This window comes from Nymphaea colorata, chromosome 12 (genome assembly GCF_008831285.2).
Source record: "Nymphaea colorata isolate Beijing-Zhang1983 chromosome 12, ASM883128v2, whole genome shotgun sequence".
NCBI classification, from domain to species: Eukaryota; Viridiplantae; Streptophyta; class Magnoliopsida; order Nymphaeales; family Nymphaeaceae; genus Nymphaea; species Nymphaea colorata.
In genome coordinates, this window is record NC_045149.1 from 5,894,565 (window position 1) to 6,004,676 (window position 110,112).

The following is a 110,112-nucleotide window of genomic DNA, read 5'->3' on the forward strand; positions in this document are numbered from 1 at the left end:
GGTGTGTGGCATCTGATGTATGTGGAGGAAGAGGATGTGCAGCCAGTGGAGGCCGTGGTACAGTTGTATGCAGCTGGTGTGGCATACCATACATAGACTATTCATACATAGGATGCATCAGATCAAATATTTGCATGGTGTATGGTGGAAGAAGCAAATGGAGGTACACAGGTGTGTCATGTGGAACTATCACTGTGTGGCCAGAGACGGTCTACTGTGATGGTTTGGTCTCGACTCGAGGACGTTGCAAGGTCGTCAGCTGCTACCCTACGGGGTCAATTGAGAATGGCCGAGAAGGCAGCCGCTTCATAGTTGGCTGGAATGGGCATGCCTCAACTGAAACTGGCCAGGCAGCAGGCTGCTATAGTGAAGATAACACTGGTGCAAATGGAGGCTGTTGTGGCAACCCAAAGAGGAGTATATGGGCAACCTGAAGAGCTAGGGTCGGCCACAACAGGTGTCTGCCTTGCCACAGAATGTAGAGAATGAGCAGGAGATGGAGCTTCTTGGCTAGACCGAGAAGGCACTATGATCGGGCTCTTGAACAACCAGGCTTGGCAGCAGAATACTCTAGGGTAGCAGGTGGCTCCCGAGGCCTAAACCTCAAACTGATCCACTTTGGGTGCTTCTACCACCCTAGAGGTGCACGGCCATAGGCCAAAGGAGGCTAGACCAAGATGGGCTAGGTCTAGCAGGTGGCATGGGTTCGACCAACAATTAGGATGTGGCTGGAATCTAGGCTGATCTTAGCTACAGCCAAGTGAGCAGCAGGCCAGAGTGTGGGAAGAGGCTTCCCGCAGCTAACTCCGGAAATGACGCTAAAGTCTGATCTGGGCTAAGGTAGACCGAGAGGAGAATTGGTTTGTAGGCTGTGCTCTGACCTAGACTGAGCCCATAGGCAGGTCTTGGGCTGGGTTCAACTCATAGTTAGGCCAAGGCAAGCCTGGTTTAGCCAAGAGCTAGAGCAAGCTGGTTCAGCCAAGGCTGGACCAGACTCAACCTAGTTCTTGGGTTGAGCCTCAAGGCATCCAAGAGGAACCAAACTGGCTTCGGCCAAGGGCCAAACCTGGCTAGTGTTTCTCGGGTGGAGGCTGGTCTAGCCAGAAAACCATGAGGGTTCCAATTAGGCCAATGGACAGATCTAGCTTTGGTGTGTGATCTAAGGCTAGATCTGGCCTCCAGTTAGGTCAAGGTGCTGAGATTCAAGGAACATAAAGCAAAGGGCAAAACCAAACCAGAAATGAGCAATATCAATTCAGGATAGATTCAAACAAAAATCAATAAAAAAATCGGATGAAACTCACCTTGCACCAGTATGATCCGTAACTACCTTGACTCCACATGTTTGCTCGGTGGCCAGTTGGGGACTTGTCATCTAGATTACTAAGCTAATATAGGTTTTGGATGGACATAGATCTATTGATTGAAGCACCAAACGTGTAGATATAGTGTATCCATGGGAGAGCTACACTTTCAGCGTGTAGTTGCCGAAGATATTGCATTACGTCCCCTCCTATGCGGGAGAGCTACGCATCTAGGCATAGTTGCTGCGCAATGACCAACTATCGTGGTCAAGGACAGCCGAATCATGCTGATCAGAATTGGACAATAGAGTTGTCAAAATGAGTACCCAAAAGAGAAGAAGATTGCAGGCGGTGGCTCCTTCAATACTATGTTTGATTGAGGGCAAGAAGGAGGGCAGATCAACAAGAAAAACTCCTAGATCGGGTGGTCATACCGCTGCTACGAGGTGGTCTCACATGATCCAAGATGGAGAAGATAAGAAGAATGGAAGAACACAAGCAAATGCAAGAACGAAATCAAAAGTACCTCTATTATATTCCACAATCTAAGAGAATGAAGCTCCAAGTCTTGAATGAACACAAAAATAAAAGAAACAATGTTTTAAACAATTGGAGGTTGTGCCTCCTACATTTTTGGAAAGAAAGACTGGGCAACACAAAAACTGGCACCTCCTCTCGAGCGAGTTAGGGTTGGGTGCTTATACCTGACGTGGCTCCACCTTGTCATCCAAATGGCTGCCATGTGGCATGTGAGGCTTGGGTGATGTGCTAGCTAAAGGACATGTGGAACCCACTCCTTGTGGTGTTGAGGTGTGCCGCAGCTAGGGTTGGCGCCAGTGGGACGTGAGCTGATGTGGCATGTGTGCAGGCTGGGTCCATATGGTTTGCCACTGTGACAAGCTTTGAGTCGGCTCTGGTCAGTACAAGGCTGATGGTGCGCTTCGCTCGAGGTACCTCGAGTTGGGTGCACCTACTCGGGTTTGATCCAAGCTCCATAGCTATGATCTGCTAGTCCAGTTTCTCCTATGGTGTTCAGTGTGGTGTGAAGCTAGTCTCCTGCAAAAGATCCGGGTTGTCTGACTTTAGGATGCGGGCACAGGTACAAGAAGAGCATGGGTCCTTACTGAGGTCTGCATGACTCAGCAAGTGGGCTTCGTCTTAATGCTAACCTGCTCCATGACAGCAGTATGCCCTCCAGCTGGCCTCTTGCTTATTTAGCAGCCTCTTAATTGTAGCTGCCTGAGATTAGGAAACCTCTTTAGGTGGGAAATTTGAATTTTGAATTATTTCCTAGTGGTCAAGTATTCTTGTGCCTATTTAAAATTGCTTTTGTTTGCTTCTTAGAATTGATGGAAAATGAAATGAAGATTTGAGTTTGCATCTCTATCTTTATCTCTCTCCCTCTAGCCTTTCTCGTGGAGTCCGGCACAACTCTAGTTGCCTCCCCTTCTTCCTCTCTGTTCCTAGCGGCTCTCGGCCAGTCTGCCCACCAACTGTCCTGCTTCCGTCAGGCAACGTAGCCTTGGCTGGTAGGCTCTTCTCGAATGGAAGGAGGACGTATACAAGTTATGCATCCTCACATGGAACACTTGTCCAGTCGCACTCCATCATCACAACCTCTCACACATTGCTTTCTTCTATGAGTATTTGATCCTAACTCACCAACGGCTGTCAACACGCAATTCATCTGGTAGATGTTTTCCCTTTGCCGTTCGATGAAAATTTGAAACTCAAGCTTCATTTTTCTTATACGCCTCGATCGGAGTTCGGATGAGAGAACTATCATCGAATTGCTCTGGCTAATTGTGCATCAGCAACAACCTGTCCTTGCGCACACCACCTATTCGACACCTAGTTAGAGTTCTGAGGGTCACAACTCCCTCTCTCATACTCGGATCATGCTGAAATTTCGGCGTAAGATCTTCCAACCCTCAAAAGCATGGCCCAGCAAAGTTGTCATTTTTCTGGCTGTGACCCACCATGGCCTAGAGTAGCCTTGACTCCCCTAGCCAAAGCTTCATCTGGGGTCCTAGAAGCGGGCTTAGACCGAGCTCACATCACTCGGTCGTGCTTTTAAGAGTTAGAAGATCACAAAATATTAGTCCTGAGATCAAATAACCAGTTGACAAACCCGCATGCTGAATGTAGACCGGACCATTTTTTTTATTATTATTATGCCCAGTTACACGAGACCCTGATGGTACTATAAGTCTTACGATGTGTTTGAATAACTGGACAAACCCAATCCCAAAAAATCTGAAAAGGTGAAACACATTAAATAAAATGATATCAACAAAATTAAGCTACATATGACACTTTGGGATGTCAATAGATCTAATTTTTGACCGAACCACATTAAAAAAACCAAATACTGAAAAAAGTTTGATATCCAGGTAAGAATTCAAATGGCATTCGAATATAAGAAACAACATCTGGCTAGATTCAGATTTAACTATAAGTACATATTGACTGGATTTAGATTTGGATCACATTGAATGTAGTTTGTAATAGATATCCTATACTCAATGTCTATAATGTATATTGGATTTGGTCTAAAAATCAGATTCGAATTCGGATGTTAGTATAATTCAGATTCGGATTATGACTTTGGATTTTGGATTCAGATATAGTGTATAATTTTATTTATCTGAATTTGAATATGAATTCGAATCCGAATATATAGACATCTGAAAAAGTGGATATGGTAAAATATACGTCTGATTCAAATTTGATCTGTTGACATTCCTAGAGACAGCCCCTAACAAATAAGATCATGCTAGCCTACAAGTCAAAGCAGGCAATGAACTTGGGTCTTGATTCCAGCCACATAAGCTGCCCCTACTATACCCAGTGTCCTCTAATGAGTAGTTAAAAGTATCTAGCTCCATCTCTAGCCACCTCACACCTATTTAATGTCGCCAACCGTCTTTCTCTTCATGAGTTTGATCTTTTCCCTAGTTAATGCAGTTTCAAGTATAAATTTATGTAAATTCATAGAAACTATTAAAAAAATTGACCTAGGATTTCAATATCTAATTACATTCGTATGATATCACAAACCATTCTACTGAATTCACAACCTCAATCTCAAACCCTCACATCGAAAGAACGTGTAACCCGAGAATGAACCAAAATTGGCTTATTATATCAATTAACAGTTGATTAGACATGCCCTAACAGGGTTTTTTTTTTTCGGTTAAATATATAGTTGACATTCAACTTGTGATAAAGATGAGTTGTGTTAGCATTGCTCATGAAATAAATTAATGAGTTAATCTGAAATCTTACTTTTTTTTATTTGATGGATAAGCTTCGATTGGCATCCCAAAGAACATATGAGAAAATCTTCACCGTGATCCCTTACCTTCTTACCTTTTTCTCTCACTAGTTTAGATTATTATCATTTGGACTTAGAGGTAAACGTTTACTGACCTTGAAGATCCCTTCCGGTAGACAACCTCAAAATAATTATGGTTTGTAAGATGTCACAATAAGGTTTAAACCCATGACCTGCCATCCACTGAACCTGCTCATTCGTTCGACCTATGCATGTTTGGTAGTTGAAATGACAAAAAGATGACAAAGGATCTCCCTATGAAGACAAATGGGCAAACCAAAAGTTGTGTTCCCATTTTATCCTAGTCAGAGGCAATGCACTACATATATTGCCATTAAAGGGACTCAACAAATGTGGTGCATTCCTTCAAGCATGTCACCCACTGACTTCTACTGCCGGTAGGTTTTATGTCGCGATGCTATATTCTCTAGGCTTTTAACAACCTCAAGTAGTCAAAGCCATACCCTGCAACCAGGGGCAGAGACAAGGGGGACGCCGGCCAGAGGTCACTTATATATATATATATATTAGTACAAAGAAGCTATAAGTTGAACTTTCTCTTTCTTTGATCTCTAAAACAACCTACTTTCCTTGTTCGCCGCTTTCATGCCTTTAAAGCCTAAAGGGGTTTCCGTTAGCATCAGATTTGAGATCCTCGTGCTTTAAGAAGCATGAATTTAAGATCTATAGCAACAAGAATAGACAGCTTTAGATTTCGCTTACATACTACAACAGCCTACTTGAGCTAAAATTGAATCAAGGGTGAATCCAATACAGTGCAATTGAGAACTCCAGAGCCAATTCATGATACAAAAAGTGGACCTGCCATATGGGTTACAAGCTCCCCGCACAATCATCACACGATAATAGCAGCAGCAGCAAGTGCAAGCAGAAAAATCTAACCCTAAAAGTATACATTTTCCTGCTGTTAACCTAGGATTTACATTTTCTCCAACTTTACATCTAAGAACTCCTAAAGTAGAAAAAGTGAAAAAATCAAAGAGAAAGCTGAAGCTGATGCTCTGGGAGCTGATCCTCATCAACTGTAATATGAAGGAAAAAATAAAAAAAAGAACATATCAGTAACTAGATTAAGAGCCCAAAACAAATCTAAGCAAAGGAACGTAGCTGAAAAATGACTACTCACCTGTGGGGGGAGGATTAGGCTGTCAGAGAAACTTACGCACTGTAAAAATTTCACTATTCAAATCAACAAGGTCGTTAAAACAGGTTCCATCTCAGAGGTAACTGTTTACCATGTAAAGGATGCCTCTTACAAGGCACAGAAGCATCTGCCGACCTAATCAGTAGCTGATTCAAACTTATTTTCATGGCTCACATGTAGGATCCTTATTGTACAAACGGTTCATGTTAGTCACAACAAAATAGCTGGCCATCAACACCTTCATCAGTTCATACTTCCCCATGTCAGATCTACTCTTCATGGTCCAACTTAACGTGTGCGACTGAGCATAAGGGAGCTTGGTCTAAGATCTGGCAACACACCTGTGTTTGCTGAATTTCTCAAAAGTTGTGACACGTGTTCAGAAAGTGCTACTTGTCCACTGTACTGCATTTGACTTTGAGGTGGCTTAGCAAATGTGCTTCCAAGGACATTACTTTCTGTAGCCATTCTATCCAGAAAGACGGAAGAAAAGTCTTGTTGCTTACTTAGGAACACCTCCGGCTTCAAGTCTGGAAAAGTTCCAGGACTGGAAGAATTTAGGTAGAAACCACCTGGTGGCCTATGCATACCACCATAATTTCCATTTGCATAACCTGATGCATGCCTCAAGAGAAATGGGATTGCTCCATTACCACCAGTAAGAGGTGTCGACGAACCAGATGTAGCAATTGGGCTTGAGATAGATGTGGGAGATATCCTTCCGCTGGCATTGTGCGGGGATCTAGAATGGAGGAGAGGACTTCCAGTGGGAGAAACAGGTAATGACATATGCAGTGGCAGATGATTATCACTGAAGACAGAAAAAGAAAAAAAAAAAGTGTCAAGAATCAAGATAATTTCCATCAGAGATATTGTAGAAATTAAACACTATCTCTTAAACAGCCAAACCTGCCAGGGAGTTACTATTATAATATTATTTGTTATGATTATTACTATTACTGTTAGTAGTTAGTACTACTACTGTTATTATTATTATTATGGAAAAAATGATAACCACATTCATAACCTTTACTATCGCAAATCAGGATGCCAGGATAGAAAAATCAATGCCATGTTCATGGTTCAACTATGAATAGAACGAGAGGAACCAACCTAGATGCCTGAAAAGATTTTGGTCCTCGGTGCTGCTGAGCAATTGAGGATTCAGCATCCAGTGAAGAAAGAAGTCTTCCATGACCAACACCCTGACATAGGCAAAGGCACAAATATAGAAAACAAACACATTGTCACTTGCTTGTAAATGGACAAAGGGAGTAAGTAACATGTGTATATGACGCCAAAAAACAGGTTCATATTGGATGACACAAATCATTAGACGGCATTACTTCTCATAATGTATCCGAAACTGTAAAAATGATGAAAAGAGAGCATATCATTGTCATGGGTCAATGTACAAGAAGATGAGTCAATACATCACAAATATGATGGGCAGCATATCAAAGAGATTCAAAATCTTTTCATGGTCAAGGAGATGCTTCAATGAAATCCAAAACCACATTAACTCGCTAAACGATCCTTTCATTTCATAACCACAAATTATTCAGAGGACCTCAGTTGTACCTCATAGGGAAGATTTAGCTCAACAAACAAAGTTGGCTGCCTTTGAATATGTTCATCCAAAGGCAAATAGCCCCAGCATTGTTCTTTTTAACATAATCTATATATGAGAGGTTAAATGCGTGTCAACCTCAAAGCTTTACTCCCCTGGCATACACCTGACAGCCTGGTGACTCTGTTCAGGGTTCTAAACTCAATGGTGGCAACTAAAAAACAAGCATAGAGAAGTCCTATAATGTTCAGCCACCTTGATCACTTCTTTGAGTTGTAACTAGGCATATCAGCCTATGCTTCTCGGCTAATATCTAATGCCTAGGTCGTGGTTTTAACTATAAAGCGCTAGAAATCCTCGCCTAAGTACATGGGTTTATATAATCTATGCATACATATATTTATGTATGTGTGTGTGTGTGTGTGCTTTCATATAAGTGTCTATATATGTATTCATGGAGATATTGTTAATGCATGCAAAACTTATGAAGTGAGATTTTTTACCATATGTCTCATCACATTGGTGACAACACTATCCAATTCGGGTCGATCGCTGTTGAGATCAGGTCTAGCCAGCGGTGCAGCATTTTTAACAAAAGCATGCTCCAGTAGTTGAGCTGCTGTAGGACGAGCTGATGGATTCCTCTGCAAACATTGTCTTACGAAGTCCTTCCCTTCATCTGACAGGCTTTCAGGAATTGGTGGAAGCTCCTTACTATTTCCAATCTTAAATAGTGCAGCAACCTATTTTTACAAAGAACAAAGCAAAGGACAAGTATCAACAGTTAGCCAAAACTGCAGCCTGTGAAATAGTGATTGTTCAAAACATATGTCTACACTTTTAGAACAATAAGCATGAGCTGTTGCAGCTACATTGCCACTCCCGAGCACAGGTTGTATAGGGCACCAGGACACATGCCTCTATAAAGAAGTTTGATTGGCACTTCCATATATCAAGCATTTATGCATGGATAGACAAATATAAATGAAGGATTTTTCCTCTTTTAGGTTGGTCAAAAAATACAATTAACTGTTCTCAGAAAAATGACAAAGATTAGAACTGAACTGACCCCTTCGTACTGACTCCATGGTGGCTTTGTTGTCACCATCTCCAACACAGTACAACCCAAGCTCCATATGTCCACAGCAAGATTACAACCATTTGAATTTCTAATAACCTGCTCAATTACAAAAATCAGACCAAAATTCATATGCACAAGGAAAAGAGAATCTATGGACAAACTAACCTCAGGAGCCATCCAGTATGGGCTCCCCTTAAATGAGAATGCTAGTGAATTGCCAGTTATCTGTTAAAGAAGAAAAAACAACTGCATCAGCAAACATGTCAATACTAGCTCAGGACCTCATAATTTACTCTAGAGAGTACTAACCAATATTTTCAATCTTATTAAAAATAAATCATGGATATCCTTGGCAACTTGGCATAGAGACAATGTGTTAAAACCAAAGTTCGGCTAGGAACCATCAGCACAAGTTTCTATAATATGAGATACGAATGTATCCACAAAAAAACAAAAAAGTAAGAATTCAAGATGAAACCCCACGCATTGCAGTCTTCCAAATCATGAGCTTAATATTACTACTTAATGGGCATCAACAACACAGCCTAACACATTGTGCTTTAGGTTTAGAGCCAATGGTTCCAAGTAGAGGAAGCTTGATGTTCACATTTATGTCCCTTCATGTTTTCCTCCTTGCTCCCATCTTCTAACACCATTATTTTCTACACCAATCTGCCTCCATGTTCCCCAGTGCCATGTCTTCACCAAGCTATTTATCAGGAGAAATCCTTGAGTGCCATCTTCGTCCGTTTGGTAGCCTCTTCTGCTCTTGATATGGTTCCAGCAGCTTGTTACCACTCTTTACCTCCCTGAACCAAGATCATTCCACAAAAAATACCTGCATAGATTTATTATATCTCCAAAATTCCAACAACATCCAACCCCTTCTTTACAGAACTCTTTCAAAGAGATGTATGATTATCAAATCTAAGCTGATGCTACGCATATCATTGCCACAAAACAGCAAGCCTTAAACCATTCCAAACAACAAGAAAGAGATGAGCTGAGAGCAGAAACAGTAAGCCAAGCAAAGGTGGTGCCACAAGCTTCTCATTAGCATAAGATTGCGGTAATAAAATTGAACACATAGCAAGATAAATAAGAAAAAGGAACATGCCACAACTAAAGTGGTATCAAACAAGAAAAATATAAGAAATTAATTCCATCAACGCCAACAACATTTATGAGTAGAACAAGTAAACTCCCCTTGCATGCCATCTATTTCCACAACACCGCCCTAATTTGTATATGCCATTAATCATGTGAACTTGTCCTCCAATAAGTTGTGCCTTCCTTGTTACAGACTTGTACTTTTTATCTAAGCCACTTGATGCTGAGAATAAATAAATTGTCTGACCCCTTTGGTTCCTACTTGCCAAGTGACCCTAGCAACTACCGTTTTAGGTTAGTCACATGCATACAGGTATAGATCCAGACACCAGTGCAGGTGCGGACACCTGTTCATGGTTTATATTCATAAAATAAGTACTAAACAAAAATACCAAAATATATCCAAAAAATTACAAAAATGAGTCTGCCATGTCCCCTACCTGCCCCTTGTCCAGGGTAAGGTGCCCTTCCAAGAGTGTCCACATGACATAGGTTTTCGGTCATTCTCCACAGATTTTCAAGATTGTTTTTTTCCCTTCCAATATACATCTATAACATCACATTAAATGAACACAAGGTAGCAACAAGTAACACCACATACCAGACAGCATGAAACTGTGTCCTAGCTTGCAGTCCCTGATTGAGACTACCATTCTAAACCGTCAGATGAGTTTTTTGAAGAATTATTTGGCTAGACAAGGTTGGACATATGGATGATGAGATTATTTGCCTACACAGTGATGGACATATGGGTGTTGAGATAGAAATGAATTTTGAGGTGACTTCAGTAATTCAGTGTGCCACGTGGAAGTTCCCAAGTATGTGTAACATTCCAGCACCACTATGCTAGCAAATGTGGAGGTATGCATGATTAATGTTCCACATGTATAATCCTGGTATTTGATACATATTCGGTATTTAATACATATTTACATACTTTTACTGCAATTTGAGATTTTATTGCCGCATCAGGTTCAGGTTTGACAAGCTTCAAACACAGCAGATGAATCTCACAGTGAACTACATGTTCATATCCAGTAAATTTTTCCAGGTGCTGCATCTTTTTATATGATTTTTCAAGATCACGCTGCTTTCCTTAGAACTATCACAGGAACAGAGCTCAACGAATGATACTCATTTCAATCAAAAATTCACATCGTACTGTTTTTAGGTTCACTATTAACATATCTCTTTTCCTCTGTGATGAGCATGCAGATATAAGAAATTGTATAATCTATTTCCAGAAATCCAGAACATTCCCATAGGAATCTGCAATAAATCCATGTTCTAACTTCAAAATTATATGTATTATTCTCAAACAATGCACAATGACAAACCAACATCCCTTTGCCACAACAGCAGAACATTCATACAAGAAGCATGCATCAAATGGATGTTCTAACTTCAAATTCATAGGTATATTGTCTAGCATTGCCACAATAATCCACCCGACATCTTTTTGGCACTCGCAACATATTTGATAAATAATAGAAGTGAATGCCTTCCAATGTGCCTTAACATGTCACAACTTAACTAACATCAATAGGCTTCTGGATGAACTTCTAAAAGGCCGACCAACTCTGCAACTGAAATTTTAAAAGTTAAGTAGGCATTAATTATTATCCTATGTTTAGTGGACTATTTTTGTAAATTGGTAACACACCCTAGTCTCATATTAATATGAGATTAGGGTTACGTGCAGCAATAAGAAAAAGTTTCCTCTCTCTCTCTCTTTCGTCCTCTCACTTTCTCCCTCTATCTCTCTCGCCCCTTCTTCTTCCAATAAGCAACATGGTATCAGAGCCGTGAACCTAGGGCTGTACAATCTAGGGTTTCACGTCTAGGGTTCCTTCCTCTTCTCACCTCTCCTCTTCCTCCCAATTAGGGTTTCACGCCTAGGGTTTCTGCAGATTACAAAGCAAGCAAGTTAATTTGTTGGTGGAAAGGGGCTAATCACGTTTAACATGTAGAAACGTGATTAGCTTCCTTGTGTTGTCATTGGAGTCGTTAAAAAAAAAATGATGGTAAAACAGATCTGAAGCTGTCGTTCAGATCCAAATAATGATGGTGTTTGGCCAGATGATGTGGCTGCATGGTGAATCAGATCAGAATGGTTCTGATCTGGCCTATTGCCTGCGTGGAAGAAGATCAGACCAGTAGTGGATCAGACCAGAACGTTTCAGATTTGATCTAGTGGCTGTCGTGGAAGAAGATGAGATGTTTCAGATCTGACCTATCTGATGCCGTGAGAAAAAAAAAAAGGTCAGACCAGTGATCGTCTGATCGGTTAGGATAATCAGATCTGCTTGGTACCTGGTGGATCATAACTGGCAAAAGTGCCTGTACGTTGTCTTGGCAGATCTGTGTGTGGTTGATGCCACAAGCTGAAATCGTGTGAAGTTAATGAATAGTCGAAGTTGCGTGGAGCTGACTGGTTGTGGTGAGATGTACTGTCAGATTTGTGTGTGCTTGAATTGATGCCTGCTACCTTTATCTGAAAATAGATTGCTGAATATTTGCTGCCTGCTATTGAAAATCTGTTCTTGCTGCCATCTGAAAATTTGATACTTGCTGTCTGGTTTGTGTTCAACCTACTGCACGTTCCTTGATTGTAGTCTTTGTGCTTTATCACATTGGTTTTCTACTATGGCTGACAATAGTAGATTAGAAGGGTCTAATGAATACAAGATGGCTGGGAATTCTTTTCCATATGGAACCACAATCAAATTTGATGGGTCGAATTATGAGATATGGTCTAGAGTTTTTATGATGTCTGTGGCTGGCCATAAAAAAAAATATGTTATTGAAAAAGATGAACCCCTTGAGAAAAAAGGGAAATATGCCACGTGGGATGAAGATAATAACATTGTAATGGCATGGATTATGAACAGTGTAGAGTCCCGTATAGCTCCAACAATTGCATACTACACCAAGGCCAAAGATATGTGGTCTTTTCTGAAGAAGACGTACTCTCATTCTACGAATGTCATTAAAATTTTACAATTGGAAGAGGAGTTGTGTAACATAAGGCAAGGAGATCAAGATTTGACACAACATTTTGCTACGTTGACTGCTGCGTATGAACGATTAAAAGCTCTTCGCCCACCGTGCAAGCACTGTTGTGCATCACATTTTGAAACTAGTATGGTAGCAAAGTTTGTCTGGATTATCTTTTGAGTATTCTGTGGCGAAGTCTCAAATTCTCCCAGGTAGTGATCTTCCGGACCTAGCAGATACTTATAATATACTAGTCACCTTGCAGACACTCTTACTCAGCCTACACATGACACCACAGTCTCTGCTCTTGTGATATCAGGTGGACGTAGCCATAATTCCTTTATTGGATCTAGGGGACGTGGTACAGGTCGTGGTGCAGGTCGTGGTGCAGGACGTAGCAGATTTCAGTGCTCCTATTGTGGTAAATTAGGGCACTTAGAGGATCGATGTTGGGATAAACATCCCCACCTACGTTCTGCTGGTCCTCAAGGGCGTGGTGGAGGAAGGACGAATGCAGGAAAAGGATATTCTTCTTCTATTGTGACTTCTCCACAGGTTACGGCTTCTTTGGTTGAGTCTCCAACTCCTATATCTCCATTATATTCTCTCAACTTAAGCAAGAAAGAATATGATCACGAGATTGCCTCCTCCGATAGGTGCTGGTAGACTCTGTGCTGGTCAGAGTCTCTTCAGGTGGAGTAAAGTACCTCTGCGGGTACCATGTTGGCTCTGTCCCTTAGGGACCTCTGCAACTGCTGTTCGGGTTGCAGGTGTTGCTCGAGAACCTCAGCGTAAGGTCTTCTTCCGAGAAGCCTGTTGGTCATTCGCTGAAGGTTGTGTCTCCTTCTCTGTCCACGACGGTAGCCGCGGATCTGGTCTTCATACTCAGCTGTTGCAGTCTGAGTTGAAGTTGATGCTTCGGTGGAGACGGATGATCGTCGGCTCGTCATTCTGAAGAGGGAGGCTTCTTCTTGGCTTTGTCAAGAATTGCGTATGGGTCTTTGAAGACTTTGATTTTTCCCTTCTTCTGCACCGGTTTGCCGATCGAAAGATCTTTGAACTTCTTTGTAAGTTCGTCTACTAACGAATCTTGAAGTTCTTCTTCTTTGGTCTCTGTCTTCTGACAGAGAGCTTTGATCGCTTGAAGTTCTGCCTTAAAGGATGCAACTTCTGTAACTAGACTGGCTAGGCTAGACTGGATAGAGGCTAAGGATTTTGCTACTTCTGGGTTGGTCGACTCTGGACTACTGGTAAGGTTGGACACTAGGAAGGCTAAAGAATTGTTTTGCTTTACTACTGCAAAAAGGATTCTAGCTAGGTCGGATAATCGGTCACTAGTCTGAGTGAAACTGGTAGGGGGGACCTCCTTGTCAAAGTAGTGGGGGCCGCAAAGATTACAAGCCACCACTGCACATAGAGGACAGTGTATACGTGCCCTCTTCATAGAAGTCCTTCTGCAACATGTGCATACTGGATCTGGGACTTCTTCATTATGGATCCATTCATGCTTGCAGATCATTTGAAGTTTGGGAAGCATGATGGACGGCCTCCAGCCTGGCTTATCATGGCCAAGCCTCTTGATGCCCTCGAATTCCTCCTCCGTAATAGCAAAGAGAGACATAGCTTTTAACTGTTGCTCTGTCTCGTTGTCATCTTCTCCTTCAGAGACTGAGTAGGTTCTTGCTCAGAGATCTACCCCTGCTTCAACCAGCACAACTACCATAGACTCAACGTTCTCTGTTTGTGCCCCCACACAGGACCCAGGTATGATATGGATGATTGACTCAGGAGCATCCAGGCATTGTTGTAATCAGCCACAAATGTTTTTATCGTTCACCAGGTTCACTACACCACAACACGTCAGGTTGGCTGATGGCAAGTTGTCCCCTATTCTGGGCAGTGGTGATATCTATCTCGCGCCTTTTGGCACTATTACACATGTGTTATATGCTCCACGATTTCCTGTTAATCTATTATTTGTTAAGCAATTGGCTAGAGATTTACAGTGTAGAGTCATTTTTTATCCTGGTTCATGTTCTTTTCAGGACTTACAAATTGAGAAGATGATTGGTGGCGGCCATAAACAGGAGGGGCTCTATTTCCTCTCTGTCCCTGTCGATGTTGCTGCATCCTCCTTCACATCGAAGCCTTCTCCTTTGCAGTGGCATCTCAGGCTGGGTCATCCTTCTGTGTCCAAGCTTCGTCGTATTTTTCTAGATATTCCTGCATCAGAGTCATTCTTATGTGATGCTTGCCAGTTAGGCAAGCATACACGTAGTAGTTTCCCTTCAAGTCAGAGTCCATCGAGTCAAAGTCCCTTTGATCTTCTGCATGTTGATGTTTGGGGTCCAAGTCGTGTTCCCTTTCGTTCACGTTTCTGGTATTACCTTGTTTTGGTTGATGATTTTACTAGAGTCAGTTGGGTATTTTTGTTACGGGACAGGTCAGAAGTAATCTGTATTATTCAGAAATTTGTCAATGAAATAAAAACTCAGTTTGGTGTTATTGTCAAAAATATTCGCACTGATAATGCTCTTGAATTTAAATCCTCAGCTCTACTTCAATTCTATGCCAATCATGGGATTCGCCCACAATATACATGTCCCCACACATCACAACAAAATGGTGTTGCTGAACGCAAACATCGACAACTTCTAAACGTGGCCCGCACTCTCATGCTGCATACTCATATGCCTGCATATTTTTGGGGTGATGCTATTCTTACTGCATGCTACCTCATCAACAGATTACCCTCGTCTGCCATCCAAGAACGCATTCTCATTCAAATAGTATATCCAGATCGACCATTATTTCATATTCCTCCCAAAGTGTTTGGATGCACTTGTTTTGTACACATCTTGGGCCCAAACAAAAACAAACTTGCTGCCCAAGCCGTTAAATGTGTGTTCATTAGATATCCTGCCAATCAAAAAGGCTACCGATGTTTTGATCCCCAGAATAAGAAAGAGATTATCAGTGTGGATGTTACATTCTTTGAATTGCGTCCTTACTTCACATCAAATACCATTGTGACTGAACTCCCAGTATCACTTGAGTCTATTCCCTCCTCTCAACCACGGTCATGTGATCGTTTTCGTAAACCTCCAATAGTCTATACTCGGCGTCAAGATCCCTCTCCCAGCTGTCCACCAGAATCTGCTCATGAGGTAAGTTCTAATGATAAGACTGACTCAGGAAGAAATGATGACTATTCTGTAGACGATCTACCCATTGCTATTCGCAAGGGCCAACGACAGTGCACAAGACATCATATCTCTAACTCGGTTTCTATGGACCATTTGAGCACGAGTTTAGTACAGTTTGACTGAGCTATGGATAGTCATACTATTCCAACCTCTCACCACCAAGCCTTGTTAGATTCACGATGGAAGCAAGCTATGCAGGAGGAAATGGATGCTCTTCTTTGTAGGGAAACTTGGGACTTAGTGGAGCCACCGATGAATTGTGACATTGTCGGCTCCAAATGGGTTTCCACAATCAAATATCATTTTGATGGGTCTGTAGAGCGCTTCAAAGCTCGTCTTGTTGCTAAAGGCTATAAACAAACTTATGGTGTGGACTTCTTCGAGACGTTTTCGCCTGTGGCATGGTTAGGTACTATTCACTTTATTATATCTCTCGCAGTTCAGCATGATTGACCTCTTTTTCAGCTTGATGTGAAAAATGCATTTCTATATGGTGATCTCTCTGAAACAATCTATATGCAACAACCACCTGGTTTTGAACGACAGGGGGAGTGTTCCAAGGTATGCAAACTTAAAAAGGCTATCTATAGGCTTAAACAAAGCCCTCGTGCATGGTTTCATAAGCTCAGTGAGGCTGTCTCTAAGTGTGGATTTCATAGGGACCCAGTTTGATCACTCGTTTATCAAGAGAGGGACTTCTGGTATAGTGATATTGATTGTATATGTTGATGATATTGTCCTCACTGGAAGTATTCACGAGTTAGCTCAGACAAAGGAGTTTCTACAGAAACACTTTGTCACAAAAGATCTTGGTCCACTTCGTTATTTTCTTGGCATTGAAGTGGCTCGCAGTAATAAAGGACTTGTGATGTCTCAAAGGAAATATGTTCTTGATCTTTTGCAAGATACAGGGCTATTGGGAGCCAAACCGGCTACACTTCCTATGAATCCTCGAATTCATATTTATGATGATGACTCAGAAGCTTTTGACTCTCGTTCTTACAGATCGTTGATAGGGAAACTTTTATACTTGACTATCACTCGACCAGATATCAGCTTTGCTGTGAACAAGTTAAGTCAATTCATGGAAAAACCTAGAAAAATTCATTGGGAGGCTGCTCTAATGGTGGTAAAATACTAGAAATCAGCCCCAGGAAAGGGGTTATGGTTCAAAAAGGGAGCATGTGTGGACATAGATGCATATAGTGATGCTGATTATGCTGGGTTAGTAGATGACAGGAAATCTACTACAGGTTTCTGTGTCTTTGTCGGTGGGAATCTTATTTCTTGGAGAAGCAAGAAACAGAATGTGGTTGTTAGATCTAGTGCTTAGTCTGAATATAGGGCTATGGCCCAAACTGCGGCTGAAATGTCTTGGGTCAAATCCGTGCTTCTAGAATTGGGGATTTCAGTGACACTCCCAATGAAGATGTACTGTGACAATAGAGCAGCAACCTACATTGCAAATAATCCTGTTTTCCATGAAAGGACTAAACACATTGAAGTAGATTGTCATTATGTTCGAGACTTGGTACAAGGAGTCATTGACACCATTCATGTCTCTTCTGAAGATCAAGTTGTTGATATGTTCACTAAGGCTCTTCCCATTGGCGATTTCTTGAGAGGATGTAACAAGCTGAGCATGATTGATATCTATGCTCCAGCTTGAGGGGGAGTGTTAAATACTTATAGTAGTCGGGTGGAGGCTTTCTAAAATATTAGAAAGTTGAAATAGGTCCACTTAATTATTATCCTATGTTTAGTGGACTATTTTTGTAAATTGGTAACACACCCTAGTCTCATATTAATATGAGATTAGGGTTACGTGCAGCAATAAGAAAAAGTTTCCTCTCTCTCTCTCTCGTCCTCTCACTTTCTCCCTCTATCTCTCTCGCCCCTTCTTCTTCCAATAAGCAACAGAAGTGAATGCCTTCCAATGTGCCTTAACATGTCACAACTTAACTAACATCAATAGGCTTCTGGATGAACTTCTAAAAGGCTGACCAACTCTGCAACTGAAATTTTAAAAGTTAAGTAGGCATTAAATTGTTCCAGCACAAACAAGATAAAGATGTTCTAATGTGCTCGTCCAAATGACAATTGAGTCATCATGCCCATGCGAGCAAAAGAAATCATCCACAAGACAAAGATTGTAGCTGCAAGCTCAAGTCACTATAGACATCATTATGTTAGCACCCTGTATGTATACATAATGTTTGCCGTAAAAGCACCATATTGTTGAAACATGCCTAAACCTGTGCCTACCCTCCCTTAGACCACTAGGCTTTTCCAGTCACCTAGGGTGGCTGTTTTTAGGCAACCTGCCATTTGAAACACTTACCCCACAAACACAGTAAAAGCATAAGAGGTTCCAAATCAAATGTAACAAAAAATACGACGACCAAGACAAACCAGCAATATTTAATAACGGGGGTTATGGGACAATCAACAGAAAGAAGGTGATAAGTGCATACATGCTTTGCCATTCCAAAATCTGCCAGCTTAACACGCCCATTTGGGTCCACAAGTATATTTGCACCTTTGATATCCCTGGACAAAACCTTTAGTAAGCATTTGGAAGGATGAACATAACCCAATCAGATATACAACCCTAGTTCCACACTTAAGAAAAACTAATATAAACCTGTGCACAGTAGCTTTTCCATGCAGATATGCAAGGCCAGAAAGAATTTGTTGAGTATAGCTGCGAATGACAGGTTCACTGAATTCTCCATACTCTTGGAGCAGTTTGTGTATGGAACCACCAGAGACATACTCCAGGTATATATACAGTTTGTCATCCACCTGCTCAGAGAAAAAATGCATAAAAGCAAGATAAAAAAAACAATCAGAGAACACTCAGGTCAAACTGCAGTAGATTTTCGACATCATGACATATCCACTTCAAAGATTACACTAAGATCATTTTAGTTCTTAGATAAGATTGTTATTTCAATTATGCATATAATTGCAGACATACAACTCCATAGTTGCATATGTTCAAGTATTAACATGAAGAACCCACCAGTTGATACGTGGAAAGTCATCAACTTGTCCTGCTACAAGTAGCATATTTGTCTTTACAAGTGAAACTAAGTTGATCTTAATTGTAGATGCACTATCAACACATACAAAAAGTCTGCTCCACTGGAATTTATTTGATGGTATCTAGATGAACAAGCTCATTGTAGTAACCTGGTGAGAGAATTTTGTTCCCATTGTTTAGGCTGCTACTTTCTCATCTGGAGATGGAAGTTAATGCTGTCCTAGTCTGCCTATTTGTTAATATTCTGCCATATGCATCTGCAATTTGTCTGGTGCTCCTAGGTCATGTTGGGTTTGGCCCAAAAAAAGGAAAAAGGAGAGAAAACGAAAAACAACCAATATCCCAGAAGAGGGGCCCAGTCTTCACCAAAACACACTTCTATTAATACCTTATTTCATCTTTTCTCCATTTTAAGTCGGCCTTAACATCTTCCCTCTTCCACTTCTAGCACATACATAGGCTTCTTGCACGAGTGTCTCCATCTAATATTCACAATCTCTACTCCTGCTAGCATATGTATTGTACTTACAAATATGTGTGTGCACATATATAGTTTGTACCAATGTTATCCGTATCGAAAACTATGATACGGACGTGTATCGTACGATACGTATCGTCCGTATCATAGTTTTCGATACGGTACACTTAGTAAATACGATACGCGTACGTATCGTACGCGTATCGCACGTATCGTGCGATACGGTGGGCGTATCGCACGATACGTGCGATACACCCCCGTATCGCACGATACGGGAGTAAAATTAAAAAAGGGGCCGTCGGGCCCCTTTTTGCTTCTTATTCTCAAACCGACGCTCCTCTCTCTCTCTCTTCTTGTTTCTCAACGCTGCGAGAGACGTGGGAGGGAGAGATTTTCTCCATTGCATCAAGATTTGCCGGTGAAGAAGCTTCATTTCTCGTTGTGGGGAGTCTTGGGACGGTGGGAAGCTTGGAGAAAGAGGGTTTTTTGGTTTTTAACACCAAGAAGGTAAGAAATAACTCATTTTTGCCGTTGAATCGTTCATTTCTCTTATTTCCTACATTTATTTGTATGTTTTTACTTGTTTTGTGAAGATATAATGTCGGATCCTACATGGCAGTGGTGTACAAGGGTGAATCCCAAAGATAGATTAAGAGTTAAGTGCAATTATTGTAAGCAAATCATATCAGGAGGGATTTCTCGCTTTAAACACCATATAGCTGGTACACACAGCGATGTGGCTGCTTGCAATGGCTCCCAAGAGATCCCATTGCCAGCGTATGTAAAGCACCAGTGTCAGCAGCTTCTTGATGCAGTGAAAGCAAGTAGGATTGAAAAGGACATGGAAGATGCGGAGGAAGGTTATGGGGACCCACATGAAGGAGAAGAAAGTGAAGGTGAAGATGTTCAACTTGAACAAGAAGATGTTGGTGTCAGTTTGGGAACAACTAAAGGGAAAGGCATCATGCATGGAGGTGGTTCTTCTGCAACTGCAACCAGAAAAAGAAGAGGTGCAAGTATAAGTTCAGTTTCACGAGGACGTGGCAGAAGTCAGGGTCGTACTGGTGGTGGTAGAGTACCTACTATGAAGTCGAGCAATATGTCTGGTTCGATCAAGAATTTTTTTCCCAATTATACTGCTGCTGGTGCTCAGCCTGAGATTCGTATAGCCATGCAATCAAAGGATATTATTGAAGCAGCCGATGAAACCATAGGAATGTGGTTCTATGATGCATCCATTCCCTTCAATGCAGCAAACTCTTATCATTATCAGCCTATAGCAGATGCGATTGCTAGTGTAGGGCGAGGGTATAAAATGCCCTCTTTTCATAAATTGCGAGGTAAAATTCTCAACAATATAGTTAGAGATGTGAAGACATATTGTGATGAACTAAAATTGAGTTGGAAAGCTACAGGATGCAGTGTAATGGCAGATGGGTGGACAGACATCAAGAACAGAACATTGGTAATCTTCCTTGTATATTGCCCTCTTGGTACTATGTTCTTAAAATCTGTTGATTTGTCTGATACTCCGAAGACTGCTGATGTGTTGTTTGGGATTTTTGATAAAGTTATAGAAGAAGTTGGGCCTGAAAATGTCGTACAATTTATCACTGATAATGCAGCAAATTATAAAGCTGCAGGTGAAATGTTAGCAGCACGATATGGGACATTTTATTGGAGTCCATGTGCTGCTCACTGTGTAAATCTTATGCTTCAGGATCTTGGTGAAAGGGATGATATGAAGTTGACAGTTCACAGATGCCAAGAAATCACGAAGTTTATTTACAATCATGCTTATGGCTTGAATTTGATGAGGAAATTCACAAATGGGGCTGAATTGATTCGACCTGCACAAACACGGTTTGCTACAAATGTTTTGACTGTGCAGGGTATAGTCAAGCAAAGATCTTCTCTCAGGCAGATGTTTTCAAGTGATGATTGGGCTGCATATCCACATGCCTATAAAAGAAAGGCTACGACAGTTGTGGATACCATCTTCGATGTTGACTTTTGGGAATCATGTGTGCACTTATTGAAGATTTGTGTACCTCTAGTGAAAGTCCTCAGATTAGTTGATAGTGAAGATAGACCTTCTATTGGATATTTATACGAGTCTATGGATAGAGCCAAGGAGGCCATTAGAGATAATATGAAGGGAAAAAAGAAGTTGTACATGCCTATATGGAAGATTATAGATGAAAGGTGGTCTGGACAACTTCATCGCCCACTTCATGCAGCAGCCTACTACCTAAATCCTGCCATTAGATATCTTCCCACTTTTAAGAAGGACAGAGAGGTCGAGTATGACATGTTGGATTGCATTGATGTATTAGTAAGTGATAGTAAAGAACAAGACGCTATCCATATGTCGATCAACAAATATGATACGGCTTCTGGTACCATGGCGAGAGACACAGCAGTTCGATGCAGGACAACTATGCGTCCAGGTATTAGAAAAAGAAACTTTATACTTTTTGACTTTTTGTTGTTTAGCTTTTATTCTACCTTCTCATATATTTATTTCTGACAACATTTTTACTTTCCATCTGTTATTAGATTTGTGGTGGGAAAGGTTTGGGCCTGATTGCCCAGAATTAAGGAAGCTTGCAATTAGAATCCTCAGTCAAACATGTAGTGCAACTGGATGTGAAAGAAATTGGAGTGTATTTCAGCACATCCATAGTAAGAAGAGGAATAGGCTGGAACATAAAAGGTTGAATGACCTTGTTTATGTTCGTTATAATATGAAGTTGAGACAAAGGTAAACATTTGTTTTGTTATACAAGAATATCAAATTCTAATATATATTTTAATCTCTAACAATTTGTTAATTTTTTCTCTTGTTAGGCAACTAGAAACAACATCTACGAGGAAGCATCACAATCAATATGATCCTATCTTCATTGACCATTTTGATATATTAGATTCTTGGGTTGAAGAAGAACCAGCTGCAATACTTGATGAGGACGATCTTGATTTTTTGAATGTTGAAGGAGCAGCAGAGATTGTTGAAGAAGGAGAGGCTGGGGGGAGCAATGGAATGTTGGTGACATTCCATTTGCAACAGAGGGGATAGAAGAAGAAGTTAATGAAGGAAGTGAAGATGATGATGAAGAATGAAGATGATGATGCAAATGACGATTGACGATGCTTTTTGTTTTGAGTTTTGAAAACTATGTCAATATGTTCTGAGTTTTGACTTCTGAACTTATGAATTGTGATGTAATTGAATACTCTTAGGTTGTGTAGTATGTTATTTTGTTTTTTGAATGTTTGATTTCTTATTTTGGAATGTCTTGTTCATATGCATAGCTCACAGGTCATGCTTCATATACATGAATGATGAATGTTCCTTTAAATACATTTTTCTTGAATTTTTCTGATTTTTACAAGTTTTTTCGGATTTTTTTAGAATTTTTCTGATTTTTTTCTATTTTTTATAAATTTTTAATATTTTTTACAAATTAAAAAATTAATTTTACGATACGTTACGATACATTTACGATACGTTACGATACAGTGTATAGGTCGGCCCGACCGATACACGATACGATACGGCAGTGATAACATTGGTTTGTACACTATGTCACACGGGTATGGGTATGATAAGGGTACGGGTACGGGTACGCGGACACGGTAATTTTCAAAATTTTAGCATACGCGGACACGGCGAATTTTATATTCTAAAAAATTAAAAAGGATAATAAAATTTAAAAAAAAAATTAAATTAATAATTCACTCTTACAATCTCATAAGTCATAAGAAAGAAAGTCTCAGACTCTCAAACAAATCATTGTTTATCACCAATCTCATAAGTCATAAGAAAGAAAGTCTCAAACAAAACAAAGAATGTCGGGTTAGTAAAGTAGTTTGGATCGGGTCTGACCCAGACCCGATCCAAAACGTATCCTGCCGTATCCAAGTGTCGGAATGTCGATACCGGTACGTGGCCCATTTTGCCGTGTCCGTGTGACATAGTTTGTACATGATATAAACAGGTATTCATGCATGGGCATTAGTGTATCTTGTCATTCAGTTTGTCTTGTCTTTCTGTCTACCTTATTATTTTTTCCTTTTTCTTTTTTTTCCTAATTTTCCTGTTTGGTCAAGATTAAACTTTGACCATCGGGCTGGCACTGGCCAACAGCTATCAACAAGGAAGGACAATTCAGACAATTCCCTTGTTCACTATGATTTAGTCAAGCATAGTGATAACCAATAAGATTTGACTTTTATATATTTGCGAAGTAGAGCACCTGTGCCTTGTAAGGTTGTGTGCCGTTCAAGCTGTACATCTACTTGCAGCCTATGAAAGTGCCATCTGCCAGATCGTCCAGTTAGCTTTAACTCGATTTTTGTGAAGATTCAGTGTGTTCTTACAACTCTTAACCACTTTCTTTGTCTATCTTGGTTTTACGTCAAGTGAATGCACCTTTTCACATGCAAAAGACAACTTTTCTGCCATTGCCTCCTATGGTGTTTAAGGTATTTTCACCTTCTGCAGGTTTACATATCGACGTACCGTTCATCAAACAGCCAATTCAGATGTATGTAGGCTCAAAATTCAGCAATTTGAGTTGACTATTTGTGTTGACTAGGTTTTAATTTGATTTTGATTACTATGGGGGCCATTCACATGAACTCTCATGCATGGTGATGAGAATTTGAAATGGCTGTAAATAGCAAATTCACAATTACCATCTTAGGGTATTTATCAGTTAGATTTTTTTGGAAGTTTTTCCAGAACTTTGTTTTCTTGGACAAATATCATAACCTCAAAAAAGTTAAACATGGAAAAAATATGAAGTCCTGAGTTTTGAACTATTTTTATCTGTGATGAGAACTTTGATGCATGGTGATAAAAAAATTAAAATGGCAGTAAACAGCAAATTTCACAATCATCATTCCAAGGTCTTCGGAATTTTTTCAGAATTTCCTTTTCTCAGAAGAATATCAGAACTTCAAAAAATTCAAAAATATACATCTAATAATAGAAACAAAAACGAAATTATGAGCACCCAGCTATTTTCTCACAAGAATATTGATAAAGATTCAGACTAAAAATTTTTAAAGAAACAAAAAAAATAGAAAACACATATAGAAAAATTGAGAAGGGAAATATTGCAATTTTATTTTTTGGAAATAGTTTGAAAATGTTGCTATATTTTGCCTGATGAAAATTTTTGCATCTTTTCTGGTAAGAATAGCATGATATTTGTGAGAATGGTAAAAGTTCTCGCGGTACCTACAAAATTTTCTCCAAATCACTGGTAAAATAGCATCAAACATAAAGTAAAATAAGTGAACATCAAAAATTTCAATAACAACTTACAAGACCCATTTTTCATGAAGTTTTTATGAAAGGTAAGTATCAAAGAAACAGTATCGCTTCACTAAGCAGTATGCAAATTTTCATTTATCATTCTGTTTTGCTACCTTATCTGTCTGGCATTGAATAGGGACTATTTTTGAGTTCAGAGATGATTGTTACATTGAACTGATCTAATTCTGCCAATAGACCTCATGGTTATTATTAAAGAACAAAAGAAATGAAAAAAAAAAGGCATCTTAACATAATCATCTTAATGAATTCCATGTCTGTTATTGAAGAATCCAATAAGAAAATAAATTGCAAGAAAAGAGGAAATGAAAATTGATGATTACACTCAAAGTGGCAGATAAATATAGGCTACAGTATTCAAATCAAAGTGGTGAAGATTTTTTGCTGCAATTTTTTGGCAAAATTTCAGAAGCTTTTAGAAACTTTATTTTTCCTAAGAAAACAAAAGTTCAAAATATGAAAAGGTATCAACAAAACCAGAAAAATTAAACAATAGGTCCTCCAGTATTTGTCACGACCCGCCCACTCTCACACTGGGTTTGAGCTCTTGGTATGGCAAATCCCAACCCACGCCCTAGCAGCCTATATCACATGGGTGCTCCTAAACGACTACCGCACCCATGTCGATGCTGGCGCTGGTCCTGGTGTTGGTACTTCTCCGACACTGCACGTGTGGTACGATTAGCTAAATCGGGCCAAACTTACTATTTTAAATGTGTACCTGACTAAACTAGCTCTAATACAAAAAGTTTATATGTAAATATAGATAATTAGACTACTAAACAGTTAAATGACTATATAACAAATGACACATATACATATACACACACATATATATACATCCTCGCAACACCTGTACCTAAATTTTTTTTAAATTTGAAAAATCGACATCGGTACCAACATCCCTGCACTCCACATCCATGTGACATAGCTATCAACTTCAGTTCTATCCCTAAAAAGGCTAGAAACTAGAAAATTTTATCATTTAGCTGACCTCCTTATCTGTCCCTGAAAATTTCTCTCAATCTTCGATATGGGACTAAATTTTCACACTCAGCCCTCCACCTTAAAGCACATGCACCCGCACATGTGGGACCACAGCCGAGTATTGAGCCAGCTTTAATAGCAATTATCATGACCTCACCCACTCCAACATCGGCCACGGATTGATCCAACAAATCTTAACCTGCCCCTAAGCAACTTCGGTTCCTCCCCCAAAAGAGCTAGGAACCAATACAATTTATCGCTTAGTCGGCCCCTTTACAAGTCCCAAAAAATTCATCTCAATCTTCGATGTATGCCTAAATCGTTACACATCACTCTAATGCCAATTATCATGACCCAGCCCACTCCACACCGTGCATGGGTCCCTGGTCCGGCAGATCCCAACGCACCCCTTAGTAGCTTCCGTTCTATAAGTCTCTGAAAATTCCTCTCAATCATTAATACAGGAGGGGATCTTCATAGCTTTTTTCATACAAAAACATAAAAACGGTTAGAACAGTTCTCAAGTCAAAAGGCAATCAAGTTCATATGGAGTATATGACATAAGAAACCTTTCTCTTTCCAAAAAGAAAAACTTGCAAAATGCAAAATTGTCTGAATACATCAAGCATACATATCCTTTGTGATATTTTGAAAATCATTTTATGCATATATGTCAGCTGGTTCTAAAATGACACATAATATGGAGATATTTTCAAATGCTAGAAAATTTGATTATTGTGCTTGAGATATAGCTATTAAATCTCACAGAATCAAGCAGCATTCAGATAGCTAGTCTAATGCAATCATAAGAATGGTTGCAGAAGAATGTTTTTAGGGGAATAACAGGAATGAGATAGCAAATAATGAACAGTTGATGGAACATAAAAAGGTATTGTGATTCTGCCAAGTAAACAAAATATCCAAGACAAAGAGTCAATAAATAGCATATGAAGAAAATATTTACAAAATAAGCTAATTATAAACATTCTAAAATTCAAATATATTTTCAGCTGCACAACCTTTTTTGGCTGTAAGTTCTGTGTAAAATGATTCATTCCAACAAAATTGGATGTCGCATTATTTTGAGAAGTATGAACAGTTCTAAAAGGAACGTACTTTTAAAAACCTTGGTAAGCTAAAGGTAAAATCTGTGAAGAATTATAAGTATACTTGATGCGATCCCAAATTACACTAAGAAGTAAGAAGTGGTTAACACATAGACAAATTATGACATTAAAGATACACGAAAGAGGGAGAGAGAGAGAAGGTGGGTCTTATGCACATAATCAGATTTTGAGGGGTCCATAAGAAAGGTTAGACTTGCTTCACATGACGCAAGAGTCCCACATCATATACTCTGCGATACATTGTTAAAGAATGTTTTTATTTTCTAAATAAGAGCCGAAACTCGAAAGAAATTATCACAGAAGTTTTAAATTGATTTTTAGATTTCTACATTAACCATGACAAAAACTTTGCAAACTTTTTTATATATAATGTTCACACAGGCTTTATGACAACTCTTGTACTTTGCACAGTTGGAAATTGCAAAGTTTGTAGAATGCCACATAATATCAGAAAATAAAGGAATTTTATAACATAAATACCTGAAAAGATATTCAAGACAAAAGATAACGAAGTTGTAATGCCATGAAAAAAACGGAACTTGTAAGAAAGAGTGACAATATGATATAAAAATGAAAGGGCTTACTGTTTAAGAAAGAGTGACAATATGATATAAAAATGAAAGGGCTTACTGTTTCAGATCCATAGTACTGCACTATGTTTGGATGCCTCAAGCGACTAAGAAGAGCAATTTCCTGCACAAAATATTGCATTACCAATTCATTATCTCTCTATCTCTCACACCCACACATGAAAGATGATTAAGATTGTTAAACGCATTGTCATAGATACCAAAATATTTCAGCAAATATTGTCACATTAACGAGAAAAAATTAAAAAAAGGAGGAAAACCTTTTTTTTTTTAAATGTTGAAAGAAATTTATCACTTTTTATCACATTTTTATCGGGTTTTGCCTTTTTTTTGTTCTTGTATTTTTTTTGCATCAATATCATCATGAATTCAAGTTTGAGCTTAAATGAATTATTATTATCATTTTTGTAATCATCAAAATATTATCTTTTTCATTTATTTAGTGTTTTTAATGTCTTCTAATTAGTTTCTCGTTTAATTCCTTTTTTTTCCTAATTGTCAATTTTTTTCATTTTTCTCGATCTTTTCCCAAGAAAAACAACTTTGCCAAAAAATACCCAAGAAAAACCTCGCTGCTAACAGCTCGATATTGATATTTGTGAGAATGGTTAAAGACATCATCACAAACATTGTTATTGAATAAATGTCGGTAAGTTTTTCTCAGATATTTTTTGGCAAAATTGTTTTTTTTTATTGGAAAAAAATTCAGAAAAAAAATCTCAACAAATTAAAATTAGAAAAAAATAAAATAAATGAGAAACTAGTGAAAAAAGTGAAAAAAATCATCAAAAAAATTGCGAGAAAATTGCGAGATATCCATTTTTGTCAAGGCTTTCAAAATATCTCAAGATTTTCTCGTTATTTTCATTTTACTTGTTTTTCTCATAAGTATCATGAGATTTTCAAAAATCTCGCTGTATTTGTGACACTGGTTGAAGGCTATGTTGCATGAACACTGATTTGAGTACATGTGTCAGATAAGACTAACCTTAAAAAAATACACTTGGATCAACGTTTAAAAATTCATCGAGTCAACCCAGTGACTCGGCTCGGCTCGCCCCCCTAATGTAGGTTGACTCGTTTTACTTCATTTTTCAATATTTTATTGCCATTTATACTTGATACATGTTAAGATCTTTCTTTGTTACTTTATTAAATATACAAGTTCAGTCTGTTAAAGTCAAGCAATTAACAAAATTGATTTGAGTTTTCTTAATGTTTTTGGATTCAACATGCTAAATTGCAACAATTCATGGAGGATGAACTTAGTTGTGGCTTCACTTTATGTTAGCTTGACTTTTCTTTTGAATGATATAAGTGAAATTAAGCCATTTTACAAACCGTTTATGTTCAGAAGACAAGTTTTATATATATATATAACATAACCCAATCCGAGCCATCGAGTTGACCCGCTAAGTAGAGTCTGAGTCACTAGGTTTTAAAACATTGACTTGGATACATATATATATATATATATATATATATATATATATATACACACACACACACACACACACATGTGTGTGTGTGTGCATAGGGAAGAAGAAAATTTTAGTTCATTGTTTAATAACTTTATTCATCTACATTTCTAAACATGTTTTTTATATTGAGGTTAGTGTAGTTAATTTGAATTTTAGTTAAATAAAATAAAGTTTTTTTTAAGTAGGCTTTAACGTTTGAAGGACTCCTTTTTAAAGGAAAAACGAACTCTTCTTTTTCAAAGGAAAAAGGAAAAGGGGAGACACACACACACACACACACACACAGAGAGAGAGAGAGAGAGAGAGACATGCCGGTGTCATTGAAAGACGGGAAGTTGACTGAAAAGAAAGAAAGAGGTGGCAAAATGAAAGGGAAAAAAGAGAGAGAAATGAAAGAAAAAAAAGAAAAAATAAATAAAAAGAAGGAAAAGGAGAGACGTGTTTCCATTTTTTGGACACTTCATATTCAAAAATTGACATGTCCCATGCGTACCAATGCATGTCGGTGATGGACACAGCATGTGTTTTGAAGTGTCCATGCAACATAGGTTAAAGATTTATGTCCACAGACAATATACCATAAGGACATCCATAGTTGAATGGTTTTTAGCGAAAAAACCAGGACAATACTCAATTAAGCAAATTAAAAGAAAATCTAGAAAGCTTTGACAAGTTTGATAAAGAATAGGATTGGACTCAGAAAACTAAGAAAAATTACTCAGTTCAACATTGGACAGAAAGGGGCACAAGCTGCATTAGCCACATTCCAAGCTTTGACCATCTCGTGGCCATTATTGACACGACACTGTCGTGCACAGCTGGTGTCCTGAACTGCATGTATGGCCTCCCATTCCTGGGGCCCAAGGAGCAGGAAGAACAAATGCGTCCCGACAGGGGCCACATTAGAATCTTCAGCAGAATAGACATGCCATGCTATGCGTTCCACGGGCATGTTTGTGCATCCAGTGTTTATATCGATTGACCATCGATTGAATCAAACATCCATGATGTGTGAACACATGCACCAAACATCCTTGAAGTGTAGCACAGTTGCCTTTTAGGTATGTCCATGTGACATCCATTATGATGTACCAGAGAAGGGGTACTAAAGACCAATTGACCAAGTGCAAGAACTACATGGAAATCATTGTTGATACTTTTTATGCATAGCATTAGACAGTGAACAAACTTGCCTGCTGCAATTGCTTTGCACATTCTCTTGATTTTGCATCATCAGAAAATAATGTGACCTCTTTCATTGCACACATCTCACCACTCTCACTGCAGATAACAGAAAAGGAGAAACAAGAAGACATTCAGAATTTAGAATGCAATAGAAAACTAAACAGCACAAACAATGAAAATGACTCAATAAAAATAAACGCTTAAACAAAACTGTATATTCATTATGCATGTGAAAAGATCTATCAAGAATTTTACATAAAAACCAGATCCACAACAAAACTAAAACCGAAATATGCTTATCCAGCTAGAAATTCCTGTACCAAGAAGGCATGAAAATACAACAACAAGCTTGAAGATTATACTTACTTGCTAAACCCCAGGTAAACATGGCCAAATGTCCCTCGGCCCAGAAGTTTCCCTTTCTTCCAGCGTGAACCTGGACTTGGAGGATTTTCTGCTCTACCTGGGCTTCTTGGGACGGAGGAGTTGGTTGCTGTTGTGTTTGATGAACAGAGGAGACTAGGATTAGGTATTACCAATGGAGGAGGCAATGGTAACTTGTGACATTGTTGTTTTCCTTCTTCTTGCCAACCAGGTGGAGATTCTGGCCCTGCACCTCCAGCCCGTGGATGCAATGGTGTCACAGCACCACTATGTATTCTTGAGCTCGGTCCAGGACTAGTCATTCTTGGGCTAGGTATTGGAGAATATTCTGGGCTGCCTCTACTGGGTTGCCAGAATAGTTGCCCCGACATATCTCCGCCCATGGAGTTATGCCCAGAGTTATAACCTGAACCTGGACTGGAGCAATGGCCTGATCCAAATAGTGCAGCATCAGGATATGCTTTGCCTGTCCAGAGATAGCCATTTTGTTGCTCTGCACCAATGGCTCGTAAGGGACTTCTGGAGGGACTTGACATAGAACTATCAGGTGCACTGCCAAAAGCAGGATACTGAGGAATCTGCAAGCTAGGAGGGTGCTCAATTGTACTCAACGGTCCCCGCCTCTGTGAAGAATAAGGAATGTTACCATGTGGCAAATTTGCTGGTTTTGGTGCCTCTCTTGACTTCTTTCTGCTCACAACAGGAGAATAACCTGGGCGGATGACACTTGAGCCAAAAAAAGGGAAAACAATTTCAGTCTAATTTCCACATAAAAAGAGAGAGAGAGAATCAGATGGCAACAAATACGAAGAAACTTGACTTAACACTTGTTCAAGACACAAAAATAAAGCCGATTGTGAACTAACCTGGAAGGGCTGCTAGCAATACTTTTAGCAGAATACTCGGTTCCCCTTGGACTAACATGACCACACCCAATGGGGTGACGTGCTTCACCTGGATCATCACTATCAACAGAACAGTCACTAGAAACAGAGGCAGTCCCCAAACCTCCATCAACATCAGTGGCATCAGGCCTGCTCAATGCCCTGTCAGGAACAGGAAGAGGAAGTAAGGATGATTGCTTTCTATTCTTCGTCGACTTTGTTTGACATTCACTAACTCCTGACTTTCTGATGCTACATGGGTTCTGTGCAACCGGAAGTGGCAGAGGCTGGCAATCTGGCCTCTCAGCAAAACTTTGACAACGGGAAACTTGATTAGATGGTGATGGTGATGGTGATCTAGACACTGCTTGCGAACCAGAACCCCTTTCTGAAACTGTATCAATAGTACATCTTTTAGAATCTCCTTTAGAACGGACTCTGCCTTTTTCATCAGATAAGATATTCAGTTTCCGGAAATGGAAATTTTCAAGTATGCTGTCCTTCCCAGTTTTCTTCTTTGACTCCTTGGAGGAAGATTTGCCCCACCATGGTGGCATACTGAGAATTGTATAGCTCACAGAAAACCTGGAACACGTGACTTTCAAATTGACTACCAGAACCCAGTTTCCTTAAAAATAAGAGCATCACCACTGGCATTAAAGCCCCATATATTGATAAGTTAGGAATACTAAAATGCTTATTTGCATAGCATCATATGGGAGACAGAGTAACAGTTTTTCATATATAAGGATGCTCTAGCTTTGTCATCTAAAGACAGCATGGCCCTTGAGGTCCAAATTCCTGCAGATCCAAAGAGTAGAACTCCTGAGAAGATAACCTGCAGAAAGAATCTCAAATCAGTTTGACAGACAAATCAGGCCTGTTTAAATAAGCACAAACAATTGTACGGCTTGATCACAATCATTTTCATGTCTTTTTTTTCATTTTACCTTAATTTTCATTTGTAGCATGACATTTTGAAGAGAAGAATGGAGACATTCATGACAACTATATAATTCTTCTAATTTCATTTAGCCTGTATGAACCGCTATTAGTTTGATACCAATAATGGGAGTCATTTCAGTATGTCAAGGATCCATATGTATCAGCAATTTGGAATTCGCAGATGTTACAGTCAATTTTCTTTTTCTTGAGGGGCTGGTGTGGGGTGTGTGGAAGGGGGGGAGGCTTCAACAATCGCATCTTGGGACTAAATTTTCTGACTCCACTTCTCTCTCACCTACCTTTTCTCTCTTCCCTCCATTCTCTTCTTTTTCCTCTCCACAAGCATCCTCCCCACCCAAAAAGTGGCGGAGCTTAGGAAGGCGAGGACACCAGGAAAACCATTCCCAAAATGGGACTGGTTTTATTCATTTCCTATATATATATATATATATATATATATATATATATATAGAGAGAGAGAGAGAGAGAGAGAGAGAGAGAAACACGAAAAATGGGAAAAAGAATACGATGAACACGATGTAACGTGGAAAAACCCTCAATAAGAGGGAAAAAACCACGGATGAGGAAGAACTGATGCCCACTAGCAACCAAACTCTCTCTCTCTCTTAAGATTTCATTCACACCCAAAAATTAAGGTTACCAAGATACAAGTAGAGTCTCAACAGGCCTAAACAGGAGCACACACTGGACCGGGTCCAAACCCAGACCCGTACATTAAAACGCGTCAACATTCCCCCTCAAGTTGGGCATACAGATCAAACATGCCCAACTTGGATACATTTCTCTCAAATGAAGTTGAAGACAAGGCTTTGGTTAGGACATCAGCAGTTTGGTCTTCAGATCTCATATAAGGAAGTACAAGTTCTTTAGCATCAATTCTTTCTCGAATGAAATGTCGGTCAATCTCAACATGCTTTGTTCTGTCATGAAGCACAGGGTTGTGGGCCAAGTTGATTGTTGACTTGTTATCACAATACATCTTCATTGGTTCTTCAACTTTTATACCAATATCAGTCAACAATACTTTCAGCCACAAAAGCTCAGAAACTCTCATAGCAACAGCTCTGTATTCTGCTTCAGCACTGGAACGAGAACAAACATCTTGCCTCTTACTTCTCCACACTATGAGATTCCCTCCCAAATAGATACAATAGCCAGAGGTGGACTTCCTAGTGTCAATACAGCCTGCCCAGTCTGCATCTGAATAACCTTCAATCCCAAGAGCGTCTTGCTTAACATACAGGAGACCTTTGCCAGGATTCCTCTTCAAGTAGCATAAGATCCTGTCGACAGCCTTCAAGTGAGCATCCGTGAGAGCATGCATGAACTGACTCATCACATTCACAGCAAAGGTAATATCAAGTCTAGTGAGAGTAAGATAAATCAACTTCCCTACAAGACATTGATATCTTCTTTTGGCCTCTTCAAAGAGACGCTCCCCATCTCTAAGACTTAGCTTATGGCCAGCATCTAGAGGAATAGAAGCTGGTCTACACCCCAGTTTCCCGGTCTCCTTTAACAAATCTAGAGTGTACTTCCGTTGATTTAGCACGAGGCTAGTCCCAGACCTAGCAATTTCAATGCCAAGGAAATATTTGAACTTACCAAGGTACTTGAGATCAAACTCGATCGCCAACAGTTTCTTTAACTTAATTATTTCATCTTCATCATCACATGGTAACAATCATATCATCAACATATACCAACAAAATAGTAACATTTTGGTAATTTCTCTTCACAAAGAGTGTATGATCTCCATTCCCTTGATGGTATCCACATTGTCTCATGACAAGTCTAAGTCGTTCAAACCATGCTCGAGGAGATTGCTTGAGCTCATATAAAGCTTTTCTTAGCTTGCAACATTTTCCAAGTTCCTCATATCCTGAAGGCATACACATATATACTTCCTCTTCAAGGTCTCCATTGAGAAAAGCGTTCTTGACATCAAGTTGGTACATCTTCCACTCCTTCATCACAGCTAGGGAGATAATGACTTTGACAGTCTTCATCTTCGCAACATAAGCAAATGTCTCCAAGTAATCAATCTCATATTTCTGACTAAACCCCTTGGCCACAAGACGAGCTTTGTATCTTTCAACACTTCTATCTGGTTTGTACTTGATGGTGTAGACACACTTAGATCCAACCAAGTGAGCCGGCTCAGGAATCTTTACAACTTCCCATGTCATGTTTCTTCTCAAGGCTTCCATCTCTTCTTGCATTGCATAAGTCCACTTGGGATCACTCTGAGCCTCAGCAACATTCCTGAGAATCATAGCCAAAGAAAGAGAAGATACAAAACATTTGTAGTCCTTGCTCAGTCTAAAATATGAAACAAAGTTACCAATAGGATGTTGAGTACATGACCTGACACCCTTTCGCAGGGCGATGGGAAGCTCGTCACTTGCAGCAACAGTCTGACTCTCTTCTTCAACAGGTTGCTTCTGAGCACGACTTGGGTCATCCAAAGAAGGACTAACTGGATTGAGAGTAGAATTCTCACCACCTATCATCTCATTTGTACAGACTCTTCGCCTAGAGTAAACTTGCCCAAACAGACGATTGCATTCCTCTTCTGCCCCAGTAGAACACTCTCCATTTTTCTCTTGTTCAAGCACCTCAAAAGGACTAACAGATTCATGCCTGCAGTCCAAAAAATCTGTAAACTGAATTTCTTGACTCAAAGAATACTGAGAATACTCTTCCTTTGACATAGAATTCTCCCCCTGAAGAGGATTCTCACCAAAATAGGAAGCATGTTCAAGGAAAGTGACATCTTTGGTAACATAGGCGCGACCAGTGGAAGGGTCCTGACACTTGTAGTTGTACCCTTTTTGAGTGGGACAATAACCTAGAAATATGCCCTTAATAGACCTTGGATCAAGTTTTTTAATGTGAGGGCTATGATTGTGAATAAAGCAAACACAACCAAAAACTCTGGGTGAAAGAGAGAAAGGTTAACGACTCCCCGGTAACATAGAGTGAGGCGTCTGCCCATTCAACACACGACTAGGCAAACGATTTATAAGATACGCACTGGTCAACACAGCATCCCCCCAATACCTTTTTGGAACATGACGTTGAAAAAGAAAAGCCCGAGTCATATTCAATAACTGACGATTCTTTCGTTCAGCAACTCCATTTTGAGGAGGAGTATAACTACAGGAAGTCTCATGAACAATTCCCCTTTTTCGAAAGAAGCTATCAACAGACTGACACATATACTCACGAGCATTGTCAGATCGAAAGGTCTTAACAGATGCTCCATATTGAGTTTCCACATAAGCAATGAAAGTCTCTATGACAATAGGAACTTCACTATAGTCTTTCAACAAGTAGACAATTGTGTTACGAGAACAATCATCTATAAAGGTGATAAAATACTGAAAATCATGACAAGAAGGAATCCCTGAAGGCCCCCACACATCAGAATGAATCATGGCAAATACTTCATTAGACCGATGGCTAGACAAAGGGCATGAAACTCTAACATGTTTGGCCAGGCGACAAACATCACAGGACACCATGGTCATGTCTAACCTGGAACATAAATCAGGAAACAGCTGCCTAAGAAGTCCAAAAGGCAGGTGTCCAAGGCGCTCATGCCACCGAAGAATCAACTGAAGGGAGTCCTCTCTGTTCTTCGTTGCTTGGCTAACTGCCGTCATAAGAGCCTGAGCAGCACGCATAGGTAAACGATATAGCCCGTCAGAAGCTAGACCAATCCTAATCCTCTTCTCTGTCACCAAGTCCTGCATAACACAGCGATCAGCAGAAAAGATAAGTTCGCAATTCAACTCTTTCGTGATCTTGCTAACCGTCAAGAGGTTCAAGGGAAGATGGAGAACATGTAGAGCATTGTGGACTAAGAACTTGTTCAAAAGTGAGAGACTCCCTTTCTCAGCCACAGAGATAGATGAACCATCGGCAAGAGAAACACATTCCTTTCGTGACGAAAGCTTATACCCATGAATGACCATAGGATCGCCGGTCATGTGGTGAGTAGCGCCACTGTCGATGATCCACTCGCCCATACAGAAATCTGCCATCACGTCGATAGAACACCCAAATTTCTTCTTGAATGACGCTGGCAGAATGAGAGAGGCTACAGACGTTGGGGACAACAGCCAGACAACGTAGCGGATGATCCAAGGCGTGAGAGCACTGGGACCGTCGGGAGAAGTCCTCAGGCGCAACTCAGCTTCAGGCCTATCGGAGAGGGCTTCACTTGAAAAATCGTATAAAATCGTAAATCGTATAAAATCGTAGACACCTCCAAAAATTCTGAAATTTGGACCACAGCAAGAGCACGAGCCAAGGAGTGGACGCTCCAAATTTGGGCTGAATCCGAGCAGTCTACACTCAGGACGTTGAGCCTTGAAGTCGCGGGTTGCCTGTCGCCTGCTTCAGGAAGACGTCATCGATTTCCGCCATATTCCGTCCGTTGCCTCCAGAAATGCCATCTGTAGTCCGATCGACGTCAAACTTGGTAGAGAGGATCACATGGATGTTGGGAATCGAATGGCACCGGAATCATCAAAATCCAACGGTTCGATCGCCGGAAAAGTCACCGGAAACAGGGACTGGTCGGCGGTAAAGCAGAACAGTGTCTGATCAAATTTCTTGAGCTCGAATCTCACTCAATACTGCACCGATTGACACGATTCCACTTCTCTTCGACAGATTGGTTTGTTGGGAAGTGATCAGAATCAAAACCCCCAAAAGTTACAACCGATTGAGCCCTCGATTGAAGCTCGGACAGAAACAGGCTTAGTGAGACCTGTTAAAACTGAGTATACAGGTAACAGAACATGGCACGATCGTCTTCAAACGGCCCTCAAATCGGTTCTCCTTCGATCAAATCCGCTGGTAGGTCATCCACAAGTCGATGGTGAAGGAGCTCGCACAGCAAACCGGCAAGAGTCGACGGTGTGCACCGGAACTTCACGGCGACAGACGATCACCACTCAAACGGTGATCCAATACGAGCACAAACAAGAAACTCAAAACCAAGTGGAGGAGCAAAGGGCAGCTTTGGGCAACAGCAATCTCCGACGTCGGTCTGGAGAGGGCAACGATCTCAGGCGATGAAGCCGGGCGGCGGTGGCAGTGGCGGCGGCAACGTCAACGGCGGAACAAGAGCAGCGAGTGATGGGAAGGTCAGGGCCGGAACTTCACAACCGCAAAGAAAATTCTCAAACTCGTTGACTCTGATACCATGTAGAAACACGAAAAATAGGAAAAAGAATACGATGAACACGATGTAACGTGGAAAAACCCTCAACAAGAGGGAAAAAACCACGGATGAGGAGGAACTGGTGCCCACTAGCAACCAGACTCTCTCTCTCTTAAGATTTCATTCACACCCAAAAATTAGGGTTACCAAGATACAAGTAGAGTCTCAACAGGCCTAAACAGAAGCACACACTGGACCGGGTCCAGACCCAGACCCGTACATTAAAACACGTCAACAATATATATATATAGATATAGCATACCCCACCATAAGATTGGTCGATCTTAGGGTGGAGGACACATAAAAGATGGACTCGTTTATTCATTTCCCACATATTATATATATATATAAAGTGTTCTACGCACATGATATGCCTTTGGTATAGTTTATTTGCCTCTAGTTTTAACAACACACAAACACATTATGTATTGCTACTTACCTCAGCTCGTTTTTAGATGAGCAGAGTTTGAGCTCGCAAAGGTAAGTCAAGTCGAGCCGATTATACTCAAGCCAAGTTTGAGTACCCAGCACAGCTCATATCTACCCTACAAGAAAGCATCTATCTTGTTCTGCCCCTATGTCAATACAGGATAAACGTAGCATTTCTGTTATTAAAGGTCCAATATTTAAATAGCGAACAGGTTGTGTCCTATCAACTTCCCAATAAATCACCCAATCAAGTCTCTGTCTCTCATTGATAACCATACTAAATCTCTCTCTCTCTCTCATTTTTCATTGCAAATGTTTTTCTCATTTGTTTTCACTCCCTAAGCTGATGCAAGGAGAACTGTGTCAATACTGTCAACTTTATGTTATGATTTGGAAGATCTGACCCAGACCCAATCCAAGTCGTACCCAGATGGCATGGTATACCTGTATCGGCATACACATGTACTGACGTGGGTGCCCAGACCAATCAGTGATACCCATGTGTCATAGTGAAGCATGAACCACTAACAGATCAACTGCAGATAGATCACATGTAAGTGAAGAAAATGAAACACTAGGCTAGACTTGCTAGCTACTCCAATTATAAGTTGATTACTCAAGAAATGTTTGAATGGCTGTAATTAGCTGATGCAACAGTAGTCATACTCATCATGGCTCAGGTTCTACCTTGACTGGCCTATAGTGAACATGGGGGTGTGTTTTCTCAATGTCAATCCCTACTCGTGTTAATAGTAGAGGAGATCCCCTTTTTAGGTCTAAGGTCTGCAACAAGGTGGTCCAATGCCACCTCACCTATTCCTGATGATTGTTGAAATCTTTGATGAAACAATGAACAAAGTGTGGAAAGAAAAAGGCAGTCCTCCCAATGAACCATGAAAATGGAGAATCCCCTGCATGGTGGCCTTTGCCACTGGACTTCTCTTCTAGTACAAGGCATCCCAGGCATTACTTTGTGAGATTAACTAGGTAGCTATAAGACAAGGTGGACCCAATACTTGGTGTTCATAAATCTAAAATCATTCCTTTAATGTGAATACAGATCATATTCAAATTGCCAGACATCCTCTGTTGGGTGACGTGGGGTAGCCACTTTTCTAGGAACCACTGAATGAGAGCCTCTATCACCTGTTGCTCAAGAAAGTGTCAAAGGCTTGCTGCAATGAAGGGTGACATCCATTCTTATCTTGGCTGGCCATACCTTATCAAACATGTTTATCTCAAAGTGGGGTGGGTTTATTCAAGTTTTCTCATAATTCCGTGTCAAATTTGGAACCAGAGATGAATGATTTCCTCTGGCATGACTCAATGGAGCAAATAAAAGTTCCACCTTGTCCCATGGCACCATCCATGCAAGCCAACCAAGGAGGGTGTTATGGTCCTTAGGGACACAAAGGAGAAAAGTTAAGAAGCTCTTGTGTAGCTGATGGTGGAAATCGGAGAAAGTGATCACAAGTGTGCAGCCCTTGTGTAGCTGATTGTGGAAATTGGAGAAAGTGATCACAAGTGTGCAACGACTTGCTACAGCCTGCAGCAAGTACCTCAAACTCAAAGTTAATGGGTTGTAGAACCTGAGAAAGGAAGGTAGTTAGTGCTGGTTATGGAAGGCCTTAATATGAGGCTTATGGGGTGGGAGAGGGTGGAGGGAAGGGATGCACGAGTGTTGGGAATCTCAATGATTTTTCAAAACATAAATAAAAACAAAAGAATACTATGAGATAAAAGGTTCCCTGTGTTAAAAATACGAAAAAATAACTTTTTAACATTTTTGAGAAAATATCAGGTACATCTCATGATAATATCGTGATATTCTCATTTTTGGCAATATTCTAAAACATTTCTATATTTTTCCAATGTTATTGATTGGCTTAAGATGGTGATAATATCAAGATATTTTCAAAATACTGATAGATGGTTGTTAAAATGGCTGGTAAAAATGTGGGTATTTGTTTTTAGGAATTTTTTAATTAGTCTAAATTAGTTTCTTGTTTGTCTTAAAAAAAATAGAAAATATGTCACTTCACCCTGATCCAATGCAGACCGACTCCTTGGGTCATTTTGATTCTCTCTAACACTGATAGTGACAATATTGTTAAACAAAGAAATTGCAGAAGTTCGCTTTAGTAATAAAGAATAAAGCAATAATTGCCCAATTTTCCAAATTTGCTTTCCCTCTTAGACTTGTCCAACATGGGAAGCAATACGAATCTCAAAAGTATCTCAAACGGGACCATTTGCATGAATCTTAAAGTTTGATGTTTTATTTCATAGACTACATTAGAGAACTTAAAAATTTTAAAAATTAAATTTCCTACCAATATGTGGGATAATAACACCATGGTATCGAATACCGATAACAATCGTATGAGAGGTAACAGTTAACCAAACGCAAGTTTCAAAAAACTTACTTCTTCAATGCAGAGGTATCTAGATCTAAAATCCTATTCCACTATACGTTTAAGCACCTGGGCCAGACAAGTGACCTCGATTCTTAACCTATAGATACGGCATTTCCCTCCAGTACAAACAAAAGAATAAAATGAAAAGACCAAGCAGAGGATGGTGCAATAAGAAAACCATGCTAACTAAGTAAGCAAACAGTTGTTAAACATTCTTCTAAACCACGCTGACTGAATCGCTCAATTGAAGAACCCATAAATATCGCGTCGTACGAGTAGCGCACGCAAGTAAAAAAAACATACACAAAGACAAAATATCCGAAACAAGAAGACCACGGGCTGCCCAATTCTGTAAATCAGCGAACCACCAGTTCTAATATGGTTGACCCAACACGAGCACCACTTGATTTGGTGACAGCACCAACAGCAGATAGCTACTATTAGACTCAATTTAGCGAGTTTTAAAACTATATAAGACAATTCGGCCTTTGGTATAGGAATCGACCAGACCAACAACTCAAAGAATTTTGCAATCGGAACCATGAAAATCTATATTCGACCTCAAACGGAACCATCTCTCACAGTAGCAAGAATCACCCTCCAACTGTACAAGAACAAACCCTAATTCCTTACATACAGACAAACCCACCAGCTGCATCTAGCTGATCCACCAATTATACCATGACACTCCAAAAACAAGAGCCAACCCTAAGAAAAAAAAACTCCCCAGAAGAAAGCAAAAACACCAACGAGAAAACGAACCACCGGGAAATCCATACCTCTCAAGAAACCCCGCGCCGAACTCCTTACGCTCGTTGACCGGTCTCAGCGCCGGAAAGACCGAGCGGAGACGAGGACCATGGCGTGAGATCAAACAGCCCCGGGATCCAATCGGATCCTTGTGTGACGGCACAATCCGAGGTCAACTAAGAATTTCACACAAAGACTGCGGTAAGTGCCAGAAAAGAGCCAATTTCTTGCAGGAAAAGGGAAATCAGGAGCAAGGACAAGCAGTATAGAAGTTCCTGGTGCGGGATGAACTAGAGGAGAGAGAAGGGAGGAAGGAAGCGAAGAATCTCTCTTTTTCTCTCTCTTCTCTCCTTCTCTCTCTCTCTCTCCCCCTCCTGCGGTCTTTTTCTCTCTCTCTCTCTCTCTCGCAATCAGTGAGACGAGGAAGAGAGACTGAAGACTGATACGATGCGAAAGCAGCCGACACGGTTCAAGAAGCGTGGACCAAGGGAAGGCGCATGGAACAAGGACGGGCCCCACAAAAGAAAGACTTTTAAACTAACGGCAGACGAGAAGTTGGAATATTATCGCGATCTTTTTACTTCGGCGAACGTCAATGACGAGCGCTTAATTCATATAACAATCGCTCACGGTCACGGTGTCACGTACTTCGTTGAATCATATTTATCAAAACGAAACGGCTGCGTTCAATTTATTTATCGTTTAAGATCGGTGCATGTTATCGGGAGATTTTCAACGGCAATGTCAGCGACGCAATGTATTGTCTTGTCCCCGTGAGGTGTGGGGTGAAGGGCCTGGTGGGACCCACTAAGTGTGAAGGGAACTCGAAGAAGGCGAGACCAGGATGTCGACGGGTCGGATCTACCTTCCGACCCGAATACGATCTGAGTCGCCTGGACATGATTTCGATTTCGGATCCCGCACGCGGTTTTGCATCCGAAAGATCCGAAAAAACGGAGAGCGCGTTAAGTGTGAGATCCAAACAAGTCAAACTCCAAATTCTTTGCCAGAAAAAAACGTCGACATTAGGTTAGGCCATATTTGATCAAGTCAAATCCAAATTTCAAACGAGTCAAATCGGGTCGCAAGTTGATGCTATTGTGCCTTGTAATTACGATGGGTTTAATATCTATAGGTTAGTGTCTAGTGTCTGCTACTTACCATTGTTCAAATCTCAATTCAATTCAGAGAAAATAAAGCCTTGGGAAGTTCTTGAACTGTTATCACTAGCCTTTTTTTTTTTTTCCCTACCTCAACGGACGTTACAACCAGTTAGTCGGTCGCTTTCAAACAGGTAGAATTTTAGTTCCATCTACAAACTAACATAGAACTAAAATGCATAGAACAAAAGCTCCATATGAACAAGCAACAATATCTAGATGGTGAAATTTTTGTTCCACCTGAAGGGTACCTAGTACTAAATACCCATCATTATGATGTCTAAACATTTAATACCATGTATTGGAACGTTACCTAAGTAAGTCCAATTTGTTACACAATCAAATTCGGATTCAGTTTGATATTAAAATTGGATCCAAACAAGATTATGAAAAGAAAAGCTTCATTTTTTTTTTTTAATATTTACTTAGGAGAAACGGCCTTCACCAACATAAATCCCTTAATGTCATACTCTTATGCCTTATGTCTTGCTTGGACAGACAGACTTACATGAACCTACAACACATCCTTCAATCCCGTTTACTATCATTTACAGCCTAAAAGAAATAACACACAATTTGACGTGATATTTTCAATTGTTTTCTTTCTTAAGGCCATGCTTTTATTGCTATACCGATAATTTTTCCTTAACGATATGAAAACATACATATTTGCTTCTAAAGTGGCATTTCAAGGTGCATCTTGATGATTGAAATTGGACTTGGGAAAAACCCGGATTTGACAAACGGATTTTTTTTTTTTTTTTTTTGAAGGGCGGCACTAAAAGAAAACTTAAAAAGAAAACATTGTTTTTATCTTGTGACCTAAATACACAAACCACCGGTTAGAGAACCAAGTCGCCGCAAAACCTAATTTTCATAAAACGCCAGTGTTTTCTCTTATAAGAAGATATCCTTTGGTAGTAAATGTCATTATAACTCAATTTCGACAGCAATTGCCCCGGCCATCATGGATCAGGCTCAGACCCGGTCTAATTTTAGTTAAAACATTATTTATATCAATAATAATATATTTTTATCCACAGCTCAATGTCGGCTTGAAATAGAGCTTAAACCGATTCATTGTCCAAACCGGTCAGTGTAAATCAATTTTTACTAGGCAAGGAGCTTTAAGCAGGGGCCAATTAAGAAATTTTTTATGAAGGAGGTCAAATTAAAGTTTTTAAATTTTGATAGGGAAACGAATTTTTTTTTTTTTGAATTTTTATATAAAGAGGGGCTAGGGCCCTTGCAGACCCTCCTTGGCTCCGCCCCTCGCTCTAGGCCTGGCCCAACCTAGACAGAAGCCCGAACCAACTAGCTACCAGCCCGGTGCTCAGCTTTATTCTCAACTAGTAATTTAAACAAAAAAAGATTAAGAAATGGACACTGAAATATTTAAATAAAAACTGAGTTGCTATGTACTTCTTGGCACCTTACGGCTAATTTCAACACATTTGTTAAAATTAAGCACCAACGTATCAGCAAGATTTGCCTATATACGACATTGCCGACTTCAGTTTTTATATATCATTTTTGTGTGGACGCGCACTTAACTCAATCTAAAGCTTGGCTGATATATTTAGACGTTCACATCGTTTTGATCACACTGATATCATCAACTATTATGAAAATTAATGCTTAAATGATATATATTCCTTTCTGTGCTTTTCAATATGACACCATTACATGGATTAATATAATAGTTGACTAGATGTCATTTTTTGAAGTGTACTTTCATAGGCTTTAATTCATACACCTGCAGTTTTTTTTTTTTTGTTATTAGTTGTTTGATGAGTTCATTGCCTCATGGCCATCATCCTATCGTAATCAAAACTTACAAAAATGAAAAAAATACATACTATTTTATCAATAATAAAAAAATATAATTAAGCATTTGATTTTATTGAAAGCACACTTTTTGCATTTTTTAAAAAACGCTGCCTCTTTCTGAGCCGATGAGCCAAACCAAAAAGGCCTCAAAATTTGCAAATGTTTATTCGTTTGCATCAACCTGCTTAATTGTGCGATCGTAATATTAATGTTAATGCAATATGTTCTATATAAAAATCAGCATTGTTTTTTAACCTTGAGTAAAATTAGTTATATTTTAAACAACATAGAAATTAAGTGTGATTATAAGTTATTATACAAAAACTGAGTATATGTTTGGTGCTTTTTAGAAACTTACATTACAAAAAACCTAAACATTATCAAGGCAAAAAAAATGTCGATGAAACAAAGACACGTGTTGGTAATGCTTTTACCGATGTTTCGTAATATCGTTGGTGAAGAGTATGCCGGTAAAAATCATCACTGACACACCCGACCGGTGCTTCGGTGTAGAATATCACTTGCACAGTCTATATGCAAGTAATAGTCAAATATATTGACTATTATTGACATTCGACCGCATCGGTAATAATCAATTATTTTTGACATTGTAGAGGCTGTCAGTAAAAACTATACCGACAATAGACATTAGCATTGGTAAAAATTTGTATCGATGTATAACTGGACGTCGGTAAAATTTTTTATCGACAAACCTCTGCATGTCGGTAAACTTTAATCGACGTCCGCCTAACATCGGTACTACTATTTATCAATGTAAATTGATGTGTTGATGAAAGCCTTTTAAGCTTTTTTTTTTTTCTTATTCAAGTGTGATATAATTTCTTTGAAAATCAAAAATACATATACAATATACCTGCTTGCATTTTTCATCTATCAAACGAAATAAATGAAACATGTTCATGAACAAAACCTATATGTATGACAAATGTTTGCACTTATATTACAATACAATTTATTCACTATAGTTCAAAATTACAAAAACGTTTTTAACAAATATTAACATAAACAAAAAGTTATCCCATGGTAATCTCATCAATGAGGTGGAAGTCATACAAAGTTTAGCGATGTCGGCGTGTCTACAATGAACATTTAGAAATATGTTTGTTCTATCAGAAATGAAGTTTAACAAATGTAACTCATTACAACAAATGAAATATTATGTGACCTAAGTTTGTATCAACATGCTGTTGTGCCATAGACTGAGTGACTTGAGCTTGAAATTGAAGAAACTGAGACTCAAGTGAAGAACTTTATCATTCAATAATGTATTTTCTTCTCCCAGAGTATGTATTTCGGTCAAGTTAGAGGACGATGACTAAGACCAAGTCTCGTCATCCATACTCTACCATGTCTCTCATGTCCCATCACCTTAGAGTAAACATCATTACTTCTCAATATATCTTGCATCTCTAGAAATATTGTTTTGAGTTGCTCTTTTAGTTGATCTTACGACATATATCATGAAGAATAATTCTTCTACTAATTTTATTTTTTAAAGAATATTTTTCCAAAAAAGTTAATTAACCGTTTTTAAATTTGTTTTTTATTTTAAAGATCCTTGTTTATTTTACCATTGGATGGATATACGATTAGGCTTGAAATGAACTTGATCATATGCTAGAGACTTTAATATATGACAGACTAGAAATTGCCATGCAAGACACAGCTCATTTGCATGCTAGTTGGGCATTGTGATTGAATCAGTAGCGATTTTGGGGAAATGAGAAGATTACTATTCATCACCTCGAAAAAATATCACAAATATTTTATCCTAACTCCTGGCTCTTGAGCTACATCAGCATAGTGGCAAAATGTGTACCTATCAATTTAGATACCTGCGGGTTTTATTACTTACCAAGGCAGGGATGACCTGTCATAAACAAGCTTGTGGCTTGTGCATGTTAAGAAAAAGGGAGAAAAACCTGTCATCTGTCATGTTATGGAAAATATTAATGGCTTCTAATGTGATTTCTAATGGTAATTCCATGTTAACTAGTTCATTTTGGTACACTCTACGATTGCCTAGCCACATATATGTCGTTAACATACTAAATATTTTTAAAAATTGATGATCAGTCGATTATTGAATTAAACGTACGTGTCATTGGATGGAGTACAACGAAAATCGAATTTTGAATTATTTTTGCTGATTTTATATACCAATATGAATATATGCAATTAGGCGTTGATATATAAATGATTGCTACATATATAACTGTGTTTTTTATGCTTTATAGCCAAAATTATCATTTGCCATTCCGTTTAACGTGTAGGGAGTGCCTGCTACTACTCAAGGAAAAAAGTTGTATTTGTATATAGTATTATAGATCTCTATAACTCTTCCATGCATAATAACACCCTATTTATTTTATTTCTGTCCATTTATATCATGCATTAATTATGCATTCATGTAGAAAACTCTTGCAGGCAGTGTCTGTGGCAGGGGCAACAATTTTTTGACTAAGGGGCACTAATTGAGAAAATCTTACACAAAATAAAATGGCAGAGTGATGCTAAAGAAATATAACTAAGGAGCACCCATGCATATGATATAGTAATTGTTGCAGACAACTAATGCAAAAATAACTGAAATCTGATTGAGGAAGATCTGATTGGTGTAGCTCGACATTAGTTAATGCGGTTTTAAACAGCTTCTTTGTACCAAAAAAAAAAAAACTGAAATCTGTGGGACTGTGTGGTCAATCACCCACACAAGCCCACATGTGCCTCCCCCTTCTTTTGGAGGCAATTGGGCTTACATCTGTTGAAAAGAAATAAATGCTTTGTTTATGTCTAACGAGGAACCCTTGGCATGGAAAACTCTGGAGGTAAATCCGGACTATTATGAGCGGACAACAATGAAAAACTGAGCCCCAAAATAACAAAAAAAAAAAAATACACGTTTTGTGCCTTGATTAACTTAATGCTTCCGCTGCAACCCTGCTGGGGTCTCCCCAAGTTTTATTGACAAAATGAATCTGTACACAAAAAGACAAAGCACATCTCTCCCTGCTTCGCCCTAGATTCCTTGAAACAAGGATCAAGTAAAAGATTAACAATCTCTGCAGGCGGATTACAATGAGAATATACAAAAGATTCCTATTGAGAAAGAACAAAGAAGACGCTTCCATGAAATGACGGGCGCGTTCTTTGCTGGCGATCTGCTTCTTTCTCCAAGGATATGGACAACACCTTCCCGTAAATTGGGAATAAGCAAAAGAAGATGGTCAATAATCTCCCTGGAGGAAGCTCCCCCTTTTTTGGTGGAGATCGTACTTCCATGGAAAATGAAGGCACCACGACAAGTCTTGATACCGAAGACACCTTTGGTGAGGCTATGCTGCTTCCCAAAACACAAGAAAAAGATCAAAACGCCTCCCCATGGGAGGAGGCCAAGGATCGGGAACTAAATCAGAAATAAGCCAAAGTTTCATAACCTCTGAGTTCGAAGAGTGAGACGGCTTATCCAGTATTGTCATTTTCGAGTCTGCCCAAAGTGAATGGCACGCAGCTAAGATGGATTTCTTTTGCCGCCATGAAGAACACTGTTTCTATACTTCCATAGAGAACTCGTGATGAGAGCTGGCCCCATCAGCCACAAGTCGATCATCCACCACGCTTGGGGCCAATGTTTTTCCATTACTTAACCAAGTCTTTCAGGTCCGCAGCAAGAGGCATCATTTTGTGAAACTTGCTACACCAAAACTTCCAAAGTTTCTTCGCTCTAGTGCACTCAAGGACCAAATGATTTAACGATTCTGAATCCACATTGCAAGCCAGGCATCTACTTACTGGCCAAGGAGATACCAACTTGTTGGAGCCTAGAGTTGGTAGACATACGATCTTCAACAGCCAAGTAGAGAAACCACGAAGAGGACGGCGGGGCATGCTCAGATGGTTAACTTCCAATCATTGTTCAAGTTATACACATTGCTGAAATTCAAAACTTGGACCTCCCGATCACCCCATAACAACTTGTGAGTATCACCTTGTGGGTTGAACGACCTAAGCACCCATTTAATCCAAGGGCTGGACACAACCTCACATGGGGCACCTTTATGTTTGAGACAGTCCTTAACCGACAGGTGGAAGGAGAACAAGACACTCCCATAATCCTCACCACAAAAGAGGAGAGAAAGGATATCCTCCCTAAGATGGTCGGAAGTGGTTTTAGGCAGAACGTTGAGGCTGAAGCCAAACAAGTTGTCTTCGCTCCATATTTGAGTGCCGCTGCCCAATCAAGCCTGCAGAAAACTTCAGCCCCGTCCTTGCGGTTGCTTCTCCAAGTGAAGTTTCTCTCCCTGTCTTCGATAATGTTTAGGTTGGCCCTAACAAGAAAATCAATAAAAGCTTCACTAGAGGCTCTATTGGGAGGGCTACCAGTTTTGCCATGAGAAGTCCACCTTGAAGTTGCGAGAAGGGCTGCAGGCCTGGCTATCTCCTTTGACAAGCGGGTTCCTCGGCCGTCTAGCTAGAAGGGTCTACTGAGGACTGAACGGAATCCATCTTGGTGAAGCCGGGCTGAGGAGACTGGTGCTCTGTGTTAAAATGAAGAGGACAAAGAGACAAAAAAAAAAAAAAACAGTTTAAAGTGGTTCGACTAAAATCAGCCTACGTCCATGACAAAGAGGAAACTCTGGCTCTGTCTCTCTCAATTTGAGAGAACTTATTATTGGTATATATAGTTGAGTTACAGCAAAGATCCTAGAATCATGGATCTTGATTTAGATAGACAAGGTAACTCTTGAATTTAAAATTCTTTCTCTTTATGCTCAGCCTGTTGCTTGATTTTAGGAATTGACCCTCCATTGTGATCTTGAGCCAACTGCTTGATTTTAAGAGAAAATCTTCTATCGTGATCTCCAGCCATCTTTATTTTATTATGCCCCCTCAAGCCAATACTTGTGTCAACAAGATTGAGTTTGACTTTAAGAAAATGAAACCTCGGTCCTGGTAATGGTTTAGTGAAAATATCGGCTATCTGATATTTATATTTGACAAATTTAACTTGAATTTCTCCTTTAGTGACTTTCTCTCTGACAAAGTGAAAATCTATTTCAATATGCTTTGTTCGAGCGTGAAAGATAGGATTGGTTGCAAGATAGGTGGTTCCCAGAGTATCACACTTTAATATAAGAACTTCATGTAGGGGACCTGTAAGTCGTTGAGAAGGTGCCTTAGCCATATTAGTTCTACAGTAGCTCCAGCCATAACTTTATATTGTGCCTTATACTTGAACAAGCTATTGTATGTTGTTTGTTTGATCCCCAAGAAATTATGTTTCATCTCAACATAGTGACGAACCCATTTGTGGATCTTCTATCATCTGGGCAATTGGTGCAATCAGCGTCTCGTTAACAGCAAATACAATATCTGGACGTGTGAAAGTCATATATTGTATTGCACCCACAATAATTCTATATAGAGTTTCGTCCTGAAGTTTTTCTCCTTCAAATTTTGAGAGAGATATGTTAGGGGCAGTAGGTGTGACGACGGCTTTGGCTTCTCCCATTTTAGCTTGAACAAAGATGTCACTTGTGTAATTTTTCTGTGAGAGATAGAGTTTAGACCAGGAGAAAGACTTGCTATTAAAAGTGTAGGTAATCTGTCGCTGCCATCTAAAAATACTTCATTTACCTTAAAGAATGTTCTATATGTGCCGACATTACAAAAAAACTTACTTTCTATACCAAAGTTTACAAAGGACAACTCTTGCAAAATGGAATTCACACCTCATGATTTTACTGTTAAGAATATGCAGACGAGGAAGATAATGCACAAAGGACTTCTTAAAAAAGGCTTATATTCGTGGTCGAGTGCTCTTGGAGACGTTGCAGTCTCAAGAGCAAGGAATAAAGTGCAACATGAAGGTATTGTTTCACAGGGAGATGTTGACACTTCTAGATTTTCTATAGGAGACTCTAATAAGTTATTTGATTTATGACACACATGTTTGAGACATGCAAATGTTCGTTTGATGAATAAGATGATTGCATCATAGTTAATTTATGCTGATTCTATGCATAAATATAAAGTGTGTTCTGTTTGTGCCTTATCTAAGATGTATCAATTACCTTTCCCTAGAGCAGATTTCAAGACATCATCTCCTTTAGAAATGCTTCATGAAATCTATGGGGACCATCTCCTTGCACATCCAAGAAAGACTATAACTATTATTTGGCGATAGTAGATGATTACTCACGTTTTACATATATTTTCTCTTTAGTTAAAAAATCAAAATTCTTTGCATGTTTTCAGAATTTTCACAAAATTGTTGAGCAACAACTGGAACACAAAGTAAAAATCTTTCATAGTGATTCTTGTGGAAAACTCTTGAGTCATGCATTTTCTGATTATCTTAATGTTCAAGGTATTCGATGATGGCTTTCATGTCTCCATACACCACAACAAAACGGTATTATGGAGCGACAACATCAACATATTGTGGAAATGAGATTGAGTATGCTCATTCAGGCAAGTATGCCCACACATTTTTGGATTGATGCTTTTGAAATGACGGTTTACATTATCAATAGGTTACCTATAATCGACATGCAGAAAGTTACACCATATGAAAAGCTACTTGGTGAAAAACATCAACTAGAACATCTAAAGGTTTTTGGATGTATTGTTTACCCTCTTTTTGGGCCTCCACACAAATCCAAACTTGCGCCAAAATCCTATGCTTGCATTTTTCTTGGGTATGCTAAATATTATAAAGGCTACATTTGCTATAATCCCTTAGACAAACGTGCAATCATATCTAAATATGTCTTATTTCATGAAAGTACATTTCTTTAATTAGGCATCTCACCACCAACCACAACCAAAGAAATCATTCAATGGCTTGTGTCCAACAAAGCCGACCCACAAATAGTGAATCCCCTAACTTCTCTGCCAAATCCTTGCTCCAAAATTGATGAACCATGTCCCCAAAGTCCTAGCCATGAAAATACCGAGTCTACTCCTACTAGCATTGAAGCCAACATCGAACACACCACACCTTCTCACCAACCTGAACCCCAACCATCCTCGTCCCATCTTAGGAGTCACCCTATGATCACTAGATCTCAAGATGGGACCCTGAAGACCCAAAGTTTTCTCCTACTTCAGTGAAACCAAGAGACCTATCAAAGATGAACCCAAAAATCTTCAAGCAACTCAAAGAGACTCTAGGTGGGTTGATGCTATGACTAGTGAGATTTATGCTATTCATAAAAACAAAACTTGGGAATTGGTACCTTGTCAGCCGCATTATAATGTTGTGGGTTGTTGATGGATATACAAAGTTAAAAGACATGCAGATGGCTCAGTGGCACGATTTAAGGCTCGTCTTATAGCCAAAGGGTACAGCCAATGAGAAGGAATTGATTATTCAGAAACTTTCAGTCTGGTCATTAAACCCACTACTGTTCATTTGGTCTTATCTATTGCTACCAGTCAGAGATGGATCATTCATTAACTGGATGTTAACAATGCTTTTTTGCATGGCACACTAAAGAAAGAAGTAAATATGAATCAACCACAAGGATTTGAAGACACTGATCATCCTGACTATGTGTGCAAATTGAAGAAGTCTTTATATGGACTTAAGTAAGCCCCTCGAGCATGGTTGAAAGTTTGAGCATGTATCTCATATCCAAAGGATTTGCAAGATCCAGATCAGGTCCCTCTCTGTTCGTATATATGTCATCGTCATGCGTTGTGTATATTCTCATATATGTTGATGATATTATTGTGACATGAAACTCCCCACTTGAGATACAAAACATCATTCATAAGATGAGTAACAAATTCTCCATCAAGGATTTGGGAAAGATTTATTACTTCATCAGGATAGAAGTTGAATATAATGGGTCTGAACTTTGTCTCTCACAGAACAGTAACTTTTGCAACCTTCATGTTGCACTTTATTCCTTGCTCCCGCGGCTGCAATGTCTCCAAGAGCACTCAACCACAAATATAACCATTTTTTAAGAAGTCCTCTATGCATTATCTCCACCGTCTGCATATTCTTAACATTAAAATCATGATATGTGAATTTCATTTTGCAAGAGTTGTCCTTTGTAAACTTTGCTACATAAAGTAAGTTTTTTTGTAATGTCGGCACATGTAGAACATTCTTTAAGATAAAGGAAGTATTTTTAGATGACAGCGACACGTTACCAACAGTTTTGATAGCAAGTCTTTCTCCATTGCCTACAACAACATAATCAGATCTAGAGTAAGAAATGGTAACTTGCATAGATTGATTAGTACTGGTCATGTGGTGGGTGGCGCCTGTATCAGGGTACCATTCTTGACTATCATCAGCTGTATTATAAGGGGATGCAGCTGTGTTGCCTTCACTTGTGTTTGCTCCAACATTAAGTGTCATGGCCATAAACGCTTTTGGTATATCGTAACATTGGCGGGCTGTATGATTTCTGTGGCCACAGTATTGACATATGATTCCTTGAGCAGATTTGAAGTTGGTGTTGGAATTGTTGGAATTATTGTTTCCACGCCCACTATTGTTGTAGTTACGACTACGACCACCATTGCAACCACCACCTCTACCTCTTGCATAGTTGAAGTTACCTTGGCCTTGCCCACATTGGGCTACAAAGGTGACTACATAAGAGTTGCTGTTATTGTATGACGGTGGCGCAAGAATGCGAAGACGGTTTTCTTGAGTGACCAACATATCAAATATTTTAGAAAAACTGGGTAGTTGTTTGAAGGTGGTAATAGTGGTGATAAATGATTCATATTCACTAGATAGGCCATTAAGAGTATAAAGAACCGATCTGAATAAAAAACCACATGATTTACAACATCTAAAGAATCGTGCAAAAACTTAACATGATTCAAGTAGTCAGCCATGATCATGTCCCCCTTTTTCATATTTTGTAAATCACATTTCATCTTAATGATCCTCAAGTTAGACTGTGAGGCATATTGTTGTTCAAGGGCACACCACGCTTGACGGGCTGAGGTGTAGGAAATAAGCTGAGGTAAAATAGGTTCAATACAGTTGCCATAATCCAACTTAAGGCTAATTGGTCGACACGTTCTCATGTATCATATTCTGGATTTGGCTTAGTTTGATCAACATCAAGAAATTCTGGTGGAGCATCAATAGAGACATTTCCGTACCTCAACAGTCCTTGACTTTTCATCACACTGGTAATTTGTGAGTGCCATAACAAGTAATTGTTTTTGTCCAACCTGACAAAAACTAAGCTAGAGAATGCATTCCATTGAATTCTTGGCTTAGGAGTAGGAGCTACTGTTGAGGCAAACAGTGTTGAAATTGCAGCAGCCATGACACCCGTGCCTTATCCCTCCTCTGTTGCATATGCTTAGGCAATGAATTGCCTTACAATAGATAATAATCTCAATCAAGGCACGACAAGAAACAAAATTGAAGTTTAGAATGTGTCACCGGCCGAGAAAGAAGTAAAGGAGAAACCCAACGACGCTGAAAGTCGTGTTCTCAGTCAATAGCGTTGCCTAAAAACCCACGACACTTGTAAAATCAATATCTGAGCAACAAATATTCCCAAAATTTTGAAAATTGGTAGCAGTGATCCTTAGATATAGATGATTCCAACGACCCCTTGCTTGGCCCCTGACATTGCCGGAGCTGACAACACCGGCAAATTACGCGACAGGTTCCAGGCTCGTTCAGCTCTATTTTGCGACTCCCAGTCTGCTTTACAAGACATGCGACACTTCAAAAATTTATATCTCCTCAATGCCTGCTCCAAAAATTTGGAAATTTTACAGGGAGATTCCTCAGATGTAGATGATTTCAATGAGCTCTTACTCGACCTTTGCTGTCGCCAGAACTGATAGCGTCGGCCAAAATCGCGACAGGCTTTTTTGGTAGAAAGGTGCTCGACAAGCCGGGTGATAGATGCCTCTGTTCATCCTCTGTTCCTCACGCCCTCACGATAGCCTTTGTAGCTTTGATAAAAAGACAAAAAAGACAAAAAATAGTTTAACATGGTTTGACTAAAATCAGCCTACGTCCACGACAAAGGAGAAACTCTCGGTCTCTCTCTCAATATTTTGGAGAGAGCTTATTATTGCTATATATAGTTGAGTTACAATAGAGATCCTATAATCGTGGATCTTGATTTAGATAAACAAGGTGACTCTTGAATTTCGAATTCTTTCTCTTTATGGTAAGCCTATTGCTTGATTTTAGGAATTGATCCTCCATCGTGATCTTCAGCCAACTGCTTGATTTTAGGAGAAAATCTTCTATCCTGATCTTCAACCAACTGCTTGATTTTAGAAGAAAATCTTCTATCATGATCTCCAACCATCTTTATTTTATCACTATGTGCCCTTCACAACACAAACAGGAGCACTACGCAGACCGCAACATCCACAATGGGAAGAGGGGAAGGTGGGCGAACCAAATCTAGAGCGCCAGGGCCACCACCTACTAGAGAGGGAGGAGGTCGAGTGTCCTCTCTCACATATCCTCAATGCTCAGCTGACCACCCATGCTTGCCCTCACACTACGTCTATCTCTTGTCAATCTGTTCTCATTTTTATTGGGTGCGGTTTTGAGATTGGCACTTTGGGGGGAAATCGATTCTTCCCTCTTCCAGAAGCTGTTGGTTTGGGAGCTGGAACACTAATGTTGGGGACATAGGATGGATACAATTCTTGGCATTTGTTGATGGTAGGAGCTCCATGAGTGGCTGTTGCGGATGCTACATTAAACTAAACATCATCAAAGAACAAGGTTGTTTTTACTGGATTTTTGTTAAGAATGTTGATAATTATCTTTTTAATATGATAAATTTACATTTAAAGCCTCTAAGGAGCATGTAGAGATTTTTTATAATACTAGAGAGGTTTATGACTGTTTTAGCAGGTTGTTGATCCATGCAATTTTTTGTTGGATATTGTGATGAATGTGGGGAATGAGTACTTATGTTGGCTTGTATGTTAAATTTACGGTCTAAGGAAAAGACAAAGCATATAATTTATTAGAGTATGTACATGCACTAGTGTACAAAGAAATACTTTTTTCTTGCTGATTCGATTAATTTTATAATCTTGCTAGTGTACTAATGGCATCATTGTCAGATTGTTGAAGGAGAAGGGTAATTGCAAAGATGATGCCTCAACTAGGTGTTAGTTGTCTAGAATTGGGTGTCTGATCAACTGACGTTGAGTGTAGTAATGTATTTGGAAAGGTTCATGCTTAGTGACCCCAATTGTGCAGCCCCATAGTCACTTGGGTTCAGCAAGTTGGTGGTGTCAACTGCGATTAAGAACGTCGTGGAGTACTTACACTTAACTTTATTAGGGTAGATCATGCTTGATTTTAAGTTTGGATGGCCACTCTAGTGAGAATGTGGCAGTTAAGCAATGGGACCATATAAAGTAAAGAACATGAATATATAAATGCTTATGTTGCTACACGGTAACTCGTAATTGCAAGTAACAAATGTCAACTGTTAAATCAGAAATGACACTTGTTAATTCGTTTTGGGCCTCGACTAGAAGGTGAATTGAGAAGCGTATGACTGATGTGCTAAATGAGAGACTTGGAGTTTACATCAGTCTATCAAGACCTTGTAAGTATAAAAAAAACTTGAAGACAAGTCCTATAAACAAATTGAAGCTCTCAGCAATTTCTGTAATCAACAACCTTTGACTTGATGGTCTTGTTTCCTACCTAAATAGATTTTTAGATTGAAGCGAGTGGAGAACTTATTGTTTTGAGTTTTGCAGGTAGACTAGGAGCATTGAGCAGACCCTGAGTGACAAGACCAATGCTTGAGGTGATTTGTGTGATTGAAGAGACATGCAATAGGTATGAGAGTATTCCATGTAAACCTCTACCTGGTGTCAAATATGGACTACCTTTTGCATTCTTAAGTGTGGACTATTAGGTTCATTTGATCCTATGAATGTGTTATTTTTGAATAATGTGTGAAATGACATGTTTCTTGACAAATGAATAAAATGTGAGACATAATGACTGTTTTTAATTATTATGTGATGACATATGCATGTTAAAATTATAACTACTTAAGAAAGCTTAGGCAAGATATCAACTCAAGTACATCCTCGACCTCGATTATGCATTAGTGAGCATCCTAGCATGATATCTGCTTAGGATATTTGTGAGCCAAATACATATTGAAACTACTCTCAGAAGTTTGGCTAGATTTTCTAATGGATTGATTATTATGGAATTTTTGTTTGCATTGCAATTGTGAGATGATGTGATTGGATGGACTAAAGGGGAAGATATACACTTAGAGCATGGTTTGGCTAGCCAAGAGTATTGATTGGACATGTAATCTTCTAATTAAGGGAGTTTGAGGTCTGGTTATACTCTTGAATAAACCAACCTTGTATGCTAGCCAATCCTAAAGTGAATGTGTCTCCATATTGATAATTTTAAAAAAATTAATTGAGTTGAAGCTAATGGGTTATGGCAATACGTATGGAATTTACCCTACTCTCAACACTAGTTTTGCCTTCTCGGAGTGTAGGTGGCGTATGACTCCAAAATATCGTTGTTTGTTGTACTTGGAGTGTTGAACTCTTAACTTCCCAACCTAAGCATCCTAGGGAAGGTTGAACAACTCCCATTAGAATACACTCTTCCTTAACAGATTGTTCTACCACTACAACATGTATGGATCTTGTTTCAAGCCACCACGAGGGTTGTCTATCGACTTGAGGTTGCTCTTGGTGTGCATGCGCCTGTGTTTTGCACCCACAATAGTTGTAAATTAGATGAATTGAATATGACTAACAAAGTATATTGTTTGTGATGATTGGGTAGATCCATACATATTATGGAATATGAAAGGGAATATAATGATAGTTTAAGAGAATGCATATATGCATCATAATATAAAAGTGATTATATTTCTTTTGAATGTTTGTTTTAGATTTGAGCTCTTACCCTAGAAGGTTAGGGATTTATCTACTTTGTCATCATATTGTGAAGTTTCAGCCTTTTGTTTTTTTCCTTTTTCAGGTTTTGGTGGGCCCAAACAACATGTTAATCAGATAGCTCAGCTCACATCATATTGAAGAGTTTTTGTGTATAGTCAGTTTCTGTGTATAGTCATGCCAGCAGGTCAATTTTTTGATATATTGATGCCTTATTTTTGTTAGACATCAATGTTTTGTCTTCAGGAGCATTTTTGTCATAAGGGTATTCTTAGGTCATGTGAAGTCATTTTTGTATAAACAGTCTTTTGTGCATAAATAAATTATTCGCCCCATTGTCGTTTTGATATGTGTAGCTCTATTTTGGTGTGTTGCATCATCACACTTCAATGTGTTGTGTTAAAGGAAAAAAATAAGGGTAAAATGTTGGGGTGTGACAGAGAGTGGTGAAGGTGACACAAAAAAAATAAGACTAGTTGTAAATCAAGTGACTGCTTTCCTTTCATAGGAATACATAAGAACTTCTCTAGTTTTGTCTCTAGCTTTCCTTTCAACTATATTTCTTCTGGAAGCAACAAAATTTTCTTTATTTTGTCAAATATGAATCCAATCATATATAACAGACTCTATCACACAATATTTTGAAGAAATAAGTGGTACTTGTGGCAATGCTTTGAAAGGAATAATTAACATCTTTCCTCTTGGTCAATGAACTTAATATTCACTATCATAGAGTGCTAAGGATGACTTTTGTTAAATTTTCATTTAAATTGTCTAAACCTGACTACTCAATCTACTAAATTGGTTATGACATCAATACTAGGACCCCTCCATTTTCCTCATGTTTGTTAGAATCGTTGGTTGAGTATGTTCATTCTGGCCATAACACTTGAGAGGGTTGGAAAAACCAAGATTTGAATCATTTTCATATGGGTCATACAAATATAGCAGGTTCATGGTCATACAAACAATGAGAAAACATATACGAAATAAGCAACAACATATCAGTTAAGTAGCTAGATATTCTTGTTGTTATGGATCTAAATGGAAGTTAGACAAGCTAAATACATAAGGAATATGATCCATTATAGTCCCAACAAGGTGAAACCTCCATATCAAACATGATCAGTTGACAACCGTGCTTGCTATCTTGCACGACTCTGAATGATCTTTTATGTTCAATGATAGACATTAGTTTCATTAGAACAATGTTTTTTTTTTGAGAAAGTATCATCTTCTAAGTGACAAAAAGTACAATGTTACTAATATACTTGTGCATCTATGATCAAACTCAAGAAGGGCAACTTTTGTGTAACCATGAACAACTTCAATAAAAACTTCCCCTCCTTTTGCTAATTGATCAAACATATCCTTGAAAGTGGATGCTAAATAAATTTATATCAAATAAATGCCCAAAAAAAATTTTGTAGGTGGAAATGAAAGCAAGATTTATTCAGGAGAGCCAAAGGTCATACAGTTAGTCATAACATAAAAATGCATTCATGATTTGACCATTTATATCCATTGGCTAGCAGTTGTTGAACCTATCAGTAAAATAAGTTTGTAGGACGGTTATGAGGATTGAATAGCCACAACAATGCAAGCAAAAGTTTAACAGGATAATAGTGAAGATCACAATGGATGAAGCTTACCACAAGTATTTTGGGACTAACATTTAGCCTTTGTTTTTGTATTCTAATATCATGTGACTCTTGAAAATGGGATCATTAGGGCAATGGTTAGACTAAGGCCACTAACATTGTGGAACACATAGCCGAGACTGAATGAGATTGACAAGAGAAAATGCATTATGCTTTATGGGTGTATGGCAAGAACTCTCACTAATGCCATATTACCATAATTGGTATGTAGCATTGACATAGTCCTACCGTTACATGTTCAAAAGCTGACACTAATTGCATCTTTGGCCAAGTTGCCAATAGAACTCATAAATGAGGCTATAAATCTAAGTTTAATGTATTTCTACTAACTGCATGCCATTCTATTTCTTGTTTGTTACATGAGTTTAAGGTTGTTTTGCTTCATTTTCCATGTGATTAGCCATGTCTTTCATCGTAGTGATTGAAGGTATCACAAATGCACATACCCATCATGTAGTAACTTTTGAAAATTTGAGTTACCCCAGATAGATATTTTTATTGCAGTGCAGATTTTTGTTTGACTCATCATGACTAGAAATCTTGTTCTAGGAGTTTTTCAATGTTTAGGTACGCATTGATTGCAACATGTCAGTTTCTTTTGACACCATGTTCACATGTTTTGGAGTCTTTTTGCCATCTCTATTATGCAAATTATAGAAACTTGTTTTCTGTAATTTTGTAAAAAATTAGGTCATAAAATTTCATTATATTTTGTGGCTTCATAGCTCACAAATGAGGTGGAATCTATTTATTCCACAAAATGAAAATTTTTGTGTTTTCATGTTGGCATTCTAATGAACATGTTTTTGTACATTTTTTACATCATTTGACTGTTCTATTAAGTGGATTATAGAAACTGGTTTTTGTAATCCAATTTGTTGTACAAAACAAATAATGAGAAATAACATGTATTCTTTACATCATAGGCTGAGATTGGGACATGACCTTACAAACTCGTCAATGGGGTTATCTTTGTTAGGGTGTTTAGAGTCGTGGCTCTAAGTCTCATTGGATTTGGATTTTATTTATCCATTTGATTATCTTGCTACTCATAGTATATTTTCATCATGTTCTATCTTGTAATTGTCACGATTTAAAATAAATCCCTAACTTTCAAATTCTATGAATCTGAGGTTGGGGAGGCGTATAGCAAAGTTGCCAGATGGTTTTAATTTCTCATACACCAAGAGTCCTCATGTTGATTTTTATCATTTTTCACATCCATTAGGGTCATTAGTTGGTTGCCCTAAGTTAACTGTTTAATCTTATTTCCTAATGTTCTATGCACATAGCCATCTCAGTTTTATCAAACCCATAATATTCAGATCTGATATGTCTCCGCTAGGGAATGATATTGAGAAGTTGTACCTTATTTCCTAATGTTCTATGCACATAGCCATCTCAGTTTTATCAAACCCATAATATTCAGTCTGGGCTAGGGGAATGATATTGAGAAGTTGTAATGTGCCTTTTTTCTCAATCATATCAGTAGTTAACCCATTAATCAAACCAAGTTTCTTTGGATACCTTTTTCACTCACCCAAAGTTGGGCATCAAAACCCTAGATTTAGACATGATTGAGATTTAAACCCTATATTTAACCTATCTAAAACCACACTAGGTTCACTGAAGCCCACTACAATGAACCCAAACCTATCTCACATTGGAACTTAGCTAAAACCCTAATTATAGTTAGGTTTATCTAAGTCTACCCTTTTGAACCAATGTCAGTTTAGCCATGTGAAATTAGAATGGATCTAGATCCCATGAATTGAATTTTAGATCTTTGAATTTGAATCTAACTAAATCTTGATTTTGAAAATTGGATCTTAGTTTGGGTATTACATTTGGAGCATCAGATCAAGTTTTCAAGTAACATAAACATGAATTTAGATCTTACACAAAATTGGATTCCAACTTGAAATTTGGAGGTTATATCTAAAACTTTGGATAAATCTTAGAATTTGGAACACAATTTCTGACCTGATAGGATTGTATCCTAATTTGAATGTTGGATCTCGATGTTATTTGGATCAAGATCTCAGATATTACATGTTTGGATTTTAGATTGCACTCAGGTCTCAACCCTAGTTGATCCTAGGTCCAAACCTTAATTTCAAATCTTCATATTTAAACAATTGAATTGGATCATAAAACATGTATTTGAATAATTCCTGAATCAAATCTTGAATTTAGATTTGGATCAAGGTACTTTGGGTTTTAGATCATATATCTCTTCAAGTCCATCTCCCAAAGCCTTAGAAGCCAGATCTCAACTATGTTTGGATCTAGTTTGCATGCATTCATATTAGAAGTATGAATCATTGCATGGATCGATGATGATAAGGATCATGAACTGCGTCCACATGTTCCAATCATATATTCCTTCAATTCATGTGCTCTAATTTCTGATAATTTGTTTCGATAATCCAAAATCTCATATTTTTCAAACTCAAGGCACATTAGGATATGAATGACATTCACAACTTAAAATTTGGAATATTTAGTCTAATTCTTGATATAATTACTGCTTGTTAAGGTGCCAAAAATTGTTAGATCTCATACCGACAGGTCGGGTCCTATCTTTCATAATTTTCCACAAGAGATAAGGTGGTAAGTTTTTTTTTTTGGAACTTTTTCTATATGAAAAGTTGTATGCACGATGGCATAATTTTTCATGTAGACATCCCTCTTTTGAGGGAAAGGAGATCTTACTAGGGATGGTGAGTCTTACTGGAGTCATTTGAGTTTTGAAGATCATTTATAATGTTTTTTGAGATAATTGTCATATCCCCACCTTTTTTCGTTTATAGTCATAGTTATCTATCATTTATTATGTTTTTTGTGAGCCAATTGTCACATACAAACTTTTTTGGTTTATAGTGACAATTATATGATAATACATAACTATATTTTTGTTGGTCAAATGACATTTTTCTTTTAGTTAATCATACATATTATATTATGTAAAAATGCAAATTTAGAATTTTCTAGTATGGATATAAAGAACATATTTAATTTGGATTTCAATATTGGCCAACTGGTAATGATATTCAAATTATTACAATTAATAACGATTTTTTTGGGAGAAAGAGATGAACAATCAACTTTTGCTATCGAGTGGTTAACCTATTATTCAATATTAATCAGCTTTTTGTAGAGTGGAAGGGAAGAAAGAAAAAACAAATCAGGGAGAGAGAAATATTACAATCATATGGAAGGGGTATTAGGGGCATTTTGTCAATTAAGTTAATTTATTTCTTTTCCTTTCCTTTACACAATTTTTTCTCCGTTTCTTTTCCTTTCTTTTTCATCTATTAAAATTCTTTCATTTCCATCCATCCATATATAACATGAAATTGCCAATTGGGAACGAAGAAAGTTTTCAAATTTAGGATAATGGCCGAAGGACAATACTCCCCTATTGCTGGAATTTATTTATCACGTCTACCCTCTTGGCGGCAACCCATCGCCCACATCCAGCGAGGATTGACCTAAAACGAGGGATGATGCCATCGCTGATTTTTTTTTTAGCAAAAGGAAAAAAACAATTTCAAATGATAATTTCTTAGATCAACCCTTCCATTTTAACAATTTCTGTTTGAGAGAAGTATTTTGAAAATTTGTTGAATGCATGAGTGTCACTTATGAACGTTCAAAAGTTGAGCAGTGACACGTAATTCACTCATTCCTTAGGCAGTAATAAGTAATTTTTTCTTGTATATGTCAACGTTGTCATATATCAGAGTCAGCTAGTAATGGTTTTCTCACCGATACGGTGGTACGCTAATAGACTGCGGCCTATTAGCGTAACACAATATTAGTATTTACTTAGAGAAATGCCAGATTCGGTTCGAGTATAGCTGGTGAGACATCCGGCTGTTTGGGCATTGCCCAATCACATTCATATTTTGGACAACAGCCCCTCAATATAAACCACCGGCCTTTGGCCCAATACTTGTAAAAGCTGGTCTCACCAGGTCATCTGTGGCATTTTGTTTAGATTTCATTATCAGCTCTCTTCGATTGCTGAATTTTGTTCGTGAGTATCTTCTCTTAATAAAAAGGTTAAGGGGCCTTGCCCCCCCCAGGGTTGTTGCAACAATCAGGTTCCAGTTTAGTCAGACTCCAAACAGTTTCTAATCCATTGTCATATGTATCTGCTTCCACAGGATACTGCGAGCATAAAGGTTCCATTTTCTCACATTAAAAGGAAAGGGAGATAAAAAGATGCAATGGCAGCCTGTGGCCCTGGAGACTTTATTGCTGCTAGTGATTATTTTTGGACAGATCAATCGATTGTACAATGTCGATGGCAACATGACACATGAAGCGACAAAAATGATCTTTTTGCCAATAGCATTTTATTTATAAATACATACAAAGATAACGGAGCTGGATATCTGAATTGGGTGGCACGACAGAGATTAACTGGTAAGGAAAAATCCTTCCTCAGAAATGCATGACTGAATGTACCCTGCTCCAACATAATCCAAGTTCAGGTGACATCCTTGTACAAGAAGGGTTATAACAGTATGTGTGTGTGTGTGTGTGAGGGAGAGAGAGAGAGAGAAGGAAAAGAAAGGGGTGGGGGGGTTGGGTTATGGGAAGGGGGAGGGGAGAGAGAGAGGGAAAGAGAAACTTACCAATGTTATTTTGCTGCTTAGAGAACTTAAGTGCAAGGCAATCTACAGAATTTCTGGAGACATAACAAACCTTGTGTTGTAAGTACCAAATTTCTGGAGACATAACATAGTACCAAAAGGTATGATACATGTGCTTGTGTGAGTGCGTGGATCCACCAAAACCTATGAGCATTAGCATACAGTAGCTTGATATTGTTTGATCAGGCGGTTATGAAACTTGAAAGGAAAAGTTAGATAACTGCAACCACGAAAAGAAAGCTGCCACATTTTCTTAAATTACTCTTCACGTGTCACTTTGTTAGCCAATGGAGAGTGCGGATTGTGTTGATTAGTTGACTCACGGAGTCACGGTTGTGTACGCTTATACTCTAGAAACTGTATAGTATACAAATCTAAGACTCACATGATTCTTTTTGGTCACAGGTTGAGAAATCACCATGAAGAATTACAGCTATGGTTGGTAGTCAGAGGGTCAGTTTTGATTAACATTCCCAAGTCTTAAAGGTGTTTAGTTTCAGAAAGGGTATTGAAGAATCACAAAGTTCACCTTTCCTCTTTTCACCTCTCTTAGTGTCTCTGCATGAATGAGGGGAGAGGGCATAATGTCATATACCCTGTTGTTCTCTATATTAGTGAAAGGAATCATTCGAACCTGTAAAAGGTAGAGAGATGATCTGGCCACACCCTGATACTAATTGATACCAGGCACAAATTTACACGAGTAAAAATTCTGTATATTAACCTTAATACAATAAAAAGAAGACGTGTGAAAGACTCAACAACATAGCTGGGGCACTCACCATTTTATTCTCTGACAAAATATGTATCCTTCCTTATCAAAAGAAAAAGGATTGAACTGTAGTCCTGCTAATGCCGCTTCATTTCACGGAATATATTTGCCACATTAGGAGAGAACCTTGGAAGGAATTTGAATAGCTGTATTAACAGGTGAAGAGTTAGTTGATGAATTGTAGTGACATTTTCTTTAGTTTTGTAGCACAAAAAAAACACAAGTTCCATGTGCATGCATTACATTTGAAAGAAAAGGCATGAAAGTAACTACTCACCCATAATTTCACACAAGCATCTATTACGACAGGAACAAACGAAACAAAAATAGTTATAGCAGCCTGATCAACTTCAAGTCCATAATGTTCAAAAATAATCTCTATGAGTGTCTGCCAACCTGATTCTGAATGATACCTGTTAGAAAAAGACAGATGAACACATCTCACAAATTTTCTTTGAAATGCACTAGCATATTCATATACTGGCAAGTCAGCGACAAAGATTTCTACTCAACCAACAGAGAGTAAGAACAAAACATACTGAACCTACCACAAATCAAAACAACCATAAGCCAATTCACAAGGTAACAGCAGTTAGCCAAAGTGACAATTGCAACCACATCAGGAGCTTGATCACAAAACGTCCTCTTTTTTTTTCTCAAGCCAAAAAGGAGTTTACAAGTTGTTGTTGCATCATCTGTATCAGCAAACTGCCATGTGTTTCCATTTTCCTCTCTCAACATGATCCGATTCCTCTTGCAATTACTAGTTTTCCTCTTAGGGAGCTTTTGAGAGAGATTATGATAAATTGAGAGCAGCACACACCAATGCAAAAACAAATAACACAAGGTCGATTGAGTAATTTAAACAAAAAGAAGGGCCTACCCTAAGAAAATGTCGGTAATCAGAATAATAAGGAAAGCCTTGCCAGTATCTGATATATTCCTTAATATTTTATATCCTGTGAATTTCAACAAAGTCACCTGGAAAGCACAAAGAAACTACATAAGAAAAAAGAAATATTATGAAACAGAATGACCCTAGATACCATCCATTGCTGTGTTCATTAATATGAAACTGAATAAGGCTGATAATCTAGTCTGTTGCTCTTTGAGTAAAACTTTCAGAGAAAAAAATCAAGCAGCTTTGGCTAGGAAAGGCCCAATAACCTTCCACCTACTTTGTTATTTTTATATTGAAAAATTTAAATGAGAGCAAACCAAAAGTAGAGAAAATAGGGAAAAAAAAGTACAGACACGGCAGATTTGGATTCCTATATATCCACTCATGTGGTACTTCATCATACGATTCATATAAGATCCATCTGTCTAGATATCATCATCTACATCCAGAAAGCCGTATGCTTTGGAAGAAGCTTGTACAGTTTGGGAAGGGGTTTTGATTGATCTGCTACTATTAGTACGAAGACCAAGCCTTCAGTAGCTGAAGGAATAAGTTTATTGTAGTTGTTCCATGCTACGCGTGGGGAGAACAATGAGTATATTGAGCACAGCAACAAGGAACTCAGATATACACTCAAGCTTTTTTAACTGAAGATTGAAGAGAAAAAGGAAAAGCATTGTTGTAAAATAAGATAGATGAGTCAAGTTTTTATCATATGAGATGAGTCAGGCATGATCTTTTCCTTTTTTTTCATTTCACAAGCATGTCACCTCATATTTCATCTAAAAATACATTCAATTAACTACGCTTCCCCTTCTCCTTTGCATTTGCCTCACTCATTTGCTTCACATTGCTGGGGTGTGCACCATTGTTAGAGCTCCAACTCTCTCTCTCTCTCTCCATCTCTCTCCGGTCCTCTTTGGCATCACTTTTATTTGCTAATGTTTGTGAATCATTGTGTTTTTTCAACTCAAAAATGAATTTTGAACTGCACCATTAAAAATTTGATGTAGTTTGGTCCAATATTCTGAATCTTCTAGAAAACAATTGAACTTAGAAGCTGTATTAATAATGTCAGAGAAAGGAGGTCACAAAGACCATATTCTTGCAGGTTCAAACTAGCATTCGATCTTCAGTTAATTCAACATTAACAGACCAGAAAAAATGAAAAATAAGGAATTAACAATGGAAACTGAATCTCAGTAATAGGGAAAAAAGAAGCAAATATTGGTGATAAGTGATAAAACGTGAATTCCATCATATTCAATATTATTCATCCTTATCTTCAGCAGTTCTTCTAAAAGTGTAGTTTAAAAATCTGAACATTTTTCATATCAATTTCTAAAGAAAAAGATTGTTCAAGTTTATCAAAAATATTTTGTTGTCAGGAACTTTGATGCCTAGAAATTCCATCATGTTAGCAACCTAGCTGAAAGTCGGATTGTAATAAAAAAGTCTGAATAAATAAGCCATAAGCAAATCAGACTTGTCTGAATAAGACTTGGAATATGCTTTAAGATTGTAGGCAAAAATCTGCGTAGAAGAAAGAAAACCAGATTGATACCCATAAAGACCTCAGTGATTATAACACATTCAATATAATAAGGTACGCAAAATGCAACAGGGTATGTAACCTCACCTTGCTCTGATTAAAATAAAGAATGAAGAATATTCCAAGTCCAAATACCATATCAGACCAAATATTAGCACAGGCTTTGCGATTCTCTATCCTGTATTCATCTCTCAATTCTAATCTGCTCAAGCACAGGGTAGACATGATAAGACAGCATATGAAAAAGATATGAATAAAGGAAAAAGGCACTAGCCATGTTATACTTCAATTTAAAAATTTTAATTTAACAAAACCAAAGAAACACAAGCGTGAATTTTTCCAGAAACATTTTCTCATTGTGAAGGGGGAAAGGGGAAGAAAAAGTGGGCCTTGGGAAGACCTAACCTTTTCCCTTGGACCCAGAAAATAGAAATGGTCCTCCTGAGAAGAAAATGGAAGAACCAAAAGAAAATGCTCAGGGCTGGAGAAAGGAAGAGAGGGAGAGAGAGAGAGAGAGAGAGAGAGAGAGAGAGAGAGAGAGAGAGAGGGAGGGAGGGAGAGACAATGAAGAAATCCAATAAAGATTTGAAAAGCTTAGCAAGAGAGAAATGATATCAGCAAATGATGATTCAGTGACAATGCGTACGTAACTTAAAGATACAAGACAAGGAGAAATCTATGACTCAGACCAGGATTCCCACATTAGTGAATTAAAATAATTGAATAAAATTTGAAACAGATGAAGAAATTATGGAGAAAGGAAAAAAAATTGGCTGTTTAGCTGTATAATCAATAATGTGATACCTCAAGTCACAAGTCAAAGATATCTAATCTGGATCATGAAAGGTGAACAGATAGCAAATACAGCAATTCTATATGATGATTTGAAGAACTTCCATGGTAGAAGAAGAAAGTGCATGAACATGTTATGAATATAGCAAAAAAAGAGAGGGAAGAAAGAGTGGTAAGAAAGAGAATGTGCTTCAGTACAAAAACATACACATAATAAAAAAGGGTTTAATTGCTGGTTGTATCCCATGGATCCATTTGTCATATAAACCATATAAAATATCTTTCACAACAGAATGTATATCAAAAGGTTGAGGGAACTCAGTATCAGTGATTCAGTGTCCCTCTTTGCAAGAAGAAGAAAATTTCTTTATTGTCAAGTAGGTCACAAAATGAGATGTCATTAAGACAATCTCCATGACATGCATGGAAATGGCCAGAAGTCCACTCCAACATATATTTCGTTGTTCAATCAGAAAAGAGAGGAAAAAACAAAGAAATAAATGATCTTACGCTTTATGCCGCAATTCCCACCAAAGCTCATCATCAGACAAAGTAGGAGATTTACCAATCTCTGATTCAAAACGGTATCTTGCTTTCTCAACCTTTAGAGTCTTTATCATCTCAAGTTTTTGAGATTTTCTCACATCAAGCAATTCAGCAGCTAATGGCACAGTCTTCACATATCTGACCAAGAAACAAATATTAACCATAATAATCACGACATTCATACAGATGAGGTGAATAGTCTTCACAATGTACATTCTATTGTTTCTCAAAAAAAAAAAATCCTATTACTTCTATGGTGTTACCAATCTCAGATCTACACCAATATCTTTCTACAATTATGCAATTGTCGATGATAAATAAAACTCACATGAAAAGCAAGTGTAGGAAATATGAAATAAAATTAATGATATGTCCATCAATGATTTATGGGGAATGAAGGGTGTAAAGCAGAAAAAACAAAGAAAAAATGAAATTGGACTTTTACAGGTCCCCAGTTCATTTCAGATGAGCAAGACAGAAGATACATTTAAAAAACAGGTGTTTGAACTTTGAATAAAGTGATACCATCCAAATTGTAAATCACCAGCACAAAATTTTCAACTTGCACATAGGATAAAGCTTCATAAGTTTTTTCTGTAAGTTTACCTATCCAAAAATGGCATAAGAATGTAGTCATGGACCACAAAATCTAAAGCCCATGGAATGATCACCAAAATTGCCAAAAATTTTGCCTGAAAGAGAAAGCACATGGTCTTAGTGACATCATTAACATCAAACCTTATCTCAACTATATGCAGTTGTCACAAATAACTAACAGTATACCTGCAAAAACAACTGTTGGGATATTCTAACTTGACTGCACCTGTGATATTTCAAATCCTTGTACAAAAACTTGAATACTTATTCTTGTTTTTCAACCAATTAATTGAGATATAATGTTTTAGATAAACTTGCACTATTTTATGCAATTAAAGTATTAAACTAACTGTACTACTAAAAGAATCAAGAGCATGAACAAACAGGGACATTTACAGGTTGTAAGGAAATGGAAACGACAAGTTTTTGTTCTATGTCAAAAATAAATTATTCATTTCCCTCCAATCTTCTTCCCTTAAAATATCAACCACACAACTATATTATATTTCTAATCCTCTTGAATTTTAGGTTTAACTAATTTTTCCCACTCTTACTGGTGACCCTCTTACGTACCTAAACTTAAAAAAATGCTTCCTTTAATATCATAAAAAAGAAATTAAGAAACCAAAATTTCACGGGAAACTAGAGAAGGTATAACAGGTTTCTTCTTATTAGATGGAGGAGATGTTTCAGCCAGCCCTCTTCACGGGAAACTAGAGAAGGTATAACAGGTTTCTTCTTATCAGTTGCATATGGGAATGAAACACTAAAACAGCCCAACATTCATATAAATTGTTGCTACTCTAATACACTTGTGCATTTAAAAACTAAGAGAGACAACAGAGCAAAAATGTGATGAGACCCTGAATTAAAATAAGAAAAATAAATTCTATTAATTTATTCTCAATCTGCAAATTTATTAAACACATGTGGATCTATACGTCAGTAAATAGGTGCTTAGGAAGATAGGCATCATTCACGAAAGCAGTCATCAAGCAAAGACCTGAATGCTTAATAAGCTATTACAAAGCATCACCATATGAAAGCTAATTAACGTTATTGTGAAATAGATCAGAAAGTAGAACATTTACTGGAACATGGATGATCAATGAACATACCGAAGCCCCTGATGCATAACGGAAGACTCTGTCTTCATAAAGTATCTCATCTTCTACATCCTTTCCAAGAAGCAATTCTCTAACAGATCCAACCACATCTTTTTGTGGGGATAATCTACTTGGGAGTGAAGAGGCATCAGCCCCATCCGCATCCAACCCATCCTCCCAACCTTGACCCTTTTTCGAGGTAGTGGCATTTCCAGAGTCATCTTGAAGCCAGTCTTCCCACTCCCTACCTTCTGCATTCAACATATCCTCTTGTGCCTCACGCAGTTCCATTATCACCTCTGCACGCGTTGTCCAAGCCCTGAACTTGTTATCTTCGGACAGTTCTTCCTCAATGCCACCATCAGATTCCTCCTTATCATCCAATATATCATCCTTCAGACCAAACCAGTCATCGTTGTCAAGGAAAAACTTCTGCCACCAAGTTCTTTTGTCTGGCTTTCCATTCTTCGCACTCCGGATCATTCCACCAAACCGCCTTCTTCTGCTGTTCCTAAATGAAAGTGTTGAAGCTACTGGGCTCAAACAGTACCTTCGATACTCAATTTGATGAGCAAGAATAAATTTTCCACAGAAAATGATGGAATTGCTCATTAAAAATATGAACTAAACAACACATTTTTTTTATCACCCTAGAGCTCTACAAATGCAAGTAATCCACAGTACTCATTTACTCTCAGGCACCCTGTAGCAACAGAATTCCTGAAATTCCAAAGCAAAGCAGTGTCACTTTCAATGAAAAACCATATGTTCTTAATGGACCAAAAGTATATGAAAAAATAAAAACAAAAAGACAAGGAGAGAAAGGGAAAAAATTTTGTGGGAGGCCAGAGACATTGCCTGAAACATGAACAAGCAAGCTAAGTAACCAATAAATTTCCAATGCCTAGAAACCTCAACTCCCTGCCAGATCATTCCAAACAATGCCACTATAATGTCAAAACTAGCATGGTTAAAGCCTCAATTTCGTTTCAAACGAGCCGCTTGTAAAGGCACATCAAGGTGAAAACAGATCCCTACAAACCTATGGCCTATGCAACATAAATACTTGTAAAAGGCAGAAGTGCCTGTGCCGACGCAACCTGACTCGGATGTGGATATGGAACACGGCTTGGACATGCAACTGGCAGTTTCAATTTTTGTACTTTTTTGGTATTTAGTACAAAAAATACATACTTTTATAAATATAAACAATGGACTTATGTGTTTATTTGCATGAATTATTGTGATTATATATATATATATATATATATATATATATATATATATATATATATATATATATATATATATATCTATATATATATATATGTGTGTGTGTGTGTGTGTGTGTGTGTGTGTGTGTGTGTGTGTGTGTTTATTTGCATGAATTATTGTGATTATATATATATATATACATACGTATATGCATATATATACATATGGCCATATCCCTACACCCGATTTTTTTAAAAATGTCTCGCACCACTGTCCATACCAGTATCTATATCAGCACCCATAGCTGCACCCTTGTGACATAGCTTATGGCTGAATTTGAATGTTAGAATATATAGACACAGATCCAACCTAGAAGGAAAGATGTCAGGTCAATTTTGGATTTAATTTTTTTAATGGTAAGAGTCGTAAGACCAAAACAGAGAAATAGAAAAAAAAGTCATGGCATACACGTTCAATCTAGAGAATACGTTTGACTGGAAAACATCTAACTTGAATATGATTTGAAACCAAGTTTTTGAATGAAATGTAAAAGTTTTCACATACCTTAACAAAGAATTCAAGTTTTAATCATCACTCACTCATGTGGTCTACTTATCTGGAGCAATGCAGTTGACCAAGCAAGATCCATGCACAATGTCAAGAGAAACACACTACTCCACTGCATTGGCCATTATAGACCTAAAGACGTCATAATTGATCATATTTGAACATTAAATTTTCATTGGCTAAGCATTTTAAGATGTCCCCCGCGCTTGGAAAAAGTAATTCTCTTATCTGTCAACCTTGTTTCTCAAGAAGAATTAAAAACATATCTCACTACCCCTTATGTTCAACTGAAGCTATCGAAGAAAAAGCTCAGAGCTTCTTATTGAACTGGTAAATCATCAAATAGAAAAATACGCGTCCTATTAATGTAACCAAATTTCGCAAAAATGTGAGCAATGTCATGACTATATGAACTATGTGCATATCAATTCAATGCGAGAACAATTAGTTATTACGCGAACGAGAACGGCCCACAGCGTTCAACGACTCATAATCATAAACCAACGCAGCCATACAAACCAGAACACCGTGAGCGCACGCAGAAAGCCACAATAAACTCATTGCCCTCACGCAAGACGGAAATGCCGCTCAAAAATCTACACGCAAGAAGAGTACTTTAAAAAATGGCATAGTAATTAAGACGAGAATCCCAAAACCTAGTTCATGAAAGCTACAATTCCACACCTTTCAGTCAATTTCACCACTCTGAAGGTTAACAACCTGAGAACAAAGTGAAATTGCCAAAAACGAGAGACAGATGACGACGGTCAAGAAGAAGAAGAAGAGATGGGGAGAAAACTTGATCTTGTCTCAGAGACAGGAACTCTGAGAGTAGAAAGAAAAAGAGAGAGGAGAGAGCTGACCGTCCTGTGGCGCGTACGAAGGACGGGGAGAACATCCTTCCCTTCACTTCACTTCCTTCCAGCTGAGAGCACAGAAGGATATGGCGCCACTCCCTCTCGTTCGATTGCTTTATCCCGTTCGAAAAAAGGACGGCTCCGATCTGACGATCGTGCCCACCTTCGAAGCCACGCAGCAGACATGGATCGTATATTAACGCATCGGATCGGTACTCGAGTCCTAGCTGGTTATCTCAATGTGGATATTTGGAAGACAAGTTGTTTCATTTTCCTTTTTCATCAGTTCAAGATTTTAGCGGAAGACTCCTTTCTTTTTCTGAAAATTGCATAAACAAACTTTATGCATCTATTGTTTTCGTTTAACCGCCCGCCCCGAGAACAACGTAATATTGACTCGGTTGAAGCAGTTAACTCTCATATGAAAGTTACTTTTCTCTAAGGTCGTTCCACAAAAGCATATTCAAGTTTTGGAAAAATAACAAGTTTCAATTTTTTTTTATTTAACTGCCTAAATTACTTAAAACATCAAACGTAACTATCTCATCGAGACTTGATTTTGTTGCGACAAAAAGTTTCTTTTATTACCTTCATTTCTTCCCAAGGTTCATTCCAAGCAGGTACATTCAACATTTCATGTGTGCACGTTCTCCACAAGTATAGTTTAGCATACCTATTGTGAAGGTTACATGTCGGGCCCCTATTAGGGGATTATGTGTGAGGAGTTATAAATTATTAACTTACCCCGCCACCCCCAACACCCAAAAAAAGAAAAGTAATATGTTTGAAAAATTAGGACAAACTCATATGACATTTGAATACAACGATACATGAATCATCTCCAATTTTTAGGATAGATTTATGGAACACTGTATTAGTGTTTTATTATCAAGCGCCCCTTAAAGGGCTCCCTTTCATCTCAACCTCCTGGACATGCATGGAGTCAAACATATAAGTATCTTCACATCTAATGCAATGGAGTCGACGCTATCAATTTGGAGTCTAATTCTTTAAATCTAGGTTCAATTGAATTTGACACCGACTTAGGTCTCTTGAAGTGAATTTGTCCCTTTCATCCATTTCAAACACACACACACACACACACAGAGAGAGAGAGAGAGAGAGAGAGAGAATGTCATTAAATTACTTTGAGAGAGCATCCAAGAGAGGTACATTGCTGGAAACAATGACAAATGCTAAACCGATAGACATTCACCTGGACAGCTTGCCTTACTTTTCAGAACAACTTTGAAAGGGGTAGATCGATTGATGAGCTAGATCAAGATATTCACCATAAACATATGATAGTGGTCGCCATAGCCATGTCATTCGATCAGTTTCTCTATCCTAATTGGTACGTGATGGATTCAAGTATGCTTCCACTTTCAATTATTTAATTTTGCTTTCGATGATTCGGAATGGACAGCTAAGTATTTTGTTATGAATTTCTTCAACACGAAGCTTCAGGTATAGGTTTATAGTTTCTATCAAGTTCAGTGGGCAAAGAATGTCAAGATTTCATAATATTTGGCTTTATAGACTCTTGACATGTTCAAGAAACCAACTCTTTTTATAGAACCTGAAAATTCAATAAAAATATGTAGATATGATGAGTGAAACTCCAAAAAATGCCTCTAAACCTAAATGTCATGAATTCCAGAAATGCAGAAACTAATTTTATCTAATATATTTGGCAATCCAACTAAATGACCTCTAAATTGGATAAAATTTGGTCTATATCTAGAACAAACATAGTGTCTGCATAACATTAGATTAGAAGTTGACAAGAAATTTAAATGAAATGACATGTACAAGTTGTCTAAAAATACGTTATATTCAAGAGTTTAATAATCTTTACTTATGTTTATTTCAAATACTAGGTAGAGCTATCCCAAACAATGTTGTGAAAGGAGCAGTTATATGATTAGCACAAGATTCTATGAGCAGTTATATGATTATTGTTGTTGGTAAAATTTTGAGCAAACCATTTATTAATTATTATTAATATTATTATTGTTATTATTAATAAACCAAAGTTTTAGAACCATGAGTTTTGATGGATTACAGCTTCTCCTTTTTTGATGTCCACCAGAATAAGTCTCTGGTTTGTCCAATCATAGCACTCTGTTGTTTTTTACTGGAGGGATTTATTTCCGGCCATGAGTCCAAGACAGTTTGCCTTAAACTAATAAGTTAAGGAGTCTCTGACAGTTGGATAATGGTTGGCGGGATGCTTCCCTAATTTGGAAAGTATCACTGTATCACGCAACCGTTTGAGGCGCTTCTTCAGTTGACAAATTGGTCTTTTCTTTTGCATCCTCCCCTCTATAATGCCCACACATTTTTATTGGACAGCAGCCAAAAATAATGTTTGAACGGAACCCTCAATCAACCAGAAACTTTTGACTAAGAAAACTAATAATAAATTTTAGAGGGTTACCAATATATAAATAAAAAAATTGCCTTAATATAAAAGTAAATATTTATTGTGGTGGCAATTGCCCCACATTACCCACACCTGCCCCTGCCCTTCTCCTCTCATCAACTCTCTCTCTGATCTTTTTTTCTTGCCGTCTGGCTACTTTGTGGACAGCCATGAAAATGAGTCTCCACAACTCGCTTCATATATATGTAACACAAGTTCTAGAAGAACAGTACCGCACAAAGGCGATGTTGGAACGATGTGAGCTTATTCAGCCAACAATGAAATCATGCTAAGCAACTGAGGTAACAAAAGTATGTTTTTGTCTTATAGGTGCAAGTGTTGGGGATGGACCTATTCTTTCCTGATTTTGACGTTGGCGAAAGCCTCATAAAATCAGAAGCACAAAATTTAGCAAAAAAGAAAAATGTACAAAGCTTTAAGTGGACAACTTGGAGTCCTCCGGCTAGAATTGGTGCCGTTCTCCAACTTGCAGTAAGAGACCAAGACCACACAAGTACGGTAAAAGGTGTCAATTTGAAATTGAGCTTTTCCTTGGTATTATCCTTGCAGGATTTAAGAGCCAATGGTAACCTTTATTGCAATTAAAAAGAGAATGAAATATAAAATAATTGGGCAAGAATTAGAAAGCAAGTATGTATGCTTTATCTCCGAAGATATGAATGATTAAGAGTAGCTTCTTCAATGATAAAACAGTGAAAATGATGAACCACAATAATATGTTCAGGTGAGTGAGAGGTTAACAACTCATCGTCTGAAAAAGAGGCTCAAAAATCCCCTCATTCTTCCTACCTTTTAAGATCTGGAGCTGCATCAGCATCGACAATTGGCAACCGCGTACCTTTGAACTTAGGTGCTACACCTCATACCTTAAGACTTAGAATCAATTTCAACACTTGCCCTTTTTATAGGTGTCTAGCCCGACCACTTTGAGACCAATATTTTAAAAACTAAATCGATGACATGATTTATATTTTTATTCATTTTTTACAATGAGGATGAGCCCTGCTATCAAACTTTAGGACGACATATAAGGGGAAATGTCAAATAATAGAATGTTGACAGGGTTGCGAATTTATCAAGGGTCACGTCAGCTTTTTATTTCCCTCTTGATATGATTTCATGCTAAATGGAATATATCTACGTAGACAACTAATCGATAGCCATCATTGTACTTTTTCATGCTTGTCTTTGATAAATGCAACTGCCATTTGGATTCCTAAGAGGCTGTTTGGCAAACAATGTTGCATGTCAAACGACCTCTAAGAAATATAATCCAATCTAAACTTGATAGCTCTTAAAAGAATGAGGGGACTTGAATTGTCCCCTTGTGAAAGCAAGAAATAAGGTGCTTGAAAATAGAGTTATTAACATTCATTTACATGATAACCGCTTATCTAGCTATTAACATTTTTTTACATGATAACCGCCTATATATATGTGTGTATGAGTGTGTGTATGTTGGACTTCAGCCTTTAGGCCTGAGTCGGCCCATCGTGGGCAGAATCCAAGCTTATGAGCCAAGTGTGGTAACACAGTGTCGCTGGTAATATTGGCAGTTATCTTTTTCAGTTCGATTGAAAATGTAAAAATTGATGAGAAAAAGTTAACAGAAGAGATAGTGTGAGGTATGGCCGACACAAAAAATGGAAAGATATCCATGCTGGGAGAGGAAATAAACTCTTCTGGTTTATTGCTAGGAGATTGCGGTAAAGATTGTGAAGTTGGGCGTTCTCCGAACTGTGAGTATGTTGTCCCTGTTGAGTCACCAGAGCTGGTCTTCATCCACTGAATATATGAGGTAACCAAAGTTAAACTCTTTTTCTATAATGGACCATATCTTATTTAATACCATGAGTGGTATCAGAGCTCGGTTACAGATCAGCTCTCTGATCTCACAGTAATTTTTTTTGTTTCATCTTGATGGTACCTGTTAGAATGTTGTTGCATTTTGAGAAAATGCACATAACCTCCAGAGCAGCATGACTTCATGCTTCTACTGATAAATCCCATAGCCTGTAATAAACTGGACCCATTTTCTCCTGCCAAAGGACTACCACGTGTGTTTTTCTTGGAAAATAATGGTAGGTGCAGCAAAGAGGATGTTGCCGTACCTGTTTTTTAGGAGGAGATTTTTTTTTCTTTTTTTGATGGAGCTTGCCTTCATTCAGCCAGCATATGAATAGAAGAGGGCTGGCTGAAACATCTCCTCTTCCATAAATCAGATGCATGAACTTGCGTTTTTTATAGGGCATGCCTGCACCACTGGCCTGAGAGTATAGCATGGGGTACATCCAGGGCAGAGCTAGGGTAGGGCCCACAAGGTCCTGACCCACCTCAAAAAAAAATTTACAAGCAAATTTTAAAACCTTTCACTTGTCTTATATAAAATTTTTGAAAAATGATATTTCGGCTTATGTCAAAATTTAGAAACTTTAATTTGCCTCTCCTCATAAAAAATTTCTGGCTTCGCCCCTGGGTACATCTATTTGCAGCATGCCTCTATTGAAGATATGGCTGCATCTGTCTACAAGTGTTACCTTTTCTCTCATGCTGCAGTCTGAAAATCTTTTTTGGTGATCGATGTTTTAGACATCGGATCCCATTGCTTTAGGATTCCTATTAGAACCACTGAGGCAGGTAGAGATGATAAGTGAGGACTATTTGAAGAAAAATGTTCGGACAGACATGACAGTGCATTAACTCTTGAGAAGGTAGTTATTGAGATCAAACTCAAAGAGGAGTGCCGAATAAAACAAGAGTCCTGGCGAGCCTGTGCTCGAAAGGTTACTTCCACCCTTAGAATGGGAAGGTGAGACATGTTCAAGGAACAATGGGATGGCATAGATGGCACACCAGAAAGAACAACTCCATAACCTTTTTCAACATGAACGTGCTTTCAATTAAAGTCAGAATTTTCTGATATATCATGCGAATGCACTGAGCTCTACACTCAATCTTTAGACGTAGTCATTGTGGATTGATTTTATTTCGTTTATGTTTTCAGAAAGGCAATCTTTGGACATGGTTGTAGTGGGACTACTTAGATTTATATTTTTTAACTATATATATTTTGTTTGCCTGCTTGTTATGCATGGACGATTTTTTTAGATATGGAGAATTGAATGAAGGTGCACTAGTTTATTAATGATTCAATTTTTATGCAAGATTAATTCTTCAATTGTACTTATAATACTTGGTTTCATGTGCATTACGATGTGCATATACTTCAGTAGGATATTGGAGTTAAGGAGGACAACCTAGTTGTATAGTCACAAATTACTAAGAGAGTGGGAGATGATTTCAAACTTATTGACATTTCGATCCTACAACTAGTGTGAAGTACTATACAACTAGTGGTGTTGACTTGATTATACATATAGATGTGCAATAAGTTGTCTTTGACATACGTTAGAGGCACATAACTCAATAATTATAGTTAGGATGGTTGTTTCCTTTTTTATTAGCTTACGATACGTCTGTTCCAAGTACGTCAATCTTAAATTTGGCATGCATTGAAAAATTGAATGAAGATAACTACAATATATGGCACAGAAAGATACAGTTCACCTTAGAAGTGACCGAAGTCCTTGATGGACTGAACTGCATCATGACTAGACCTGAGGGAAATAATGCTCAAACACAAACAGAGTCTCAAGCTTATAATGCATGGAAACATAAAAAAGAATGTGGCTAGAGTCACAATGTTGTGCTCAATGCAAGATGACATCATGTATCAATTTGAGCAATACACTGTTGCAAAACATATGTAGCTAGAGCCTTTAAGAACAAGTTTGGTGGAACATCAGCTACTAAACGAAGAAAGCTCACTATTAAAATTGACTCATATCATAAACAAAACCAACATATTATGAGTCAGCATCTCAGGGAGATGATTGATGTGATTAGAATTAAAGCCAGTAAGACACACCCTTGTCGGTGAACAACAAATTCATGTCATGATAATATCACTGCCAAATAACTAGGAGCACATGAAAATTAATATGACACATCATGAAAACATCAAAACTTTTGATGACATATCCCGATACCTAGAATGAGAATATGAGTGCTTAGAAGCTGCCAAATCTAGTGGTGAGGCCTTTATGGCTGAAAGTTTCAAGAAGGGTCTCAATCATAAAAGAAAAAGGGTTAATGATCCTGGGTGGTTTAAAAATAAACATGCAAAAGATCAAGCAAGAAAAAGCAAGACAAAAAACATAGACGCTGCAAGAAGTGCCGTGGGAAAAAAAGACAAGTGTAAGGTGAAATGATTCAACTATGGAAGCTTAATCATTGCAATCAGGAGTGTAGTGAACCAATAAGTTCTTATTCTTTTGTTTCAAGTTGTGCTCTAATTATAGAATTTCATTCTTTGTGGATTGTAGACTCAGGAGCAACAGATCATGTGATGCATGATCACAGTGCATTCGTTTAATATTGAAAGTAATCAATAAGAAGAAGGTGGTTGTTTTTAAGAAACAATAGTCGTGTAGAAATACATGGAATCGGCACTTGCCAACTATTTTTGGCGAGTAAATGAGATATATTTTTTCATGATGTGCTGCACGTCCTAGATATTCGATGAAATTTGGTTTCTATTTCTTTTTTATGACATTTGACTATGAACTTACTTTTAAAGAAAATTATGTTGAGATATTGTCTACAGGTTTAGTTATTTGTCCAGGTGTGTTAACGAATGGTTTCTTTTTTTTTTTTTTAAATACTTATTTGAATTTCTACTATGTGAATGATGAATGTTTTAATGTACATGTTATTACAAATGCATGCATGTGGCATGCTCCCATATTAGACAAAATAGAATGAATAAACTTACTCATGAGGGATTACAAGTGTCCCTTACAAATATTGACATGTCTATCTGTGAACATTGTTTAGCAGGAAAAACAACTCGAAAACCATTTGAAAAAGCAATTAGGGCTTCTCTTCCCATTACAGTTAGTTCATTCTAAGATATGTAGACCAATGAGTATTGCATCTAGATGTGGCACATTGTACTTTATCACTTTTATTAATGACTACACTTGAGGTTGCTTTATGTGTATTTGATCTCCCATAAGTTTGAGGTGTTGGATTGCTTCAAACGCTTTATGAACTTGGTAAAGAATCAACTTGATTGAAAGGTCAAAGCCTTTCAAACAGATCGAGGTAGAGAATATTGCCTGAAAAAAATTAAGAAAATGTGTGATGAAAAAAACGTAGATTAACAACAGCCCACCCCTTGCACGCCACAACAAAAATGGTGTTGCTGAAAGACGAAATTGAACATTGATGGATATGGTCAAATCTATGATAGTACAAGCATAGTTGCTCATTTCCTTTTGGGGTGATTATTTATTGACTGTGACATGCATCCTTAACCGTGTGCCCACAAAGTCCATCTCATCAACTCTGCATAAACTATGGACGGCGGACAACATGACCTTAGTCATTTGAGACCCCAAGGGTTTTCAGCATATGTTCACAATCCTCCTCACCAGTATGGCAAAGTGGGACCGAGGGGAAATAGTGTATCTTCATTCAATTGTGAACACTCCAAAAGTTGCCTTCTTAGGAGAAAATGCAGATGAAAGTGTGATCTTTCAATGATGCTACATTCTTGCAAAATGATAAGAAGAGAGATATAAATTGAAACGTTCAACTATGTGAGTTGGATGACACAGAACATATGAAGACAAATGATCAAGAGATAGTGATACAATATGTCTAGTTTTAATCGATTAATGATAATGAAAGTGAACCACATGAGGGTCAAAATCTAAATATGGTGCCTCGTCAGAGTGCAAAGAAAAGAATATCATGTTACACATTTGAGATAGAAGGTGAAGCCATAATGACAGTACTTGATGACATTGATGCTCTGAAATCTATGTGTGAAACTCTCTCTTGTCTAAAAACAGAATATTGGAAGAAAACAATGAAAAAAAGATGAGATCCATGAGCAATAACAAGGTATAGGAATTTGTTGATAGTTCTCCTGAAAGAAAAACTATTGAAAACTGTCAAAAGAAATCAATTAGATCCATTAAAAGATTCAAAGCTTGTCTCGTGGCAAAAAAGGTACACAGATAAAAAAGGCATTGATTATGATGAGACATTATATCCTGTTGTCAAGCTTACTTTTGTTCATCTTATACTACATATTGTTTCATGTATTAACTTGGAACTACATCAAATAGATGTAAAGACAATGTTCTTAAATAAAGAATTGGATGAGGAAATCTACATGGAATGACCTAAAGGGTTTGTTGCGAAAGATTCTAAGCGCAAAGTTTACAAGCTCAAAAGATCCATTTACGGATTTAAACAATCATCTAGATAGTGTATATAAAATTTCATGAGACAACAATGTCTAATGATTTTAACATGACTGATGATGACTACTATGTATATATGAAACAACAAAGGAGAAATTTGTCATTATCTTCCTATATGTCGATGGCATTTTGTTGGCTAGTAATGATATGGAGTTAATAGAGTCAATCAATGATTGACTGTCTGATCATTTTGACCTAAAGGACATGATGACTCAACATTTATATCAGACATAGAAATTAAAAGAGATCTCGCAAATAGACTTCTTACTCTCTCACAAGAGCCTTATATTAAGGTCTTGAAACAATTTAATATGAAAAGCCGCAAGTCAGTAGATACTCCCATGAGTAAAAGAGATAGTTTTTCTACTAGAATGTGTTTAGAAACACTAAAAAAAATAAAGAACATGTCAAATATACCCTATTCAAGTACTGTTGGCACTGACATATGCCATGTAGTTGGGATGGTTACTAGATATCAGTCAAATCCTAGATAAGTTCATTAGGAAGTTGTTAAAAGGATCAAGCGGTGCTTAAAGGCACTAAAAACTTGACACTATGATGTCACGGGGGTGAGCTGTGGCTTAGAAGCTACACAAATGCAAATTGAGGAGGAGACCCTGATGAACATAAGTCTACGTCTGTATATGTATTTCTGCTCAATCATGTACAATATCATGATGTAGCAAGAAAGAGACATGTGTAGCAGTATCTACCATGGAAGCTAAATTTGTAGTTGTGTCCATGACAGTACAAGAGGATGTTGGATTGAGAAGATTTTTCAAACACCTTAACATTTTCTCAAATCAAGTACTTTCATTGACGAAGCTGCAATTGCTTTTGCCAATAATCCCAATTTTTAATGTAAAACTAAACATATTGATACTATATGAAAGTACTTACAAGATGTAGTACATAAGGGAAAGTGTTGTTGAACTACATTTCTACTCAACAAAAGGTAGTAGATCCTCTTACTAAGTAAGTTATTATTGATGTATTTATGGAGCATGTAATGTCTATCAGACTCAATAGAATCTAATCTTTCTTTGGATGAAGTAAATCTGATGACTAAGTTCATGTATGTTGCAGATCTATATATAAGAATGCAGTCATGTCTAGATCATTTGCCTACACAAATAGATCACCTTAGGTAATGAGTGTCAAGCGAGTTGAGATGAGATAGACAAAATCTAGAAATGATTTAACAAAAGATACAAGTTTTTTGAATCACAAATGTCATGTATGTAATGATGACATTATTTACAAGTTTTTCATTGCCTTGATTAGATCAAGATAAGGTCCCATATTATGGAATTTAAAGACCAACACGGACTTCAAAATCATGTAGGCTAGTAATCAGATCCTAGGGCTCAAATCATCTTAATGGGACTAAGAGAGACGTCTTTTGAGAACTAGAATCAACTTTTTAGGAATTAGACTCTTGGTGATTTATACGACAATGAAAATTTCTTTCATTGCTTGCATACACTCATTGAATATGAGTTGATCGATCATAATACGTGAGACATACAACGTATGTTTCACTAGTACATAAGCCGACCGAAATGGAAGATGAAAAATTATCTCTACATCTTCATTGTGGAGTGCCAACTACAGATGTCAAAACATTTATTTACTTTGGTTGTCCTTATGGACTCTTAACTATGCTCACAGATGATGAGTTAGTGTAGCTACTTTAATATGCCACCTAAGGCAATGAGAGATTTGGTTTAATGGGACATTATTAGCCTCCGCTAACTTGAGAACCCCTTACAAGGCAATACCAATCTCAGATGCACACACTTAGCCCTAATACTAGATTAGGATTCTCCCTCACTAGAGGGCCACACGCTGAAAACCTATCGTTCAAACTCAACTCAGGTCCTTCAACCCTTATTTATAAGCCTACTGGATCAATCCCATGGAGATCCATCCAAATCACATAACCGGTTACTAACAATTAACAATATTTCTCCCTTGAAAACACCTTGTCCTCAAGGTGTGAGCATGAGAAATGAATGCTGACATCAATGATTCATTCCTTGCTTTCAGGTGGTCCGCGAACTAGAAGAACTTGTCTCAACAACCGTCCTGATAGTGTAAGTGCACACTTGAAAATCTGCAGCTTGTTCTCAGAAGCATCCGCACAATTTGCACAAGGCAACACCACAAATCAATGAAAGCCAACGACTTGCTTAATGAAATTTTCATTCCATAACCTCCTCATTCTGTCATATTTGAATAGCTACAAAGGAAACATGAACTTCAGGTTAGTGCAAAACATCATTGCCAAAGGCTGCATCTTCCCAAGGTAGCATCATTACCAGAAGCTAAATCTCATTATTGCTATAAAATAAACCTCCAATAGACAATGTGATTTCATTTTGCTTATGTAGAACATAGCAAAAAAAAAATGCCAGGAAGAGGTTTGATTTTCTTCCACGATGTCAGCCTTAGAATACTCCTTGTAGACAAACTCCATTTCACCTGGTGGCTCAACTGGTTCACTAGCATGAAATGGAACCTTTGAAACATCAATGTTTGGCACCAACCCTCGGTAAGACCTTTCATCAATTAAACGACATGAACCATGTAGTTCCCCAAAGAAGCCATACTGAAAGCCACTCAAATTTCCAAAAGTATGGACCATACAATTGCATGTTGACAATATGTAATCAAGAGATGTGGCCACGAATGTTCCAACCAACACAATCGACTCATGCTTGACGCAATGGAACTGGTAGTGTGGAACTCGTCCACTATAAGATTTTATTTTATACATTACTGGTTCACGACTGGCCCAATTCGTAGTCCTATACCTGACCCTTACTTGAACTTGTCTCCTCCCCTTGTCTTGCTGTAGTGCCTTCCTAATCAGCTTCTTCATCACCTCCATGTCGTGCCTTGTCGAGACATTGATGTGTTCTCCATTGTTGTTGTTATTTAGCTTCTATGCAGCTTCCATGTTGATGCCCTCCTCCTCCATTGCTCATTCCATCTGGTTTGCCACCGGTATCGTCAACTCCCTCTCCCCTTCTAAGGAATCCAGTTTAGTCGAGAGGGAGTTCATCTTCATTTTTGTCATTTGGCGGTCGATCATGTCAACGGAAAGATCAAATGCACAGATCAAGAACACCTGTAGGTCATTCTTTACAATGAAGCTTCCCAACAATTGAATGCGCCCAGATCCTTGGCTTTGATGGCCAAATATTTTTTAGTAGTAGAAATCACCAGTTGTGGCTTTGTCTAGAGGGCGATAATCATCTTCACCATAGCAATGGAGGGCTCCTTCCCCTAGGTTGGTGAGGCTAACCCTAACTTGATCCCATGGAGATTTCCACACTCGTCTTTTGTGCCCCATTACGCCCATTTCAATGGTCGTATTCTGGAGGGTCTTCCATTCAATATTGGGGACGATGGTGCAGGAAAAGTTAGGGTCGAAAATCTCCACTACCGTGGCACCCCTCTCCACATTCAACCATATTGAAAAATAGACAACCATTCCTTTAGGTTGGGGTAGGATCAGAGGCCGTGTTCAAAAGATATGGTTGCCACCTTGAGACCCAACTTCAAGGAGAACTCGGCATACCCATTTCCATCACCCTTGTTCTGTGTTGGCACCAGATGTAACTCGATCATTGTCTCTACATTATTTTTCTTCCCATGAATGACTGCATCACTCCTAAACTAGCTTTTTGACCCAATCCTGAAGCATCTTCTTCACCCATATCATCTGGAACTGCGAGGGTGTTTCTTTGTTTTGCCTTGGCTATAGACTAGACTTCGGGAGCAGTGACAACCGACGCATTTTCTGTGTTGAGTGTATTCCCATGGAGAATTCTTGAAGCATGGATTCTTCCTTCGTCCCTGGTTCTATTATCTTGCTTTTGCTTGGAGGTGTCGCAGACTTGGCAAATCAACTGCGACAACTCCTTTATAACGAGTTGCCCCAAGCTGATTGTCTACAGTTTTTGGTTGATGTCTACCATACTTTGATTAACCCCTTCAAAGGCTTCTCCTATTGATCAACCCAAGCCAACCAATCGGCCACGTTCTTGATCAGGCAGCCTTTAGAAACCGGCTCTAATGCCATTGTTAGTCTTCGCCAACCTGGGAACCCCTTACATGGTAGCCCCGATCCCATACGCACGCACACACTCAGCCCTACCCCTCACCAGAAGGCCGCCACCTGCTGAAAACTAGGGGTGAGCATCGGGCCGGGCCGGCCCGGCCCGGCCCGGCCTACTAAAACCCTGCCCGGATCGGCCCGTCGGGCCTAAGGAGGCCCGACCCGGGCCCAGCCCAATCATATTGCCGGGTACCAGGCCGGACCCCCAAAAGTCAGGCCCAGCCCGGCCCATTTGGCGGGCCGAGCTGGCTTGCAAGAAGGGGGAGAGAGATGGGAAGAGGGGGAGGCGAGAAGAGGGGAAAGGGGGAGACGGTAAACAGGAGAGGGAACCAGAGGGGAGTGGGGGAGACGGGAAACGAGAGAGGGAACCAGAGGGGAGTGGGAGAGGGAACCTGTTACGCACCAGCCACTTGGTCCAGACCCGGTGCCGACGGAGCAAGCCGGACCCAGCCGACTGAAGCGTAAGGCATCTGAGTTGTGGGCTCAGACAATGCAGCACGTCGAAGAAACTTTCAAGGAGGTTATGGAAGCACCAGTGCCGGTTGCAGAGGGAGGAGTGGGAGGAGCAACTAGGTCCGAAGAGGTGCTCAAATGGGACAAGTCTCAAGGTGTTCCTGAGCTGATTGTTGGGCTCACCGCGTTAGTCAAGACCGACCCAAACGTGAGTCCGAATCTCCCTAACCCTTGAGCCGTTTCTAAAACCTAAAATCTTAGGCAATTGGCTAAGTCACTCAGATTTAGCCCGTGCATCTTAACCGAAGTGTGGGTGGCAACCCACACGAGGTCCCCACCCTGGGCTCACAAGGCTCGGGGATTACTCGTTTTGACTTAGCGTTGGGCGCTAGGCCCGGTTCTCAATTTCACGCACTTAGTGATTATTTGTTGATAGTGGGATTCGAATAAACGACCTAAGCCAGGTGGGTTGTGCTTGGAGCATTGATTCTTGGATCGGATTAGAGAGCGGGTTTGGATTGTAAACTCGGCTCATAATGGGGTTGTATATATATTTTTGGATCTTGTAAACATCAAGCAATTATTGAGTAAAGAGGCCATTTGGCGATTTCCCTTCTCTCTCCTCTCTCGAGGCTCATCTTCCTTCTCGTCTCCCACCTTGCTCTACCCGAGAGCTAGGTGTCTCCTCCCTCCTCGCGTCCTCTACCACAACGGTGCCTCCTACTCCAAAACAGTCCTTGAAGAGCCACCGTCCCTAGGACACCGGCATAAGGCAGCAACGGCTTAGGCGGATCTCCCCCCGGCGGCGGTCCCTCCTTCGTCCACGGTCGATTCCCCATTCGAAGTGTTGAATACGAGTTTTGGTGCCTTCTCCTTGAACACGAGGGAGTTGAAAGATCAAAGCTCGCAAAGGGAAGGTTGAAGGCAAGGTTCACTCCTCGGCTTCAACAAATAAGACAAAGGTTAGTCCTTTTGATTTTCATGTTTTCGCCAAAAGATGTGTTGAGATTGTTTAGGGTGGTGTTCATTCCAATCCTTAGATTTTCCCTCGGCATACCCGAGGGCTGATTTAGAGGAGAACGGTGAAAACAGCCTTAAGAGTCCCTTACACGTTTTGGAGAAACCGGGTAATCTCTAGAACTAGTCTAGCATAGTTCGGATTAAAACGGGCGGGCGAAGTAGGACAAATTCAAGATTTATTGCTCGGTTCCCTCCCTGTTACAAACTCGGTCCAGCAGCCCAACAGGCAAAGAAAATCCCAGCTCTGGACGTGGTTCGATTGCAAGAAGCAGCCCATTGAAATCGCCTTGAAACATAGATCAAAATAAGTTAATTCGGGCGAATTCGGTTGGTGGGAGCATAAGACCGACCATCCGCCGGATTCCGAAGCACCTCCGGCCACCGCTGCTCACACCGACGTCCCCCATTAATTCCGGCATCAGAGGTCAACATTGCCCTCCATTCCCTGGACTTCAGTTCATATCATCACGGGGCAACTTGGACAATTGGTGGAATACCGCAGCTCTTGCCACCTGCCTTGTGCGAAGATTCCTATCTGGGACACCGGCACCTTCAGGTTAGTACCACGTGGCGTCATCTCGTTCGCTCCTTCCTCCCACGTGTCGTCATCTCTGCCACCTTCCTTACCTCGTACCCAGCTAGCCCCACGTGTCCCTGCTCGAGATCAGCTTAGGATCTCGAGCTCCAAAGTTTTTGGAAACCCCTACGGCCGCCGCATCCCATTTTCTCCCCTGTCGCATTAGCTAGAGTCAACCCTAATCTCTGGCTTCGTCTCTGCCCTCCATCTCGCCAGCTGTCACGATCTCCTTCTCCCAAGCGCCATCTCATCCTCCAGCTCGCCCTCCAGCCAGCCAGCCCGGTCCCATGCGATTTTGCGCGATATCCCTCTAGCTCCACGTGGTGAATCCTCCATTCACGCGTTTTCTCCTTCCGCCGACTTAGGAAACCCCCATAGCGCGTTTGCCCCTTCCACTTTCGTAGCCACCCCCTATCCGCAGCCTCTCCTAGCCGTTCATCTCCCATACGTGGCGTCATCTCAGCCGTCCAGGTCCTCGAGAGAGATTGGGAGAGAAATTGACATCTAGCTACCGGATTCCCCTTGATTTTCCTTCGATTTCTTCCTTATCGCCTAGGAAGGAAATCCCTCTTTTTCCTTATCGCTGGAAACCTTCCCAGCGCCTCTATGTCGTGTCCGTCCATCTTGCCAAGTGGCAAGGATCCGGCGCACCCACTTGGCACGACCAGCCAAGCCGTCCCCACCTAGATAGGCACCCTCTCGCGCTGCCACCTCACTTAGGAAGGCCCTCTCTTCTCACCTTTGTCCTAAACCACCATCTCGCTCTTGCCTTAGACGAATTAGGCACATCACCCCACCGAGCCCATTCCCTTCCCGAGCTTCCTTAGATGACTCGAGCCTACCTCGAGTGACCCTTGACGTATTTGACCCGGACCCATCCAGCTAGGTCCAGTAGTCAACCTCGTCTTAATCAAACCTCTCCCTCATTCGGTCAACAGTGACCATTGCCCTTGAGCATAGGCTCATCCCTAAGCTAACCCAGAAAGGCCAACCCTTAGTTAGGTCACCCACTACCGCACCTAAGCCCGCACTACTCCCCAGCCTACCCCAGCCCGAGCCCGTCTAGACTAGACCAGCCTCCCGGTAGAGCCCTGCCGAACCGAGCCAGCCTCAACCTTAGTTAGGTCTAGGTCTCGCCGGCTCAGTCCGGCCCTTACATCGGCCGCGTCTCTTCCGTCGGCACCCACCGGCGCGCGTGGCCGAGCCACACCACGGAGATAGGCAGGTCGGCGCTGTCTTCCCGACAGCAGCCCCCCTCGGCATTACAGGCGGCCCTTTCGGCCACGGCATTAGCACCATCAGCAAACAGCGTCAGTCAGTAGTAGGTGCACGGCAGCAGGCGACCGCCCTCTCCCGCGTCTTCCTCGCTTCCGTCCACGGCGAGCGCTTCCCAGCGGCCGACGTCCTTCAGCGCAGCGCACGGCCCAGTCCGCGGCAGCTCACGTCATCCTCGCACGACAACCAGCACTGCCCCAGTGCCGTCCGGCAGGATTCAGCAGGACGTTCCCGACGGCCTGCACCAACCCGACAGACCGGCAAACAGTTACTGCGCAGCGATAGCGGCCAGCGACAGGCAGTATTCCCTCAACGCGCCGACCAGGCTTCCAGCGGGCGACCACGTCGTCTAGCGTCTTCCAGCCAGCAGTCCGTGTTCGAGTAGCAGGCGCTGGGGAGGCTCTCCACAGCAGGTCTTCCAGTACCGTGAGCTGCATTACTCGGGGGTTGGTTCTCACCCCAGGTCACTTATCCGGCTACGCCAAGGATAATCCTTGGCCAGTAATTTCTTCCTCCCCCTTGTAGCACGGGAAGGGTTTGCTTTTGTTTTCTAGGAAGCATATTAGTTTGATTGATTTTATTGCTTTAGCCCAGGCTTCGGCCTTGCTCCTCTCTATGGTACCTCGAGGGCACTGTGCCCGAGACACGACTACAAGGAGCTGACCACCTATTTGCTTTCGTTGGGTGTGGTTTGGCCGTTAGGAGTGGTTTGCGTGGTTTGGAGTGAGTTGTGAGCGTTTTGACTATTGTATCGCACGATCTTGTAAAGCTTCACAGCCCTCTTAGACGATTGTAGTAGGTTGACCTTAGTTAGGATTTTGGAAAAGGGATAACCTACACTTGTACTCCAGTCCTAAGGGTTTTGCGTCGGGGTCCTGTCCGGCCGGGTAATCTCTTGTATTTAATTGTTTAGGATTTTCGGTTTTTAAAATAGGCCTCAAGAAGATCCTGGGAATGTAGGATTGCATTGGTTCGGGCTTTTCTAGGCCAACCGGTGTAGATCCTAACAGAACCAGAGGGGAGTGGGAGAGGGAACCAGAGGGGGAGACAGGAGAGGGAGAAAGGAAGGGGACGGGAGACGTCGTCTGCTTGCCTACGAAGAGGAAAAAGAAGAAGGCTTGCGAAGAAGAAGGCCTTGCACTCCTCCATGATGTCGTCCGCCGCGAACCTCGCGCCGGCGGAGAGGGAACCAGAGGGGAGCGGGAGAGGGAACCAGAGGGGGAGACGGGAGAGGGAGAGGGAGAGGGAGAAAGGAAGGGGACGGGAGAGGGAACCAGAGGGGAGCTGGAACCAGAAGGGGAGATGGGAGAGGGAGAGGGAGAAAGGAAGGGGGAGGGAGCGGGGGAGCGGGGAGAGGGAACCACTCCAGAGGGGAGACGGGAGAGGGGGACAGGAGCGGAGAAGACGGGAGAGGGGGAGACAGGAGAGGGAACCAGTGGGGAGCGGGAGAGGGGAGACAGGAGAGGGAACCAGAGGGGGAGACCGGAGAGGGAAGTGGGAACGAGAGGGGAGACGGAACGAGGGGGAGTGGGAGCAGAGAGGGAGAGGGAACCAGAAGGGGAGAGCGTGCGGAGAGGGAGAGAGGGAACCAGAGGGGGACGGGAAGGGAGGAGAGAGAGAGCAGAGAGGGCCTGGCGGGCCGCCGCTGGGCCACCCTAATGGGCCCGGGCCGGCCCAGCGGCAGCCCGGCCCGACGCCCAAGCCTACTAAAAACCTATCATTCAAACTCGAGTCAGGTCCTTCGATTCTTGTTTATAAGCCTATTGGGTTAATCCCATGGGGATCCGATCCAAATCATGATACTAACAATACTTCTCCCTTGAAAAAGAACCTTGTTCTCAAGGTGTGAGCACGAGAAATGAACGCCAACATCAAAGATTCCTTCCTTGCTTTCAGCTGGTCCATAAAAAATGGAAGAACTTGTCTCAAAACAGTCCTGATAGTGTAAGTGCACACTTGAAAATTTGCAATCAGTGCTTATATTTACTGCCGGCAAAATTGAATCGTCAAAAGGAAGACTTCATTCAATAGTAAGGGACTTAAGGCGTTCAGGTGAATTTTTGATCTAGGGCACAGTGAACTATTCTTTGGGGCATACTACTGCACAATAATTTCTTTTTTTGCAGGTGAGGTTTATGTGTTACTCTAACTGGTCCACAATTTGTTAATTTTACTATGCTGGCATATCACACAATCCTATTGCTAGTACGTTGAACAACAATGCATACCTAAACCACTAGAAAAATCTTCTTGTCTCTTTGCCTGTTACATGTGAGTGGGAGAATGTTGGATTTTGGGTATGAGTTCACTTGTGATGGGCAAAAAAGTTAATAAACCCACAAAAAAACAAAAAAGAATGGAAAAGAAAAAGTCTGGTTTTGTTCTCCCGTGGATGTAGGCAGCAATAACCGAACCATGTTAACTCTTGTGTTTGTGTGAGATTGTTGTCTTTCTTCAACATTTGATAGGGCAGACCCAAGCTTATGAGCCAAGTGCGGACACACCATTGCCCGCAATGTTGGTAGTTGTTGTTTTCAGTTTGATTGAAAACTAAAAATGATGAGAGAAGGGTAATAAAAGAGATGGCGTGGTATGGCAATCGATATAACGAAATTGGAAAGATATCCATGCTAGGAGAGGAAATAAACTGTTCGTGTTGATTGCTGAGAGCTTGCAGTAACGATGGTGAAGTTGGGCGTTCTCCGAACTGTGATTACGTCATCCCCATCAAGTCACCAGAGTTAGTCTTCATCCACTGCATACCTGAGGTAACCAAAACTGAAGTGTTTTTCTAAGGTGGACAGTACCTTATTCCATACCATGGATATATGTGTGTCTGTGTGTGTGAAAGAGAATCGAGCATGCAGGAACTTGATTAGAAATCTAGCAGACAACCAACTTCTGTGGTTTGCGTTGGCTCAACACGGAAATATCTTCAAGATCGTCTTTCTGATAAAATGAGGCCTAGAGTTGAGTAGAGAACGGCATCTTCTAAGTTATCCACAATCTCTCTCTTTCTCTCTACCGCCCACTGTTGCCTAGTTTCCTCAATGCATGGTGTTTAAGTGCTTTGATATCCGCAAGTAGAGTGTCCTTTTTCATCCAAGGAGTTCCCTGTCAGTCTCAGCTTACTTGGGATTTGGAGGCCTTCGCATGTTGGTAGTTTTTCATCAATACCTAATATTGTTGGGACCAATATGGAAGGTAACTCAACTTCAACCTTAAGCGAATTATCAAATCTGCGGTCAATAATGGACCGGTATAAGAAGATTCAAGGTATTCCTGCACCGTAATTATATATTTTAGACGGTTGTACGTATCCATCTCCCCATTGTGTATATATGTCCTAGAAAATGAAACCCAAGCTGAAAGTTGAAAACCTATCAATTAATCCTGACAAAATTAACTTATAAACCTGTTCAGCTTGGATATCTAAGAACAATGATACCCCAAGCTGTGCGCCCATGTGATTTTAACTTGAAGTCCCCAAGCATCAACTGGAGAGCCCGAAATTTCTGGCTAGGGGCACTAGTAACAAATTTTAAATGTTTAAGGGACATCAACATGTAAATGAGAAAAAAAATGCCACTAAAATGTCAATATAAAGATAACTGATAAAGTAGTTTTTGGCTCTCAGTAGGCAATTCTGTCAAAATTATTTGTGTTCGGGGTTTAAACCGTACTGGTTAATTTGGAGGAGGCAAATTAAGGTTCCAAGTGCAACTCATGGTAGATGCTTGCCTAGGGGCACAAAGTGATTGGGCCCAGACCTGAACCTAATTGATTGAAATCTGAATGATAATGTTATAATCACATTTAGGTCTATATTCAATTTGATCCAACTAATTGAAGTTGAATATAATTTCGATCTAAAAACATTATGGTATTAATGGATTCATAAAAGTGTTGGGAAAGATATTGATATGGTAGGAAGCTGATACAAAAATAGAAGGCATGCACTTTTAGAGAGGAACGATTCAAATCTAGTTTCGAACGCGAACCAAATACTCAATCTCAAAGTTCTAGCGATCAGATTATCAAATCCAGATCTGAATAATTGTATAGATCTATACCCAAATAAATCGAATTAATAAATCTTGTTAAATTAAGATATCCAGTTTGCTTGAATTCCATTTTTGTGATACATATCAAAATGGATATAATTTAGATCTAAAAGCATTATGATATTAATTAATTCATAAAAATGTTAGGAAATATTTTGATATGATAAAAAGCTGATACAAAAATAGAAGGCATGCATTTGAGAGATGAAAGAAGCAAATCTAGCTTTGAATGTGAACCAAATACTGAATCTCAAATTTCTAGTGATCAGTTTATCAAATCCACATCTGAATCATTGTATAGATCCATACCCAAATCAATCAAATTAATAAATTTTGTTAAAAATATCCGGTTTGGTTGCAGTTCATTTTTTGGTGATGTATATCAAAATGGAGAGAAAGCAGTGTGCATATGACAGCCGAATAGTTAGAGGTTCATCTCATTCAAATAACGAACGTGGTTTTGGATCTTAGTTGAAGAAAACCCTTGACCCGGGTGTTCGTATTAAAATGAACCGGGTAGACTCGAATTTGGACATAGATCCAATCATATTTCTTTACTCCATTTGGGCATGGTAATAAGGACATGTAAATACATCTCCTTCTTCCTCTATTCGCAAACCTGCTGCACGCCTTTGTGCCTCTCGCCCATTCTTTTGGTGCCTTTTATCTGCCACATGGCTAGCCTTATCCTGCACCGCCAACCTCTTCACCACTCTACAACCCTACTCCCTTATGTCCTAGCTTAATTTAGTTATTTATGTAGTGTCTTGGCTTATCAGGTGCTGGCAGTGGTGGAACCACTCATAATTTCGTTCCCCACACTAGCCTCTTTTTTTTTTTTTAACATTAAGATCTTTTAATATTTACTTTGTTATATATATAAATGCCCCTTCAAGTATGAAAAATCTGTGAATCAGTGCTCCTCTAGAAAAAAAAAAAAATTGACTTTACCAGCATCCAGAACTATAAGAAGAGCGACAATCAATTACTTAGAAAATGTTCGCTGCTATATATTTTACCTCTTTCCGTTACAGACTATAGTGCATATTTACAAACCCTTTCCTTTTTTTTTTTTTTTGAAAAAGAACACATTAAAACATGAAAAGTCAGCTCAAACAAACGGCAAAACTGCCATTTTTTGACAAAATGCCAAAAAATAAGAATATAAAAAAACTGTGTTTTCTAACCTGTTTTTCATGTCCTTTTCATTTTAGGTGTCTTTCTTCATGTTCTTTTAAATGCTAAATTACTTGTTTTCATTTTCTAATTTCTATTTGTTTTTTATCAACTTATTTTTTATGTGGTCTTATTAGTTTTTCATTTATTTTATTTTGTCTCATTTTAAGATTTTTTTATTTTTTAAAACTTATCATATTTTTCTATTTTTTTCAAGCTCGCCATAGTATATATATGAAAAAAACATAGTTGTTTAAAATGTGAAAACTACATTTGTGACTATGCTCTAGAGTAATGTTCACCTTGGCCTGCAGCTTGGTGGCTCTTCCAATACGAACCTGCTGGGAGAATGGGCTCACATCCCTATTTGTTAGGGCAAAAGTTTAACGAAGAACATGCAAAGTAAGACACGCAACCTAGAACATCAAACCAGAGGATCACATATCTCAAGAGATCGACCGCGGAGCTTGAAATGAATTTAAAGGCATATCATAACTAAGCAGATACAATGTCTGCATTGAAGGGACTGCAGTCCCTGAAGATTTACTTCCCACCACCAGCAAAAATAAAGCACTGTATCAAACCTTGCTTCTTGTTCACCATCCATGCCTTCTTAAATTCTTTTTGCCATTCAGATGGACCACCCACCAAACATGATCGCCCTTGAAATCTTCTGTAGAAGCTCACCAAGTATTGAATCAAATATCCAGCTTCCCAAGCTAAATCGGGGCATGACTACCTCATTCCTGCACTAAAAATGCTTCCATGACTCGATGTTATCACAAAAGCTACCTTCTGCCTTCCCCCTCACTTCAATTCTAGCTGACTGAATCACCCAATCAACCACACCAAATGATGACCATGGATCTGGTTCACACCTGTCCTCTACCAAACAGAAATCTCTCTTCTAACTGCTCAGACCAGCTAGCATTACTAATTATACTCTTAATATCAATATCTTTTCTTACACTTTTACGAATCAATTAATACCATAATGCTTTTAGATTGAAATTATATCTATTTTGATATATATCGCCAAAGTGGCGGAGCCAAAATTTTTTTGCTATGAGGTACTAATACGTGAAAAAAATTTCAGACAAAAATATATGTCATAAACTAAAATATATATTATTAGGAATGCTACCACAAAAGCATATTACTACACTGGGCAATGAAAACTGACGTATTTAAACTAAAATATATATTATTAGGAATGCTACCACAAAAGCATATTACTACACTGGGCAATGAAAACTGACGTATTATTTGACTTCTAAATCGATCGAATCTGGCTTTCCGGCCCTACCAAATAGAATTCTAGTTTGCCCTCAAATGTATTTTGCTGTCCTGGGATTGTGGCGATTTGCATGTAGATCAATGTGTTGACGTTAGCTCTTATGAGTTCTGTCTTCTTTGGCAAGATGGTAGGGATTGATTCCTTTCTTGACAATGTAGTAGCTAGCTTGATTCCTTTCTTCTTTATTATTAGTGTGAAACTTTATGTGCCAGATCCTTTTAGCCGTTGGTTTGCACTTTTTATCTTCCTTTTTTTAAAATTCCTTATCGGAGCTAAGTTCGTTTTGTTTTATCTTAAAAATGCACTATTCCGAATTTCCTGATATGAACAATCCTCATGTTAATGTTATCCCACATAAAGTGATTTCCTATAGTTTTTTGCGTCTTCTATAATTGCTACACAGGTACTACTAAAGATGCAGGTCCTTGTCTGGCAATTCTCCTCAACCGATGGCGTGTATTAAGAAATTATGAAATGTGAGTCTTCCCTCGTAAGGATCATTTGGTGGGCCGGCGTATGTCAATGAGGAATTTCAGACATTATGACTGTCTTAATGTAAACATCCACTTAAGAGATTGCATTTTGAGATATCAGGTCATTTAATATGGTACGAGGTAATTTTGTAATGTATAAATACCTGTACGTAATTACAAATTCTTTGATGGGTTCAACATTCCCAAGTATGGAAAACAAATTGAAATGTAACATTTGTCACATAGAAGTCTATAGACTCAGCTTAAATATTTTAGAACCAAATATCGAATTACTCATCCAAGATAATACAAAAAAATAGAGAAAAAAATGGACGAAACTAGTTTAGGGGCCGTTTGATGGTCAGAAAAAAGTTTCTGGAAAAAAATTTCTAGAAAAAAATTTCTGGAATTGAAGAAACGGAAAAATTTTTCCGTTTTTCCAAAACCAGTTTGTGTTTGTTATGGAGGAATTATTTTTCTAGAAAAAAATTTCTTTGTTTGATGGGAATGGTGAGGAAGAAGGAGGAAGAAGAGAAGGAGGGAGGAGGGAGAAAAAATTTCCTCCTCCAACGGTCACAAAAAAATTTCTGGAAAAATTTCTCCACCCCTCTGGCTGGAGAAATTTTTCCGGAAATATTTTTCCAGAATCATCTCCAACGGTCCAAATTTTTTTTCCATGTTTGATGAAATGGAAAAGTTTTAAAAATTTGAATTCAGCTCGGACTTTCGAGCGGGTGAAATTTCACCCGTTCGACCGCTTTCGATTTTTCACTCTCACGTCCTGAGCATGTGGCCGAGACTGGGGAGGGGTTTCTGCAGCAAAGCACAAAGAAATGGAGGGTGAAGCAGGTGGTGCGGGAATAGCACGAAGGAATGGAGGGTGAAGAGCAGGTGGTGCGGGGTGCGGGAAGAGCACGAAGGAATGGAGGGTGAAGCAGGTGGTGCGGGCAGAGCACGAAGGAAGTGACGCCGATTTCATATCAATCTCAGAAATCGGGGCTTTACTCTTCTCCGTGGCGCTGGATTCTTCCCATTGACACTGCCGATGGCCTACCATAATCAAGGCTTCTCAAATTTCTCCTAATTCAAAAACCCTAATCACCCTCAAATAGAAACTGCAAAGACTGCTGGAAAAAGCTCGACTCTATGCAGCCGACTCAGAAAACCCCCAAAATCTATGGTGGATTGAATGCTCCTGGCTTCACTTGATGTGGAGGATCCATGCAAAATCCCCCTACAGGACACAGTGGTGGGGCGAGAATTCGAGACCTTCATATCAAAAGATTAGAACACGCTGTGCAACGAAGAAGCAGCAGTGGGGCAAGGGCAGTGGCGGTGGGACGAGGCAGCGGTGGGGTGAAGCAGCAGAGGATGAAAATGAGAAGGGGAAGATGAAGGGAGCCAACAGAGGATGAAAATGAGAAGGGGAAAACGAAGGGAGCCAGCAGAGGATGAAGATGACAAGAGGAAGACGAAGGGAGCTCTAACAGGCAGAAAAGTGTTCCAATGATTTCGATCACACCCCTCTTGGGTGATTTGATGAAATGCGATTATTGTCCCCAAATACTCCACCATTTGTTATTGTCCACAGAATGCGATGTGGGTGATTCAATACTCCACCATCTGCACGGGATAACTGGTAACGAACAGCTTGCTCGCAAGGTGTTCGATAAAATGCCCAAAAGAAGCATCGTCTCATGGAATGCCATGATTGATGGTTACTGCAAAGTTGGTGAGTTCAATGCGTTGCTTGGGATTTTTAATAGTCTGTTGATGGGTGATTTGAAGCCCAATTTGAGCAGCTTAGTGAGCATTACAGCTGGTCAATGTGGGTTTCTTGACATTGGCAGGTTGATTCATTGCCACAGGATGAAGCTTGGGCATGAGTTATCGTTGGGCATGAGTTGGATTCAGTATTATGTAATTTCATTATGAAAATGTACATTGAGCTTGGGCTTGTAGATTGTGCTCACCTCCTATTCAATTAGAAAGATCAGTCGTTTCATGGATACTTTCATTGGAGGGTACACAAAGATTGAAAATTTTCATCAAGTTTTCTTGCTTTTTACCAGGTTAAATTTTTCCTGTGCATCAAACAGGGTTAAATTTACCACGTTAAATTTTTCGTGTGCATCAAACAAAGCCTCACATTGGAACAAGGAGAAATTTTATCCTGTAAATTTTTCCAGAAAAATTTACCATGGTAAATTTACCTTGTTAAATTTCACCCGACAATCAAACGGGCCCTTAATCAATTCTTGCCTAGGGTTTCACGCGCAATCTTAGTTTAAATAGTCGTAGAGTGTCTTGGTTCTCTAGTGTCTCGACCCGAGACGATACAAAAAGCAAAAGCAAATGAACCAAAGCAAAGAGAAATCCTCGCGCGTATCGGTCTGAGTGAGTATCGACCGCTTCTTGATGGTCGGACTTGTGGGTCCGCCTCCACTTGTCTGGGTTCCACCCAGACTCATCTGTCTGTGCTGCCTCTCGGCCTGCACCAGCCTAGGTTCGGCCTAGGCTGCTGGGTTCAACTGCTGCACGCGCCTAGGTTCACCCTAGGTTGTTGTTGCCTCTGCTTGTTTCGGTCTCTGCATTGTGCTTGCTTGATCTTCATCGGACTCTGACCCTTGGTCGCTGAGCTGCCTCTTGCGCATAACCTGCCTCGGATGCTGGTCATCCATAGCTGTCCCTACAAGGCCAATATCCTCACTCGGCCCTAAACCTAACTTCTCTACTGCTGCCGCTCGATGCATAGGGCTATCGGAGATAGCCTCACTACAAATTTCATTACACCCGTCAACTTTTCCTCCTATCATGTTAGCCTCCCTTACCATGTTATCGCCTTAGGCAACTAACCCCTCCAACGCTGCTAGCGGCATACAACGCGCTCGGCTGCACTCAGCCACACTGTCAGCTAGCCTCGACATCGTCCTAGGTAGGCATGTATCAGGTTCAAACAAGATTTTCCAACCTACAACGGAGATAGATTTCGCACAGAAAAGCGTTCACACGAGAGTCGGCTCAGGCGAGTTGGGTCATCATCCGCAACAGCCCGTACCATGCACAGGCTGCATTGCGGATGACTCACATTGTTGTAGTGGATAGTTACTATTGGATGCCTAAATCATTATTGAAATTGAGTTATAGAAGAAGTTGGAAGGTTGGTGTACCCAGCCTTAGCCTAGTCTTTTAGATTGGTCATGTAACAGATCATGCTAAATGGATTGGATGCTGAGAAAGTTTCTTGTAGATGAAAGGATAAGGAGTACCATAGAGGTATGTATGCAGTGGCGGAGCGACATGTGGGCTGGTGTGGGTTGTTGTCCATGTTAGCTCCATAAAATTTCATCATATTTACATTTATAAATTTAATATTCACTTTTATACATATTAGGTGCCCCTCCAGCCAATTTTTCTAGCTCCGCCACTGCATGTAGGTGCACTTATATGTTATGTTGTTCTTCGTTTTACTGTTGTTATCACCCAAAATTTTTCAAAAAAAAAAAGGCATTATTTTATTATTTAGATTTAAAACAAATTTATGACTATTTGATCCAAAATGAATTTCTAAACCTAAGTTTTGATCCAAATCTAGCATTTCAATCTCAAAATCTAATTATCAAATCCGAATTAGATCCAAAATTCAACTTTAGATCCAAATCAAGAATTCCAAAGCTCTTCCCTCTTGAATTCAAATCTTAAATTCGAATTTTGAATTTTGGCTCTAAAACTCTTCCCTCTTAAATTCAAAACTTGAATTTGAATTTCAAATTTTAGCTCCAAACTCTTTATAAATACCCTCACAATCCTCCCTCTTGAGCATGGGCTAACCATTGGGGGAACTCTAATGCTTTATCGTTTGAAGATTTGCTTCTCTTTCCATTTTTCTCTTCTTTCCTTCTCATTTTTCATTTTCTTTTCCAACTTGGAGCAAGCTTCATCAAGCCACAACTTTTCAAGCTTGGAGGCCTCCTCTTCATCATTTTGGAGCTTCATTCAATATGAGTACAAGATCATTCCAAGCAAAGGGTGACCATTTTTCTCCAAAATCATTTTCATTAGAAGTATGTAATCATCGTCCATTTTTTTTCTTTCCTTCATTTTCTCATTTCTTCATCTTCATATGGCCACAAGATAGCCATAAAATCTCTATTTTAGAGTCAAGAGGCTATTCTTAAGTACACCAAGAGCATGACAAGGTGAAACAATCTTTCATTTTATGATTAAATCATGCTCTTTCTTTTCTTGGATGTAGCCTTGTTTTGGTTCCTTTATTTTCTCTCATCTTCATCTCCCCATGGCCATATGAGATAGCTCTCAATCTCTATTTTAGAGTAAAAAAACTATGCTTGAGTGCACCGAGAGCATGACAAGATAAGATGATATTTTATTTTATGATTGAATCATGCTCTCTCTCTTTCCTTGAATATTGTTTTGTTTTAAGATATTATCCATGCATGGTTATTTGATTTTTCCTATCTATACGTGAATGCACGGTGAAAATGAGAGTGTGGTTTGGGACTCTTTACTCTTATGCTAACTTTTGAGGTTGGAACTTGTCTAACCCAAGAAAAATCATCACGAATATGTACATGTTAATATGCATTTGCATGTCATGTTGAGTTAGTTTCCTTTTGATCATCCCATTAAAAACCCTAATGAACATCTTATCGTATGGTTTGATCTTCTTCCATACCCAATGGTAGAAGCAGCATATTCTCTTGTAAAAAACCAAATAATAAAATTCTATGTTTATATATAAATCATATTTTATAAAAGATTTTCAAAAGCAAATACCCTCTCTAATGTGGCTATGGCGACTTTGCTTAAGCTCTTGCATGAGTCCAAGCTCCCCTCCGGCCTACATCAAACTTAAAGTCGGTTATTTTTTATTTCTTGATTTTTAATCTCTTGAAGATATGTATGTATATATGTGCATATGATGATTTTTTTTCTCTCTTTCTATGTTTCCACATTTTATTTTACAAATTTTCATATACATATGAATGCATATATACATGTGTTCTATTTTCTCTCTCTAAAACCTTTTGTTTGTCTCTTCAAGACAAATGTATTCTCATACAAATTTCTTATATATATATATATATATATATATATATATATATATATATATATATATATATCTTTTTCTTTCGCTCTCTATTTAAGTTAAGACTTCATTTTCAAAAGCTTATACAAATATGTATACATACATATAGAGAATATATATCTCATTCAATTTCAAAATCTTCCATCTAGTGATCTTTGAAGTCTCTTTCTTTCTCTCTCTTTCTTTTTATAAGAATATTGCATTTCTTCTATTCTTTTTTAACATTTTTCTCTCGTGATTTTTTATATTTACCGACTTCACTAAGACCAAAAATCAAGTAATGACCCAATATTGGATTCATGTTTGATGGTTTACAACCCGAATCCATTTTAAAAAAAATTTCCTTCTTATATATGATATTTATCAAAACAAAAACCTTAGATGTATGTTATGGTAGGAATGCTCTTACATGAATATTATGGTATGAATGAATGATTTTTCTTTCCAATCATATAGGATCAATGCATTCATGCAATCTCACCCACTTAATTTCACTTATGTTCACAAGCACTTCTCCAAAAGAACTTAAGTAAGATGAGATGGAGCTCTAAGTAGGTAGTAACCAAATTAGAGCAAAATCTCAAACCTACTTAAAGTTTTAAGAGAACACTAAAGTGATTTCAAAATAATTTTTCAAGTTTTCCAAATGATATTTATAAAGATTTTTCAATCTTAGTTTTCCCCAAAATGTTTCACATTCTCAAGTGATTCTTCAAGAACCTATTAAAAAGTTTAAAACATCAACACTTTTAATATTTTTCTACACTGCATGTAGAATGAAAAAGATGTTCAAGCCAAAGTGAAATGCATCAATAATAAACATAGCCCTTGGGTTAATTACCCCCGGTAAAGGTGTCGGGAACGGTCGATCCTCGTACCGACCGGCGAGTCCCTTTCTCTCTCATTTTCAAAACAAAACTCATTTTTTTGGAGCACTCCAAAACCAAAGAAATTTTGGAATGCAAACAACTATATACATATTTCTTTGGTATAGCTGCCATTTACTTTTGCTATTTGCTAGTGGCATCTTGTCCACATCAATCGAGGTTTAGTTCAAGGTTATAACTTTAAAATTGTTGAGTGAATGACCCAAGTGGAATAAGAGAAAAAGAGAACGAAAGAGAAGAAACTATATCTCAAATGGATAAATTGGAACATAATTTAGTTGCTTATGTTTCACATTAAACTTCTCTTCACATCTCATCACAAGCTTGAATACATATTTTGGTAATTGTTTTTTTTTTCACCCATTTGTGAATCTGATGCTGCTTCCTTTAGTGCAAACAAAGTATTCAATTGGGATGATATCATAATTGCTCATGAGCTTGTTTTGGCCATCGACACAGGAAAGTAGCTACCCCTCAGTAAGCATGAGGTCCCTAACAATGTTCATGATTGAAGAATCTGTCAGCTGATGTTGCTTTAGGGACTAGAATCATATATGCAGTTCCAAGCCATTTATAATAAAACATGAGCTTTATTGGAGCATGTTCTATAAGATTGTCGTGCATATGGGTCATGGTTGTTAGTTGTAAATATTTTCGGAGAATGTGAGTAATATGGTGCTGATTTAGAGAATCCTTTATAAGTGGTAAAATTTTTTGCAGGTAGCAATATCTCAAGGAAAAAGAAGTCGCTGAAAAAGGCGGTATTGTGAGAAAAGTTTGGTACTTACAACAAGAAGTTCTATAGTTTGGCTCATGAAATACTTTTAAATGCTTCATTAAACATTCTTTTACAGCAGTCCATTTAGCTATTGGATAGGGAAATGCTGCTCTAAAACTGCAATTCTTTCACCAAAAGCAGCTGCAGGTTACTACATTTCAAAGAAGGAAGTCTAGAGAATGTAAGAGAAAAGCATAAATTTCAGTTGGAAATGAGTTACCATTTCTAAGTTCATTTTTCATGAATTGTAATGCATCTACATAAGGTAGTTTGTTAAAATAAAAATTTTATGGTAGCTTGTTAAATTTGAAACTTCTTGTTGGCTGTTTTTTTTATTGTGTTTACGTTTTGTGTTTGGGGACTGGTATAAAAGCACAACAATCTTTTGACACAAAAAAAGGAAGGAAGAAAGAAAGAGGCTACAAGAGTGTTGTTGCCACCGCTATAGGTTTATATCAAGCAAACCGTATTGATGATATGCTAGCGCCAGTAATAACTTTCATTGTGGTGCTGCTGCAGTTAGCACCAGTTCTAGGCAGCACTGGTGCTTAGGCATTTTTGACATAGAAATGAGTTGTGGCGGTTCAAACTTTGGCACATGTTCTCGTGCTAAAGTAGCACCAAAGCTGATGTTCACTAGCGTTATTTTAGCACCAAAGCTATTGAGAATTGTCATAGTAAGACCAACTTTTGGGCGAATGATTGACTCTTCCATTTTCAAAGCTATTTCAATTGAAGGTGTATATCTAATTGGAACCTCCAAGACGTGTTGACAAGGAGCTTGTGTAGGTTAGTTTTTTGTAAAAGAATCTACCACCAAAAAAATAGCCCTAATGTTTCTCCAATACCAAAATCTTATGTAGATAGATTCCATAGCTTATGGGCAACCCTGGGATTCTTACACAAATTGCACGGTGTGTGATTGAATTTTTAGTCTTCAACAACATTTCTTACTTAGAATGCCTCTAGGAACAGGGGCGGAGGGAAGGAGGGGGCCTGCACGGGCCTTGGCCCCTCCTTAAAAGACAAAAACTTTAAAAATTTATATGTAAATATAAAAAATTTTGGTTTGATATACATAAAAAAATTTGAAAATTTTGATTTCGGCCCCTGTTAAAATTTTGAAACTATAATTCAACCACTTTGATGAAAAAAATTCTAGCTCCGCCCCTGTCCAGGAAGGTCCTCCTTGAAACCTACTTGGCTCATTTTTAAAAAAGATTTGATTAAGCTCCTCTATCTAGAAATGTCCCATTGCCTATGACCAAAAAACTACTGTGTATCCCCTTCCCCCCTCTTTAGAGACCCAAAAATGAAATTATAAGCCATAGAGGTGCTTAATAATCCACTAGTGCAGCACTCAATTGCAGCAAACCAGAATTACATCTTCATCTTTTTGTGGATCTCTAATTTAAGGGATCAAAACCTTCTCTTTCAATGCCTTTTGATAGATCTAGCTTTGTGGAACTCTCTCACATCTTCTTTGGTTATGGGCACACTCCCATGCACAAAAAATTGTGCATATGGATGTATAATAACCAGAAGACCCTTAACTAAGTTAAAAGTGAGTCTTTTTACAAGGATAAATAGGGGTTAGGTTAAAGGTCTGGAAAATACATTTTTATAAACACTTTGAAAAGATATCCCAAACCCCCTTCTTTTTTTTTCCCAGTGTATATTTGTCGAGTGCACTAAAACTGTCAATCTCATCCAATAACTAACTAAATACACAGAACAACTAGGGGCGGAGCCAAGGGTGGGCCCTAGCCCCACCTTAATTTTTTTTAATTACAAGTAAAATTTAAAAAATTTTACTTGTTCTATATAAAAATTTTGAAAAATGATATTTTGTCTCATGTCAAAATTTAGAAACTTTAATTCGCCTCCTCATGAAAAATTTTTGGCTCTACCCCTATGATCAACCTTTCAGAAAAAGAGCCAAATGATTACTACGACATTTTAGGGTATTATCGATGGCTCAAACCGTGAGCAAAGACCTCCTAGAGCCGTTGGCAAATTGTTTATATGTAAATGATTTGTTGGTGATTTTCTGGACACGAGTAGAGGGGCTCATGCACATCTGTAAGATGGAACCTGAACTTCCATCCACCTGATCCATTGTTCTTCTGATGCAAAGCTGATAGGAGATGGGCTCCTCACCCTTTTATTAAAAGAAAATAATAAATGGAAGCAGCACTACTTATGTTCTTGGGTTTCATATTTCTAAAATAATATACCATGGAAAACATTTGTTCCTAATGAGGTACGAAATGTAACACCTCAAAGTAGAGATAAATTGAGCAACATGTTGTGGTCTATAAGTTCATGTTCTCTCTACTTAATTAATATTAGAAAATACATTTTTTTAGTTGTAAACTCAACATGTATTTGTTAAAGATAAGAGAATAGAGAGATTTTGGAAAGGCATTTGTAGAGGTTCAATATAAACCTACGTCCTCTTCTCTCAATCACAGCTTCTTGCTGAGTTGAGGTTCCATTATGCTTTTATAGATGTACAAATCTCAACAGGTCTATGATTATGTTTTTGGAATACACCATTGACGTTAATTCCTTCCTTTTTGAATTGGGCATATCTTCCTTTGCAGGTGTAGACGCTGAGTCCATTTCCTTTGCTGGTATAACTGTTGAGTTTTCCCTCCTTGATTTGGTCGTTGCACACTTCTTGCCTTTTGTCATGCCTTGTGTCATGCTCATTACCTTTGCTGATATAGTCGTTGAGTTTGTCCTCCTTGATTTGGTCGTTGCATGCTTTCTGCCCTGTGCCATCTGGTGTCTTCACATCCCCCTGCAAACTCAACGGGCCAAGAATGACGTTGAGTTTGGAATGAAGGGTTTGGAAGGGAGTGATGGGCAGCGGTTTGGTGAGAATATCGGCTAGTTGATGGGATGATGAGATATGTTTAACTAGCAATTGATTTTTGGCAATGCGGTCGCGAACAAAGTGAACATCAAGTTCAATGTGTTTGCTTTGACTATGAAAAACAGGGTGCACCGCCATATAGGTGGCATTGATATTGTCACACCAGAGAATTGGAGTAGATGGTATGGAGATGTGAAGCTCTTGTAGGAGATACTGCACCCATATGAGTTCTGCAGTGGCATTTGCGACTGCCCTGTATTCCACTTCTGAACTTGATCGAGCAACAGTGTGTTGCTTTTTGGAGCTCCAAGAGATGATGTTGGGCCCTAAGAATACAACATATCCCCCTGTGGATTTATGGTCATCGGGGCACCCAGCCCAATCTGCATTAGAGTAGGTGGTTAGGTGTAGACTATTAGATGGTCGGATCAAGAGTCCAAAGTGCACGGTGCCTTTGACATAACGAAGTATCCGTTTGACTGCTGTCCAATGCTCTTTAGTGGGTCTGTGCATGAACTGACAGACTTTGTTTACTAGAAATGCTAAGACTGGTCGTGTTAAAGTTAAATATTGCAGAGCGCCTACCACCTGCCGGCAGTGGCGGAGCCAGCGTGGGGCTGGCATGGGCACCTGCCCACGCCAGCCCAAGATAGCACCATATGAAATGGAGCCTCGACAACCATGTTACGCCCATGTTGACGCTGGGTTGCCCATGCCAGAAATGGATCGGGTCCCAGCAACGATGAGCGATCCAGCTCCACCAAAAACATAAAACAATCGGCCTGCCCTTTATGCCCAAATTCACCGAAACTCAGAAAGGAAGGCCGAAGGGGAGAAGCGCCGAAGCCACGAAACGGCAAAGGGCAAGGCCGCAAGGGCCACCGGCCAAGGCCCAAGGGCGACAGCAGCGAGCAGCCAGCAGGGCGGCGTGCGCCAGGTGATTCTTCTTCTTCTTCTTGAATGATTGAATCCTTTGTTCTTCAAATGTGTAGGGTTTTTTTCATTTTCCCCCTTTTTTCAAGTTTCAATGCTTTTGCCTCATGCCTCTTGGTCTGATTTTTGTATTGAAGAACAGAAGAAGCTCTTGGAATCTGATTTTTGTGCTAGCCTGGAATCTGATTTTTGTGCTTCTTCTTCTTCTTCATGAATTGTTTCTTCTTGGATTTTCATCCCCCCCCCCCTTTTTAACGCTTTTGCCTCATGCCTCTTGGTCTGATTTTTGTGCTGAAGAACAGAAGAAGCGTCTGGAATCTGGATCTCTTCTCCCTTGTGCAGTCGATGCCGCGGTGGTCGCTTTGTCTCTTCCTCCCAGGTATGGTTTATCTTCTTCCTCGTTTCTTTTTTTTTTTGGTTTATTGCTTTTGTCTTTTTTATGGCTTCCAAATGAGTTCACATTCTGGTGGATGGAGGAGATTGGCTTCTGTAATCTGTTTGTTCATGGTTGAATCTTGTGGTGTTTGAGGTCTTCGGGCTGCACCTTCATGTTATTGTTATATAACTTATATTCCGTCACGCTGTTGGAAAATATTGGCCATTCTTTTTGTTTTCCCTTCATGTTGGAAAATTTTGACCCACGTTGGGGTCTTTTTCCAAAAAAAAATCCTCCTGAGTCTCCTTTTTCCTGCTGATTTTCTGGTTGAAAGCTTTGTAAAATCTTTTGTTCTATAACTAACACATAGGTGCTCCATCCTATCTTGTCAAAAACTCTTTTGAAGTTTCCCTTTGGTAAAAATACTGTAATTTTAGTTTTTTCTTATAGAAGGTGAGATTCATGAGCTACCAGAATCTGCAATTATTGTTCCTCATGTAGCATGCTTGTTAGAGAATAATTTTGGGGTATGCCGTAAGCACAATACAAACAGTTTCATATGCATACCCATTTCAAACAGTTTGGTATGATTTGTTTGTCTTTTTAAAATAACATATATTTTAGTTTGAAAATTTTTTCACATACTAGTGCCCCATAGCAAAAAATTTATGGCTCCGCCACTATCGGTATTCAGCAGGGTTGTGATATGCTACGTTGGTGCCTTGGGAGAGATTTTGTGAGGTCGACATAGGCGAGGGGGCTGGTTTGGCACCGATCATGTTGGTTCATTGGAGAAGGTCCAGGTAGTATTGTTGTTGTGATAAAAGGAGGCCCCCGGCAGAGTGACGTACATTGATGCCAAGAAAATAGTGGAGCAGTCCAAGATCTTTTAAAGCAAAGGCTGTGCTTAGATATTTGATCAATTTGTCGATGTGGTGGGGAGAATTTCCAGTGACTAGTATGTCATCGACATACACTAATACATATACCACACAAGACCCTGGTTGAGAAATAAAAAGAGAGGTGTCAGTTTTGGAGATAGAAAAACCATTGCTTACCAAGGCGTGGCTAAGTTTTTGATACCAAGCTCGAGGAGCTTGTTTGAGACCATAGATTGCCTTGTGAAGCTTACAAACGAAATGAGGCTGTTGTTCGAAGCAGGGTGGTTGATCCATAAATACTGTTTCCTATAGCTCACCATTGAGAAAGGCATTGTGAACGTCAAGTTGATGCACAGCCCACTGAAAAGTTACCGCAAGAGTTAAGATTGTGCGACTGGTGGTGGGTTTGACTACAGGGCTAAGGGTGTCAAAATAGTCAACTCCTTCTTCTTGCATGTAGCCCTTAGCTACAAGACGTGCCTTGTAACGTTCCAGAGATCCATTCGCTTTCCTTTTGACTTTCAATATCCATTTGCACCCAACAATGTTTTGGTTGGCAGGTTGAGGAACAAAGGTCCAAGTATGGTTGTCAATAAGAGCGTTATATTCAGTATGCATGGCTTGAACCCAGTGAGGGTTGGATTTGGCTTTGGCGTAAGACGTTGGTTCAAGAAGGTCGAGAGATTGAGTGAGAAAAGCAGCAGGTAAAGGATGGACAGTAGATGTGAGAACCTTGGGTATTTTGAGGCCGTTCATGGAGCGAGTGGTCATAATGTGAGTGCGGGCAGGAGGGGCAGTTGGAAAAGGGATAGGGGAAGGTGACGGCTCAGGAATGGGTGATGAGAGAGATGCAGCTTGAGATGGGTCTGAGTTGATAGGAGGCAGCACGTCGGAACAATTGGTGGGCTGGTCATGTCTTTCATCATGGTTCTCACTAGAGTGTTGAAGGTCGATGGCTGGTGAAGGAGGAATGTAGGAGGAGGTTATGGGAATGAGTATAAAAGTATGAGTTTGGGAGGTAGAGAATGATTTTAAATCAGATCCATTGGAATCATTTTGGAAAGGAAATTTATGTTCATCAAAAATCACATTTCGAGAGATAAGAATTTCGTCCATCTTTTTGTTCAAACATAGGTATCCCTTGTGTTTGCTACTATATCTGACAAAAACATGTTCCTCGGTTTTGAAATCTAGTTTGTTTTGGCGGTAAGGCCAAAGGTTGGGATAACATGCGCAGCCAAAAACTTTAAGGAAGGTGAAATCCGGTCCGAGGCCATGGAATATTTCAAAAGGGCTTTTATGGCCAGTAATATGAGAGGGTAACCTATTAATCAAATATACAGCAGTGGCAAAAGCACAAGACCAAAATTTTTGAGGCATATGAGTGTGACTTAAAAGACATAAGCCAGTTTCTACTATATGTCTCTATTTGCATTCAGCGGCTCTATTTTGTTCATGCGTGTGAGGGCATGAAACACGATAGGATATTCCTGCAGCATCAAGAATGGGTTTGAGTGCTATGAACTCACCTCCTCCATCAAATTGGAAATATTTGATTTTTCTTTCAAAAAGGTTTTCAGCTTTGTTTTTGAAGTCAGAAAATGCAGCCACCACATCAGATTTGTGAGTTAAGAAATATATCCACGTGAACTTCGTGTGAGCATCAATAAAGTGAATATAATATTTGAATCTATCAAGCTTAGAACAGGAGCAGGACCCCACACATAAGAGTAAATTAAATCAAGAGGCTTAGAAATAGTATGAGTTGAAGTAGTGAATGGTAAAGCATGAAACTTTCTCCGTAGGCAGTCAATGCACACATGAGGTTTAATATGTCCATATGAAGGTAATCTAAAACGACTAATGACTTGCTGAACCACACGGTAGGCGACATGTCCTAGACAACTATGCCATTGATCAACCGACATTCTTTCGCCAAGGAAGACGTCCTTATTGCTCACGTTCAACTTATTGCATCCTACATCATCAAATTTAAAACAGTAAAGGCCATTTTGACTTAGTCCTCGAAAGAGTTCTCTCCTTGTCTCCAGATCCTTCACAATACAAACATGAGGGTAAAATTCCATAATAGCATTATTGTCATTGGTAAATTTACGAACAAAAATCAAATTTTTAGTAATGCGAGGAACATGTAATATGTCCTTAAGCAAGAATCTGGAATCATTTTTGTAAAGTAAGAGGAACCATGGTTAAGAATGTGCAGACCTGTGCCATTTCCTACGTGCACCCTTTCCTTCCCTTCATAACGGACATGCTCAGATAATGCGTTCAGATCATTTGTCACATGGTGTCTGGCCCCGGAATCTGGATACCACATTGTGTCGTTCATTCCTGCATGAGAAGCATAAAGGGCACCAGGTGGAGAAATATCCTTATTGGCAGCATGTTTTGATTGTCGTTTTCCTCCATTTTTGGTCATCTTGAAGCACATCTTGGCTGAATGGCCTGGTTTATCTCAGTATTGACAAACCACCCGATAATTTCTGTTGTGCTTGTAAGAGGCCCCTCCTCCTCCACGGTTGTTGTTCCTAGTACTGATTTTTGGTTGACTATAAGAAGGACTATTCATGTGTAAGAAATTGATGGTTGGACCAGTATCAATCTCTGCTTCTTTCAGCTAAGATTCATGTGTTAACAACATACTATAGAGATCAGTTAAAGACAAAGGATCAGATCTAGTGGCTATAGATATCTTAAAAGCATTGTATTCCAGTGGGAGTGCTCTTAAGATATGCAAGACTAAATCATATTCAGCCACTGGTTTTCC

The 110,112-nt window shown here is 39.2% G+C and overlaps 3 protein-coding genes across 11 annotated transcripts; 1 reads left to right on the top strand and 2 right to left on the bottom strand.

Annotated features, from left to right (window-relative positions):
• Positions 1–5,404: 5,404 nt before the first annotated feature.
• Positions 5,405–41,495, bottom strand: LOC116266345 (mitogen-activated protein kinase kinase kinase YODA-like). The gene is made up of 13 exons (XM_031647514.2): positions 41,104–41,495; positions 31,259–32,114; positions 30,375–31,118; positions 30,017–30,104; positions 27,383–27,445; positions 18,415–18,575; positions 18,245–18,320; positions 8,623–8,682; positions 8,446–8,553; positions 7,880–8,119; positions 6,920–7,011; positions 5,789–6,617; positions 5,405–5,684 (listed from the first exon to the last, which is right to left on the bottom strand). The coding sequence occupies exons 2-12, from the start codon at positions 31,831–31,833 to the stop codon at positions 6,095–6,097; spliced, it is 2,730 nt and encodes a 909-aa protein (XP_031503374.1). The 5' UTR covers positions 31,834–32,114; positions 41,104–41,495; the 3' UTR covers positions 5,405–5,684; positions 5,789–6,094.
• Positions 19,500–24,311, top strand: LOC126410649 (uncharacterized). The gene is made up of 3 exons (XM_050081021.1): positions 19,500–21,744; positions 21,854–22,058; positions 22,145–24,311. Exons 1-3 carry the CDS (start codon positions 19,893–19,895, stop codon positions 22,371–22,373), a joined length of 2,286 nt encoding a protein of 761 aa, XP_049936978.1. The 5' UTR covers positions 19,500–19,892; the 3' UTR covers positions 22,374–24,311.
• A 21,401-nt stretch (positions 41,496–62,896) lies between the features above and the next one.
• Positions 62,897–72,396, bottom strand: LOC116265790 (chloroplast envelope membrane protein). 9 transcript variants are annotated; one of them, XM_050080906.1, is made up of 12 exons: positions 72,243–72,389; positions 72,064–72,099; positions 71,899–71,975; positions 69,610–70,317; positions 68,501–68,586; positions 67,859–68,032; positions 66,644–66,758; positions 64,987–65,084; positions 64,381–64,516; positions 64,114–64,249; positions 63,314–63,366; positions 62,897–63,144 (listed from the first exon to the last, which is right to left on the bottom strand). In XM_050080906.1, the coding sequence occupies exons 4-10, from the start codon at positions 70,207–70,209 to the stop codon at positions 64,181–64,183; spliced, it is 1,278 nt and encodes a 425-aa protein (XP_049936863.1). In that variant the 5' UTR covers positions 70,210–70,317; positions 71,899–71,975; positions 72,064–72,099; positions 72,243–72,389; the 3' UTR covers positions 62,897–63,144; positions 63,314–63,366; positions 64,114–64,180. The 9 variants fall into 9 exon arrangements, with proteins under 9 accessions (XP_049936863.1, XP_049936869.1, XP_049936864.1 ...); XM_050080912.1 differs by lacking the exons at positions 71,899–71,975; positions 72,064–72,099 and adding an exon at positions 63,861–63,965 and having other exon boundaries at positions 72,243–72,396; XM_050080907.1 differs by lacking the exon at positions 72,064–72,099.
• Positions 72,397–110,112: the final 37,716 nt, after the last annotated feature.

Coding starts and splice junctions, on each gene's coding strand:
- LOC116265790 (XM_050080905.1), bottom strand. CDS start 70,209: ATGAGCAATTCCATCATTTTCTGTGGAAAATTTATTCTTGCTCATCAA. Junction 66,759..67,858: donor TGGGAATTGCGGCATAAAGC/GTAAGATCATTT, acceptor GTGCTTGAGCAG/ATTAGAATTGAGAGATGAAT. Junction 64,517..64,986: donor ATTACCGACATTTTCTTAGG/GTAGGCCCTTCT, acceptor TTTTTCTAACAG/GTATCATTCAGAATCAGGTT.
- LOC116266345 (XM_031647514.2), bottom strand. CDS start 31,833: ATGCCACCATGGTGGGGCAAATCTTCCTCCAAGGAGTCAAAGAAGAAA. Junction 27,446..30,016: donor GTGCAAAGCAATTGCAGCAG/GCAAGTTTGTTC, acceptor TATTTTGTGCAG/GAAATTGCTCTTCTTAGTCG. Junction 8,554..8,622: donor CATACTGGATGGCTCCTGAG/GTTAGTTTGTCC, acceptor GTAATTGAGCAG/GTTATTAGAAATTCAAATGG.
- LOC126410649 (XM_050081021.1), top strand. CDS start 19,893: ATGTCGGATCCTACATGGCAGTGGTGTACAAGGGTGAATCCCAAAGAT. Junction 21,745..21,853: donor CAGGACAACTATGCGTCCAG/GTATTAGAAAAA, acceptor ATCTGTTATTAG/ATTTGTGGTGGGAAAGGTTT. Junction 22,059..22,144: donor AATATGAAGTTGAGACAAAG/GTAAACATTTGT, acceptor TTCTCTTGTTAG/GCAACTAGAAACAACATCTA.